Source organism: Triturus cristatus, chromosome 8, assembly GCF_964204655.1.
Source record: "Triturus cristatus chromosome 8, aTriCri1.1, whole genome shotgun sequence".
Taxonomy (NCBI): Eukaryota; Metazoa; Chordata; class Amphibia; order Caudata; family Salamandridae; genus Triturus; species Triturus cristatus.
This window is the reverse complement of record NC_140591.1, coordinates 950,148,098-950,292,276: the sequence shown is the minus strand read 5'-3', so window position 1 is coordinate 950,292,276 and position 144,179 is coordinate 950,148,098.

Sequence of the window (144,179 nt, the reverse complement as noted above, 5' to 3'; positions counted from 1 at the left end):
TAGTGATCTCATTCTATTTGATCCAAATCAGTGTGTTTAAACTGAACTTCACTGTCATGTATTTTAGGGCGCGCCCTCGGAAGAGGCCTTCTCACCTTCACAAAGTGGTATTCTCATCGCTTCACTAAACATAGCTCCTAATTTCAGGCAGAAGGTGTCAGTAAACAAAGCCTCAAAAAGACAGAACCAAAAACAATATTCAATGAGGTATGTGAGAATGTATTTTTTCAGGAATCTAACATCTCTGGGAAGGAGAAAAGTAAGGCATTTAATCACAAGAGAGTGGCAAGGGGCATCTAAATCTAACTAGCTCAGCAATGCACAATTAAAGCGTACAGTTTTCAACAAGATGCAACACTCCCCACATTTATCAAGGAGAGGAGGCCAATCAAGATTGAACATTTCACTATATCAATGGGTTGTCAACCCTCTTCCCAGCCATCATCCAATGGACGTTTTCCTCATGCGTGTCCTTCAAGAGATATCTTGTAGAAGGATGATACATCATGATCAGCATATCCCAGGCAATTAGGAAAGCGCCCACCGGTTGAACTTCTACATATTTACAAGGCCAAATGTGTTTCTATTGCTGCCTTTGGACCGGGCTTATGGGGTTACGCAGACTTAAAGGTTCTGCAGACCGCAGAAAACATTTTTCTCAAGTTTCTCCTGGCACTGCCCCAAAGTAGCTCAAACTATATATGCCACATGTAACTGGGTATTCCATACTTAGAAGACATTATTAAGACTCAACCTGTCCTTCTTTGGCACAGAATTTGGTTGTCAGACGAAACTGGTTTTAATCGCTATATACTGATAGAAGCTCTGAAGTCTGATGGTGTCAAACTTATTAGGGGGTTGGAGTACGTGAAAAGGTTCCTCACAAACATAGGCCATTTGGAATACTACACAAACCCCTCTTTGATGCGTAGTCAATCCAGGAAAGATCTCAAGGCTTGTTGTATGGGCTTTCTGGGCGAAACTATAGCAGTTACTGAGATGAGAAGACCCATGCTCCAAGCCCATTACTTAACCTTGCTGACTCCTACTACTCAGTTATATTTATCCCTAATAGATCAAGACTTTGACCGTCTTTTGCTGACTCGTCTCAGACTGAAATTCTTATTTAGATCCCTAAGTTTTCCAGTGATGAATGAATGGTCTAGAGACTTGTGTAAGTGTCCCTGCGATGATGTCTCACTACAATCCACCATCCATATTATGTTTTTCTGAGCTTTGGTTTGAAATGCTGTCGACCAGCTTTTTTAGCATTGCAATTTTTAGAAAACGAATTTGTTATCGCATCTGTCACTGTTTTTCTTAAAAATGTTTTTAGATGTCAGAAATCCATGATAATGTGACATGCAAATACGTATTGTGCTATTCAGGAATTTACTGTTTTAAATTTTTTACTGTGCTTTGATGGTTATTGTACATATTTTAACCGAATAAAGACTACTACTACTAAAATGTCCCAGGCACATGCAGATGTGGAAAATCTCTATTCATTGTCTATGGAATGCATACAGATAATGTAACATTCTAATTAGCGTGAACTACTGCAGCCCAGGCAAAAGTACATTTTCTTGTTAGTGTGAATCATTTAAACTGAGGCCTATATAGAATTCCTGTCTGCCATATCAGTACATGAGGCACAGGGTCAAGACTGATTTGCATATGGCCATGTCTAAACTGGGGTGGTGTAGTGGGCAAAAGAACGATGGATTTAACCCAGATCTCTTGACTGGGGGAGAATGTCTGCATTGTCAGCATTCCGTCCATCATTTGTTTGTTGTAACGCTTTTCGCCCTAAGTGGGATGGGTATTCCCAGACGTGGGATCCGTGCTCACTACACCACTGGAGTCAAGCTATCCTGGCTGATGACGGCTGATAGCCAGAAACCGGTCCTAGGATGCTTGATTCCGGTCCAGGGAAGACATGGCTTGGCAGTTCAGGCTGGACTGTTCCCATGAGGCACAGGGTCAAGACTGATTTGCATATGGCCATGTCTAAACTGGGGTGGTGTAGTGGGCAAAAGAACGATGGATTTAACCCAGATCTCTTGACTGGGGGAGAATGTCTGCATTGTCAGCATTCCGTCCATCATTTGTTTGTTGTAACGCTTTTCGCCCTAAGTGGGATGGGTATTCCCAGACGTGGGACCCGTGCTCACTACACCACTGGAGTCAAGCTATCCTGGCTGATGACGGCTGATAGCCAGAAACCGGTCCTAGGATGCTTGATTCCGGTCCAGGGAAGACATGGCTTGGCAGTTCAGGCTGGACTGTTCCCATGAGGCACAGGGTCAAGACTGATTTGCATATGGCCATGTCTAAACTGGGGTGGTGTAGTGGGCAAAAGAACGATGGATTTAACCCAGATCTCTTGACTGGGGGAGAATGTCTGCATTGTCAGCATTCCGTCCATCATTTGTTTGTTGTAACGCTTTTCGCCCTAAGTGGGATGGGTATTCCCAGACGTGGGACCCGTGCTCACTACACCACTGGAGTCAAGCTATCCTGGCTGATGACGGCTGATAGCCAGAAACCAGTCCTCGGATGCTTGATTCCGGTCCAGGGAAGACATGTTTTGGCAGTTCAGGCTGGACTGTTCCCATGAGGCACAGGGTCAAGACTGATTTGCATATGGCCATGTCTAAACTGGGGTGGTGTAGTGGGCAAAAGAACGATGGATTTAACCCAGATCTCTTGACTGGGGGAGAATGTCTGCATTGTCAGCATTCCGTCCATCATTTGTTTGTTGTAACGCTTTTCGCCCTAAGTGGGATGGGTATTCCCAGACGTGGGACCCGTGCTCACTACACCACTGGAGTCAAGCTATCCTGGCTGATGACGGCTGATAGCCAGAAACCGGTCCTAGGATGCTTGATTCCGGTCCAGGGAAGACATGGCTTGGCAGTTCAGGCTGGACTGTTCCCATGAGGCACAGGGTCAAGACTGATTTGCATATGGCCATGTCTAAACTGGGGTGGTGTAGTGGGCAAAAGAACGATGGATTTAACCCAGATCTCTTGACTGGGGGAGAATGTCTGCATTGTCAGCATTCCGTCCATCATTTGTTTGTTGTAACGCTTTTCGCCCTAAGTGGGATGGGTATTCCCAGACGTGGGACCCGTGCTCACTACACCACTGGAGTCAAGCTATCCTGGCTGATGACGGCTGATAGCCAGAAACCGGTCCTAGGATGCTTGATTCCGGTCCAGGGAAGACATGGCTTGGCAGTTCAGGCTGGACTGTTCCCATGAGGCACAGGGTCAAAACTGATTTGCATATGGCCATGTCTAAACTGGGGTGGTGTAGTGGGCAAAAGAACGATGGATTTAACCCAGATCTCTTGACTGGGGGAGAATGTCTGCATTGTCAGCATTCCGTCCATCATTTGTTTGTTGTAACGCTTTTCGCCCTAAGTGGGATGGGTATTCCCAGACGTGGGACCCGTGCTCACTACACCACTGGAGTCAAGCTATCCTGGCTGATGACGGCTGATAGCCAGAAACCGGTCCTAGGATGCTTGATTCCGGTCCAGGGAAGACATGGCTTGGCAGTTCAGGCTGGACTGTTCCCATGAGGCACAGGGTCAAGACTGATTTGCATATGGCCATGTCTAATCTGGGGTGGTGTAGTGGGCAAAAGAACGATGGATTTAACCCAGATCTCTTGACTGGGGGAGAATGTCTGCATTGTCAGCATTCCGTCCATCATTTGTTTGTTGTAACGCTTTTCGCCCTAAGTGGGATGGGTATTCCCAGACGTGGGACCCGTGCTCACTACACCACTGGAGTCAAGCTATCCTGGCTGATGACGGCTGATAGCCAGAAACCGGTCCTAGGATGCTTGATTCCGGTCCAGGGAAGACATGGCTTGGCAGTTCAGGCTGGACTGTTCCCATGAGGCACAGGGTCAAGACTGATTTGCATATGGCCATGTCTAAACTGGGGTGGTGTAGTGGGCAAAAGAACGATGGATTTAACCCAGATCTCTTGACTGGGGGAGAATGTCTGCATTGTCAGCATTCCGTCCATCATTTGTTTGTTGTAACACTTTCGCCCTAAGTGGGATGGGTATTCCCAGACGTGGGACCCGTGCTCACTACACCACTGGAGTCAAGCTATCCTGGCTGATGACGGCTGATAGCCAGAAACCGGTCCTAGGATGCTTGATTCCGGTCCAGGGAAGACATGGCTTGGCAGTTCAGGCTGGACTGTTCCCATGAGGCACAGGGTCAAGACTGATTTGCATATGGCCATGTCTAAACTGGGGTGGTGTAGTGGGCAAAAGAACGATGGATTTAACCCAGATCTCTTGACTGGGGGAGAATGTCTGCATTGTCAGCATTCCGTCCATCATTTGTTTGTTGTAACGCTTTTCGCCCTAAGTGGGATGGGTATTCCCAGACGTGGGACCCGTGCTCACTACACCACTGGAGTCAAGCTATCCTGGCTGATGACGGCTGATAGCCAGAAACCGGTCCTAGGATGCTTGATTCCGGTCCAGGGAAGACATGGCTTGGCAGTTCAGGCTGGACTGTTCCCATGAGGCACAGGGTCAAGACTGATTTGCATATGGCCATGTCTAAACTGGGGTGGTGTAGTGGGCAAAAGAACGATGGGTTTAACCCAGATTTCTTGACTGGGGGAGAATGTCTGCATTGTCAGCATTCCGTCCATCATTTGTTTGTTGTAACGCTTTTCGCCCTAAGTGGGATGGGTATTCCCAGACGTGGGACCCGTGCTCACTACACCACTGGAGTCAAGCTATCCTGGCTGATGACGGCTGATAGCCAGAAACCGGTCCTAGGATGCTTGATTCCGGTCCAGGGAAGACATGGCTTGGCAGTTCAGGCTGGACTGTTCCCATGAGGCACAGGGTCAAGACTGATTTGCATATGGCCATGTCTAAACTGGGGTGGTGTAGTGGGCAAAAGAACGATGGATTTAACCCAGATCTCTTGACAGGGGGAGAATGTCTGCATTGTCAGCATTCCGTCCATCATTTGTTTGTTGTAACGCCCAGCAACAAACATGGCACAAACCTTTCCTTCCTCTAGCAGGGATGGTGGCCTGCTGGAGTCAGCAGACCAGCATGTCTGTAAATGATTTTACTAAAGCAAACTTTTTCCTTTCAGGAAATGGGACTGTATTTCCAAAAAGAAGTTTACTAATTTTTTTTAATGTCAAAGAGGAGACAGTGATCCCATGGACCATTCTCTCCTGCTAAATAAACTTTGTTTTTCATTAATAAAGGGAACGTGATATCAAGGTGACCCCTTCCCTTTTACAAATGTGTTAGCACATCCTTTGAGGGGTTGGTAAATAAGGGAATATTTATGACTACATTTCGGTTGCAAAACAATAAAACACTAGGGGCCAGGTGTACGACCGTTTTTTGCGGTCGCAAATGGGAGAATGGCATGATTGCGACCTTAATAAAGGGTTCTGGCATGTACAAATCAGTGTGTTTAAACTGAACTTCACTGTCATGTATTTTAGGGAGCGCCCTCGGAAGAGGCCTTCTCACCTTCACAAAGTGGTATTCTCATCGCTTCACTAAACATAGCTCCTAATTTCAGGCAGAAGGTGTCAGTAAACAAAGCCTCAAAAAGACAGAACCAAAAACAATATTCAATGAGGTATGTGAGAATGTATTTTTTCAGGAATCTAACATCTCTGGGAAGGAGCAAAGTAAGGCATTTAATCACAAGAGAGTGGCAAGGGGCATCTAAATCTAACTAGCTCAGCAATGCACAATTAAAGCGTACAGTTTTCAACAAGACGCAACACTCCCCACATTTATCAAGGAGAGGAGGCCAATCAAGATTGAACATTTCACTATATCAATGGGTTGTCAACCCTCTTCCCAGCCATCATCCAATGGACGTTTTCCTCATGCGTGTCCTTCAAGAGATATCTTGTAGCAGGATGATACATCATGATCAGCATGTCCCAGGCAATTAGGAAAGCGCCCACCGGTTGAACTTCTACATATTTACACGGCCAAATGTGTGTCTATTGCTACCTATGGAGCGGGCGTATGGGGTTACGCAGACTTAAAGGTTCTGCAGACGGCGGAAAACATTTTTCTCAAGTTTCTCCTGGCACTGCCCCAAAGTAGCTCAAACTATATATGCCACATGTAACTGGGTATTCCATACTTAGAAGACATTATTAAGACTCAACCTGTCCTTCTTTGGCACAGAATTTGGTTGTCAGACGAAACTGGTTTTAATCGCTATATACTGATAGAAGCTCTGAAGTCTGATGGTGTCAAACTTATTAGGGGGTTGGAGTACGTGAAAAGGTTCCTCACAAACATAGGCCATTTGGAATACTACACAAACCCCTCTTTGATGCGTAGTAAATCCAGAAAAGATCTCAAGGCTTGTTGTATGGGCTTTCTGGGTGAAACTAGAGCAGTTACTGAGATGAGAAGACCCATGCTCCAAGCCCATTACTTAACTTTGCTGACTCCTACTACTCAGTTATATTTATCCCTAATATATCAAGACTTTGACCGTCTTTTGCTGACTCGTCTCAGACTGAAATTCTTATTTAGATCCCTAAGTTTTCCAGTGATGAATGAATGGTCTAGAGACTTGTGTAAGTGTCCCTGCGATGATGTCTCACTACAATCCACAATCCATATTATGTTTTTCTGTAAATATTATGATGTATTAAGAAAGAGATGGATTGTACCAGTTTTAAAGAGCTTTGGTTTGAAATGCTGTCGACCAGCTTTTTTAGCATTGCAATTTTTAGAAAACGAATTTTTTATCGCATCTGTCACTGTATTTCTTAAAAATGTTTTTAGATGTCAGAAATCCATGATAATGTAACATGCAAATATGTATTGTGCTATTCAGGAATTTACTGTTTTACATTTTTTACTGTGCTTTGATGGTTATTGTACATTTTAACCGAATAAAGACTACTACTACTAAAATGTCCCAGGCACATGCAGATGTGGAAAATCTCTATTCATTGTCTATGGAATGCATACAGATAAACAATTTTCACAAAAAACAAAAGATTTGTAACATTCTAATTAGCGTGAACTACTGCAGCCCAGGCAAAAGTACATTTTCATGTTAGTGTGAATCATTTAAACTGAGGCCTATATAGAATTCCTGTCTGCCATATCAGTACTGGGAACCCAATTTCAAGTTTAATTAATTGTGAAAATAAAAAACTACTACTATAGATAATAGAAAAATAAGAAATCACATTAGCTAAAGTAAAAGTTCATATATGAAAAAAGAACTTGAGCAGGTTGGTTTGGTCCTGCAACACTTCAAGGGAAATAATAAACCAGGAGAAAGCAAGATAAAAAAAACTCTGAACAGAATCACTCATGAGGTCTCACCAACAGGTGTGCAATTGGGTGCTGAACATCAATGTTGGCATATTCATTAAAGATTCAGGTCCCATAAAAAGGCTGAATGACATCCTTTGCAGAATATTCCATGGTCATAATGACATTACACATTTGCAGCATCAATGTCCCACATGCCCATGGCAGAACAACATACTACGTATGAAGACACATAATGTATGAGTGTGGTGGTGATTAGCCACAGGCTGAGGCAGCTGATCTACCAATAATGTTGGGGTATTCATGTTAGCATTACAATGTGATGATTTATCAACCCCTGAATGGGATGAATCTTTACTAACATGCCTTTGGTTGTTATACATGTCTTTACACCAGGTCCGGACTGGCCGTAGCAGTCTCCGGACGTTTCGCGTGTGGGCTGCCAGGGTGGGGGCCAGTTTTAGACCCCTGGGGAGGCCAGTTTTGTTACAGGCACCCTGTTCTGCAGCATAGCTGCAATATCAGCCCCCAGCAACAAACATGGCACAAACCTTTCCTTCCTCTAGCAGGGATGGTGGCCTGCTGGAGTCAGCAGACCAGCATGTCTGTAAATGATTTTACTAAAGCAAACTTTTTCCTTTAAGGAAATGGGACTGCATTTCCAAAAAGAAGTTTACTAATTTTTTTTAATGTCGAAGAGGAGACAGTGATCCCATGGACCATTCTCTCCTGCTAAATAAACTTTGTTTTTCATTAATAAAGGGAACGTGATATCAAGGTGACCCCTTCCCTTTTACAAATGTGTTAGCACATCCTTTGAGGGGTTGGTAAATAAGGGAATATTTATGACTACATTTCGGTTGCAAAACAATAAAACACTAGGGGCCAGGTGTACGACCGTTTTTTGCGGTCGCAAATGGGAGAATGGCATGTTTGCGACCTTAATAAAGGGTTCTGGCATGTACAAATGCTATGTTGTGAAACACTGACTCGCAAAATAACATTTGGAACTCGTGCTATTATGAAGGGGCGTCTCTTACTAATAGCGAGTCTCAGTGCAATGTACTATTGTTTTGCGACTGCATTTGCGGCCGCAAAACACTTCCAGTTTACCACCTACTTCAAGTTTGGTGGTAAACCACTCGCAAACCCCTTTGTGAGTGCTTGTGAAAATATTTTTTGAAGACAAGGTTAAAAAATTACCTGAAAAGTTTAATTTTTCTTTTTCAAATGCATCCCATTTTCCTTTAAGGAAAACGGTCTGCATGTAAAAATAAACACTGCTTTATTTAAAAAGGAGTCACAGACATGGTGGTCTGCTGACTCCAGCAGGCCACCATTACTGGGAGTGCTAGCCATTCCCAATGGAATCGCAAATTGTGCTTGCATCATGAATAATAATGATGCATGCAATTAGCGACCCCATTGGGAATCGCAAACAGTGTCTGAGACACTGTTGTACATTCACTTTTGCGAGTTGCAAATTGCAAGTCGCAATTCAATGCAATTTGTGAATCGCAAAATTGAATGGTCGTACATCTGGCCCTAGGTACTGATTCGGTATTTAGAAGAGACGCTGAAACATGCCCCTTCCAGATCCCTATTGGTATCTGTTTTGGATCCCATTTTAAAAGTACAAGAAACTATTTTGCTCCTAAAATGCTATTGGTAAATAAGAAAAAGCATTTTAACAGTCAGAAATGCCAAATCGGAAAATGTGCAATTGTTAAAATGCTTAGTACAGCTGGACAGTACTTTTACAAGGCCCACTGTGATGCCGAAATTAGGAAACACAAATGATTGAGGTATGTGTTCAGGTTTTTTAGTTTTACTGGTCATTTTTATGCAAATGATTTCAAAATAACAAAAGGAACAGAAACACAAACATTTCAAAACAAAAGCTGAGTCTCCACAGATAAGGGGAGATGGAAACTAAATTTCACTATCTATAACGTGAAGATTTCTTACAAAGAGATGATAAGAAAGGAAAATCACATTTGTTCAAATGAAACCTCCAGATGAGAAGGCTGCCTTCTCATTAGTCATACTTGACAATGTAACTGTTGTTCCTGCAACATACAGGGCTGTGGAACGAAGGTGTCATGAACACAAATGTATGACTCAGGGCAATTTAACACAGATTGACCTCACTGATGTCTTGTTTAGAAGAGAGGGTAGTATGGCTATTCTTCCTCAGAGCCCCCCACTGCCACTCAATGAGTGAGCCTGCCTGCTGGTTGAGGGAGTATTCTGTGTGCTCTCCAAGACATCAATAAAGGGATTGGTGGCTGTGGCAAAGGATGAAGGAGACTAGATGACTGTCCTCATGTTGCCTAGGAGTGATTTGACTGCATCCCGAGACTATCTTCTTCTCATGAGCCCTCTTTAGAAGGGTGCTGTAGACTCCTTAGTTACCTTAAGGGTGTAAATAATTTCCATGAGAATCTTTGTGCTCCGCTAAACCTTTGCATGAACCTCCAGGTGGCCTGCAATGTTAGCTGTGGTCCATAACATGAAGCCATAGAGGATGACTTGAATGACCTCTTTGAGGTACTTAATAGGACTTAGGCATCTCTGGACTCGACTGAATACCTCTGGGAGGGACTCCATGCCCTTCTTCAGCTCTTCTAGAATGTCCTTTTGAGTCTTGTGGATACAGCTCTCAAAGATTTTGCCCTGACCATTTTCATACGCAGGTTGCTGAGATTGTTTTAGGCACCTGGAAGAGCTAGGGTGTTGTGTGGGATGGAGACCTTCTCAAGGTTTTATCCCTTTTCAGGGGGCAGACATGGCCTAAATGCCAATGCAAGCATTACTCTGATCACCTTTTGTGTGTTTGATGTAATGCACTAAGTGGCCGGGTATACCCAGACGTGGATCCCTTACTCACTTTGCCACTGAAACCAAGCTGCGCCCAACTGAAGAGGTCCAAATCAAGCCGAAACCTGTCTTGGGTTATGTTAAAAATTAGGTGTCTGGGTGGCACAGGCATGAACCCAGTCCAAGCAGCAACCAGAATCCTAGTCAGGGTAAGTCAGATGCACACTAAAAGGTAACCTGTGCTCACCGACTGGCAGCTTGACACAGAGCAGTCAGGCTTATCTAAAGAGCAAAGTGTAAAGCATTTGAACAATGCACACACACATACAGTAACACAATGAAAACACCATAAAAAGACTCCACACAGTTTTAGAAAAATTGACAACAATTTTATAGATAAATCAAGACCAAAACAACAAAAATCCAGTATATGGAAGCTGAGTTATTCTAGTGCTGAGAAGCAATAAGCGTCATTCTGGGTTATCTGGTCGCACTGGTTCAGGGCAAAGTCAAAAGCACAGGCCGCACACAATGGAGTGCAGGTCAGTTACAGGACCCATTCAGGCCCTGTGAACAAAGTACCTTATCCTCATTAAAAAGTGAGATGTGGGGTGCCATTGAGCGATGCATCAAAGTTGATTCCGCAGTGGGTGATGCGTCGATTTTCTCCATGCAATGGTGGTGTTGTGTGGGTTCCATAGGAAAAGCGCTGAATTTGAAAGGCGTTGGCTCCAAAGCAATATGCTGGCTTTCTCCAACAGTCAAGGGATGTGTTGGTTTCTGTAGACTGCTGTAGCAGTAATGCACAGTTCCGTGCATCAGATTCTGCAGGTGCTGTGGCGGTTCCGATGTGATACACCATGTTCTCATCCTGCCCCAGGGACCATGTGTTGATTCCTGCACACGCAGTCAGCGGTTGTGTCGGTGCCTCTGAAGCAGGTATCTGGACCCACTTCCATTGAGTCAGGCACAAGAGCAGGGGTGGAGGCTTTGATTTCTCTGAGTCTCAACAAGAGGCAAGCCAACAAGCCCTTGGAGATCATTTTGGTCCAAGGCAGAGTCCAGATCTCCTCACCAGGGTAAGAGAGCAGCAGGCAGCAGGAGAGCACGAGAGCAAATCAAGTCTTCCAGGTCAGCTGTCCAGCAGAGTGTCCATCCTTGATGCAGCACAGCACTTCTTTTGGCAGAATCCAGTTTTAGGCTCATAAGTGTCTGATTTGATGGGGTCAGAGCCTTAGTACTTATACCCAGGTGTGCCTGTGAAGTGGGGGTGACTTCAAAGAAGAGTCTTTGAAATATACAGAAGGCCTTTCTTTCCAGACCTGGCTCCAGACTATCAGTAGGGTGTAATCAGCCCTTTGCGTGGGGACAGGGTCATACCTATTCAGATGTAAGTGTCTATCCCCTCTCCCCCATCCGCCCAGGAAGAGCCAGCAGAATGCAGATAAGTACTCAGACAAACCTAACCTTCCTGTGATTGTGGCTGTCTAGAGAGAATGCCCAAAGTCTACCTGTCATCCACCCCAGATGTGTATTGGAGATAGGATACAGACACACAGAGCTTTAAGAGCACAGAAATGTCCATCAACTGTTGTTTTTGCAGTAAAGGTAAATACTACCAAAGGTTGAATTCAAATTTAAGGGTGCCTTTGAACAAAGTAGAAACCTAAAACGAGAGGCACCCAGTGATTGCACTAAATGGAATTCTATTTAAAGGGCCAAAGTAGCTGGAACATTGAGTATCGGTGATAGAATGACGGTTGTAGTCAAGGTGAGTGAGGCGTGGCTGCACTGGCTGAATGACCAAGTTCCAGGGCTCAAGATTCTAGAAAATCATCCATAAGGGGCAGGATACCAAGACAGGTTACAAGCCCAGGCTTCCACCGTCCATCTGCAGAGCCAGAACAGGTGGAAGAACCTTCTCCAACATCAGACAAGTCCCTTGCCTGAACATCTTCAGGAAGTCGCTCTAGACCTGGCTCTTCGATTGACCAGAGCTTCTCACCCCCCCCCCCATCCTCCCCGAGTGCCTTGAAACCCTCACGGGTGAGTAGCGCACTTAAATTCCCCTGATTGATTGATTGAGGGTTGCTCTTGTAGCATGCAGTGGGGCTCGGAACCCACAGACGGTACTGGTGGGAGAACAGATATCTCTTCAGACACATCATGCTGCCCTATAAGAAAAGCTACACTTGGTGCATGTGCAGTATAAAATGGCCTGTAAATGAATGGACATTTCTGCTAAAGTGACCTGTACCGCTGATCTGGCTGTGAAGACAGCTTTACAAAACTGTAAGGTTGCAGCTGTCACTCGATCTCAAACGAAGATCGATGCAGATATTATGGTGGCAGTATAGGAAAGAATGAGTTGGGAAAGAAATTAGATTTCTATCTTTAATGCTAAGATTGTTATACAGGGAAGATGGATAGGTGTGCGCCTAATGGGAAAGTTAGTTTATAGCTTATCAAAGCAGCTCATGAAGGGTTAGTGTCTGCTCATGCGGGTAAGTACTGTGATATTAATGACACAGCAAAGATATTAGTGGCAATATTTAACACAAAAAGTTAAGACAACATACAGCAGTGTAACATTTCTCAACAAATGACACCTTCTAATGTTGTAAGACTAATCAATACTCCTGTCACAATATCTAATAAACCCTTCTGTGTTGACCACATTAATCCATTGCCAAGAGTGAATCAATAATCTTATATATATATATATTTTGGTTGTGGTTGGTTTGAGCATGTCATTTCTGTGGGTTTGGCTATAAAAGACTGCAACCTCTAGTCTAGTAGCAAGGGGAATGGTTCATATTTTTTAATCAGAGAGTGGCCCGGTCTTTCTTGCAAAGATGTTTGCTGATGCAGTATCTGCCCTGGGAGTGAGCCTTCTATATGTGCACCGCTTCTGTCTGGAATTAAACAACTATTTGCAATGAGTCAATGGCACATTTAAATAGGTTTGACTGCTAGGGTATTGGATACAGGATTGTTGTGGTACCATGACCTATATCAGGCTCAGCAAGCATTCAGTAATTTGAATATAGGTGTACTGATTGGTCTTACATCATACAAACAGATTTTAGAGGTATCAATTTATGTGTCCTAAATCCCTGGAAGATAGGGGTCACAGATTAATTTGCCTGATCTTCCACTGTTAAGCATCCATGATGTAGGGGCTTTTGAACCTCAAGAGAATCAACTAATTAAAGATAACTGTGCCGGCTGGCCCTCTGATTCACCAGCTACTGAATAGATGGCCCCGGGCCCTAGCTGTCTACCAGATGGCCCAAGCCAATTTGAAACAATCACCAGAGTGATTTGCTTCATTGGAACTGTAGACCAGAAGGCCCAAGGCCCTAGGACACCAACCTGCTTGCCTTCACCAGTGCTCCATCTAGTCATTGTGCGTGATCATCTGCAAAAAGAGTGTAGCTCCCCAACCTGCATTCATCACAGGGGAGTGAGGAACACATATGCTACGTGGAAGTTGTTTCTCTCAGACAAGTCAACCCCATTCCTTCCACGGGCAGAAAAATGCTGGCGCAGGTGCTAACCGAGAAAGAAGTTTGCTTCAAGGGGTGACTTTCAAAAGGTTACAGCAAAATGGTTGTTATACTAAATTAGAAACCCAAAACCAGAATCATTTGATCTATGAATAATCTACCACTGGGTACCCCACAAACACACTATGCACAATCTGCTCTACAAGGTTGTAGGCAGATGCCAAATTGTAGTAAGTTGAACAAACCTGTGGAATCAGGGTAGGGCCAGAAACAGACTTTATCACTCGGGGACCATAGCAAGATGCCATTTCCTGTATTGGAGACCAAAAGTCAGGGATAAGATTAAGAATACACAACCCATAGAAGTAGGGTAAATTCCCAGCTCTGCTCATGCAAAGGGCACATATAGATGTGCACGTGGTCAGCCATGTGATGCCACAGACAGCCATGTGCAACACACAGCAAGGATCCCTGGAGTTTACCGCTGGTATGGACCAGGCACCTGCCTTTCCAAATAAAGGAAGGCCAGGCACGCATTCCTCTGTGCCAGGAGAGGAGGCCAGTGTCTGACCTTGAAGGGACAAAGGAAGAGAAGCTCCTTGTGACAGACTCAGCTATGACCTGGAATGGTCCCAAAGCAATTGACATTTCAGCAACTACCAGACAGGGAACTTTTGAAAAGTTCACCCACTTGCATGTGCAGGACAGGTAGGAGGAAGGTAGCACCATTTGTCTGCTACCCACATGGCCTGACAGAATAGCACCCCATCAGTCATCTCCTCTTTGGGTCAAACTCAACAGTTCACAAAGATTTCCAGGTGCTTAGACTGGGAGCCGCGCCCCATATCACCAGTTATTAAGCATCTCCCAGGGAGCTCTGCCTCTGGTCCACTGGACAATCAGGCAGACACCCAGCCAGAGCCACATTAGTCTTTCAGCCCCTGCCCAGCCACATTAGACCAGATAGCTATGTACCTGACAAGAAAGGAGGGTCTCACCTCCTGCACATCAGCCACCTACCTTCCACCATGGCAGGCAGGAGCCAGGATTTGACCCCTGCATGGAAAGAGTCTCCTACCAAGGTGCTAGCCAGAGCTGTACCTGCATGATGTCTCACCCTCCCTGGAGGAGGAACAGGTGGAGATGAGCTGGTTTTCCATGGCTATCAAAGCAACTCAAATGACGAGCACAAATGTATGTGCATGGAAGCTCAAGCTGCCGGTGCTGCTCCCCCATCTCCCCTCAAAGCAACATCCACACGTACCCACAGGATTCTGTTCTCAGGGACTTCAAAGTTACACAGAATCTACGTCGAAAGTAGCTGGGGTTCCCTCATGGACATGACTCCTTCCCATGCATACTGCCCTGCAACCCAGGGTGGGTCACTGCTCATTTCATTGAAACCCAATCAGGCCCGGAGATCAATATGGTCAATATGGTAGGGTCTCTCTAGGCTCAGGCTGGGAAAGCACTACAATGTAGGTACACAGGATGGTGCTGTGTAAGTGTGGGTTCCATCTTGGGAGGGTGATTTATCACATTGGGCCCCTACCAAGTCAAGGACTACTGTCCGAGTCCCTACTGCATGATTCTGTTTGCAGACTGTTTTACCTAGCCCATTCCTTCTGAGCCTGCAGGAGACCCCCAGGATACACATACCTTGGTCCTCAGGTGTCATCTAGATCCTCACAGATGGGACCGCCCATTGCCCAGTTCTCACCAAAGTGCCCCGCAGCCACAGACCAAATCATCAACCATCACTTGAGACAAAGGCCACTCTCTGCATGCCACAGTATAGGTTGAATTTGCATCATCCCTCAGGCCTCTCCTCATTAATGATCCTTCCACTGGTGAGTAGGTGTAAAGCCAAGAATCCCTCTTGGATAAAGCCAATCCCATTACCTGATGTGATACTGCGGGACCTAGTTCTGGTTTCGAGTTGAACACACCACTGTGAGCTGGAGTATCTGCATGCAGGAACCTCAGCATCTCGCGTCAGTGTGTCGGCACGGAAGATGTGATCTCCTCTTCCTATTTCAGCAAGATGTGGTGTTTATATACCCTAAGGTATTCCCATGGGTTCTACCTTGCTGTGCCAGTGTTGGACTTAGGATGACGCCAGAAAGAAAATTTATACACAGTTATTATGCAGGAGATGATGGCCCTGCTGTGATTCCAAGAAACTAAGAATCCTCATGCATAATTTATGAGGCGAGTGTCCAGGGAAAAACCCTACGTACTTTGGTGTAGTATTGTAACTGGGTAAAAGTTCATTCCTCCAAATCTGTTATGTATGTAGTATAGGAAAGAATGTAGGTGAAGGGTTATGATGATACGTAGACCTATATCGGGCTACCTATATGAAATATAACAGCATGGTGGATGCTCTTTACTCGAAATAACAGTTGAGGCAGGTCAAGCAATCTGCCTTTAAAGGGACCAAGTATGTCTAATCGACTGAGCATGGTGCTGGTTAGGTCATCCCAGGATATTCACTTTATATCCCTGCCTGCTCTTTGGGATGGGAGGTTCACAGAAGATCCTGGGGCAGGTGAGGAATGCAGACAAAGACCCTAGCCCTTCAGGGTCTCTTGGGACACTATGTGGTGTGGCAGGGACACTTTCATAATCAGAAGAGAACATATGGATTAAAAGCAGGTTGCATGTGAACTTTTTCCCACTAATCAGGAGGAAAGCCACTAACCTTTCTTGCAATGGGAGCACACCGGGTGATATTACATGCCATTCACCCAGATATATATGACCTCCTGTAGCCCTGGCTAGACTCAACACTTCAAATGAGCTTTTATCTGTACTTCCAGGTCAGCTCGGCTATCTGGTTATACAATGCTTTCCTATGGTGGGGACAACCAGAGACTGAGATACGAGAATGGAAGTCTGGTGGAACCATTTTCTCCAGGGCAAGATGCTGTTTGCCATTGGGGAGGAAAGTGGGCATGAAATGACACTAAAAGGCATCAGCTTCAACTCCGGTTGGGCTCAGGTTGGGCCAGGAGGCCGGGCACAGGGGCCTCCCAGAGCTCAAACTGAAGTTCAGCCATAGCTTATTGCCCAAGAAAAAAAAAGGAGAGGTAGTGATGGGAACCCTACACTGGACACTTTGTGATACCATGGGACACCAAATGCAACTCGGGCCCAGAGACCAAGACCCTGGGCCTGCTGGAGCTCTGGTGCGGACCAGGTCATAGATTGTAACACTTTTGAATCAAGGTAGGTTTCCAGCCTTCCCTGGGCCTGTAGAACGCTGTCCTTGCCACTTTGTGAAACAACAGGCTACACAATAGAGTCCAGACTAAAGGGCCTGCACCCATAGACTTGCTGAAGCTCTCAGGTGGGCCTGGACAGAGCTTGTCACCCCTTCAGGATGATGGCTTCACTGATGGTTTAGGTATAGCCCTTTGCTTTTAGGTGATGGGATGAGCCATCTGCATGTTGAGCTGAGGGATTTCAATATCATGGAGCAATTGGGAGTTCTGATTTTCTTCCATTTTCTTTCCTGTCTGCAGATGCAGCATTTAAATGTCACCAAGGTGTTTAGATTTCAAGTTTGATGAAGGTTTTGAATTGCAACTTGCATTTTATTTTGAGCTTGGATTGTCACATAGTTTTCCACAAAAGTGTTGAAGTCTTTTAGGTTGGTGTTGTGGTCAGAAGTTGAGTTGGCAGAGCAGGCTGAGTTCATGAATTAGGTTATTGAAGGAGAATTCTTTGTTGGATTTATTTCATGTTTGAGTTGACCTTGGTTTATTTGTAAAACACTGAGTGGGGAGATAGCAAATGCAAGATGGTCAGTTCAGTCCAGAGGCATCAGTGGATTTCAATGGTTTGACTGTGATGTTGAGAAGAGAAGGTTGAAGATGCACCCTTTGGAGTGGGTTGATTGGGTGACATGCTGGACCACATTGAGTGTGTCGATAAGGCTGAGGAGGATGTCTCTTGAGTTTTTGGAGCTTGTGTTGTCTGGGAAGGTAAAGTTACCTAAGAGTTGTTGGATGGATGAGGCGGTGTGAAGTTGTGAGAATTATTGGTGAAGTCCTTGTTTTGCATGGGAGTCCTGTGTATAAGATGGAAAGTGATGTCTGAGTTGCATAAAATGAGAAGTGGCATGTCAGAAGCTCCATGGAGTTAAGAATTGCTTGCTTGACTACGGCACAGGATGAGGACAACTTATGAATGATTGGGAGGCCTCTTCCCTTCTTATGTGCACCATCCATGCAATGAATGCTGTAGCCTGTGGGAAAAAGCACAGCTAGGATGTGCAAGAATGTGTTGGTGAACCATGTTTCTGCGATGAAGAAGGTTTCAAGCTTGTGATAGGTGATAAGGTGTGTAATGCATGGTGGGTGGAGTACTGCATAGTGAGCATTAATGAGCATGAGTTGGAATGTGAGTTCTATTTGAGTTTATGTGGTAGAAAGTGGGATATGAATGAGGTTGTGTCTATGTGCTGTGAGGATGCTATGTGAGCGTTTTTTATCTAGGTTTTGGTGTAAATGTGAGTATTGGTGATACAGGGTACCCAGTGCTGCACATAATTACATCTTACCTTGTAGGTTTTAGTTAAACAAGGGCTCTGGCCAAGGCCCTTCCAGGCATTACCAGGCCAAAGCAAACAATGCCCTTGTCTTTGTCCATCCTTGCTGGGGATTTATAGGCAGTAGGACATCCTGATTTGTTTGAAGTAGGTAGAGGGCAGGAAGTGATGTCACCTACTGTACAGATTGATGCTGTGAAATGCCCGGATTTCAATTCATGTACAGATGGGGGATGGGGAACAATGTCCGCTTGCCTGGATTCCTATTTTACAGACATGTTTTACATTTGGGTTCAGTAGAGAAAGAGGTAGTGAGGTCAAAATACATTTCACATGGATGAACAGTTTTTCTTTTACTGAGATACAAATCTTTTAAAAAAGGAACATGGATCATTACTTTTGAGATGTCTTTTTCGAGTCATATTGTTTACTTACTATTTGTTTTGTAGTCATGTTGATAAGTCTCAGAAATTCAGAGTCAACTATGTAACAAGTAATGGAGTGTGTGAGATTTGCACTTGCATTATGATACTCATGTTGGCACCCCCCCATGTACCTGTGATACCTGTGATGCTAGTGTGTTCTGGGGTACAAAGTGTGTATGTTGGAAAATGGCCCTCTCTGAAGGGTCACCCCAAACTTTTTGCCTTCCTCCTCCTCTTTTTCCGACCTCATTTGTGTTGGCTTTAAGACTCTGAGCACTTTACCACTGTTAACCAGTACTAAAGTGCATTTGCTCTCTCTGCTAAACATGGAAACATCGGTTTATACCCAATTACCACATTTATTTTACTTAAATGTCTATAGTACAGTGCACTACAAGTGCTCAGGGCCTGTAAATGAAATACTACTAGTGGGCCTATGCAAAAGAAACAATTGATGGACGGAATGCTTGACAATGCAAACATTCCCCCCAATCACAAGGATCTGGGTTTAATCCATCATTCTTTTGCTCTCCACACCACCCCAGTTTGGACCCAGCCATATGCAAATCAGTCTTGACCCTGTTCCTTATGGGAACAGTCCAGCCCGAACTGCCAAGCCAGGTCCTCCCTGGACCAGAAACAAGCATTTTGGGACCGGTCTCAGTGCATCACCCTTCATCAGCCATGCTAGCTTCAATTCCATGGTGTAGTGAGCACGGGACCCAGGTCTGGGCATACCCTTCCCACTTAGGACGACATATGCAAAAGAAATACTTGATGAATGGAATGCTGGACTGTTCCCATTGGGCGCAGGTTCAAGACTGATTTGCATAAAGCTAGGTCAAAACTGGAATGACATGGTCAGCAAAAAAACAATGGATTTAGGACCAGATCTCTGTACTGGGGTGAATGTATGACATTGTTCTGCATTCTGTCCATCAATTGCTCTTTTTGCACTAGTGGGCTTATAGCACTGTTTGAGCCACACACTCAAATAGCCCCATAAACATGTCTCAGGCCTGCCACTACAGATTTAAAACCCCTTGCCAAGCTGTGAACTCTATTTTTTAATACATATAGGTCACCCCTGAAGTATGCCCTAGGAAGCCTATAGAGCAGGGTGCTTTGTAATAAAAATGTAGGACATTTACTTTTAGGTTTTACATGTCCTGGTAGCAAACAAGTCCCAAATTAGTTTTTCACTACTGTGAGGCCTACCCTACTTATAGGTTAACACTGGACATTCCTTATTACACCTATAAGCTGTAATTCCTGATTGTAAAGGAATAGATTTTTCAAGTTTCATATCACTTTACTGGTAAAGTTGAATTTATCACTACCCTTTTAAAAATCCCACTTTGAGAAATAAGGCATTTTTCTGCTCATAGTCCTGTGCGTCTGCAGTAAATCTCCATTACAAGTCAGGGGTTGGTGACAGCTGGACTTTGTGCATTTCCTCTAGACAACCACACACACAGGAAGCTTAGGTGTGACTGAGTGGCCATCCACATCTTGTTGGGGCATCCTGGGCAGCATGGGAGGGAGAAGTGACACTTACAACTGAATAGGTTGTGTCCTGTTCCTACCACAGAGGGCTGCTACCCCCCTGTAGTGAGTCTGCAGACAGAGTTGGGAGGGAGGGCCTCTTTGCACTTCAATGTCCCTCTTTAAAATCACCTACACTCCAAAGATGCAACTGGATATACATACTGGATCTCTAACCACACCAAATCAGACCTACTGGACCTGTGAAGATTCTCTGCCAGGAGGAAGGACTGCTGTGGTGCTACAAGCACTGCCAATCTGCTGGACTGCTGCTCTGGAAGAATGGCTTTTCTGCTTTTCTGCTGTGCTGTCCTGCTGCCTGCTACCCTCCCCCCTGCTGAGGAAGGAGTGGACCCCTCTCACTTGAACCCAGAGTGACTCCAAGGACATACTGGCTTTCCCCCTGTTGTAAGTCTCAGGGACATCAAAAACCTTTCCTCACCCTACACATGTACCTGGAATTGGATTGCTTCAAGTCTTGCCCTGCCAAATTGTGCCAATCCATCCCTAGGTCCTTGGAAGTGGGCATAAAATTCTGCAACTGCTGAAATCTATGCATTGTCGATGTTAAGCCAACCAGAACTGGCGTATCTCCCCTTATGTTGATGCCTCACCGCCGCTGTAAGTATAGCGGACCTCGCATCACCAAATGTGCAGCGCATCTACTCCAGGTCTAGACGCATCCCCAACTTTGGTGACTCAGCACTGATGCATCGCTTTGTGCTGTTTGCATCGCTTACAACCTAGTATTGACGATATTGTGCCACTCCAAACCGATTGATCGCCTTCATCAAAAAAATCAACAACAATACATTGTCTCTCCTACTCCTTGCATCATCTTTGACATCGGCACAACCAAAATACTGTTTCAGTGGGCCAAGTCCGGTCCCTGTTTCTGACCTGTGCTCCATCGCATTATTCCTGAACTTTTGAATTGACACCGTCACAAGCAACCAGATGTCACTGGTTTGCGCTTTATGCTTTTAAGTGTTTTATTTTCATTTATTCTTTAAAAATGCATAACTGGGGCGTGGCCAAGATGGCGGAGAAGTAGGACGCGTAGTTTGGAGCTCCTACCTGCTGCCCGCTGAAAATAGCACTACCGGACCTCTACGGGGCGCAAAATCAGCCTGAGGGATCACCGGAGGGTCTCTCTGTCGAGGGTCTTCCGGTGCGGTCCTCATAGCCCTGCTGCGGACGCTGAGGGCTGCGGCATCACCGCGTCCGCATGTGAGGTCTCGCAGCCCTCTCCTCGAGAACGGCAGTGGGCGGCTTCGACAAGGCAGTGGTCCGGAGCTCCGGACCATCGGGGCCAGCTTCCTACCACTCGGCCACCCCGCAGACAACCCGGATGACACGCGGGTTGCTTGCAACGCTGCCCAGCCGCTTGGGGGCTTTTATCCGCTCCGGATGGTGCCGAGCTCGTGACCGGGGTGTGGGCCCTGCCCGAGCAGCTGCTGGGACTGCGGAGGTGATCGCGGCTGGGGGGAGCTGCCTGCAGCTGCACCAGAGCACCCCCGGGACACGGTGGGTGCTTCCATTGTTTGGCAGAGGGGTATCGCCGGGCCAGCAAGCCCCAACAGATAGCAATGAGTGGTCTCCTAGGCCTCAGGATCCCCGGCCTCCATTTTAGAGCAGCCCACGGAGGGAGCGGGTGCCTCAGGTGACGTGAGTGAAGGGCCACGGAGAATCGAGCGGGCCGAAGGACTGTGAATGAGCTTGCCTGCGCCCTCTGTGGAGCGGCGGTGACCAGCGGAGCTCTCTCTGCAGCAGAAAGCATCGCCAGCTCGGCGGTCTGCAGACACACCAGGAGGTTGGCTCCTCCTTCGGCAGCGATCCGCACCCCGCACACGTCTGGTGAGTGAGGAGACGGCAGTGGGAGGCGGCACGGGGCCTGGGGAGAAGTCACTAACGACACAGCTCCGCTCCATTGTGCCAACTTGAGATACGGAGCGGCGCATCGGAGCACGAGGGAGTGAGCCTGGCATCGGCTCTGGGGACAGTCCCGGCTCTGCAGAACCCCATAGCCGGCACCTCCAGCAACCAGGCCCAGGGCCCCAGAGTGCTTCCCCGGTTGTTGACGGGGGGCCTGGCCTCCAGGGATCGCACCGGACATCATCAGCTGCCACACGTAACCACCTGAGCACGGCTCCTGGTCTTCACCAGGCTCGGACACGGGCACGGTCTACATACCCATTGGGTCACAATCGCACTAGGCCCAGAAGATCCCTGGCCCCGATTTCAAGAGCGCCTGTGGGAGGGCTTAGGGACACCTGGGCGCTTCTTCAATTTCCCTGACTGGGCTCCCTCTGGTGGTGAGGAGTTGAACCCTGGGCCTGCACAGTGACCCCTCACATGCAATACGGAACACATCACCCACCTTTCTAACCGAACTAGCCCACTGCTGCAAACCACGAGAACCCTTCCCCGGGTGGACTCGAGGTGGGAATGTCCTGTTGGTGATTGAGGGATGGGAGGCCTCCTGCCTTGAGTGGAGCCAGTCCCTGCATGCTGGAACATATCGCACACACAGCGCAAAGACCCTCCGAACTCTGAGAGAACCTTGGGGGGCCCTGTCGGCCCAGACTGCACTGGCCTTTGACTCTTCCTCTGGTTTAGGCCTGCTACCCGTTGGTCAGGACCTCGCCTCCTGTCGCAGCCGTCTGACCGCTCATTTCTGCGACAGCCCCGCAAGGCCATGGTGCTCAGAGGAAGCGGCATAGGGGGGTGGTGCTTTTTGCCCCCACTTGGTGACATATACTCTACAGCGGAAGCAGCCAGGCCGGGTGGGATCGAGGGGGATAGTCGTGGCCTGCATTGTGTACCTGTCGTGACATCCGCTTGACACCTTGTTGGACAAGCTGAGGCTCCTCTGGTTCTCTCTCCTCTCTGTACTGGGCTTTGGGACGATGAAAGGGCATGTCCACGTCTAGGACAAGAAAGGGGAGACCTCTGAAGGATATGTTTGGTTGCTTGCTGTCCCACCCCAACATGGCGGCTGCAGCCCCTGAGAATGAGGCCTCTAAACCCTCCGCTTCATCTGGAGATGAACCGATAACAAAAGCCTATCTGGAGTCGCCGTTCCTCACCCTCCGGGAAGATATACAGTCAGTCAAACCTGAATTTGCGACGGAGATCAAGAAGATACAAAGGGACGTGGACGCTGTGGGAGAACGGGTGGCCACTTTGGAGGAGAAGAGCGACACTGCTGCAACCGAGATGACAATGCTTCAACAGGAAGTAATTAGAGTGCAGGACCAACATGTGGCCATCCAATCACATCTAGAGGACTTGGAAAATAGGTCCCGCAGACACAATATCAGGATCCATGAGGTGAAAGCTGCAGAGGACACCAAAGATCTGTTTGCATTTACCAACAGCCTCTTCCGCCATATACTTGGTGACTCCCACGTTTCCGACAACATCCTAGACAGAGCGCACAAGGTCGGGCCGCCTCGAGCACCCTATGCCCCTCCAGCAGATATCCTGGTGTGCGTGCAGGACTTCAGGATCAAGGAAGCCATCCTCACTAGGGCGAGATCTCTACACCCCATCTCCTTCCGCGGCCACTCCCCAGTGCTGTACCAGGACTTAGCTTTGATCACTCTTCAACGTCGCCGACAATTCCGTCCTGTGACAGAACACCTTCGACAGGAGGGGATCCCGTAATCTTGGGGTCATCCATTGTGACTAATCTTCCGCTACAACAGCAAACTCCATCAACTTCGTTCATTAATAGATTCTTGCCGATTGTTGGGCCTCGCCCCACCGAACGAGGAAAACGATGAACACAGCACTGGGTCAGGGCCCGAGATATCCCCGTCGGGATGGGAACGGCAAGGCAGGTGAAGACGCTCCCAGAAACCACACAAATCTGAGATAGCCAGGAGCCAGCAGGCAGCTATCACTGCCGTATCGGAGGCCCTCGCAGGGGAGGGTTCCAGCACCAAATGAAACTAGTTTTTTTTTTTACCTTCTGCATACTCCCTAACTAGGCCTAGGCGGGCGGCGGGTGGAATGGTGCTCTTCCTATTGGTCACAAGACGGACCCCCCTATTTATTCTGCCCGGTCATCTCGAGATGACGGACAATGTTACATGACCTTGACTGTTCGAACTGTCCCCAGCTGGATGTTGTATTGAGGCTTTGTTTTCAGTGTTTTTTGGGGTTTGTTTTGGGCTGGGTCCCCTCGTCCTCCTATTCCCTTTGCGCTATGCGGACCGGCTATTAGATGGTATGGGCTGCCCTCTCATAGTCACCCATCCCTTAGCCCGTACGACTGCTCACGATGTGACACAGCTTACGCTCCCTGTTAACCTCGATGCCACACAAACCTATTAGAATTCTGACACTTAACGTACGCAGCTTAAACAATCCCATTAAACGCAGGGCAGTCCTCCACTACTTGGAACAATCCAAGCCAACATATGTCTCCTGCAGGAGACACATCTTATCCCCAAAGACCACCACAGGATGAAATCACGCGCCTATCCCACAAAGATGATCTCCTCCAATCCTACTAAATCTGCCGGGTTTGCCATTCTCGTTTCCCGTTCCTTCCAAGGTAAAGTGCTCCAGAAAGAGGCTGAGATCAAGGGCCGCCTGCTCACATATCAGTTTCTTGTGGCTGGAGTTTCCTTCATAGCGAGATCCTTATATGCCTCTAATGAAGGACAAGACAAATTTTTTCACAACGCACTTACTGAGGCGACGGCAAACTCGGAGAGGCGCCTACTGCTGGGTGGGGACTTGAATTTAGTATTTGATAACATTCACGACCACTCGAGCCAGGTTGGTGCTCTTTCCTCGACAGGGTCGGCCTGCCTCCAAGAACTAGGTATTGTCGATTTATGGCGCTATTTCCATCCCCACAGCCGAGCCTATACTTTCTACTCGAGAGCTCATAAAACATATGTCAGACTATACTATCTCCTTAGTTCCGCACCACTACAAGCACTTGCAACTGACTCCGAGATTCTGACGACGTCCCTCTCAGATCACTCCCCAGTCATTGCCTCCTTCCAGTTCCCTCCTACATGACAACCGTTGAGACACTGGCGACTTCGCGATGCATTGCTGCATTGGGCCTGCACAGTTGACCAAGTTAAGGCCACTATCACAAATTACCTTGCCCTCAACAGTACTCCAAACACCTCTTTAGCGACACAATGGACGGCTTAAAGCGTAGTCGCAAACCAGCTGAGCTTACTCAACGGGTAGCTGAACTTGAGCAGATGCACCAGCGCACTGGAGCGGCCAGAGCCTGGCATCAACTTTGCGTGGAATGGAAACAGCTTGCGGCACTCGACCAGGACCGGGCCGAGTATGCGGCTCTTCGACTCCGCCACTCCTATTACACCGGGGACGATAAATGTGGTCGCCTCTTAGCGCACAAACTGCGGGAAACCAGGCAGCGACAGGGAGTGCAGACCATTCGCACCACTGGGGGTGAGCTTACCACAGATGACACGGCAATCGTGGAAGCCTTCAGAGACTTCTACGCGATGCTGTACTCAGGCGACACTTTAGATGCACAACACAGTATTGATTACTTAGCGACAGCGCAAATACCAGCTCTCAACAAAGCACAGGCCAACTGCCTGGACAGGGACATAGGTACGGAGGAGGTTATCGCAGCGATCTCTCACCTCAAGCTTGGCAAATCACCTGGGCCAGATGGCTACACAGCGGACTTTTATAAAACCTTCTGCACCCAAGTAGCTCCCATATTGCGCGATCTATTTAATATCTTCACACAGGTCGGGGCCATCCCAGAGGAGATGCCGGAAGCATCACTCGTGGTCATCCCGAAACCAGGGAAGGACTGAACACAATGCAGCACGTATAGGCCGATTTTCCTCTTGAATGTAGACATTAAGCTTTACGCTAGTATCCTCGCTACTCATCTCGCACCATATATGACCCAATTGATAGAGCCAGACCAGGCCGGCTTTATTTCGCAATGGCAAATGAGCGATAACACTAAGAGAATCCTCCACCTGCTAGAGAAGGCGTCACGCACAATGGGGGAGTACATGTTGCTGGCCATCGACGCTGAAAAAGCCTTCGATAGGGTACATTGGCCCTATCTGGAGCAGGTTCTGCTTTGCTTCGGCCTTGGTGAAAAACTACGCACTTGGACCCTCAACTGTTATCGCTCACCCAAAGAGACTGTGCGGGTGAATGGCCAGACGTCCTCGCGTTTCTCTATAGGCAGAGGCACTAGACAGGGGTGCCCTCTTTCGCCCCTCCTATTCGCGCTCTATATGGAGCCGCTTGCTCTACGGGTCAGAAGCCACCCTCTCATCACGGGCATTAAATTTGGAGGGGATACCCACACCATCAGCCTGTACGCGGATGATATTCTGCTCTCCCTCTCTAGCCCGATCCCCACGATGCGCGCCCTTTTCATAGAGCTGCACTGCTTTGCACAGGCCTCCGGCTTTAAGGTTAGCATAGATAAGTCCATTGCTCTAGACATTTCTCTCTCCTCTACTACGTTAGCTCATCTGCAAGACAAACATACTCTCCAGTGGTCAACCTCTTCGATCCCCTATCTGGGAATTCAGCTAGGGCCCACCATACCAGCCACTATTGACATCAACTACTCCAAACTCCGAACGCACATTCGCATGGAACTAGGGCAATGGAAGCACCACACTCTATCTTGGTTAGGCAGAATAGCAGCCACTAAGATGACCGTTCTTCCTCAGATCCTGTACCTCTTCCTGACCCTTCCCCTCTGGCCCCCTCCGGGCTGGATCCAACAAACACAAGCTGACTTAGCGAACTTCATTTGGCAGGGCCGTAAGCCCCGGTTCACGCACGCGGTCGCGGTTCTCCCACCGGAGAAGGGGGGAGTCGGGATTCCGGACCTACAGCTCTACTTTTATGCCTCACAACTTCGATATCTGGTAGAATGGCAGTTCCTCGAGTCAGAGAAACACTAGTTGTTTCAAGACCAGGCGGTAGCTGCTAGGCCCCTACAGGGCATCCCCTTTCTTCGTAAGACAGATAGGCCACCCAATCTCTACGCGTCATATATTACGGGCACGATCATGGAGGTTTGGGATCGCACTAACACTGCCCACGGTCTGACCTCCTTTTCCTCCCCCCTGATGCCCCTCTTCAATAACCAAGAATTTCACCCTGATATCGACCCCAAGGCCTTCGCAGCATGGCGTCCCACCGAGTGCCGATCCCTCGGCCATCTCTTTGACCTAGAAGGGTTTATTCAGTTCCCACAACTCAAGACATACTATGGCATCTCTGAATTGGATCGCCTACCCTAACTCCAACTCAGGCATTGGGCGCTTCAACCGCACATCAAACCAGGCACTCAGCGCCTGCTAACCCCTTACAAAAAATGGCTCATCACCCACACCTCCGATAAAAAAATAATTTCCGACCTATACAAACAGTTGTAACTGACTTCTACCCTTACCTACAACGCTGGTCGAATGCGATGGGAGTGGGAACTGGGACGAACACTTAGCCATAAGGAGTGGGATGGCATCAACCACAGGGCGTGGCACTCTGCATACCACATGGGCCTTACAGAGACACTGACTAAGGTAGCCACCTATTGGTACTACACAACGGAACGCCTCCACTGCTTCGATGCTCAACAGAGTGCCTTGTGCTGGAGAGGATGTGGGGAAGTGGGCACCCTCACGCATCTTCTCTGGAGCTGTGACCGCATCCAACCATATTGGTCTCACATATTAGATGAGGTAGATAGCCACTTTGATACACAACTCCCGCAATTCCATGAATACATTCTCCTGGGACTACCCAATCCTATAACATATCCCCTAAAGTCTAGGAGGGGTCGGTTGATAGCTTTCGCACTGGGTGCAGCCACTCAGAATATTCTTGCGCACTGGCGATCCACCCAGCCACCAACACACTCCGGATGGCTACAGAGGCTTTGGCAGGTGCTGGGAATGGAAAAGCTCACCCTCGCTTTATCTGGCAATGGGTCCGAATTTCCAGAGCTGTGGCGACCCGTTCTGACCTTGCTCACAGCTGAATTCCGAGAATTGACATGTCCCCGATACCTCAGACTTCTTCGCCTTGTTGATACACAAATCCCACAAGCTGGCTTCTCGCGTAACCCCAAGCAGCCACGCTGATTTCTTGAGCACTCATTCTTCCCCTTTTCTTTTCTCTTCTTAGTGGACGAGGGGGGGGATGGGGGGTAGAGGGAGGTTGAGTTGGGTTCTAATGTTTGTTCTGTTTTTCCTACTCCCACTTATTGTTTTTTCCCGTAGACCCGCACCGCTCATCTTACTTTTGTAATGTTATCTCTTGCAAAACTGGTTGTCTTCATTGCACTGTCCCCAGGGAGTCGGGGGTCTTTTTGTCTCTTGTCTAAAACTTAATAAAAGATTTAAACCATAAAAATTCATAACTCATGTTATACCCTTTGGATTTTTTTTGTTTTGCTCTGTTTATGTTCATAAAAATATAAGTTACTTTTTTCAACTTGATGTGAAGTCTTTTGTGGTGTTTTCACTTTGTTACTGTTTGAAGTGTTGCATAAATACTTTACACACTGTATCTTAAGTTAACCCAGACTGCTCTGTGGCATCCTACCAGAGGGTGGGCACAGATTAATTTATGGTATTTAACTGACTTAGTCTGACCAGGATTGTGGCTCCTACTTGGAGAGTGTGTTGCTCTTCTAAACAGAAACCCAATTTTTAACCTTGGGCCATGTGTTAATTTCTTGTAGGATCATTACATTTCCTGGTTTTCAGCAATATACATTGGCTTTTCTTGTATTGTAGACTACTTGTCTGTTTTCACTTTACCATTACATAACCTGTTGTTTTCAACAACAGTGGTTCCCAGAAACCCAGATATTTACTTGTAGGTTTAGGATATAATCATACAAAACAGTACATAAAATGGGACACAATCCTATGTCCTACTTAGCCAGTAGAGTACATAAACAAGGGAGAAAATGAACAACAGGGGGCTCAGGCAAAGCTTTTCCGGTTTGTTACACAAGGAGTATATAAAGTGTTACAAGAACAAATCACTACAAAACACCTTTACTCTACTGGCTAAGTAGGACACAGGATTGTGTCCCATTTTATGTATTGTTTTGTATGATTATATCCTAAACCTACAAGTAAATATCAGACCTCTGTCCGGCTGGACAAGTCCACTAAATGTAGCTACGATTGAGTCTATATTCATTCCTTTGGTTTCCATATCACTTTCTGGGGACCACTGTTGTTGAAAACAATTGTCTCCCAAGGTCCCTGGTCGACTTCTCTTGGGTCCCTTGTTGTTACAGAATATGACATAGCCAGTGGCACCAAAGGTGACAGACTTTTAACATTGAAATCACAAATCAATATCCACATGTGTTTGCATCTTTTTGGCTTTCATAGATTGTTCCCATTTCACAGCGGGACAGCAAGTGGTACTTATATCTCATAAATGTGAGACAAACCTGAAAATATGATGTGCATTTAGTAGTAGTACTACTAATATACTTCATTTGGTTATAATAAACCCTCAAAGTTTACACAAACAAAATAAAATAGCACTGAAACATGAACTTTAAACATACAATATCAATCCATTTATACTTTGTCCTACATCAAAGAGAGAATATATAAAATAGTAATAATCATCTCATAATCTATAATAAAATCAAGTAGAAGTACTTCATCAATCCCCTAAAAGATAAAAAATTGTCGAAGCATCATCATATCAATTCATAAAACAACATTTCTGCAGGGGCAATATAGAAAAACAGTGCAATAGATCCAGAAAGTGACCCCCCATAGTGCGACCAGAAGTCTTGTGCAAGAAAGCACAAGGGTTTGCAATTACTGTATCCCAGTAGAAGTTCTCATTATAAATATTTATATAAAAAAGATCCTTAATGGCTTGAAAAATTAAAAGGATATTTGTCAATACTTGTATAATTGGCATAACATTAAGTGGTGGTCTTTAGAATTTTGAAGCTCTTAAACCAAATTGCCTGTATAAACTTGCTCACTGCAAATACTATTTTTGGAATAGCATCGCTTTTTAAAATTTTAAAGGCTACCAAGTGTCTGTCAGTTCCCATGTCACGGCAGATTGGCACAATTCGTTTGCGACGGGGATTATAATTAGGGCTCCCGGTTTTATGGTATTTATTTTCTTGGCAATTCCGTCTATATTTATCCATATTTATTTTTTACAAACTTTATCTGTATTTATCAATTCTTATTTCGGGTTTTGTAAGACAAATGAAGCTAAAATAGTACATTTCCACATTTATTTAAACAATAAATGTAAAGTCTTAACTGAATGTATGCCCGATTTCAATAATATGAAGTCCAACAGATGATAAATCAATGCACATATATGAAAATATGAACATTTTAGAATCAATCTTTTGCCTATATACTGGAGTTAATGCCTCGTTACAATAATTTATTTATTTTTTGACCTCTTACCTGTAAATCTACACAATTTACAGCCTGACAGACATGACTGACAGAATTTAGAATCACTCAAAAAAAGAGACTAAATTCCATTTTTATCCAAATTTACATATAAATACTTACAGGAAAAAAAATGTTTTTCTGACTATTTATCTGTAAAAGTCAGTAAAATCGGAAAACATGGAGCCTTAATTATAATACTCAGGGCAAAAAAAATATTATGTGTAACTCATCTTGAACGTTCAAGCCACATGCTGGGCAAGTAAAACAATTTTGTTTCATATAACATTTGCCGGTAAAAGATCTTAAAGGAAGTGTCCTGTGACGAAAACGTATATACAAGCTTCTAGCTAGAGGAGAATGATATTAGATCCAAGAATTGCTTGATGATGGGAAAGAACTTGAAATCTTATAACAAATTAGTCAGAGGGACATTTGTACTATATGTTGTTATATATCTCTCATTTATGTAAGCCCAATAACAAGCTTTCACAATCTTAAGGTAATTTTTGCAAATTACAGTTGGATCATCCCAATAGCCCTGTAACCCCAATTTCCCCAACCAAGCTGAAACAAGTTTAATCCAAGGAAGAGTCCTAGCTCTTGGAAATTTTAATAAGTCTATAAGTGAATCTTTATAAACTCCTAACTTGGGTATAGTCCAGAGACAGGTCCAATGAACTAAAACATTTAAAACAGCCAGGTCAGTGATTCTTTTCGAACCCACATCAAAATATAATGGGTAAGGGGTGAGCTAGATGGAACAGCAAGCAACCTCCCAATAAAATTGTTTTCCGATATTGTCAGCAGGTGAGTATCAGCACAGCCCCAGATCCCAGTGCCGTAGAGCGCCGCACCCTGAGCTTTAGCATGATAGATTTCCAGGGCAGGTGAGACTACATCCAATGTTGTTTGCTTATAAAATCTGATAATAGCATTAGATCTGTGCTCTATCACTAGGGCGCTCTTATTCAGTTGACTTATCTACCTATAATTGTCCATAAGTCTGAAACCTAGATAATCAAAATTGTGTACTCTTACTAAAATCTCACTACCTATGTCAACAATGGAATCTCCTTCTTACCTTTTCCAAATACCATATATTTAGTTTTATTCTCATTTAGCTCCATACCCGTAGAATTGCAAAAGCTTAAAAATTTGTCGATTAAAATTTGGAGCCCCATAGGTGTCTTTGAAATAATAAGGGAATGGTCGGCAGAGAGAAGAGTCTTTCTATTGTTAAAACTGGGGAATCATTTCTGTATTGCTCCATGGTCTCAACAACGTCATTAATATATAAGGAGAACAATGTAGGTGAGAGAACACAGACCTGGTGTACACCTCACTCAATGGGGATACGGTCGGTTAGCTCTCCATTGGAACCCCAACAAACTTGAGCATAGTTATTCTAATGTAATTTGTTAATTAGGCGGACCAGATTTCCCGGGGCCAACATTTTTTATCAAGACTTGACATGGGATAAGATCAAACGCAGCTCTTAAATCAATAAACGCCATGTATAAAGCGTTTGGTTTTGTAATAAAACATATTTCTAATATAAAATTGTAGCCCTAAAAATCTGATCAAATATGCTATCCTCTGCTCTAAAACCTGCCTGAAGAGGGCACAAAATGGTATTTATATCAGCCCAATCCTGGAGTTTCTCTAAGAATTGTTTTGGGATTTTTTAGCATTGTCAATCAGGCTGATTGGCCTATAATTTGAAGGATCACTTGGATCGCCCTTGTTATATATTGATATAATTTCTGCCCCAAGCCAAGAGTAGGTAAATTTGCACCCAGCTGCTACTGCATTTGATAATAAGTTTAAACAAGTTGTCCAGATTAGGGGCTCTATTTTATGTAAATCTCCCGGAATTTTGCCCGGGCTGGGAGCCTTAGCAGATTTTAGAGAGTCAATAGCTCTATTTGTATCATCAAGGCTAAAGGAAACAGGGAGCAAGACTTTTGTAGAGGTTATAATATCTGACTTTGTAAAGGTTTCTAGGTTGCTACTACTCCTTAGATCCCCACAATCTCCTGTGGCATAAAGTGTCAAAAAATGAGCCACCCCTTTGTCAGGCAAGATGTTATAATGATGTGACTTAACTTTATCCGACTTAATTTGAGCCACAAGACACCAGAATAACCTAATGCCATTTGTTTTACTAGCGGCTAGCAGATATTGCCAGAGATTTTCATCCCACTTCCTTTTTGCCTTGTTCAAAAGTGACTTTTAAATAAATGCATTTTGCTTTGCTAATTTTGGTCGATCACCATCCATGATGGTAAATCTTAGTGAGATCTTAGCTGATTTACATGCTTGATCAAACCACTTTGTCTCCTTAGCAGAGTTGGATTTTTACATGAAATACATCCTTATAAAAGTCCTTTTGCAACTCTTCAAACAGCGGATTATGTATATTTAAAATAGGAATTTCTGTTTCATTATATCCCACATATGTTACCATGGGGCATATGTATCAACATCACCATTTGCGATTCTCAAATAGCGATTTTTAAAGAATCGCTATTTGAGAATTGCAAAACGGGATGTATTTAAAAAATTGCAAACTTTTTGCGATTTCTTAAAATTCCTTAATTGCGATTAGCAAATTGCGAAATCGCAATTAAGGAATACCTGCCCATTCATTTCTATGGGCCAGGAGACCCATAGGAATGAATGGGAAGTAATTCTCAAATAGCGAATCGCAATTTGCTAATCGCAATTTGAGAATAATTTCAAAGGTGCAAGGGTGTCATGATGACACACTGATGCACCCCTGAAATGAGCATGTGTGTGCATATGGCGCACATACATGCCCTAAGGGCATGTATGAGCGCCACGTGGCACTTTGTAAAATTCAAAAAAGTGCATTTTGAATGGAAAGCGCAAATTACCACCAACTGGAAGTTGGTGGTAATTTGCGATTTCTTAAGGATAATTCGCACAACTTGGGTGCTTTTTACATATCATTTAGGAAATCGCAATTTGCGATTTCTTAAATGCTTACACAAAATTAAGAAATCGCTAAATTAGCAATTCCTTAATTTTGCAATGGGATTTGGCTCATACATCCCGATTGCCGATTTTTTAATCGCAAACGCTGTTATTTTGCGAATCGCAGCATTTGCGATTAAAAAATCGTTTGATACATATGCCCCCAAATGTTTAACAAGACTATAAATCTGTGAGTATAATTTTAGGTTAGATATAACATTTGGCTAGGAAACATAGCGGCGATCATTAGTTACAAGGGGAGTTGGTACTATAGTTGTGCAAATATTATATTCTTGCCTCAAGGATTCTCACTCCAAGGTTACTTCTAACAAGTTTGGGTCACTATCAGATCGTGTTGCCACTTTCATATCGGTCAGAAGTGACCACAATCTCACGTCAACAAGAACATAATCTATAACACTAGTACACTCACCTCTCTTAAAAATTGGTGCTCTCTTTGGGATCGGACACGGTGCGCCCATTGCATGCTCTAAGCCCCTTGCTAACTGTTAAAGAGGCTAGTTTGAGTGCAAGACTAGAAAGGTTTTTCCTAGGTTGCCCTAGTAGAGACGGGATACCCCAAATTTCATCTTCCTTGCTTGTAATCTCACTTAGATAAATTGAAGGTTCATAAGAAATGTTAAAATCCCCTGCTACTATAATTTTTATATGTATCTGTTCAGTGTCCATAACTTCTTCCAGAAGTAGTAATGTGGATGATTTACCAGATACCCTTGTGGGTTTTAACTTAAATTAAAAAGTGTCAAACAAAATCCTGATGCAAAAGTCACAGTAATCCCCATTAAATCAGGGCAATCTATCTCCATTAATGTAAATGCACCAATACATCCATTCCTAATTAAAACCATAAGACCCCCAATTGCTCTCCCAAATTGCTCACCTGGTTTTGCCTCTACACTAAGAGTAGTGAACCCATCAACAAACACTTTGTTTGTGGCCCAGGTTTCTTGAAATGTACAAATGTCATGGGTGTCGCCAAAATTGGCTGTGAGTGACTGTTTTGGTGTGTTTTCAATAGTACAACAATTTCTTGAGGGATTGTTTATTTTAACAATACCTGAACTATCCCCATCTTTAATCTCGATACATTTCCTATAGTGCAACTGTTTGTAAAAGGGTTACTCATATTAGTAGCACCAGACTAAACCCAGCCTTACTCACAGGAACAGTACCAGTTGTTGTCACTTTTAGATTTACAACAGATGCTTCACCGATTATACACTCTGTAAACCAACAAGGATTTGATTGAGAATTGTACATTAGTCAGTCAATTTCCCCAAGTTCAATGAAGCAGCATACAAGGGAGTTATAGTGTCGCAGGGAGAAAGGCTGGGCACTTTCCTAACAGAAGCTTTTGGTATCTCAATAGATGGAGGAGATGCCATCAGCCTTATTCCAAGCAATTTAACCCCCATGAGATGACATCTACGTAATTCAAAATGTATAAGATTTTCAGCCAAATACTTTGAAAATAAAACAACTTGAATATAATCAAGTGAAGATAGATTAGGTGAGTATCTTTTTGCATGCACAATGTCAGATCTAATCACGGAAAGACAATTCCGCTCTACCCTGAGCCAATCAGTTACTTTATTAATTATGGCTTCTGTGTCCTCAAAAGATTCTGATTTCAATTACGGGACCTGAACCATGTAGATTGATTGTAATGAAGAAATGGACAGAGACTCTTGTGACAATTTGGAATAGTCTTTTGCAAGGGGACTTCTTGGTTGGTGAGAAATAGATAGTCCAAATGTATCTGCTATAGACAAGCGCCCGCCACTGTAGTGGTTTCTCCTATCCAGCGAAGTAGCAAAAGGCAATGATTCTTTGCTTGGGCAATTCAGATGAGTTTGCGGTCACTGTGTGCCAATCTATGGGTGCCCACAAAAGAATAAGAATCATAAGAATTACTTGGTAGACTTTCAGATTCAATCACGTTTCTTAAATGGGATTTAATATGGTTCCCAGTAGCCACTTGTTGTGTGACCTGGGTTGATTACATACAAGTCAGAGGTTTTGAATTAGTACCTGACTGGTCTAACATCAGAGGCTCATGAACATATTAATTACACTTATGATCTTGGCAACAAAAACATGTTTTAGCTAACAAACTAGTAACCTGAATGGACAGAAAAATAATGAAGCTTTTAAGATGATCCAATTTGGAGTCCAGTGTGTCAAAGCTACTCGTCCCCCCACAAACATTGTGTATAGTTCCAGTTGACTGAATTTGATTACTTTCTGATGTAGAAACCTTATGTGCAGGAGTTCCTTCATTTTGATCAAGTTAGTGTAATTGATCGAAGTGGTTATGGCAAGGCACATTAGAGTAGGGTTGGGCGGAATTTGCGTAATCGCGTTACGCAGATCTCCGCGAAACGGTAAAAAATCTCCGCGAACTCGCAGAAATTCCGCGAACACGCGGAATTGCTTGTTCACGATACTTTTTTCCTGTTCGCGATCGCTGTTTGCATGCTCGGGGTGAAATATCTCGCGATCACGCATATTGAGAACGCGAACAAGCCAAAAATTTCGCGAAGTCGCGGAACGCCGATTTTTGGTCAATTTCGCGTTCTCCGCGGAACGCGAAATTACCCACATTCCGCAAATTCCACGAGCGGAACGGATTTTACCACCCAGGCCTACATTAGAGACTGCATTTATATTAGTATGTAATGAGCAAAGGCCATATCCGCCTTTTCAGAACAACTCCATTCGTCAAGACTAGACAGAGCTTGCTCTAAAGGTTCCAAGGAAAGAGCGAGTTCTCCACTTGTCACAAAAGATTTGTCAGGCACATCAAGTGGATTGAAGGCTTTACGTTTTTTAAACATTGCCAGAAATTGTGTTAATTTACCCTTCCCTTTTTTCTCATTAGTGGTCAGGAGTAGCTCCACTTCCTCTATAAAAGTGTCAATGTCAGCCTGTGTGTGCAAATCGGATAAGGGCACCTCTGGTGTCCCTTTCCCTGGTCTCCATGGTTTTTTGGCATAGGTTTTACTTTTTGCAGGGTCACCAGACTTACATTTGCTCATTTTGACAACAGCAGAGGAACCCAGGTAACTCCATAATAAAAGAAACAATAAAATATCCAATATCAAATCTAAACACCAAGCTTACTTTCTGTATGTGTAATCTTGACATAAATGAAAGAGAGTGGGCCCAGCCTGGCCTTGTACGGTCGATGATGGGTGAAGACACGCCCGGCCTTGGCCCGGTCTTGGCCCAGTCTAGGCCCGGTCTTTGCCTGGGCATACACCCGGTCATGTCCCGCACACGTCCCACGCTGTGGGAGCTCACTGGTCAGTTTGATCAAGCGCCTCGGGTGCAGACGTGATGTGGTGGTGACAGTGTGCGGCTGCTGCCGTGAAGCTCCCTGGGGCTTGTGATCTGCCCCCTGGCCGCAACAAGGTCTTCCCTTGATGTGCATTGATATGAATTATAAGTTAGAGGACAGTTTGTCTGTCACACTCCATTGCTGTTTTTCATCCACATGCCTCTCATAGTGGTGTGATTTTGAAAAGCAAAATGAGCATTGGCAAAAATAAACATTAGTCACTAGGATGCACATATTTAATTGAGAATTTGTGTAGTGCCCCTTCAGCAAAAAAAGGAATTTAGGCACTTTATAGTGAACCATTAAACCAGTGGGATAAATATAGAGTGTGCAGGGATGCAGTGGAGTGACTAGATAAGAGTGAAAACTAAGGGCCTGATTTAGAGTTTGGCAGACAGGTTACTCCATCACAAAAAGATGGATATCCTGTCCACCTTATTACTAGTGCATTATATCCTAAGGCGGACAGGATATCTGTAACTTTTTTGAGGGAGTCACTTGTCAGTTAAACTAGACATCAGGCTCTAAATAAGTGCTTAATTGAATATAGTTATAAAGACAGATATCAACATGTTAGGCAGACTTCATTTGATGACCAGTCCTAACTAATCAATTTGGTATCATATTGAAGGAATGGATGAAGGACTAGAAAGAACATTTTGATCTTTATCGTTATCTTCCATTCTTGTCTGTGACAATTTCATTGGGATACAAAGCCTGTGTACATGTAAGAATCTGCAGTTTTATACATTACTATGTCAACATGTGGGGTACATGATTGCATATATGACAGTCTGCTATCTGTCCAACATCTCTATTCATGCCTGGCCAGACATTGTCAAAGGAGCTGAAGTATATTTCTGCTATGTACTTCCTGTCACATGCAATACATTGAGCCAGTCCTGTTGATTTTTGACCATTGCTTGGCATGTTGTGAAAGTAGTGTATCAATGCTCATTGGTCCATACATAATTTCCTCACTCTTCCTATCATGTGGAATTCAAGTTCAAGTTTCAAGTTCAAATGTTTATTGTTTCAGTTAATTAAAACCATAACAATATAAATTCTAAAAACAGAAAATGACAGTAAAAATGTTTTGGTAAATTCCTTAAGATCTTAAAAACATTTTGTTAGAAATTATTGATATTCAAATGTATTTTAAAATGCCCGTTAAACAATTAGTTGATCACTTAATAGTGTTCAAATGTTTACAAAAATACGTGATTAACAGCTGGTAGATCAGAACCGTTAGTTGGCCTATAATCCGCTGTGCTGAAGAGAATACCTTTCAAATGTTCTTGATGTGCTTTCCAGTGTTTTCAATATAGAGTGTTCACTCTCAAAGACCAATCAGTCTTGTTAAGTATTACCGGGAAATAGCTCGAGATTCCGTTTTTAGGGCTTGCTCATGTACAGTAAGGAACTTTATTAGTTGAAGTGTCAGTTGGATTCAAACCAGCTATGATTGCAGATCTGCATGTCCTTATTCTTTTGATGTTCATAGCGTTTTTTAATAAAGTGACTCGTGCGTTTCACAATTTAGGACATGTGCAGAACAGATGAATAAAATCCTCTTTACTGCTTCCGCATAATCTACATTCTTTCGGCCCTTTGTGGACCCATGATGGCTGATCCGCGATGGATGGCATTTTGCCTAAACACAGGGCCATTAGTTGTAACTTTCGATAGGCCAAGAATGTGATATCTAAATATGGCGCTGGGGCGAGTGTCTTATAGTTGGTGATTACCATCCAGGCGTGTTTTCTCTTACTGAGGATGTTATTGTCTACTAGCAAAGAGTGAAATATTGCTGATTTATTTATAGCTTGATTGAAGGATGAGTAGGACAGGCTAGTTTTCCAAAGCTCATCTGTGCATGTTGCTGATAAAGCTTTTTTTAGGTATTGGTTGCAGGGAGACTTTTCATCTTTCTCTAGTTCCTCCCACAGAGCCTTATTCAGTTCCGATTCTGTATTGTTTTGCTTTAGTCTGTACCATTGCTTGATGGTTGCGTACATTCTCCCAAGCGTTTTGTTGGTTACCCCAAATTCTAATCTCACCTGTGATGGGGACGCAGACTGATGGATTTGAAAGACACTATTGTATGTTGAGACTTGTAATTTATTTAGCAGGTCGGTGTCTTTCCCGTGTAATGCCGTATTGCCGTATGACAACTTGGGTAACATTTTAGCTGATATTACTGCTAATAAGGGTTTGAATGATGGCCCCTTCAATTTTTTGCTAAGGATCTAAAGGAAAATAATAGAGCATTTGTCCTCTGAACAATATGTGCTTTTTTTCCTGATGATTGTGCCTGCTGTCGATGTAAAAACCCAGGTACTTGTAATTATAGACTGCCTCTAGCATTTTGCCCTCTAGTTGAAAATGCTGTTTAGCCGTCCGGTGTCTACTGATCAGCATTGTTTTAGTTTTTCCTGCGTTTATCTCTAACTTGTTATTGGCTATGTATTCCAGCATTCCTGCGAGCGACCTACATAGGCTGATCTTAGTTAAGCTAATCAGGACCACATTGTCTGCAGATGATAGGTGGGATAGTGACAGAGTACCCAGTTTGGGTGGATGGGAGTTGATCTTGTTGAGCTTTTGTGCCAGGTCTGCTATAAAGAGATTAAAAAAGATGTGGGGCCATAACGCACCCTTGTTTCAGCCTTTTGGTGGTTATGACCTTCCTTGATATTCTTGAGCTGTCTCCCAGCTTTACTCTCATCCATGCATTGGAGTAAAGAAGCAGTATCCCTCTGGGTGTGTTTTCTGGGATGTTCCAGGCGCGCAGAGTTTCCCATAGAATGTGGCGTCCACGCTGTTGAAAACCACCTTTAAATCAACAAAACAGAGGTACAGTTGTTGTTTCCTCCATATGTATTTGTCGGCAATCAACGAGAGTGATAGAATGTTTGTAATTGTCCCAGTCCCTGTTCTGAATCCTGTTTGATTGCATGGTATCAATTTTGACTTATCAGACCAGGAAATCAGTTTTTCCAATTTCAGTGAGGCGCAGTACTTTGCGTCTACGTCCAAAAGCGCAATTAACCTGTAATTGGACTGGAACGTCCTGTCGCCTCCTTCAAAGATCGGTGTAATTACTGATCCTTGCCAGCTTGGTTGAATTTGCCTTTCATTCTCCACTTCTTCAAATAGATTTTTTAGTCTCCCGCTCCAAAAGCCTGGAGCCGACTTGAAGATTATTGGGGGGATACCATTTGGTCCTGGGGCCCCATTTCCCCGACCCTTCAGGATTACTCCTTTTACATCTTTTAATTGGTCTCCTGAGTTTCCAGGTGTAGTCCCTAAACTACAGGCACCCATTACGGCCCCATTCCTTTGTGCTTCATCTGCACTTGGCCATTTGGTCTGTCGACAAATTAGGTTGCTGTTTGTATTTTGTGTAACGGTCCTGTCATTGCTCGTTTGTTCCTCTTGCTCCTTGATGTTTGCGTGCTCCTTCTCTATGCCTACTAGATGGTTTGAAGGTTCAGTATCTGTAAATCTTTTTGTTAATACCATGACCCAATCATTTTCTTGTACACTTGAGGGGATAGATTTGACAGGCCAATTCAAAATTCCCAAATGTGCTTGAATTAATTTTCTTTGCGGTGTATAGTAATTTAGCCCAGATGTTATCTTCACATCTTCTTTTGTGTTCTCACAGTTCCTTTTTGTATTCTTTACTGAGATTCCGTATTAAGTCCCAGTCTGAGCAGGTCGGCTCAATTCTTTTCAGTTTCCTTACACTTTCCCTTAATTCTCGCTTGAGTTTAACAGCTTCGATTGATATCGACGTAATGTTTTTAAATTTCAGGGCATGTTTTGATTTGCCAGACATGAGTGTTATTAATTTGTCAGTGAAGCTTACCCATTCTTGTATTTTATTCAATTCGCTAGTTTCACTTTCTATTTTGAATCTCTGTAATTTGGCTTGAAGTTTGTCGATGTTCCCTGTTGTCCATTTCAGCCATTTCAAATCGGTTGAGAACATGCTTTCTACAGTTGTCACACTAATTTGGTGCTTAGGAAGCTTTAGACTAAAGTGAATATGTTGGAACAAGTGATAGCTTTGGTGGTGAATTCAATAGCAAACCGGGTGAGAAAGGGCATTAGTGGTAGTGATATTGCTGTATAGTCAAGCCTTGATTGCGTTTTCCCTCCGAGGTAGGTATGCATTGGCGGGTAGTCTTCTGGTGTTCTACCGTTTAATATTCTCAAACTCAGGTATTCAAATCTTTTCACCAGTTGTTGCCCTACTAGGTCGGGACAAACCGATTTGAGCTGATATTGGAGTTGTACATCCCAGAACTTGTAAACTGCTGCTAGTTTCTTGTCCACTTCTGGTGTGTAGATTACATTTGAATTGAAATCTCCTGTTATAATGATTTCTCCAAAGGGATTGATGTTTCGTATATCATTGATTATAGATGTTAGCAAAGCAGTGTGTGCATTCTTCTCTTTCAGAGATGGATGTGCATAGATGTTGACTTATAGTATAGGTTCCTGGTAGAGACAGTTTTATTAGTTGCACATTTGGTCCGTAGAGAGCTAGTTGCTCTGATTTAATATTGATTGTAGTCGAAACATAAACTTCTAGCCCACCTTTTTGGCGTCCATGCCTCCTGTGTTTCTCTGCCAGTGTGCTAAAGTGTGTGAAACCAGCAAGAGGCATCTCCTCTAGTGCCCAGGTCTCCTGCAAGGCGATTATGTCACATGACGCCCAATCTTGTAAAGGCCTGCCATCTTCTAGCCATTTCTTTGCTACGGCTATGTTCCACGAGATGAGGTGGGGGGTTCCTTGGCTATTGTTCGTTGTCTGTTTGTGTGGTGGTCAATTGGCTTTCACTATATTCAGCGTGCCTGCGAGCCAACTCCAGGGGTCAGTGACAGGCTCTATGATTGCTTTTTTTTTGGCGTTGCCCACAGTGCATCTTTTTGTCAATGGGCTGTTTCCCCTTGCGTTCCGGAGGACTGAGTAAGCCTGTTCCTTTATAGCCAGGCTGAGCCCTGAGTTTCCCTTTTATATCATGTGGAATTGGTACATGAGACCAGGACTGAGAGTGGGGGACAATTTACAAAGATATCACTCAACTCCTCAGGCAGTGCAGACACCAAAGTTGCCGTGATGGTTGGGTGAGAAAGCATAACAGTGCCATCTCTACTAAGATATGCCTCCCCAGCTCTCTTGCTTAGCGCCACACACACACCTTTGCACCATAATGCAACAAAGCTTGTGGTTCTCGTTTTATACTGGAACACCATTCGCACTTTGGTAGTGTGCTGTACAGTGCAGCACATATGCAAAGTCAGAATAGTTGGGAGGAATAAAAACATTTCAACTTTTTATCACTAACCTCAAAGATGCATTGTTTTTGGTACACAGACCTGTTTACAAATGTCAATAAATAGAGCTTTGTGTTAAAAACCATGGGTGGTTGCATAGGAACGTCCATGTCCACCCATGGTATGCCCTCATGACACAAAACAATGCAAAGCAGCACTGAGCTAGTTTGGGTTACTTTAGGGCCACTTTCCAGTGCAAATAAAGATTTCCACTGGAAAACAAATTTCAAATAATCATTTTGCACGTGGTTGAATCAATTTGTGGTATAGATCCAATGCAAAATGTTAGTAGGTCTGGCTGTAGGAGTGATTGTTGACTCGTTGACACTCATTTACACCTGAGGCTTTGGTATTTGCAATATTTGCTGTGGGATCTTCAGTGACATATTGATAGTGATACAACATTCCAATCCGAGATGGAAGGGTTGGGCAAGCCCATAAGCCTTAATATGATGAAATCAGATGGTCAATTATATATTAGCACAGTTAGGAGACAAAATAATGTGAGGGAGTGTCCAGTAATGTATTTAGGCAATGGCAAAATAACCAGTCTACAAGTGCACTTAGCAACCCACTGCCACTCTGGCCAGGTGGGTGAAATGTATCTGCTGATATGATTTATTCCTAACATTCCCTAAATGTGTTGATCTAACACACTGGTAGTTTCAGTTTTTGATGGGCCTTTAGGTAGTACATACATGCATGGCTGACTGTCATTCCTCACCAGATGAGGAATGTATACTGTATGGCTAACAGGATCTCTGGAAGAAGAAATCTAATTATTGGAGGCGTGAGTGTAATGCAAACCAGACAGAAGGGTCTATGTCCTCTCTGCTAAGAGCAAGATTAGCGGTAGATTCCTATTCCTCAGGGACACATTGACATACTCATAGCCACTCCTCCCTCCTCCTAGATGTGTTGGTGCGACATGTGTCATTGATATAGATCAAAAGTACATCTCAAAGCATGTATTATGTTACAGTTGAAAAAGGGATCTCTTGGTAATTGCCGCCACGATGACCTTAGCTGGGCACTGTAACATACAACACAGTTTCACTTCCCCTATGCACCCACAATCCTTTGCAAAAACTGATGTAGAGCCCGGGGTCCAAGCTCCAGTACAACTTTAGCTCAGGAGCTGACATTTGCATTGATGTTCTCTGAGTCAGGAAGAAAAGAATAAGCAAGCACAGTGTACCAGCCAAGTAGCAGCAAGGAGAAGCCAAGGGTGTGTGAGCAGATGGGTTAGGGAGCAGATTGGGGAGGGCAGAGTGCGACTATTAACTGAAATCTGAAACCTTATTTTGCCATGAAATTTACCGATTTGTACAATCTTAACATAGGAAACATTGTATAATGTTCACAAGTGGGTCTCGGCAATGCGCTCCTGTCCCACTTGCAATTCTTCCACATGTCAGTGAAAATGTCACATGTTTCCCAGGTCCCAATAATAATTTGATAAACTTGGCTACTACACCCACAAGAGGTACCCCACATCGCAAAAAGACAGTCACCTAAGTCTATCCTACTATCCTTCAGAGAAAGTGAGTCTGCTACTTAAGGCCGATCATCCTACAATATACAGATGTAAGATAAAAAAAAATAGTGTGTGTGAACCTCCTGATGTTTTTCTACAGCTATATCTTGAGACATGAGTTATTTGCTGATATGTTATAGTTGGCCAGTTTGCAGACCCAGAGATGTGCTTGTGTCCTCCAGATCAGGTTTGCCTGTGCCATACATTCTACCAATGGTCTTCAGAACAATCTCTGCAGTCACCTGCTATTCCGTGGACATCAGGTGCTGCTGGGTGTCTGGGCATCCACCTTATGCCAAAGTAGTCCCCTAGTATTTTGCCTGCTGCTCCTTTGGCCTTTGCTTCAATTGATGCGACCTCTACTTACATTCCTCCACAGTCCTGCTTGTTGTCGTTACCTCATTAGCCTTATCAACAATGTGTTTCCAAAAAGCAGCCTTCTTTGCCTGTGGGATTCTAGCTGTGACAAAGAGATCTTCCTCATGTCTTATCACCTCCATGGTCACTATCTCCATGTTTTCCTAGGTGAACTGTAACTTCTTTCCTCTTCCTGGTATACTACTTAGTACTTTACTTCTGTGTACCCATCTCCAAAGGTGTACCCTCATGGGTTGTGCCCTCCCCCTTCTCTCTGCTTGCGTGCCATGTTGGCAAAGGTTTTTGATTGTTTTGCAAAATAGGTGACTTTTTAAATATTAGTGCAACTCATTGACAATCAGTGCACTGCATTGGGTGCATTGTCCCACTTACTTAGCCATCCTTCATCATCAGGCCTCTTTATATTGCAAATAGGGTACTGCACAGAGGAAAGTTACGTGCAACCTAGCAGTAAGGATCTTATCGCAAAGCAGGGACGCATTACCTTTATTTAATCTGCGTTGTGGACCTAATCAATTTGAGGAGCCAGTAGATTTCCCCTTGACCCCCTCTTGTGTTCACAGAGAGATTAAGATTTAGGGTGAAGAATGCAGAACCTATGCAGCTTGTTTGACCTCCTCTGTTTGTAAATGTATACCATGTATTTTAACACTTTTATGTTTCCTTTATCTGGTGCTATGGGTTACACCTAAAATAAACGTATTCCTGACCTCAGTCTTCCCTGATAAATTTGTTTGAATGCTCATTGGGAAAATTCTTTGTTGTTCTTCAGTAATTCATTTTACATGTTTTCCTATTTTCCTCTGTATTTACCCTCCACAGTGTCTGCTTTAGCAAACACATTGTCCACTTTTTCAGACCAATGCTTTACGTCAGTTATAACAGTTCTTCAAAAAGAAACAGTTTAACTCAGACCCACAATGTATTGGTTAATATCGGTTCAGGTAAGATGTATTGTTTCTCTTCTATGTTGTTATTTTGTCTGTGCACAGAGGCATTGTATTTTCCTCAAACATGATGGTGGGGTTAGTATTGGATCATTTAATCCACTGAAAATGCAGGGTGGTTTTTCTTTTCCGCAAAAGAATAGGTGGTCCAAGACTCAAATATGGGACATGCCCACATACAACTCTCTTGCCTAAGGTTGATGAGTGTGGTCTATGCATTCACCTCTGTCATTCTTAAGTGGCCGCTGTCATTTGTTGCAGCTTCAGGCTACCTGCTTCATTTATTCAGGACATCCTTTCCTTCTAGATAGTTTCAAAAGAAGGAAAGTCACATCCCCCAAAAGAGCCAGACCATGATAAACGTATGTGCATTATTACTATAAGAATTCAATGATTTTATGATTCTGTAAGACTATTAACACATTATTTTCCTTTTCAGGTAGTCAGTTGCTGACTCAGGCGTTCATAGTCATATTTTGCCTAACTGAAAAATGCTTCTTAATCCATAATTTTTATTATTTAATTTCAGTGTACTATATTGTTAGACCTCTCAGCCTTAGGGCGGTCTTCCCCCAAACATTTAGATTTTTCCCATCCTATTTTTCTGAATTTGTTTTTGTTGAACTTAGGACTCTGTACACTTCCCATTGCTAACCAGTGCTAAAGTGTTTGTGTTCACTCCCTTAAACATGGCAAAATTGGCTCACACGTTATTGGCATATTGAATTTACGTATAAGTCCCTATTAAAGTGGTATACCTTATACCCAGGGTTGGCAAATTAAATCTACTGGTGGGCCTGCAGCATTTATAGTCCCACTCACTTATTTAGCCCCTTACAGCATGACCAATGGTATATTCCTCTCAGACAGCCACACAATAGAGGGACTGGGTGTTGGCAGGGCGGGTCATAAAAAGCAGATATGGGGGCAGAGCTGTGCATTGTCCTAATTGCACTTCAAAGACATTGCCTCAGCTCACACACAAAGAATTTCACACTAGCCTATTGTGACTGCAGACAGATTTGGACTACAGCAGGGAGGTAGGAAATTCCAGACACTTCTGTGGGGGGAACTCCTGAAGTGTCTCCCTCTTCAAAGCTAAAATGCAAAAAGAACAATTTAAGGCTTAGAATGCTGAACAATATTAAACATTCACCCCAGTACACTGATCTGGGCATTCATCCATTGTTTTTTTGTTCTCCGTGCCATTCCAGTTTAGACCCAGTCATATGCAAATCAATCTTGACCATACTCCCCATGTGAACAGTCCAGCTGAACTGCGAGGCCAGGTCCTTCCTGTACCAGAAACAAGCATCCTGGGACAGGTTTTGGGGTATCACCCCTCATCAGCCAGGCTAGCTGGACTCCGGTGGCTTGGAGAGCACGGGTCCCACGTCTGAGCTTTCTGCATTGTTCAGAATTATGTCCATCATTTGTTCTTTTTGCTTTTGTTAAGTGGGAAGGGTATGCCCAGACGTGGGTCCTATGCTCATTGCACCACTAGATTCAAGCTATCTCGGCTGATGAACGACGATACCCTTAAGCCGGTCTCAGGAGGTTTGTTTTCAGTCCAGGGAGGACCTGGCTTTGCAGTTCGGGCTGGACTGCTCCCAGGAGGAACAGGGTCAAGCCTGATTTGCATATGGCTGGGTATGAACTGGGGTGGCGTGTTGAGCAAAAAAAAATCGATGGATTAAACTCAGATACTTGTGACGGGGTGAATGTTTGCTTTGTTCAGCATTCGGTCCATCATTTGTTCTTTTTACTTTTGTCCCTCTTCAAAGCTGGCATCAGGTATAAAAGAGGACCCTTAGACCCTCACTGCTTTTGTGCCAAGCTACCAGAGGGTTAAGCACAGGTCAACTAAGTGACTTTTTGTGGTTCACCCTGATAGGGATTGTGGCTGTTGTTAAGTAGCCCAATTTCTCACATATATTATATATAAATATTTGTGTACTTTACTGACCTCCCTTGCTCTCGTCAACACATTTGTTATATTGGAATGAATGTATAAAATTTCAAATAAGATTCACATTTCCCAAATCTAGAAGGGACAGTAACTTAGAAAGTGAATTTTCTCAAACCAATTCAATCCACAGCATAATATTTATGGTGAGAGATGTTCACGGTACCGTGAAGCCTACAGATTCCTGTGCACTTTTTTTTTAATTCAGCCCTAAACGTAGCTTTTGCCAAGGCTACTCTTTTTGTAAAAACAAACCCTTTATCTCTACCCGGAATACTTCGAGGAGAGGATAACAATTATTAGCATAAGGCTCCAGGGAGTCTGACCAATAATCACATCAGTGACATATTGTTCTGAGATTCTGATTCAGACAACTGGTAGCCAGTCCAATACTTTATAAATAGCAAAATAACTCGAGTGGACACCAACAAGGTTTACCTGTCTGCTGTATCTAATCATTTCATTGTAGATTATAACTTTCCAGTACATCAGCAAAGATGGTTTCACATGGCCAACTCAGGAGGCAGACGTATTTGTGTAAGGCTGTTTCAAATGGTTCTAGCACAAAGCTCCTTAATCTTTTGGCTTCTGTGGACCTCCACCAAGTCGCGGTTCAAAGCCAGAGGCCCGCCTGAGCAATTTCTCTGATCTAAATCACAAAACAATGCATACAAATACAGAAATAAGTATACGTCAAAAACATATACAAATTGCAAAATATTCATCAACAAAAATATATATAACAATCTTTTTTTGTTATAATGGGAACATTGAAGCTTTTCAAAATGTGGTTTTATTTCTAAAGACAAAGCAATATGCTAGACCATTGCATATCAGTTTGGCATTAGTATTCCGAATGCATACTCTCTTTTTGTCAGCGCATTGCAGTACTTGGATTGAGACCTACTTCGTTAATCCTAGATTTTGGTTGATGGGCTTGCATTGCTCCCATGAACAAATATTGGGACAGAAACTTTTTTTTACCCTTCAATTCCAAATTCCTTTAATTTTACATTATGCTATTATATGTATATATTGATTGCATAAATAGGGTGCTCATGCCAATCATGGTACTAGAGTGCTCATACCAATCACTGTACTGCTCTCATGCAGGGTAATACCAGCATGAGACCAGCATCTGGATTGACGTAGGGGAGCCTGTGGTATGACGGTAGTCAAGGAGCAGAGTCCAAAACCCTACCGACGCTGCAAGGTGGCAGGTAAGCATTCTTTACATTATTTTCCCCACGCTGTCCCCCCACACTGCCTCCCCCGCACTGCCCACCAGTTTCATGCCCAGCAGTCGTCACTGTGTTTAACCTCACATCTACCTGGGTAGGTGTTGTGGACCATGGATCCCCAGTTCAAAACTTCTGTTCTGCTACCTCTATTTTCTCGGAACTCCTAAGATTGTATGCTGAATGCGCTTACCAGTTCGAATACCCGTCTACTGGTGGCAATTTCGTACCAACACAGAAATGTACATGGCCGGCACTCTATACTGCTGAGGGCAACTAAGTTGCAACGCCATACCTTGTACAAATCTATGTTGAGCCCTGAGTTTCCAGAAATGGTTTCTATATTGTGTTGTAATAGTAGCTTTCTATCTATCTTGAAGTTCACATGTATATCACCACTTATTAATGTGTTTACTATGGCCTTCCCTCATCAGATCTAAGGTCTTATGGGGAGTTATGTAGGTGTCCTTTACCTATTTTGACCTTGCCTCTTAGAAGACAGTTTACATTGTTATAACAACCCTCCTTTCTATCTTTCTTGTGATGTAAACTTCCTCCATGTTAAGCACTCTTTATAATCACACATAAACAAGAGTTGTGTAAGTTCCAGATGTGTCTCTCGTGCTTGGGTCCAATGGACCTTACTATTCATAGGCTAGAGGTGACTAGGTTTGCCCTATACAAATACCACCTACATATATTAACCTATACAGGTGACTTACAAAATGGGAACACAGTGCGAAAAAAATACATAAAGATATGTATTCGCTTATTCTACTTCAGCTAATCATGTAGGTCCCTATAACAGCCAAGGCACACCTTTTGCTGAAGACTGGCTGCCTACTTATGAGATGAGGTGCACTTAATGGATAGGACAAGAATACAACTTTAACAAAATTCAAAAGTGCAGATAAGGTAAGGAAATAATGGATCTCCTACATGGTATCATAGCCGGTTTCTATGTTCCTCAAAATACCTGTGGTGTAACATAGCATCTATAGGTGTTCAATATCAGATGTTTACCTAATTGTCTAGGTAAATCTCAGAGAGCGATCCTGGGCTCTAAACTTCTATGTGTTTCAGCGAGTCATCATCATCATCGTTAACATCATGATCACCATCACACTTATTGTTAGACTTGACACCTTTGACGTGGTGTCCCCCAGAATGCTTAGCCTTCACACTTTGATTTTTATGAAATCGTTTTTGTTGGAATTAGGACTCTGTGCACTTTTCTCTTCTTAACCAGAGGGAAAGTGCTTGTGCTCTTTCCTTTAACCCTTTAACCGCGGTGTAAATTCCGCCGCGGTGCGGGTGATTTATTGCGCGGGGGGGCCGGGTCGGCCAATGGACGTGCACAGCACTACCCAGGTAGTGCTCACGACGGCCGTTGGCCGATGCGCGCACGCGAGGGGTTAAAGATGGCAACATTGGCATACACCCAATTGGCAGAGTTAATTCACTGTAAGTGCCTAGTAAATGGTGCTCCGTGTACCCAGGGCCTATAAATTTAATGCTACAAGTGGAAGGGAGTAACCATTGTTCCACAAACACACTGTACAACATGCTTCAGGCATACCACTGTAGCCTGTAATACAGTTTTAAATAAACGTTTTGCCAGGCCTAAACCTTCTTTTTTAATACTTATAAGTCACCCCTAAGGTAGGCCCTAACCAGCCTAAGGCAGCATTTATGGTATTTAACAAGTAGGACATCTGGGTTTAAGTTTTACATCTACTGGCAGGGGAAAACTCCTAAAGTCATTTTTTCATAGTTGTAACGCTATCTCTCTCTTAGACTAACACAGTTGTATGCTGGAGCCATGAATGCTTTTACCATGCATTTCTTTACAACGCAGAGTTTACAACCAACATTCCAGTACCACGCACGTCTTTAACACGCATGTCACAACAATGAACCAACATAAGGGTACATTATAAATACCTTTACCACACATGCTGCTAACACACATACCATTATCATGCATACAGTTGCAAAACATTTAAAAAATATTAAGAAACTATATACCATAATAACATAGATACTTTCATGGGAACAACATGTTGTTTTTCTTAACTTCCTATGACATAAGGTATAAAATGTGGTTCATTAATCATTTTTGTAACATTTTTCATTGAAAGACAGTATTGAAAAAACATATCAGAACACAATAAATTCCTAAATAAAAGTGTTTACACTTGACTCGTTTGAACTGTAGTCCTCCCTTTATTTTAACCCTGTGTCGCCTGTACCTAATTAAAATGTCTGTTGTCATATGTGAGGTAAATTAAAGAATTATTCCTTTCTAAGAAACAAAATAAATAAAGTTTCTGTAAGATTAATGCCCGCATAAAACACACAATCCACTGCATATTTTGTTTATAATTATTGTACACCTCTCAAAAATATAAAAGCAGCTAGCCACCATTTTATGTTCAGTGGTACACTGATATCGCTTGTGACCAGTGACCGCACACTTGAGAGAGAGGAGGAAACCCGAGAGACTTTGCTGTACAAACACTGCCATCTATCTGCAAAAGTAAGTACAACGTTTGCAACAAACAATTTTAATATTAACCGACTAACTCCCAAACACATATATTAATCTAATTTTCTAAACAAATCCACAGATTTTGTCCAGATTTTGCCCAGACATTCTATTGGAAAGAATTACTAGAGTGCTAACACTGTGAGTTTATCAAAGATTTACAAATAAAGTTGCCCATATACTTATTTTTTCTTTAAACAAAAACCATCAATGTAAATATAAGACTCGCTGTTACAGCAGGACAAGGGATGGACAGTGGCAGGCATCAAAAATGGTATTCTAACTCCGCAGGAGAGGTACCTCAGGGCAGGTGCAGGTCAGTGGCTAGTGACCAAAATTACTATTCTAACTCCACTCTGGGCTTACCTAAGGGCAGGTGCTGGACATTGGTTGGGGACAAAATTACTATTCTAATTCTGCCACTGGCTTACCTCAGGAAAGATGCTGGACAGTGGTTGGGGCAAAATTATTATTCTTACTCCGCTGGGGGCTTACCTCAGGAAAGGGGCTGGACACTGGTGGGGGTCAAAATTACTATTGTAACTCCACCAGGGGCTCGCCTCAGCATAGGTGCTGGACAGTGGCAGGGGGCCAAAAGTACTATTCTAATTCTGCTGGGTATTTACCACTGGGAAGGGACTGGACACTGATTGGGGGCAGAGTTACTATTCTAACTCTGCTGGGGGCTTACCTCAGGTCAGGTGCTGTTCACTGGTTGGGGAACGAAATTACTCTTGTAACTCTGCTGGGGGCTTACCTCAGGGCAGGTGCTGGACAGTGACTGAGGGCAAAATTACAATTTTAACTCCGCCGGAGGCTTACCACAGGGAAGGTGCTGGACAGTGTCTGGGGACAAATGCATTATTCTAACTCCACCTGGGGCTTACCTCAGGAGAGTTGCTGGATACTGACAGGGGCATATTTACTAATCTCACTCCGCCCGGGGCTTCCGCAGGGAAGGTGTAGGACAATGACTGTGGACAAAATTACTATTCTAACTCCACCGGTTAGTTACCTCAGAAGGTGCTGGACCCTAACCGGGAGCAAAATTACTATTCTAACTCTACCAGGGGGTTAACTCAAAATTACAATTTTAACTCCTCCGGGTGTGTAGCTCAGGGAAGGTGATGGTCAGTGGCTAGCGAACAAAACTGAGAATTAAAACACAAGTAATTCCTACTTTTTGAGGTCACTAAAAAAGGTAGAACTACAAGCAAAAAAACATCTGTGTGACATTCCAAGACATTTTGGAGAAAAACAACCCCATATTACACAGAAATTCCACAATTAAATCAGCTTTCATTGAGGGAAAGGACAAGAATGCATTAAGAAAGAGCAAATGAAACACAGAAATAATGAAAAATGCTTATAAAAAACTATTCTTAAAATCTTTCTACCCAAAGGCTACCTCCAGTAAACAGAAAAACTACTCTCAAAGTAAAAAGGCCTACTCTTTACAACCAAAAGCGACAACCATTAAAATATCAGGTACAAAATCTTGTCAATTCATTTTCCCTTGCCTTACTAACAACATTTTTTAGGATAAAAAGTAAATAGAACAATGAACTTCTCAATCCAACAGGACATGTCATCTCACTTCTTCCTCCACAGAGTGCTGTAAATAACAAAACATTTTTTCTTTCTCTTAACAGGCAAAAATTTAGAGGTGTAAAGTAGTTAATCAGACTAAAAATACATTGATACACCCTTGTTCTTTTTTTTCACCAGAACCATCAAAAATGGATTTAGCTGGGGAAGAAAGTTATATTCAGCCAAGGTGTGGTAATAGGCTACTAAAATATGGTGGCTACATTTACTGTATAGAAAGATTGACTGAGCCTAGGAGTTATTGGAGGTGTGTGGAATATTTCTTATACAATTGCAAAGGCAGAGTGTTTACTCTGGGTGACACTGTGGAAAGGACCACAGAGCATGACACCTCTGCTTCTGTAATGGAGATAAAAGTAAGAGAAAACCTGCAACAGATACAATTATTAGCAGGCACCGCCAATGAACCCTGTGGTCCAGTGTTGCGGGAGGCTGCACAAAACTTCTCCATGCATGTTGCAAGCAATATGCACACAATCCCCAATTTGAGAAGAATGATTAAGAGAACAAAACAGGTGAGTAATCCACAAATAAGAACACCATAAACCTACTCAGATATTAGCAACCCCTCTGCACTCACTCTTACTTTTAATAGTCAACCTTCCGTTCTGCAGGACAATGAATCCCACTCAAACGCCTACTAATTTTCTCCGCAATGCATCACTTGGTAAGCTTAGAAAATACAGAAGTTTGGATGATGGATGATATTTTTACTTCAACACCCATTCATTCACCCAAATACACACTAATCACGGCAATATTAACAATACTACCATCCACTTAGGGGCTGATTCCAATCTCAGTCGGAAGGGCATGAGCGAGCAAGTACGATGCGAGCTACATGAAAATCACCAACCGAGTCGTTTCCGAGTCCGAACCGCTCCGTATGGCCCGGTCATAAGCTAACTGTGGCGTGCAATGGATGCGATTTACAACCGAGCCAGTACGATGCACGCGTTGGACAGACTGTGCGAGCCGGAGTGTCTGGCCTATTGGCTAAAAATTCCAAAAACATCCTTACATGCCAAACAGTAAACTGCAATACAAGTGAAAAAAACTAACTGATGTGTACCTCTTGAGTATGTGGATGTCTTCTACACTTCAATTATGCAGCCAGATTTCTTTTACACATAAAAAAGAAAAATTGGCCCTCTTAATACATTTTTTTCAAAGATACTTGGATTGGCCATCAAAGCAGGTTGGGTCGCAAGAGCAAGCCAAGGTTCCTTATCGACTGGTGTAACTGCTACTCGACCTGCTAAGAAGGAGATGCAAAAACAAACAATGCCATAGAAGGATGGCATAACTCCTTCAACAAATCAATTGACAAAAGTTACCTATACCTGTATAATTTCTTGGCAATTTTGAAAAAGGAGCAATGTTTCCATGAAATGAGAATGGCTCATCATTTTCTTATAGGTCTGAATCCCCGAATATCCAAAAAAAAGCAAAGAATTATGTGACAAACTATTGGCATAAATCCATCAGTTTCCTCTGATGGGGGCTTCAGACAATAGACCTAGAAAATATTGCTAATATCCTACATTACTAACCAAAACTGTTTCCTTGTGAAATTATTTGCCTGTTTTGCAACCCATCTTTGAATTCTATTGGCATTTTTCTAAACATTTTTTTTCTTGCTAATTTAAAAGTAAATAACATTTCCAAATCCTACCTGTAGATGTCTTCTTTCTTTAAGTCATGGTGATTTTTCAAAAGTCATGTCACAATGACACTAAAGCAATCCACTGAATCAATCCAAAAATCCAAATGGTCAAACCACAATCCACCGCAGATCATAGGAAAAAAGTGAAAACGTTCAACAATTAAATATGTTTTTTAAAGAAGCAAGTTGCAAAAAATCTTCTTTTAAAACAAACATTTTTCCAAACAGTCCACCTTCCTGAACCTTCTCCTCGTAGGCCAACCGAACGTGTTCACCACCCTGCAAAGTTTGAAATTTACCTAAAAAACACCAAAGGTTTCAAAAACGTTTCCTTCAAATAAAAAATCCCCTCCAAACCAGTCGTCTTTTCTTAGGTCTTTGCTTTCCTCTTCTTTAAAAGTTTCCCAATGCTAAAAAATAATGCAACCCCAAAAAGGCAAAATATTTCCTGTCGCTCAAAATAGGCCTAAAAATAGTGCTATTATTTTTTTAAAAGCACCTTTTGTAAACCTACATTGAAAAAGTAGAAACTTTCCCGACCGGTGTATATGAAAGCAACCTGCATGGGGATGTAAAAGGGGTTCAAACAGTAAAAACATAATGCTTTCTATCTACTACATCTAATAAGCTCCCTCGTCTTTCCTTACAGTAAATGCAACCACCGTACTATTTAACAATTAGTAAATTAAAGTTCTTACCAGACCTCAGATAATCCTTGCTTCTGATCTTGACCACGGATTTCCACCGACTAAAGAAACAAAGTTGAAAACGCATATGTCAAGACTGAAATTAAAAACAGAATATGGATAATACGAAAGCGTGGGAAAATACATTAAAAAAATATGTTGTAAAGCATGTAAAAATTACGTTATGTTTTAAAAAAGAAAATATATTTAAGTGTTTCTCAGATTTTTAAAAATATGTTTAATAAATATTTTATTTGAATAAAATGCTGAGTTTATTTCAGTGGCTAATGTACACAAAGAGGCTGAGGTAGTGAACCATCGGACCTACCACTTTAGTGAGGTGAAGTTCATCATAAATCAGAATAGTGCGCTGATCTGAAAGACCAGCCCCCTTCATCTCCCATACAAGAAAATTTCTTACACAATTTACAACTTTTCAATTTTCCACTTCAACATGCAGTGGATTGCATTCAACACAGTTCAACTCTGCTGTTAAACATAATGCACAGACTCTGTTGCATTTACTCTGGATACATTTCTTTATTCATATTCTTCTTCTTTGTATAATGTTACATTTCTGTTTAATTCAAATGTATCCAACACGTTTCGTCACAAGGACTTCTTCAGGGCTTCAAATAGAAGTTATTCTGAATCAGAAGGAATAACAAAGTCTTAGAGTTCATTGTACACTGGTGTTTTGACATGAACCAAATTTATATAGGACCTCTGTTTTGAGGGTACCCAATAATGAGCGTGCCGCTCTGAACAGAGAATTCCAGAGCTAAATCTCTTCATCTATTATAGGCCCTAGGGAGCCCATCCCCTGGGGCTGAGATGTGGAATAAAGGGAAAGGGAGGCCTTTAAAGGCCCCAGTACCCCATCCCGAAGGGCCTCATTCTTTAATTAAGGGAAGTTGGGCATTCTCCCTCCTTAATATATATTTTTTGGCCACGTGGGATAGCATCCCATAAGCCGCTGAAGCCAATCCTCCGCTGTGTACACCAAAGGCTGTGTGCTGGCTTGAGTTTGGCAGCATGATAAATATATATATATATAGGAGGGGTATTATTGATGAGTAACGATGGTATAACAATTAGGCAAAAAATCATGCCTTCATCACTCTATAATTACAAGCCATTGGTCACTTCAAATATGAATTTATAATTTTTTATTCACTGTAAATATTGATCGTGGCACCATGGGTTTGCGGAATATGATTGCATATATTTGGTGCGGAATGAAAATTTCATTTGAATATCATAGATGATTATAACATGTTGATAAATGCTGAAAGTTTATGTTAAATTGGTGATGGGAACTACAAGTCCCACAATGCATACGAAAGTCACATGACAGGAAATGCTTGTGTTTTTTTCAAAAAACTGTTATTAATTGTACACGCAAACCAGGCCACAGTATCGTGAGCAAGGTCTTGTGGCAAGACCGAAACGCGTTGCTTTGTTTATGGATTTATTGCACACTTTAATGGGGCTAAAATAAAAACATCTCTCATACTTTGCGGAGTGCGACCCTATTTTCTCTTTGTTTAAAGAGATTTTTGGACATATATATATATATATATATATATATATATATATATATATATATATATATCTCCTACTGGCAGTCGCCAGTAGGTAGTTATAGTTAGGACCTATTATTTATCCATAGGAAATCCGCAACATTCTATTTGGAATAACTTTGGCGCCAGTTGACGAATCTTCGCAGAAGAGAGTAGTAGAGAGTGAGTAGTAGAGAGTAGTAGAGAGTGAGTAGTAGAGAGTAGTGGAGTAGTAGAGAGTGAGTAGTAGAGAGTAGTAGAGGGTGAGTAGTAGAGTGAGTGGTAGAGAGTAGTAGAGTGAGTAGTAGAGTGAGTAGTAGAGAGTGAGTAGGAGATAGCAAGTAGTAGAGAGTGTGTAGTAGAGAGTGAGTAGTAGAGAGTAGTAGAGAGTGAGTAGTAGAGAGAGTAGTAGAGAGTGAGAAGTAGAGTAGCAGAGAGTAGTAGAGTAGTAGAGAGTGAGTAGTAGAGCGAGTAGTAGAGAGTGAGTAGTGGAGAGTGAGCAGTAGAGAGTAGTAGCGAGCGAATAGTAGAGAGTGAGTAGTAGGTAGAGAGTAGTAGAGAGAGAGTAGTAGAGAGTGAGTAGTAGAGAGTATTAGAGTGAGTAGTAGAGAGTGAGTAGTAGAGAGTGAGTAGTAGAGAGAGAGTAGTAGAGAGAGAGTAGTAGAGTAGTAGAGAGTGAGTGGTAGAGAGAAGAAGAGAGTAGTAGAGTGAGGAGTAGAGAGTAGTAGAGAGTGAGTAGTAGAGAGAGTAGTAGAGAGTAGTAGAGTAGTAGAGAGTGAGTAGTAGAGAGCGAATAGTAGAGAGCGAGTAGTAGGGAGTGAGTAGTAGGGAGTGAGTAGTAGAGAGTGAGTAGAGAGCGAGTAGTTGGGAGTGAGTAGTAGAGAGTGAGTAGTAGAGAGTGAATAGTAGAGAGTGGATAGTAGAGAGAGTAGTAGAGAGTGAGTAGTAGAGAGTAGTAGAGTGAGTAGTAGAGAGTGAGTAGTAGAGAGAGAGTAGTAGAGAGGAGTAGAGAGAGAGGAGTAGAGTAGTATGGAGTGAGTGGTAGAGAGTAGAAGAGTGAGTAGTAGAAAGTAGTAGAGAGTGAGTAGTAGAGAGCAAGTAGTAGAGAGTGTGTAGTAGAGAGTGAGTAGTAGAGAGTAGTAGAGAGTGAGTAGTAGAGAGAGTAGTAGAGAGTGAGAAGTAGAGTAGTAGAGAGTAGTAGAGAGTGAGTAGTAGAGTGAGTAGTAGAGAGTATAAGCTAATTGGTCGCACACTGCTACACCTACCGAGCGTGTTCCCCCAATGAAAAGTGGTCCCTGAGGTCAGCGTCGGCGGGTACGCCTATGCCCGAGTCATGTGTGCGAGTATGCGTGGCGTGTGCCATCCCTGGACACGTGTTTCGAGGTATTTGCCTCTCGTCAGCAGGGAGTAGGAAAGTGTGTGGGGTTGCTGTGTAAGCTGCTAAAAATCAATAACAGGTAAATACCTCTCGTAGCGCGCAGGTGCGTACCCATGAGTCCGTCGACTCCACCGGCTCAAGGGAGCCTGAATATAAGGTTTAAGCTAATTGGTCGCACACTGCTACACCTACCAAGCGTGTTCCCCCAATGAAAAGTGGTCCCTGAGGTCAGCGTCGGCGGGTACGCCTATGCCCGAGTCATGAGTGCGAGTATGCGTGGCGTGTGCCATCCCTGGACACGTGTTTCGAGGTAGTTGCCTCTCATCAGCAGGGAGTAGGAAAGTGTGTGGGGTTGCTGTGTAAGCTGCTAAAACACAATAACAGGTAAATACCTCTCGTAGCGCGCAGGTGCGTAACCATGAGTCCGTCGACTCCACCGGCTCAAGGGAGCCTGAATATAAGGTTTAAGCTAATTGGTCGTACACTGCTACACCTACCAAGCGTGTTCCCCCAATGAAAAGTGGTCCCTGAGGTCAGCGTCGGCGGGTACGCCTATGCCCGAGTCATGAGTGCGAGTATGCGTGGCGTGTGCCATCCCTGGACACTTGTTTCGAGGTAGTTGCCTCTTGTCAGCAGGGAGTAGAAAAGTGTGTGGGGTTGCTGTGTAAGCTGCTAAAAATCAATAACAGGTAAATACCTCTCGTAGCGCGCAGGTGCGTAACCATGAGTCCGTCGACTCCACCGGCTCAAGGGAGCCTGAATATAAGGTTTAAGCTAATTGGTCGCACACTGCTACACCTACCAAGCGTGTTCCCCCAATGAAAAGTGGTCCCTGAGGTCAGCGTCGGCGGGTACGCCTATGCCCGAGTCATGAGTGCGAGTATGCGTGGCGTGTGCCATCCCTGGACACGTGTTTCGAGGTAGTTGCCTCTCCTCAGCAGGGAGTAGGCAAGTGTGTGGGGTTGCTGTGTAAGCTGCTAAAAATCAATAACAGGTAAATACCTCTCGTAGCGCGCAGGTGCGTAACCATGAGTCCGTCGACTCCACCGGCTCAAGGGAGCCTGAATATAAGGTTTAAGCTAATTGGTCACACACTGCTACACCTACCAAGCGTGTTCCCCCAATGAAAAGTGGTCCCTGAGGTCAGCGTCGGCGGGTGCGCCTATGCCCGAGTCATGAGTGCGAGTATGCGTGGCGTGTGCCATCCCTGGACACGTGTTTCGAGGTAGTTGCCTCTCGTCAGCAGGGAGTAGGAAAGTGTGTGGGGTTGCTGTGTAAGCTGCTAAAAATCAATAACAGGTAAATACCTCTTGTAGCGCGCAGGTGCGTAACCATGAGTCCGTCGACTCCACCGGCTCAAGGGAGCCTGAATATAAGGTTTAAGCTAATTGGTCGCACACTGCTACACCTACCAAGCGTGTTCCCCCAATGAAAAGTGGTCCCTGAGGTCAGCGTCGGCGGGTACGCCTATGCCCGAGTCATGAGTGCGAGTATGCGTGGCGTGTGCCATCCCTGGACACGTGTTTCGAGGTAGTTGCCTCTCGTCAGCAGGGAGTAGGAAAGTGTGTGGGGTTGCTGTGTAAGCTGCTAAAAATCAATAACAGGTAAATACCTCTTGTAGCGCGCAGGTGCGTAACCATGAGTCCGTCGACTCCACCGGCTCAAGGGAGCCTGAATATAAGGTTTAAGCTAATTGGTCGCACACTGCTACACCTACCAAGCGTGTTCCCCCAATGAAAAGTGGTCCCTGAGGTCAGCGTCGGCGGGTACGCCTATGCCCGAGTCATGAGTGCGAGTATGCGTGGCGTGTGCCATCCCTGGACACGTGTTTCGAGGTAGTTGCCTCTCGTCAGCAGGGAGTAGGAAAGTGTGTGGGGTTGCTGTGTAAGCTGCTAAAAATCAATAACAGGTAAATACCTCTCGTAGCGCGCAGGTGCGTACCATGAGTCCGTCGACTCCACCGGCTCAAGGGAGCCTGAATATAAGGTTTAAGCTAATTGGTCGCACACTGCTACACCTACCAAGCGTGTTCCCCCAATGAAAAGTGGTCCCTGAGGTCAGCGTCGGCGGGTACGCCTATGCCCGAGTCATGAGTGCGAGTATGCGTGGCGTGTGCCATCCCTGGACACGTGTTTCGAGGTAGTTGCCTCTCCTCAGCAGGGAGTAGGAAAGTGTGTGGGGTTGCTGTGTAAGCTGCTAAAAATCAATAACAGGTAAATACCTCTCGTAGCGCGCAGGTGCAGGGCAGTCTACAGCACCCCGCATACGTACCTGCTCCCTGCTGACGAGAGGCAATTACCTCGAAACACGTGTCCAGGGATGGCATTTTAAACTTTTTACTCATGGCATAGGTGTACCCGCCGCTGTCACTACATCCTCCAGAATCCTATGGGGCTATTTGCTAGTATGACGAGCGGTGTGCGACCCACTTCGCATTGAGTAGTAGAGAGTAGTTGAGAGCGAGTAGTAGAGAGTGAGTAGTAGAGAGTAGTAGAGACTGAGTAGTAGAGAGTAGTAGAGAGTGAGTATTAGTGAGTGAGTAGTAGAGAGCGAGTAGTAGACATTGAGTAGTGGATAGTGAGTAGAAGAGAGTAGTAGAGAGCGAGTAGTAGAGAGTGAGTAGTAGAGAGTGAGTAGTAGAGAGTGAATAGTAGAGTGTAGTAGAGAGTGAGTAGTAGAGAGTGAGTAGTAGAGAGTAGTAGAGAGCAGTAGAGAGTGAGTAGTGGAGAGCAGTAGAGAGTGAGTAGTAGAGAGTGAGTAGTAGAGAGTAGTAGAGAGTAGTAGAGTAGTAGATAGTGAGTAGTAGAGAGTGAGTAGTAGAGAGTGAGGAGTAGAGAGTGAGTAGTAGAGAGAGAGTAGTAGAGAGTGAGTAGTAGAGAGAGAGTAGTAGAGAGTAGTAGAGAGTGAGTAGTAGAGAACTAGAGAGTAGTCAGTCAGTGTCAATCACTGTCAGTCAATCAGTGTCAGTCAGTCTGTGTCAGTCAATCAGTGTCAGTGTCAGTCAGTCAGTGTCAGTCAGTCAGTCAGTGTCAGTCAGTCAGTGTCAGTCAGTCAATGTCAGTCAATCAGTGTCAGTCAGTGTCAGTGCCAGTCAGTGTCAGTCAATCAGTGTCAGTCAGTGTCAATCAGTCAGTGTCAGTCATTGTCAATCAGTCAGTGTCAGTCAGTCAGTGTCAGCTAGAGAAGCTCTGCTGACCTGGTTCTCTGGATCTAAAGCAGCTCTGCTGACCTGGTTCTCTCCCTCTAAAGCAGCTCTGCTGACCTGGTTTCTCTGGCTCTACAGCAGGTGTGCTGACCTGGTTCTCTGGCTCTAGAGCTGCTCTGCTGACCTAGTTCTTAGGCTACAGAGCAGCTCTGCTGATCTGTTTCCCTGGCTCTACAACAGCTCTGCTGACCTGGTTCTCTGGCTCTAAAGCAGCTCTGCTGACCCGATTCTATGGCTCTAAAGCCGTTCTGCTGACATGGTTTTCTGGCTCTAGAGCAGCTCTGCTGACCTGGTTCTCTCCCTCCAGAGCAGCTCTGCTGACCTGGTTCTTAGGCTCTAGAGCAGCTCTGCTGACCTGGTTCTCTGGCTCTAAAGCCACTCTGCTGACCTGGTTCTATCGCTCTAAAGCAGCTATGCTGACTTGGTTCTCTGGCTCTAGAGCAGCTCTGCTGACCTCGTTCTCTGGCTCTAAAGCACCTCTGCTTACCTGGTTCTCTGGCTCTAAAGCAGTTCTGTTGGCCTGGTTCTCTGGCTCTAAAGCAGCTCTGTTGGCCTGGTTCTCTGGCTCTAGAGCAGCTCTGCTGACCTGGTTCTCTGGCTTTAGAGCAGCTCTGCTGACCTGGTTCTCTGGCTCTAAAGCAGCTTTGCTGACCTGGTTCTCTCCCTCTAAAGCAGCTCTGCTGACCTGGTTCTCTCCCTCTAAAGCAGCTCTGCTGACCTGGTTCTCTGCCTCTAGAGAAGCTCTGCTGACCTGGTTCTATGGCTCTAAAGCAGCTCTGCTGACCTGGTTTTATGGCTCTAAAGCAGCTCTGCTGACCTGGTTCTCTAGCTCTAGAGCAGCTCTGCTGCCCTGGTTCTCTGGCTCTAAAGCAGCTCTGCTGACCTGGTTCTCTCTGTCTAAAGCAGATCTGCTGACCTGGTTTCTCTGGCTCTAGAGCAGCTCTGCTGACCTGGTTCTCTGGCTCTAAAGCAGCTCTGCTGACCTGGTTCTCTGGCTCTAAAGCAGCTCTGCTGACCTCGTTCTCTGGCTCTAAAGCAGCTCTGCTGACCTGGTTCTATGGCTCAAGAGCAGCTCTGCTGACCTGGTTCTCTGGCTCTAGAGCAGCTCTGCTGACCTGGTTCTCTGGCTCTAAAGCAGCTCTGCTGACCTGGTTCTCTCCCTCTAAAGAGCTCTACTGACCTGGTTCTCTCCCTCCAAAGCAGCTCTGCTGACCTGGTTTCTCTGGCTCTACAGCAGCTCTGCTGACCTGGTTCTCGGCCTCTAGAGCAGCTCTGCTGACCTGGGTCTCTGGCTCTAGAGCAGCTCTGCTGACCTGGGTCTCTGGTTCTAGAGCAGCTCTGCTGACCTGCTTCTTAGGCTCTAGAGCAGCTCTGCTGACCTGGTTTTCTGGCTCTACAACGGCTCTGCTGACCTGGTTTCTCTGGCTCTACAGCAGCTATTCTGACCTGGTTCTCTGCGTTCACGATGCACGCACCTGACTTCGCGGAAATATATTTAAAAATAATATAAAGTTATTATAAGTACAAATATATTATTTGTATGAATATCTTAGATAATCTTTTGCCCTAATATGTATATTATAGACACATACATATCATTTTGGAACATACATTTTTTTGCGGGAGTCTCGCACCTAGCAGCCGTCGCACACCGTACGCGGATCCTTCACAACTTTTCTAAAATGGCGGCTAAAGTCCGCGCACCCACCTGTGATGTGTACGCTTTGAGTGCGCGAGTCCGAAAAAAAAATTGATTTTTAAAAAAAAAGAAAATAATATATATATATAAAAATAAAAAATGAAAACAAAACAATTAATCAATATTTCAGTTTGAATGTTTTTAAAACATTTTTTTTGCAATATTCAGAAAAATATATGTTATTTAATGTATAAAATATTTATAAATAAACAGTTAAAAAACTGTAGAAAGTCAGTACAAAAAAATAGGTATAACTACTATCACATTTAAAAATTTGCATTTAAAAAACCTTTGAAATTCACTGAAAAAAACCATAGGTTTCAGAGACGGTATAGTTAGAAATTAGCATTTAAAAAAGCTTTGAAATTCACTGAAAAAACCATAGGTTTCAGAGATGTTATAGTTAGAAATTAGCATTTAAAAAACCTTAGTAATTCACGGAAAAAAATATAGGTTTCAGGGGTGTTATAGTTAGCTGGCCATTTCTGTTGCCGATGCCACTAACCTGTAGTCCGGCTAGGCTCAATCCACAGGAGCGATGATAAGTTCCCCACTCTCCTCAAGACAAGTTATGAATGTAAGAGCTAAATCAGCCACACCCATAAACTGCCATAAGAAGATGTGGGGATTAGAAACCAGGGTGTGTCACTTCTAAATCCCCCAGCCGGTTCCCTCAGGACGGACCAAAGAACAGGAAGAGTGGTAACCTACAGAAAGACAAAGAAATTATTATAAAACCTGTTTCCCCACTTCTGCTTAAATATACCATTCATTCAGGGTCTACTGAGTGCTTGCTCCATAGAAATAAAATATTCCTTACCGGCTGGACAACTCATGAAGCCACATAAGGAATCCACACGTTGTTTAGAGCACTGCAGGTAAATAACTTCTTTACTTGCAGCAGTAGCAGGTTTCACCAAAAGTAAAATGTTTAAGAAATGATAAGGAGGCTGGTAGGTAAATAAACGAAGCCAAAATGTAAAACAGCCTATGAAAGTTAGTGCTGTTTCGGGGATTTACCTGTGCAGCACAACGTAAATTTCAAGAAGTTTCTAAGGGCAAAACGCGCATTTCGCGCTTAAATGACCAAAAGCAGTTACGCGTGCAAGGCGCGTTTAAAACGTGGTAACTTTGTATCTTCTTTCAGGGTTTGGATAAGATCAAACGTGGCTGCGTCTTTCAGCTTTCAGAATACGGCCGCTGAACTTTACCGGGGAAAGTCAGGACCTCAGCAGAGATCACACGTGACCGCGTCTTTTGTTTTCTGAACGCAGCCGCTGAAATATTTATCGGGGATAATCAGCGCTCGGATTGGCATAAAACGCGACTGCATCTTTTGCGATTTTAGAACGCGGCCGCTGCAGCTTTCTCAGGGCAAAGACAGGTGGGGAAAAATGACGGGGAAGGAATTTGTTTGTGAGCCCGATAAACTCTCACAGGCAAAGGGCAGGAAACAATAAGGAGCTTGGAACGCAGTCGCGTGCAAAAAGGGAACGTGACTGCAAGTCGTTTATTCTATGTCGGATACCGATCTGAACTTACGGGGTCAAAACAAGAAATGCTCAGCAGGGAAGGAAAGCGCTAGGAAATCTCACGCTAAGGGCAATGAAAGGTTGTAGGTAGAGCGAGGATACGAGTCAGGATTCGAAAGCCAAGCAACGGCTTCTGCAGCTGGTGTGCAATTTAAAGGAGGGGAGTGTCAACAAACTGCACCTCTTGCTGAGAGGGTAGGGACCGTTTCTAAAGTGTGCCAATTTCTAAAGAGCAAGCACCTAAGCTTCCCCTAGGCTCCAATGAATCGTGCATGAAGCTTGAGGTCTAACAGTTCTCCCACTCAAAGGCCTATTTACAGGATGGGGTTTTGTGGGATATAGGGCCTGGAACCTATGGACTAAAACAGGGGCATGTACGTTTTCTGCCGGTTCCCATGAGCTATCTTCTGGGCCATAACCCACCCAATCTATTAAATACTGGAGCTTTCCCTTGCATCTACGCGAATCCATGATTCTTCTTACTTCATATTCTATTTCTCCATTCACCTGGATAAGGGGAGGCGGGTTTTCAGGGTCAGATGGAGATACATACACCTTAAGTAAGGAAGTATGAAAGACGGGATGGATCTGTGAGGGATAAAAAAGTAGATTTCCCATATATAAGGAGTATCGGACCTATATTATGTTAGCATGATGCATCTATACGTATACTTCCTGTTTGATATATATGCTTTTGCTTGGAGGAAACTCGTTTATTTCCTCCCTGTATATCCATTGCTAAAAGAGTAGGCCGAGAAACCATACAGACGCCATCTTCTGATCATATGCTCGAGCACAGGCCGTGATCACGCGTTGATCACGTGCAGTTGGCAGGCCCCAGTTCATCTGAGTTACTGGTAGAAGCTGAAGGTAGGCTGTTTTACTCGACTGTTTCAAGACTCAAGGTCGCATCTGGCTTTGGGGGCGATAAGCGCATTCCTGGAGGCGCCGTGTCTACACCCCCAGGCACCAAGACGAAAGGGAGTTACCCCTCCTGACCTCATCAGTAATAGATAGTCAAGCCTTTGTACTGGTCTGATGTGTGCCATATATGGTCCTTCCCTGGAGCTCGAGGGCCAACTGGTATTTTTCCTTTTACAGCGATTTTATGTGTTGAACCGAAAAGTATATAACCTCATGTTTGAACACGAGCCAACAGTCTTCTCGGCGCACCTGATGGGTGAGGTTCAGAGAGGCTCCTCTATAGAGTATTTTGTTTAATAAACAATTGAACCTTCTTCACTGCCAACTGACTGATTATTTGGTAATGGTACTGGGACTATTGGTAGGTATAGTCCTTTAGTTTATTTTTATGGTACATCAGTTGGCGACTCCGCCGGGACTCCTTGACTGGGTCGTCCTCCCCGTAAACGGGTGGTAAGGACAAGGGGTAATTCTGGTCGAGCGGGTGGACGGAAATAGGATCCTTTGAAATTTAGCCATCTTTGGTATGAACGTACTCCGCTCTCATGATCAGAGTACCCCCAGCTGTTAGTGACCCTTCACTGGAGTCCTACGGGCATAACCCAGGAGCTGACCGTGTTGGTCTTCAGGAGTTGGCAGTGGAGAGCACGCAGTTGTACCTGTGTGCACCAGGTGAGTGGAATTGTTTTGATGTCCTTGGCATGCACTGTTGAGCAGTGCTTTTGAAGCAGTTAACTGTGGAAGTATTTGGTGGTCAGTGTACCACAGAGAATCTTGGGGGTCTGACGGGGCAGCGTTGTGGTGGCTGCACGTATAGATGCCTCACGGACCTTTTGTGAATAATAGAGACGCCGATCGGACGCCCTGTGTGGCACGTGTGGTGCGTGCCCGGCCGGACTGCTCTCGGAAAAGCCTGTGGCTGTACCTGGGACGTCTTGGGAACACATCTGAAGCAGTGCTAATGAAGCGGGCTTAGTCAGAATAGTCCCAAGAGTGAACCAGGAAGGCTGCGGGATGGTCTGTAGGTCGGTCTGTGGTTATACCTGTCTGATGGTCTCTTGGTAGTCTTTGGACTGCTTGATTTTGGTATCTGTCGGTCTTGGAATCTGAATTTGATTAATTCTCCACGAACAGGAGTCGGCGGGCTCTGTTATTTGTTTGAAAAGACGTCATTTTGAATATCTTTGTATGTATATATATATTCAAACCAAAGTACACCAGAGCACACCAGGTTGTTGTATCTATTTACAGGGTGTCATTGGATTGAAACCCACAATGATTCATGAAAGAGGACGTACACTCAGACAACATCTCTGCCCTAGTTTTATTCCTCCACAAAAGAATGTCACTTGGTTACCCTCTGCGCCAAATGGTTACTTTAGATGTGGTTTGTGCAACATGTGTTGCTTTGGAATGCACAAAATCAATAAATTCAAATATAATACGGAGAGACTCTATACCATAAGAAGTTTCAATAACTGCAATACTAAATGGGTAGTTTACTGCATCAAGTGTGTCTGTAACAAAATATACATCGGTAGCACAATAAGACCCTTAAAGGAGAGGATTCAGGAGCATATTCGGGCTATCAAAAATAACAATACACAATATCCTCTAGCAGTTCACTTCAACACCATACACACATCAAATGAACTATTAAAACTTGGTTTTCATGGCATTGATGCAATCAATCTGAGTCTACGGGGAGGTGATAAAACTTCTCGACTTCGAAAACTAGAAAGTACCTGGATCATTAAATTGAGGGCGGTTGAATGCGGGCTCAACATTGATAAAGAGATGTGTGAACTTCTATAAAGCAATGGGAAGCCTATCATCATAAAGTATGTTTCACTCTTACTGTTTTTCACTATTTTCACATCTTCCAATCTTGTGATAGGTTCACGGTGTATGCATACTACACCAAGTGATAAAGTTGTAATCAACCACTAATTGAGGAGTGATTCTCTTCGACATAAGCAATCTATGTGGTTCTATATCAAGCGTATCTTATCCTTACCGATAGGGTATGCGATTTGTGTCTGCCAAATCTACTCTGTTTTATGGCTCTATCTCCTCCAATTATGGAGCTATTATCATTTACCAAAATCAAAAGATGTCCTCTGGGAGAAAAAAGAAGGAAAAGTCCCGTGCTATTTTAGCTATCACTTAGCATACATTCACCACTCCTATTCAATCACGCATATATCTATCCGTATTGGCACACAGATTCCTCACGTCACGAAGAAACTTTTTTTTCACTTCAATTTATTGTACAAATCTATACACATAGTGTTTTGTCAATCAGTATTGGTTAAAAATCCAAAAGGCCTTTGTTGCTGCATTTGGTTACAATTAAAACATGTAAAAATACAAAATTAAAAAACACAATAAAACACAGTCCTATCTATCACTATCTATCACCTTGCTTAACGGGGAGAAAACCAATAGACAAAATTATATGTCATTGATTACCACATTCACAATTGACAATTAGACCAACTTGAAAGGTGTTAAAATGTGAAACATCAGGGTCTACTGTCCATAAATGGATGGAAGCGATTGTGGGTTTTCGTTAGAGGGCGTCGACGCGTTTCGAAGGACAGATCAAATTATGCCTTCTTTTTCAAGACCAGAAATTATTTTTCAACTCCCGTATTTGAAAAATCTATAAACATAAACATATATATATATTTAAGTTAGCATTTGGAACAAAGTTATTTTTCATAAACAATATTACGGTGTTTTAGTGTACCATAGTTCTATTAGGCCGTCTTCTGTTGCTTAATGCTAAAACAACAAAGGGAACAGACATGCTAATTTCAACAGTATTGATATCTCTTTGTCTATTGTCTATAAAAAGTATATTTAGTACTTGTATGTCATATTAGGAACAAACCAAAAGGAAAACAACCTCCTTCTTAAACATAGGTGTATGCCAATACAGGACCTCATTTATTCAGGTGTGGTAAACACCCACAGCAATTACACGTTCACTTAGTCAAACTTCACATTCACACTGTCATGCACCCGGATTATCCCACTTATTTGATCAATTTCGAGTCGCACTGATTTTTTTATCTTGGGACACGGAGGGTAAGTTATCCTTCTCCTTACCTCTTTCCGTGTTTCTCTAGTGGGGAACCCACCATATATTTCTGGTAGTTGACCACTTAAATGCTTTGGGGAACGTATACCCAGGTAGCCGTGATGACTCCTGTGGAGACCAAAAATTATTGTTGTTAGTCTTAACCCCGCTGACTCAGGCTTTAGTTGCATAATTAGGCTTACTTAAATTGGAAACTACCTGATTCTTTTATTCCGACTTCATACTGGTTTTTTCCATATAATATCCTCGTTATCCCTTGTCTCCTTAAGTTTAGTAAGACTGAGGGGCGGATAGCCGTTGTTAGTGCTCCTCTATCCTCTAATATTCTTATGGGATCTCCGATATGTTCCGATTTCCCCGTCTTCTTGTATTTGGGGCCTTAAATCAATAGAAACAAAGCGTAATGGCGAATTGTATTTCGCTCGATTATATCATTATTCACGTCTCCTTTTCACTTTTCCTTATATCCAGCTACTGTATTCAAGATACCATGTCTTTCTTTCTTTTATTGTCACCGATAGTATCATTTCCTGTTTTTTCTGTTGCTACCACATATTATCTTTTAATTAAGGCTTCACTTTAGACCTAGAAATACAGTCTCGTTTGTGGTTCTTCTATGCATGTGGAGACGAAGAAACCAAAGGTCCCGAGATGTAAATAATTATTCATGCATTTTGCCCTCTGTCATCTATCCGCGAACCCCTCTATAGCCACCCTTTTATTTCAATTTTTCGAAGCCATTAAGCTCTTTCCTATTTTAACGCTCCCATTTCCAGGATAGTGGCACGGCAAGTTCTTACCTGTTTCTTCAATAGTAGTTACGATAACCGGCGGCGTTTCCCTGCGTCCGTCACGGTATCATCTGGTGTATTATTTGTCCTACAACAGTTTCTCTTTATTGTAACGTGTACGTTAGTCGTCATCACATTAGTCCTACCATCATTTGTATCTCCATTTCTGATTGGAAGTCCCGACTAGTCCTTATCTATACACGTTTGTTGTTCTATTTCTCGGTCTTCACTAAGTAAAAACTTTATTTAAAAAAAGGGTGTTTATATAAATACACTCCTCATGTGTATAATGTTATATTCGTATATAATCTCCTATTCTAGATAGAGTGAAAACTATATCTCCTTAAACGGTAATAGTGATTTCTATCTTTTTTTTGTCTTTTTTTGCCATGCTCCCTCACTGTTTTTATTTAAAAAAAAATTCAACCTATAATTATACTGAAATCTTTATCGTACTGTCTTCGTTACTCCCTAGTAACTATTATATTATTAATCAGTAATTCCATCGGTCACCCTATCTTTTATTTAGGGTTCTGTGTTTCCCGAAGGGGATGTCCAAAAAGGGGCGGGAGGGTTTTTTTTGGAAGGGGTAATCTCCCAGACATAAGTTTGACCCTGAATCCCACAACTCCTATGTTTCTATCTTTTGCTGTTTTTTTATTTTTTTATTTTTTTATATAATCAACTGTGACTTTTTGTTTTCCAGTTCATACATTTTAATAGATTAGATTGTTTTAACACAATATAAGGTTATTACATTGTTTATCGCCTTATATTTCCAGATTATTTGTAGCACCTATAGTGCTTTATGGGTTGTTTCTGTTTTTCTTTCTTGAAGTATGGCTTGTTTTCTAAAATGAGGCGTTTGGGCTTCACTTATAAGAATATATGTATAATGAATCACATCAGCATTCATGAACAAATATGATTATGGAATTAGAAAAGATCATGGAACATTGTTCCTTATACCATCCTGACTGAAGTTTTATCACAGCAAAACCAAAGGAAATGATGGACGGAGTGTTGAACATTGCAAGCACTCACCCCCAGTCAACTGATCTGGGTTTAATCCATCACCGTTCTTTAGCCCACTCTGCCACCCCAGTTCAGACATGGCCATATGCAAATCAGTCTGACCCTGTGCCTCATGGGAACAGTCCAGTCCGAAATGCCAAGCCATGTTTTCCCTGGACCGGAAACAAGCTTCCTAGGACCGGTTTCTGGCATTTCAGCCGTCTTCAGCCAGGCTTGCTTGAATCCAGTGGCAAAGTGAGCAAGGGACTCACGTCTGAGCATACCCTGCCAACTTATGGCGAACAAAGCAAAACCAAAGGAAATGATGGACGGAGTGTTGAACATTGCAAGCACTCACCCCCAGTCAACTGATCTGGGTTTAATCCATCACCGTTCTTTAGCCCACTCTGCCACCCCAGTTCAGACATGGCCATATGCAAATCAGTCTGACCCTGTGCCTCATGGGAACAGTCCAGTCCGAAATGCCAAGCCATGTTTTCCCTGGACCGGAAACAAGCTTCCTAGGACCGGTTTCTGGCATTTCAGCCGTCTTCAGCCAGGCTTGCTTGAATCCAGTGGCAAAGTGAGCAAGGGACTCACGTCTGAGCATACCCTGCCAACTTATGGCGAACAAAGCAAAACCAAAGGAAATGATGGACGGAGTGTTGAACATTGCAAGCACTCACCCCCAGTCAACTGATCTGGGTTTAATCCATCACCGTTCTTTAGCCCACTCTGCCACCCCAGTTCAGACATGGCCATATGCAAATCAGTCTGACCCTGTGCCTCATGGGAACAGTCCAGTCCGAAATGCCAAGCCATGTTTTCCCTGGACCGGAAACAAGCTTCCTAGGACCGGTTTCTGGCATTTCAGCCGTCTTCAGCCAGGCTTGCTTGAATCCAGTGGCAAAGTGAGCAAGGGACTCACGTCTGAGCATACCCTGCCAACTTATGGCGAACAAAGCAAAACCAAAGGAAATGATGGACGGAGTGTTGAACATTGCAAGCACTCACCCCCAGTCAACTGATCTGGGTTTAATCCATCACCGTTCTTTAGCCCACTCTGCCACCCCAGTTCAGACATGGCCATATGCAAATCAGTCTGACCCTGTGCCTCATGGGAACAGTCCAGTCCGAAATGCCAAGCCATGTTTTCCCTGGACCGGAAACAAGCTTCCTAGGACCGGTTTCTGGCATTTCAGCCGTCTTCAGCCAGGCTTGCTTGAATCCAGTGGCAAAGTGAGCAAGGGACTCACGTCTGAGCATACCCTGCCAACTTATGGCGAACAAAGCAAAACCAAAGGAAATGATGGACGGAGTGTTGAACATTGCAAGCACTCACCCCCAGTCAACTGATCTGGGTTTAATCCATCACCGTTCTTTAGCCCACTCTGCCACCCCAGTTCAGACATGGCCATATGCAAATCAGTCTGACCCTGTGCCTCATGGGAACAGTCCAGTCCGAAATGCCAAGCCATGTTTTCCCTGGACCGGAAACAAGCTTCCTAGGACCGGTTTCTGGCATTTCAGCCGTCTTCAGCCAGGCTTGCTTGAATCCAGTGGCAAAGTGAGCAAGGGACTCACGTCTGAGCATACCCTGCCAACTTATGGCGAACAAAGCAAAACCAAAGGAAATGATGGACGGAGTGTTGAACATTGCAAGCACTCACCCCCAGTCAACTGATCTGGGTTTAATCCATCACCGTTCTTTAGCCCACTCTGCCACCCCAGTTCAGACATGGCCATATGCAAATCAGTCTGACCCTGTGCCTCATGGGAACAGTCCAGTCCGAAATGCCAAGCCATGTTTTCCCTGGACCGGAAACAAGCTTCCTAGGACCGGTTTCTGGCATTTCAGCCGTCTTCAGCCAGGCTTGCTTGAATCCAGTGGCAAAGTGAGCAAGGGACTCACGTCTGAGCATACCCTGCCAACTTATGGCGAACAAAGCAAAACCAAAGGAAATGATGGACGGAGTGTTGAACATTGCAAGCACTCACCCCCAGTCAACTGATCTGGGTTTAATCCATCACCGTTCTTTAGCCCACTCTGCCACCCCAGTTCAGACATGGCCATATGCAAATCAGTCTGACCCTGTGCCTCATGGGAACAGTCCAGTCCGAAATGCCAAGCCATGTTTTCCCTGGACCGGAAACAAGCTTCCTAGGACCGGTTTCTGGCATTTCAGCCGTCTTCAGCCAGGCTTGCTTGAATCCAGTGGCAAAGTGAGCAAGGGACTCACGTCTGAGCATACCCTGCCAACTTATGGCGAACAAAGCAAAACCAAAGCAAATGATGGACGGAGTGTTGAACATTGCAAGCACTCACCCCCAGTCAACTGATCTGGGTTTAATCCATCACCGTTCTTTAGCCCACTCTGCCACCCCAGTTCAGACATGGCCATATGCAAATCAGTCTGACCCTGTGCCTCATGGGAACAGTCCAGTCCGAAATGCCAAGCCATGTTTTCCCTGGACCGGAAACAAGCTTCCTAGGACCGGTTTCTGGCATTTCAGCCGTCTTCAGCCAGGCTTGCTTGAATCCAGTGGCAAAGTGAGCAAGGGACTCACGTCTGAGCATACCCTGCCAACTTATGGCGAACAAAGCAAAACCAAAGGAAATGATGGACGGAGTGTTGAACATTGCAAGCACTCACCCCCAGTCAACTGATCTGGGTTTAATCCATCACCGTTCTTTAGCCCACTCTGCCACCCCAGTTCAGACATGGCCATATGCAAATCAGTCTGACCCTGTGCCTCATGGGAACAGTCCAGTCCGAAATGCCAAGCCATGTTTTCCCTGGACCGGAAACAAGCTTCCTAGGACCGGTTTCTGGCATTTCAGCCGTCTTCAGCCAGGCTTGCTTGAATCCAGTGGCAAAGTGAGCAAGGGACTCACGTCTGAGCATACCCTGCCAACTTATGGCGAACAAAGCAAAACCAAAGGAAATGATGGACGGAGTGTTGAACATTGCAAGCACTCACCCCCAGTCAACTGATCTGGGTTTAATCCATCACCGTTCTTTAGCCCACTCTGCCACCCCAGTTCAGACATGGCCATATGCAAATCAGTCTGACCCTGTGCCTCATGGGAACAGTCCAGTCCGAAATGCCAAGCCATGTTTTCCCTGGACCGGAAACAAGCTTCCTAGGACCGGTTTCTGGCATTTCAGCCGTCTTCAGCCAGGCTTGCTTGAATCCAGTGGCAAAGTGAGCAAGGGACTCACGTCTGAGCATACCCTGCCAACTTATGGCGAACAAAGCAAAACCAAAGGAAATGATGGACGGAGTGTTGAACATTGCAAGCACTCACCCCCAGTCAACTGATCTGGGTTTAATCCATCACCGTTCTTTAGCCCACTCTGCCACCCCAGTTCAGACATGGCCATATGCAAATCAGTCTGACCCTGTGCCTCATGGGAACAGTCCAGTCCGAAATGCCAAGCCATGTTTTCCCTGGACCGGAAACAAGCTTCCTAGGACCGGTTTCTGGCATTTCAGCCGTCTTCAGCCAGGCTTGCTTGAATCCAGTGGCAAAGTGAGCAAGGGACTCACGTCTGAGCATACCCTGCCAACTTATGGCGAACAAAGCAAAACCAAAGGAAATGATGGACGGAGTGTTGAACATTGCAAGCACTCATCCCCAGTCAACTGATCTGGGTTTAATCCATCACCGTTCTTTAGCCCACTCTGCCACCCCAGTTCAGACATGGCCATATGCAAATCAGTCTGACCCTGTGCCTCATGGGAACAGTCCAGTCCGAAATGCCAAGCCATGTTTTCCCTGGACCGGAAACAAGCTTCCTAGGACCGGTTTCTGGCATTTCAGCCGTCTTCAGCCAGGCTTGCTTGAATCCAGTGGCAAAGTGAGCAAGGGACTCACGTCTGAGCATACCCTGCCAACTTATGGCGAACAAAGCAAAACCAAAGGAAATGATGGACGGAGTGTTGAACATTGCAAGCACTCACCCCCAGTCAACTGATCTGGGTTTAATCCATCACCGTTCTTTAGCCCACTCTGCCACCCCAGTTCAGACATGGCCATATGCAAATCAGTCTGACCCTGTGCCTCATGGGAACAGTCCAGTCCGAAATGCCAAGCCATGTTTTCCCTGGACCGGAAACAAGCTTCCTAGGACCGGTTTCTGGCATTTCAGCCGTCTTCAGCCAGGCTTGCTTGAATCCAGTGGCAAAGTGAGCAAGGGACTCACGTCTGAGCATACCCTGCCAACTTATGGCGAACAAAGCAAAACCAAAGGAAATGATGGACGGAGTGTTGAACATTGCAAGCACTCACCCCCAGTCAACTGATCTGGGTTTAATCCATCACCGTTCTTTATCCCACTCTGCCACCCCAGTTCAGACATGGCCATATGCAAATCAGTCTGACCCTGTGCCTCATGGGAACAGTCCAGTCCGAAATGCCAAGCCATGTTTTCCCTGGACCGGAAACAAGCTTCCTAGGACCGGTTTCTGGCATTTCAGCCGTCTTCAGCCAGGCTTGCTTGAATCCAGTGGCAAAGTGAGCAAGGGACTCACGTCTGAGCATACCCTGCCAACTTATGGCGAACAAAGCAAAACCAAAGGAAATGATGATGTTTTATCACATTATGGGGATTGTCTGTGATCCATTGCACATGGACATAGTAACTCCTTTCAGTTTTGAATTTTATTCGATTTTTGAAACGGAACAAGAAGACATACGTCTACTCAATATGAGTGAAACATCTTCAACCCACGTGCATGTGGAACATTTAGGTATTAATACATATTGACATCCCATGCAGGGTTAAAACCCGCTTAAAATAAGTCGGTTTAATTCAAAATGAACTACTAAAGCATTTGTCTGAGGTATAGGGATACAGCAACATGAATGACACCTCTTTCTTATGTATAAACGGTAACAAATGATGTGAGGTATATTGATTTACATGATGAGGGAAGCTAGTCCTCCTTTTATTTCCATTATACAAATGGGAATCAATACATCTGATGGGCGAATATGATCATAAGCAAAGAATGAAAAAATGAAAAATATTTTTTTTTTGTTGGATCTTACATACGCCCCGTGTTAAATTAATTCAATGATTAGGTACATTGGGACTATGGTTTGAATACTAATACCATACGTAATGTTTAGTGTCTGAATCGCAGTCCTCTTTTCATTTCCATGACGGTGCAGACGTAAATACTCAAAGGACGCCAAGTTGCCGCTTCACGTATACGATGCATTAGCACAAGAACCAGGTAAACACCTTTGTGTTAATCATTTAACCACAGGGTTTATACCCAGTTAAATTATGCTATTTGACCAGATTCAAGGGCTTAGGGACGCAATGACTAATTTCGCGTTTCACGTTTCGCGTTTTTTTTATTTTTCTTCATATTGTGCTGCTCCGTGAACGCTTACCAAAAGGACTTATCAGGGTCCGACTCTTTGAAAAGACGAGGTGTTCCGTTATTGTGGGATACTTACTTGGAAAGGACGCGCCACGTTTGAACAGTTGACATCGTGCATTATTGGTTCTTTTTCGTCCACTTTTTTATCGGGGTAAGGAACACTCACCCTAAATATCACATTAGACCATTGACTTGCACATATGCCTAGATTGCATATTCATTACTTAAATTGGTTGTCAACTCCTCTTTCTTTAGGAACAACTAATTAAGAGGTCCGCTCACTATAAGTAGTGCAATACAGAATAGCACATATTTCGTCGAAATTAAGGTGAGGTGACTGTCAGTTGGTTGGTTCTTGCTATAAAATACCAAGCCTATTCGATCCAAGTCGGTTATTCTCCTTGTGGTTCTAATCACTTTTCTTTTGGAGGTGGCTTCTCTCACTTTTTCGTCAATTCAATATTCTTTATCACTATCATTGGAGACTCAATAATTAATGATACGGGTCTGAGAGTGACTATGTTCCCCTCACTTGTCTCTCATGTTCTATTCTTGCTAATGTACACATAAGCTCAATCTAAAAATACGGGTTAATTCATCCTCTGAGAATGACTTTCTATATAACGTAGTATTAAACAGATTGTTATCAGTATGAGACTTGTTTGGTTGCACTTGCTTCACAATTTGAATCTGTTTTTGTCAAACTGAAATATATTTGAATGGTATGGCATTACAAAATAATGCTTGTTTATATATAATCGAATGGTTATTAGCATGAGATTTGTTTGGTAGCACTTGCTTCACAATTTGAATTTGTCTTTGAGGTGTTATCCAAAGGGCATTCATAAGATTGATGTATAACTGTGGCCTATAGATGGTCACAATTTTAAAAAAAAGGAATTATATATGTTTTTCTGCAGCCTTGAAAAAGCCCGGGGGGGCGAAATATGCTTCGGCGGCTGTTGTTCTGCATGTTTTTGATAATAAAACTCTTCAAAAGGACCTGATTGAAGACTGTGTTCCATTATTTAAAAGGACATTTGAGTAAATGGTCAAGTGGAATTGTGTTCAGGTTTAAAAGTATACCTGTGGATTATAGATACAACAACCTGGTGTGCTCTGGTGTACTTTGGTTTGAATCTTGCTCTAGGATTTCCAGTTCTAGTGCTATTATACCCTGATGGGTGGGTATTGTTAACGCCATTGGAGCACCCTTAAAGGGGGGATAAAAAAAAGTGAACAAATTATGTAAAATTGACTGTTTGGAATGGATGTGCAGATCCTTAAGCAAATACCCACAAAGCTTTGGATTGATGTATATATATATTATTGACTTGTGTATGTTTGAATGAGCGTGAGGTTGTATGTTTTGCGAATGTTTGAACATGGCCATGTTTGGAAGTTTATTTTTATGATTGAATAAGGAACGTGTGACGACAATAACAATGCTGTGTTTTAGCAAATTAAGTTGTTTTGGATGTTGTTGCCGCCCTAATGATACGCATTTGGCTGAAAGTCAACCTGCCCCACCTGAGGGCAGCCCAAGTTATGATATGTATGTAAAGCATGGTATTACACCTCTCTTGTTTAATACAATATGGCATAAATATACTAAAGATAATGTGGAATTACAGTGTCCCTTAACCGGGTCTTTTGATGAAAAAAAGATACATTTTCTGTAGGATCGATTATTTTCCAAACGTAGTCGACAGTCAATGTTTGACTCCCTAAGCCTGTGGCAGAAGGAAGCAAAGCGTAGATGTATGCGGGAGGAGAAAGTATGTAGGATGAAAGGAAATCAGACGATTACGCAGAAAGCTATAGCTTATGATAATGCACGAACTGAACAAGGGATTGATTGTGCAGACAGACAATTTAGATTGCAAGTGGATAAGACCTATGTGGCTAGGACTGAAGCGGAAGATGAGATAGAGGATTTATTGGATACTCGTCCACCTCCACCTTATGCTCCGCAGCGTATATATCCCGTTGTTCCCCCGACTCTAGTACAGGCCCCTTCAGCTTCCGCTCCTGTTGATTCCTCTTCCCTTGCCTCTCCGGGAACGTCCTCTGTTTTGTTTCCCTCAGTGTCTGAGATGGCTACTTTATGGCCTGATACACTGCCGTCTTCCGTTACGTCCACAGCTGTTTTGTCTCCCCCACCCCTGTGTGGGCCTCCCTTTCTGCGAGCACGACCCCTTCTCCAGCTGTTTCGACTCCATTTCGTGTTCCGGGGGATTTCGACGCACGGAAGCTGTTTACCCATTCGGCTGTAGGACCGAATGAGAAACAGATGATTGAGAATCAGTCATCCCAGTGGATGCGACAGCCTATTTACACTATAACTGATATATGGAACACGCTTCGAGACTATGAGCCTGTTATGCAGCAACATGCCTTGAAACACATGGCTGCATGTATTATTACTCTCTGGGAACAGTGTTTTCCAGGAGGGATGGCCCCCCAAGTGATGTATGACATCCGGGACAGGGCTCATAAGTCTGAACTTAGCCCAGATGAAGTGTATAGAAATGTGGAGGTCTTATTAAATTATCGCGAATGGATGCATCAAAAGTGTCCCTCGTGGGACACTCAGCATCCTATGCGAGAAGTTCACCCTATCTTTCATCCTGAAATACCGGAACTAAAGGATGGCCATGGCGTGGTGACTAGACCTCGTGTAGAGGCCAGAGTGCAGGAGCAATGGGTTTACACCCCCTGGAAGAGGAGTGAAGTCCTCTCGCTAAAATCACAATTACCCGACCCCCGTAAGAATCCCACGGCTTATTATAAGGAACTCACAGAGGCGGCCTCTTCGGCCATCATGACCTTAGCTGACATAGAGCTATTTTTTGCATTGTTAGTTCCCGTTGACGTATGGCGTCAGGTGCATGATCAGGACCATGCTCAAGAATTTGGCAAGACATGGGAGCAGATAAAAGATTGGGACAAGGATCGTAAGCCTGGAGATAAGCCGAAACCTGAATTAGTGGCATTACCTGGCCGTATTATCACTTACATGCATTCCTTAATTCCGCCTCGTAAGGTGGATTGGGACAAATTGACCGCATGTAAATAGAAGAAAGATGAAAGTGTTTCTGATTTTTTCACTAGATTAGAGGGCGTATTCATTGATTTTAGTGGACAGGATTTATCGTTGGAAGGCGGTATATGATTATTTGTTAATCGTTTTGTGACCAATTTGTTACCAGAAGTCTCTGCACGGCTACAAGCCGCTGAAAGTACCTGGACCACTTCCACACCCTATGGCCCAATATTACGAACATAGAGAAAATGAGAGTAAGGATAAGATGGAAAAGAGAACGAAGGATCTTAAAACACGGGTGTTGTTCAAGGACGAGGCAGAGAGAGAGGCGGTAGAGGGTTCGTCCCGAGGGGGGCGGGAACTGGACAAGGCAGAGGGCTGGCTGTCGTTTTGGGAGTAAATCTGTGGGCTTATTGTAAGGAGGAAGGGCATTGGCGATTTCAGTGTCCGTTGTTGCAGGCCCAGAACGGAACTATGCGAAGTAGAGGAAGAGGTCGCAGTGAAATGCGACGAGAAGAGGTGACGCAAGTTGGACAAGAAAAGAATTACTTCGATAATCCAAGAGGTAGGCAGTATTATAATGAGGAGTGTGCAATGGACGTGACCGAAGGGTATGCTTATACATAGGATAGCCATGGACAGAGTGAGGGCCAGGTGTCAGTACCCGTTGATCAGCAAGGACCTTATGTAGAGGCGCATTTGATGGGGACATCTGAAAAGTTTCTAGTTGATACGGGTGCAATGAATAGTTCTATTTCTCATTACCTGGTCCCAGGGGCTGCTCTGTCTGGGCACAACAATGTTTCGGTAGGATTCTCAGGAATTCCGGTGGTGAGCCCTATCTCCAAACCTATTCCTTTTACAATTGGTCCTGTTACGATAGACTCCCTGTTTCTTTTGACTTCCCATTGTGGTGAAAATTTGTTGGGCTTGGATTTGTTGAAGAAATTACATGCTAAGATTCATTGTTCACCTGATGGTGTTTACCTGACTATTAATTCCCTTAAGAAGCATACTTTGCAGTGTTTCACTAAAAATGAACCCCTCCCTCCTGAGTTTGCTGTTATTTCCTCAACATTTTGGGCCACTGGTGACACAGATGTAGGATTATTAAAGATTCCGCCCATTTCTATTACTTTGAAGCAAAATGCTCAGCTTCCTCGTATACCTCAGTACAAAATATCTCCGGCAGGCGAGAAGGCTTTTCCCTCCATCATACAAGATTTGGTAAAAAGGGGTGTGGTAGAAGAGACAACTGCTAATGTGTGTAACAGCCCCATTTTGCCTATCTTAAAGAAAGCCCCTGCTGGAAGAGATCCCGATTATGTTGATACTTATCGTTTTGTGATTGATTTGCGTGAAATTAATAAAATAGTGGTGCTCCAATACCCTGTGGTTTCAGACATCACTACTATTCTCACTAGGATTCCTCCTACTGCTAAATATTTCTCTGTGATTGATTTGAAGAATGCTTTCTTTAGCATTCCGATTCATCCTGATAGCCGCCATATTTTTGGCTTCTCATTGTCTGGTCGCAGCTTCCGGTTCTGCCGCCCTCCCCAGGGGTACACAGAGAGTCCTAGTATTTATAGTCAAGCTTTGAAAACATTGTTGGATGATTTGGTCTTACCCCCTGGTAATGTGCTTTTGCAATACGTAGATGATTTGTTAGCGGCTTCTGATACCGAGGAAGGTTGTAAGAAGGCCACCGTACAATTATTGTCTCATTTGGCTGTTAATGGCGATAAAGTATCCCTTTCTAAATTTCAATATTGTCGGCAGGAGGTGACCTATCTCGGTCATCTACTGTCAAAGGAGGGGAGGAGACTAACCCCTGAGCGTGTGACTACCATTTTTAATATGTCTGTACCTCATACTCAGTGTGATGTTCGTGCATTTCTCGGCATAACTTCTTACTGTCGCCAATGGATCCCTAATTTTTCCCTTCTTACTAAACCTCTTCTGTATTTAACCACTAAAGATGTGCATGAACCTTTACCCTGGACTGATGCTTGTCAAGATGCTTTTGACTCTTTGAAATCTGCGCTTTGTTCTGCACCTGTTCTTGGTACTCCTGACTATCGAAAACCTTTTGTGCTTTACATACACGAGGTGGAGGGTTGCTCGCTTTCTGTGTTAACACAAGGATTTGGTGGTAAGCAGAGACTCGGCGGTGCCTATTTCTCGGCGGTGTTAGATAACTTCGCCCGAGCACTCCCTAGCTGTTTAAGAGCTACTGCTGCAGTTGCGGTGGCTATTCAACAGTCGGAAGGGCTTGTTCTGAACACTGACCTCACAGTGATGGTACTGCACGCTGTGGATACATTATTGAACAAAACAAAGACCCAGCACCTTACGAGTGCGCGTCTTACCGGATACAAATTCACTTTGTTTGCTCCACATCTTACGATTAAACGATGTGCCACTCTGAATCCTGCTACATTACTACCCCTCCCTTCGAATGGAAAGAACAATGATGTTCATGGTTGTATATTTCGGACTGAGGAAGAAACGAAGGGACGGGTAGACCTGACTGACACTCCTCTATCTGACCCTCAAGGGGAGTTGTACGTCGATGGCTCTTGTTTGAAGTTACCAGATGGCACGACAACCGCTGCATATGCGATAACTACTCTTCATACTATAGTTGAGGCTTCTCGAGTACCCTATCAGTCAGCACAGGCGGATGAATTAGTGGCATTGTTTCGGGCCTGTGAGTTAAGTTAAGGACTGAGAGTAAATATTTACACCGACAGTCAGTACGCCTTTGGCATGGCTCATAGTTTTGGCCGACTTTGGGCAGAAAGAGGTTTGCTTACTTCTCGTGGTCAGCGAATACAGCATGGCCCCTTGATTTTGCGATTACTGACAGCATTGACATTACCAGAAATAGTGGCTGTAGTCAAATGTAGTGCACACAAGGCAGTGGTTGATGCAGTGGGGGAGGGTAATGCCTTTGCCGATCAAGTAGCTAAGGAAACTGTGAAATCCAAATTGACCTCAATGTTTGTGACTAGCTCTGCTAGGTGGGTGGCTGAAACAGAGATGTTTGATAATACCATGGAGAGTGTCCTAGAAATCCAGAAAGAAGCTACCCCAATTGAACTAGCTCACTAGAAAGAGCGAATTGGGAGATTAGATGCAGATGGTTGTTGGATTGATCTGACAGAAAAGCAGTGGTGGCTATTGCCTAATGCATTAGTGAATGCGGTGGTGACAATGGCACATGGTTCAGCTCATATTGGGGTGAAAGGTATTTGTGCATTATTAGATCCTGTATCGTACAATCCCAATATTTCTAGGACCGCTGCTCATTTGGTACAATATTGCATGGTTTGCTTACGACATAATCCAGGGGGCAGGTAGCCTGTTCTGAGTGGAAACTTTGCACCACCATCTTTGCCTTGTGGTTCCTCTCTCCTCGTGGTTCCTGCTTCACGTCGTCTCTGTGGGGTGGTGCACGTTGTTGTGAGGAAACGGAACAGCCTCTGTTTCCTTACAACAACGTGGATCGTCTACATGTTTTTTAGAAAGCATGGTCATTTACCATACATACCTTTACAACAAAATTTGTTGTAAAAGCATGCGTGATAAATGACCATCCGTTTTAAAAAAATGTGTAGTAATGACTGTGCGATGTACAACGCATGCGTGGTAATGCATGCGTTGTAATGGCATCACGAAGTAAAAAAGTCTTTGTAACGGCTGTTTACTGTTTGAAGCTGGCCCCTGTTCTTCAGTGAGAGGTTTATTTGATTTATTAGGAGGAAGGAATGTGTTTTTTTTTACCAAAAAGTGCATTCCCAGCTGTTGAATTGTGAAAGTGTCCGCGTGGCCTGGTTTCACTTCCAGTGAGAAAGTGGAAGAGTCTGTTTGGATCTAAAGGAGTTCTGTTGTTGGACGGGGCCGGCACGACACGTCATCAGAAAACATAGCTAATGGAAAGCGTCCTCCCTGAAGTGTGGAGCAGTGCCATGAGAGGTCAACGAGTGTGTGTCCCACCGCAGTATGACCATAACGCATGACGCAAGTGCTGCCTCCAGGGTACGGGAGGCACAAGTGGCATCGCAGGTCCTCTTGAAGACCGTTGTAGCACTAATTCTACATTTTGGTACTAGGGCATTTTAACTTTGTTGTTCCTGGCAGATACAAAGAGAAGATCCTGTGTTATTCAGTGCCCTCGTTACCTTTTTTGTGGGATGTGGTGATTGTCACTTCGCTGCCCCGCCGGTGCACACGACTGGGTACCCTACCTCGTGTGCCATCTGCAGGGCCTCTGCCCTCGGATCACTGATTTCGGTTTCTGGAGTGGCAACATAAACAGTTGCTCCCAAAGGACTAGCCTGAACACTTAGGTGAATATCCCCTGCACCAGCATTCCATGGAAATTCTTTCCTAGCTCTCCCACATCGATGAGGACGTCATAATAGCACAGCTCCGCTCGCAACACCGTATGACGTAATCGGAGCCATGAGAGGACCTTGTCGGCGTACTGACATCAGTTCCACCCATTTTTTCTGTGCCACCGAGGCAAACAGGCGGACCGAGACATTTTCACATGTATACATAGTATAATAAATATATATATATTCACTGAAAAAACCATAGGTTTCAGGCACGTTATAGTTAGAAATTAGCATTTAGAAACCTTAGAAATTCACTGAAAAAAACATAGGTATCAGGGGCGTTATAGTTAGTTGGACATTTCACTCGTACAAAACCATAGAAATTCCCCTGTTATAGTTAGTTCAACTAACTATAACTCGCGTGCCCGCAATGCACTGCTGATGACGTCACATATTACATCACTCATGACATGGTTAGTGACATCACTCATGACATCACTGATGACATCTCAAATGACATCACTGATGACATCATCCAGTGAATGTGTGTTTTTCTGAAAATTAAATATGTTTTATATATGCATATCTCAAGGTCGATGGAAGAATAAATGGGTATATAAGTGTATAAATGGACGATTTTTTTTTTAATTGATTGTATAACTCACTAAGTGTATCTTAGTGAATACATGGGTTAGTGAGTAATGTTTATATATGTAAATATCTATATCAGTCTCTCACTTTGTGTATAAGTGTCTGCATGGGTTGGTGAGTTGCTACATGAGTGTCTATATGGGTTTTTAGTTGATGTTTTTCGTATCAGGAGGAGTGTCTGAGTGTCTGTATGGTTCATGGGGGGTATTACTTAGTGCATAGATGCATGAATGAATGACTCACTGTTTGTATGTGTTGAAGACAGCATGTGTGCGGGGCTGAATAGGTGGATGAGTGTGTGTATGGGTGTGTTAGTGAGTTAATGACTGTCTCAATAGTGTCTTTATGAGTAACTACATATGTTTTAAACTAGTATATGTGAATATTGGTGTGTATAAGTGAGTATATGTAAGAGCGAGAGATTGGAAGAGTTACTGTACAAATAAGTAAGTGTTTCTATAAGTGATTGTTTAAGAGCGTAAGTAAGTGTAAGTTTCTGTAGAAGCAAGTGTGGTAGTGTGTGTATAACTGTATATGCAAGTAAATGGATGTTTGATACTTTGTTTGCATGTGTGACTATGTGTGTGAGTAACTCTATGGATGAGTGGCGGTGTGCAACAGGATGTATAGGTGTATGAGTACATATCATGAGTGAGTACATGTATGAGTGACTGTATAGGGACTGTTGGTGAATGAGTGGATGTGTGTGTAGATCTTGGAATTACTGAATAGGTGTGTTGTAACTGGTATTGGTATGTCCATTGTTTTGAAAATCTTAGTTTGTATTTTTGAGTGTGTGTATCAAAGGTTATATTAGGGTGAGAGGATGTCTGCCACTCTATCACAAGGATGATGTTATCAGTGATGTCATTTGAGATGTCAACAGTGATGTCATGAGTGATGTCACTGACCATGTCATGAGTGATGTAATATGTGACGTCATCAGCAGTACATTGAGGGCGCTCGAGTTATAGTTAGCTGAACTAACTATAACGGGGGAATTTCTATGGTTTTGTATGAGTGAAATGTCCAACTTACTATAACGCCCTGAAACCTATGTTTTTTTCAGTGCATATATATATATACACACACATTTGTAAATTAAGATATATTTATATATATATCTCCGCTCGTACTCACGATGATGTTGATGAACGGGAGCCCGGACCACCAATTTGTGCAGTGAGTAGTTTATAGGCAGCTCTCACAAACCACAGCCAAGACGCATTTGAACCCCATGGTGCTTTGATCAAACATATATATATATATATATATATATATATATATATATATATATATATATATATATATATATATATATATATATATATATATATATATATATATATATATATATATATATATACATACATATATAATATAAAATGAGGATTTGTAATTATATCCTATTTGTCATGAAAAGAAACCTTAGAAATTCACTGAAAAAAAAGCAAAGGCTAAAGAGACGTTACAGTTAGGCGGAATGTCACCTAAAACATGTTGTTTTAAACAAACAAAACCACTGAAAGTTAGCAGTTATAGTTATCTTAAAAAACTCTGACTCATGCCCTAAGGTTACTGTAACTTGTGCCCTCACCGTACTCTGCTAAGTACCCCACATATTACATCTTTTGCGACATCATTAACAATATCACTGCAACATTTGCAACGAAATTATTGATGAGAAATATGTGCATGGTGTGGGTGGGAACTAGATCAAAAGTAGCAGTTTTTGGAGAAGTTTCGTGGAGATCGGTCAAATGGCATCAAACTGAATAGCAACACAAAAAGGCAATGCCTATGGAACACAATCCTAATTGTGACTAACCAGTGGCAACCATCACTGGGTAATACACACACACACTCCACCCTTCAACAGTCACCACTGGGTACATATAGTCAGGATTGTGTTTCCATAGGTAATGCCTTTTGTTGTGTTGCTTACAACTTTTGTACTGTTTGACAAAGCTTTACGTAGCTTTCCAAAAGCTTGCTATAATTTTGTGTAGTTTCTGCATTTGAAGTTGCAGGGTGATCAGTCAAGCGGGGGCTGGGAAAAAGAGGCGTGGCCCAAAACATGTTTTCCCCATTCATTTTTTATAGGAATTGTAAATACAGCTACAGTCCAAATGGCTGCACTCTTGTGTGCAGGGAAACTCAAATTGCTCCCACCCAGAGGGAGCCAGCAAGCAAACCTGCTCCCATCTGGTGGGAACAAAGTCGGTTCCCACAGCACCTAGGATGGGTGAATGTGGGGAGCTGGTGAGGGCACTGGGGGTCCCCATACTTCCCCCTAACATAGTGATTTGTGGGTGCCCTGTGGGGGCACCAGGGCACCCAGCAGAGGCCCTGGAGGATGCTATTCTCAAGAGCCAAGGAGGGGGCGGGGCCCAAAAATACTCAGGAGGAGGCCATGCAACACCCTCCCGATATTTAAAAACAAAGACGCTGGGGCATGAGGGGCCCAAAGAGGTTCAGGGAGGGGGCCGTGCATCCCCCTCACATTAGTGAAGTAAAGTAAAGGCCCTGGGTGATGGGGTTCCTGGCCCAAGGTGGTTTGGGGAGGGGGTGTACACCCCCTACCCTTATTAAAAAGTAAAAGCTTCATGGGATTGGGTTCGTGGGGCCCACAGTGGTTTAGGGCACCTGCAATCTCCCTCCCCAATATATCTTTTAAATGAGTGTTCCAGCTGGGTACCAGGATGCCAATGTGACCAATAAACGAGGGGCAGGTACAGGGCAGCATGGAGTGCCCCATAATGCCCCGCAGGGATTCTTTGATTATCCGTTTTTAAAACTTGGTGCTGCCCCTAGAGTAGAGAGGGGCACCACCAAGCATTTTCTAAATGTTGTTGGGGGGTGCAGAAAGTGAAGCAACTCACCATCAGAACAATGAACCTAGTCGAGATTAGCATAATTTTTTAAAGCGCTCCTAGCTTGAGCTCTATGCTCTAGAGCTGAAGTGTAAGGTCATCTTGTGATCGTTTTTATGATTGCATTTTGTGGTTTGAAAAAGGTTTACAGAAAGACTCAAAGACATGTTGCTTTGTTGCTGAGTTCAAGTTGTTAAAAAGTGAGGGATGAAGCAGATCACGATTGTTTGAATGTGACAGAATTGTGCACAAAACCAAGGCATGACAAAGGATACACCACTAGAAGAATCAGATAGTGTGATGTTTGTGGATGCATCCTGTCTGTGAGATGAAAAGGGTATATTGAGCGCTGCTTATGCGGTATCTACAGTGTCTATGGTTCTTGAAGCATCTTGTCTGAAGTGGGTAAATTCTGTTCAAATTTCTGAGCTAATTGCTTTGACAAGAGCATGTAAAATTGTTAAACATGTGAGAGCAACCAATTTCACTGATAATCAATATGGTTTTGGGGTGGTGAATGATTTTGGTCAATAGTGGATGCAACGAGGATCCTTGACTTCTTCAGGATCCCCAATCCGGAACAGTAAACATGTGGTGGATTTATTGGATGCATTACAATTGCCCATAAAGATTGCTGTGGTTAAATGTTCAGCCCTTAAGTCAGAAAATGTCTATGTGACAAACGGACACAGATACACAGACCAAGTGGCTCGTTTCTGTGCACAAAATTCAATTGCAAGCAACAGAGGGTTGGAGAAAAAAGATACAAATTGCCGCTTGATTTTTTCTTTGTTTTCTTCTTTGGAAACATGGGATGAAATTAGGAAGTTACAAGTGGAAGCAAACGAGGAAGAGAAAGAAATTTGGATGAAATGAGGTTGGGAAAAGAGAGCAGAAGATGAAGTTTGGGTATATGTTTATAGGAGACCAGTAATGGCAGATTGTTTACTATCTCAGATGGCAAGGATGTACCATGGAATTGCACATATTGGAAGAGATTCTATGATTAGACTCTTCAAGCAGTCATGGTATAATCTAAAATTCAGGGTCATTGCAGAGAGTGTATGACAGAGGTGTATAGTGTGCCAGCAGCAAAATCCAGGTAGAAAGACAGTTGTTAGTTGGGGTTGAATTGGAAAAGCAGCAGGACCATTATTCCAGGCTACAGCTAGATTTTATAGAACTTTACTCATGTAATGGACTGAAATATGTGTTGGTTGTTGTTTGTTTGTTTTCTCATTGGGTAGAAGCTTATCCAACATGAAGAAATTACAGCCTGACTGTTGTTAAACTGCTTCTGAGGGAGATAATTCCAAGGTTTGGATTTACAGTCTCTTTAGAAACAGATCGGGAACACACTTTAACAATGAAATAATTTGGATGGTTTGCGCAGCATTACAAATTAAGCAAGAGTTGCATTGTGCCTATCGACCAGAAGCATCTGGTGTGGTCGAGCAAATTAATGGCACTATAAAGTCCTGACTGTCAAAAGTGTGTGCGTGTACAACACTGAAATGGCCTGACGCTTTACCCCTGGTATTAATGAGTCTTATAAGTATTCCTAATAAACAGACTGGATTGAGTCCTCACGAAATTCTGATGGGAAGAGCAATCGGACAAGCAATTGTACCAGCGAGCAAACTGATGAATATCGCGAATGATCTACTGCTTGATTATTGGAAAGGATTGGCTGATCTGGTGCGTTCTGTGTCTCACCAGGTTGGAAAAATTGCAAGTGGGTTCTGGTAAAGAAGTATGTGAGGAAGTCGTGTTTAGAACCCAGATGGCACGGACCATACCAGAATAATTTGGTGACAACAACAGCAGTAAATTGTGGTGCTTGCCTAATTGGATACACTCCAGTCATACAAGAAGAGTCCCAAGTCCACTTGAAAGACCAGATGAAGAGCAGCAACTGGTAAAGAAAAGAACAAGAAGCTGAATGAGTGAAGCTACAGAATTTAGTGAGACAGATTCTGAAAAAGCTGGAGAAGAACCAAACACGAATAAAGTGGGCACCAGCTACTGGGTCTCAAGAGACTGCTGTTGAGAAAGAAAGGAGAAAGTGACTGAGGAGAATCAAGAACAAGTACAAAAAAGAAAATCACTGAATAACAGAACTTGCAAACTTGACAACCAAGGTGAAGAAGCGATTCAAGTTAAGAAAGCAGTAAAAGATGATGTTTGGCCAAAAGGAGCGAAAAGACTGAAATACACTCTAGAAAAGAAAAGACCAGAACAAATAAATGAAATATCGAGTCAAACTGAACAAAGTAAGCCAGAAGAACTGGTACGAAAGACACAGCTCCAGAATGGACATATGTGGTGTAGAAAGAAATTGAATACACAAATGAAAGCGAGGAAGAGGCTGGTACTGATCAAAGTGATAAAAGCAAATTAAGACCATCTTAAAAGGAACTGTAAAAATTAAGATGCGAAAAAAATCAATGAAGACTATTTTGAGAATTTCAGAAGATCTGAAGCTGAAGAAGATTAAAAAAAGGGGGTGAAGAAGAGAGGCCTAAAGTGTAAGGATACACTGCTCTAGATAGTTGAGGCCTAAAGTGTACGGATACACTTCTCTAGATGTTTTTTTGATACGTTTTTCAAACGTTTTTCAGTTTTTAAGTATTTCAAGTTTTAGATTCTTACGGTTTTTTCTTAGATTTTACATTTTTTATATAATATCAAAAATAGCAAAGGTAACAGAGACTGGATATCAAAACCATAGTTTTAAACGTAGATGTATTAATGCTTGCTTATGTAGTGTCTTATTACTAACGTTGGTGTGGTGAACACTGATTATTGTTGTGCCTGTCTTAATGGTGAATAATCACAAAAATAATACTAATGATGTGGGAAGTGAGAGAATGGATTCTATTACTAAAGAAAATTTAAACACTAACATAGAAAATATAGAAGATGATAGTATTTATCATCTTGATAAAACAATTACTGATTTTTCGTTAAATGCATTTACTAAATTACTATTTGAGTACATTAATACAATGAATGCTAGAGACTGCTATGTGTGCATTCAATTAACATCGTCTGTCTCAGAGGGGGTGACTTATCACCTACCTTTAACATATGATGTGCCTTGTAGTGTGTTAACGAGTTTATTTTATGAAAGGGAAGGATTAGAGTATTATTACTCTCATTTTGATTTAATGTTTCCTGAAAGTCCTGTTAGTAGAGATTTAAAAAGTTTGTTTACGGACCTGTTTATGCTGCATTCATCGGTGATTTCTTTATTAGTAACAAACAAATAGATGCACATAGAAATAACTTAACATGTAAATTACGACATGAAGAGATATAGTTTATGAACTTAGTGGAAGATAGAAGATGAGATTTCAAAAAGAAAGCTGCTGAGCAAAAGTCTCATGTACCTCCATGGACTTTCAGAGACTTACGCTGCCATGACCCTAGATTTTCAACATAGAGGAAAGCTTTGTATCTTTAGAGAGAAGACTGAACTTAATAGCTACTTCATTGGTTCTCGTGAGTGTGAGCATACTTTCTTGATAAAAGGAAGTTGGGGATTGAAAGGAGGAAGTGATCCTGTTTTCCCGGGTATCTATTATGTGTGTGGTAAAAATGTCTATGATAGGTTACCTGCAGGTTGGTGTGGGTGTTGTTATTTAGGCATAGTTTTCTCTAAGGTGTACCACGTAGATAAGAATAATAGAGTTAATGAAATAAAACAAGGTCTAACACATGATAAGAGAGGAGCGAGTTATTCAGAAATAATTGGGGATATTTTTGGAGCACTGATACCTTCAGTTGGAGTCATTCTGAATTCACATAAAATTAGAAAACTGTCCACTGTGGTTGATCGTTTATCAACAGATACTGCTGGTGGGTTCTTGATGATTGACACTGAAATGGTTGCATTTAGATCTATGGTTTTAAAAAATCGACTTGCCCTTGATATATTATTGGCAAAAGAGGTTGGAGTCTGTAGCATGTTAAAAATACAACATTGCGGTACTTATATCCCCGATAAGAGTACAAATCTTGAGGGGTATATAAAAAATATTACAGAACTTCATGAAGATTTGAATGAATTAAAGGTTGATGGTGCATGGGAGAAACTTGGTAAGAGTTTTTCCTCAGTGGAAAATTGGTTTTCTACTTTAGGGAATTGTTTATTAGAGAAAATATTATTACCCATTACTGCAGTAGTTGTAGTGATGTTAATGATTGTTTTGGTTTATTAATGTTGCAAATGCAAATGTAGAAAGAAAAAAGTGTCAGATCTTAAACATAGAGCCATAAAAGGAAAGAGAGAAGAAATGAATTGGAGGATATGAAAGGAAATTACTATGAGATTGTGAAGGATTTAGATGGAAAATTATAACATGAGAAAGAAGGACAGCATTTGAACCATAGTACAACTTTACCGCCACCTTTGCATACTCAACCATGTAACGAGTTACCTGTAGGAAAGATGGGTAGGAAATCCGACTTTCTTGATTAACCCCCTGAAGCGACAACATATGTGATATTTTTGGCCAAAGTCCCAACCCAAACAGCAGCAGAAAACGAATCATGGGACTCATTTCAAAATAAGTTCCTGAATTAGATGGGCAATAAAACAGGCCTAGCAGGGGCTCTCTTTGCACACATTAAAATGGTTAGAAGGGTAAAATGGGTTGGTAGGGGAAGCAAAGTGTTGCTGGGAAACTGTGTGGTTCTGTCTTTTAAATCACCACGCTTAGTTGAAACTATGCTGCCTAGGACCAGCTCCCCAACTGTGCCACTACACAAAATAACAGTAGTATCACTCGGCTAGTTCTGTCAACCACTGATCACAGCTAGTGGTTCAATATTGCTAGCTAGATCCTCATCTATATATGCCCCTGAATCCCAATATGCCATCCCTACCTATAACCGTTTTGACAGACTACCTACGTTAGATGGGGTAGATTGACTTGGTGCTGAATGTCACCAGGTCCCTGTACTCTATGGAGACAAAGCTTCCAGATTTTGACAGACCCTCATGAGATATTTCGTCCAGCTCAGATGACTATCTTTCTTTGTCCTCCCCTACCTCTTGCCTACCTTTAAATTATTTGGTTGCTTACCCTCTTCAGGCCTAGGTCTTGTGGGAACTCCTGAATAAACAAACTTTGGGTATTATAATGGAATGTGGCGGGCCTACGTATAAAGGCTAACACTCCATTGTAACCAATTCCTGGATTCTCTATCTCCAGGAGACTTGGTCTATTGAGCCCATACACATTAACGGTTATAGAATCTGTTATATACCAGCAGTACAGATTAGATCCAGTAGAGTCAAGGGTGGCTTATGTACGTACATTTCTAACTGCTTACGTTTCTACAAAGTATATATGGTGGCAACCACATTGTATTATCAAATCATTGTTATTGAAATGTAATCTCTGTTACTTTGTGATGGCTAACTTCTATAGCAATGCATTGATGTCTGAAGTATTTATTGCCCTTGGGCAGCTAGACCAAGATCTTGAGGTTATCTGTAAGAAAGGCACATATGCATTAATGATACTATGGGGTGGGGACTTCAATATGCATCTGTGTCCATTGTCATTAAAAAAGATTAGCAGTCTGACAGATTCTAATGATTGTGTATCAATTCCACTTTTTTACACCATGGCTATGGCAACAAACTAAATGAACAGTTGTTTAAACATGATCTAGCCCTTTGTAATGAACACTGCACCCCTTATGTCCTGTTCAAATGCACCGTTAAGGGCAGAGGGAAGTATGTAGTAATCGATTACATAGTATTTTATAATCAATATTCCACAATGGTTTCTAATTTTACCACACATAGTATTTCCTTAAGCGATCAGTAGCCAAAAAGTGTAACCCCAAATTTTATCCACATGATTATTCAAACAAAAACTCAGATTCCATGTGTTGTTGATAACGTCGAGATTGTCACCCGAAATATATTTATATTGAGATGGTTGCAGATCAAGTCAAACATTTTTAGGGAATGATAATCAGTGCATAAAAAGAGGCCTTTTAGATATGATTGGATGATACAGTAAACCCTGATGATATTCTTAAGGCCTTCCTGACAATAACCAAGGGTATCAAGGAGGGTTTATTTGTTACAAGAAGTGTGATTTGACTCTCTTTGTTCTAAGACACACTTAAGGAAGCCCTACATAAATCACCAAGGTGTACGCAGTAAGCACAGGTATGTGGACTGGAATATAGATTAGCTGTGAAAGGGAGGAAGAAATACTTGAAAGACGAAGCTTGGAAGTCCCTTCATGAAGCAAGCCTTAGCAAGGACAGCACAGCATTTTGGCATGTGATTAAACCTGCCTTTTCTAAGAGAAGAGAATGGCCCATGACTGGAGATTGCCATTACTGAAACAGAGTGGGTAACCCATTTTTCTAAAATGTACTCAAAGCCCGCCAAGAAGATAAGTCACTGCAGAGGACTCTCCTAATTGTATTGAAAGTCTCTCATTCTCTGTAGAGGAAGTTGATAGGTCTTATATAGCGAGTAAAGGAGGGAAGCACCGGGTCCTGACCGTATCCCGGTGGACATTTTCAAGGCAAATTTTCCCCTCTTGGGCCCTATATTGACTCTGGTCCTGTAGGAACACTTGATCATAGTCACTCATCGTTCCTATTTTCAAAGAAGGGTGACATCTCCAATCCTGCTTGTTATCACTCAATCTCATTACTTGATTCATTAGTGAAAGTCGTTGGCCCGGTCATTCTGTATAAATTAGATGAATGGGCAGAAAGTAATGAAATTCTTTCTGAGCTACAATACGTATTTTGCAGCGGTTTAGGGACAATAGAACAGGGGCTAAATCTTGATCTTTTCATTTTAGTAGTATACATTAATGAAGCGGGGACATACCTTTTTACTTTTGTAGACCTATTGAGTGCATTTGACTGTGTCATGCTTGGTAAGTTATGTACCATCATGACAGACCTCAAAGTTGATCCACCTATAATGCAGTTCCTTAGAAACTGTACTTGGGGAGTGGGGCCTGGGTACTGCACGACATTAAGGGAGAATGCACTTAGCCTTGTCCTCACGCCATTTGTGTTCACACTATATATCAATAGCCTAGGAAATATGTTAGAGGAACATTGTAGAGATCTCCCACAAATTGGTCATTGCCCGATACCATCCCTTCTCTATCCAAACCATGGCCTGCGCTCCCCTGGGGTTGCAATCTGTGCTTACTAACTTTGTCAATTATAAGAAGAAATAAGGTTTGTTAGTTAATTTAAGTAAAATGTTTATAATGAAATGTGGGAGGACGTCTTTGAAGTACTGCAATATAGTTCGTTCGAGGCACAGAATAATTTTACATCTTCCTTTTCCTATTTGGGCATTGTATGTGATAAGGATTGATCATGTAAGCATTCCATTAATACCAGGAAACTTCATTTTATGGAAACCAGTACAGCGCTGAGTAATTTTGCAATGAAACTTGTCAATAAGCACCCTGAAGAGATGTTAATTATTTTTAAAGCCAAATGTTTGTCTACAGATCTATACGGAGGGGGAGTCTGGGGACACAGCAAAAGTCAAACTTTACAAATGGTGGAAAATGCTTTTTTTAAGGAACCTGATTTCTGTACTCAAGAGCTTCCGCTCATTTCTTTATCACTCCGAACTCAGGGGTCCCTTTTTAACTGACAAAGCCAGAATTCGGCCAATTCTATTTTGGCATAAGATTTGAGCATACCAGGCTTAACTGTGAGGTCAATAGAGATTGTGATAAATCCCCCTTTGCTCCCCAAATTCCCTGGTTGAAATACATTAAAAAATGTTGTCAAGACCTGTGTCAAATTGAATATTTAGACAGTCTGGAATTAATGAAGCTCATTAGTAGAAATAAATTAAAGAAGGAGTGTTTTTCACCACTTGAGAACCTAAGGTTGTCCATAGAATCGATAAAGCCTAGTGTTCCTAAAAATCAAATAATGGCGGTCACTTATGACATACAGCCATATCTTAGATTCATGCACAATGCCAGAAATAGGTTTGTTTTAATTTGTTTTAGATTGGATATATTTTATTGCCTGACAGGCTTCCCAACTATAAGCGATTGATCCACAGTACAAGCTAAATGTCCATGTGACAACTTGTTGGACAAAAGTACCAGGCATATTGTCTTTTTTTGTAAATTTTACAATGCCTTGAGCAACTGCCTAATATTACCTATGCTGAGAGAACAAACTTTTGTACAATGTGGTTCTGCATATTTGTTCCTGCAAACCTAACCAACTCTTATTACTTGCAGCACTATGGCAAGCTTTTTATGGGCAGTGATTAACTGTAGGAAGTCGTTGAATGTTCCCATTGTTACTTTTGTTGATTAGATACATTTGTATTCTTTGCTATACTTTCACCTGATGACTGTAATGCAATCTTAGTATAATTGTTTTTAATCTTTTTTTATGATGATATTATGTGTCATGCTTGTAAGCTTTCATGATATTCAACAAAAAAGTGAATAAAGAATATTTTGATTTGATTTGATATGTATTCTCTTCTGTTATGCTCAAAGATCATGCATGAGTGTGGTTAATCACATGTTTGTTAAGGTCTGAATAAATACCAGTTGAATTGGTAATTTTGGAACAAAACGCACAAAATCCTCTTGAGATTTTTGGAACAGGTCAGAAAAGAAAAGGCTTTCTGTTTGGCATCCTTTTGTAATTTCAGCATGTATTGGGGTCCCTAAATTGTCAATGGAGAAACTCTCAGTGGTAGAGGTCAGAGTTTTTGAGTAGAACACAAATAATTGATTATGCTATGCTATGATTTTGGTGTTTCCCACCTCTGTTTTCAACCTATTTTGACTAACAGGCTTCAGTTTTCCTCTAGACAGATGAAGAGTATGCATTCTCAGGAATTATATTAACTAACTTTGTGGTGTAATTTAAATCAATTTAAAATCTAGACTGACCTCCATATCAAGGTGAACCAAAGTTCAAATAAAAAATACAGAGACACATGTGGGGATAATAAAGAAAATCCCAGCCAAACTATATCATAAAAACCTACTCCCCAGCCTAGTTCAAGAAAAAGTCATAAAAATAACTTATGCACAGATTATGCTGAAACCAATATGTATGTATTGTATTACATTCACACTCTTTGGTCAGAGAGCGATTCCCCGAGGACCCGATAACTATACAAACATTTGAACTTTCAAATAGCAGTGCATCCAGCTAAATACCCCCAAGATCTTTCAAGTTTATTCTGACTCTGAAGCCAGGACAGCACGCACTTACCTTTCTTAAACATGGATGAGATTTTCAACCTCACAGACATTCGTGCAGAAACTTTTGCATTCAGCAATGAGGAAGTAGACAGAATATACGCACTCATACACGAGGATTCTACCGAACTGGCAACTGGCCGCACCAAGGAACAAAACGTGAGACAGTTGTTGTATCTGTCCAAAAAAGAAGTAAATCAACGCCTGACGCAAGTACTTTGGTTAAGTACCACCGTGCACAAAGGATTCCGAGAGGATTGAGGATCCCATTAAAGCCTTCTCTCTGTCAGAATGTGCAGAAGTTTAAAGATCGCTGGTACGCGATATTAAACAAATGTTCGCTTGACTTAATTCTTCTAATTATTGAAGAATTATCTAACATTTTAGAAGAACTAGCCAAAGACATTTCTAAAGTCAAAACCGAACTGGAAAATAATTTATCTCCAGAAAAACTTGGAAAAATCTTGGAAGACATTAACATGCAATTGTCGAAACACCTAGCAGAAGTAAATGAGCGCAAAATTCGCAAACAACGACGTGATACCATTGACTACAAGATGGGAGAAGTGTACTCATGGGCGGAAATTTACGCCAAAAGGAGACAAAATAAACCATATTCGGCTAACACGGACACCTCATCTTCGGAAGGAGATACGATGAACCAACAGAGAAGATTCGCGAGACATCAACCTCCAAAACCAGCAACTAATACACCTACTGTACAACACACACAAGCAACAGCCACTCCACAAACAATTAGTGACGAAACCCCTACAACCTCTACTGAGCCTTTTTTAGCGGTAGGCCCAGAGGCACAAGACGACCCAGGAGGGGCAAAAAAAAAGGTAAAAGAATCTCCACAAACACGCACAGTAACAGGAAAGAAGGACAAGCCGAAGAAAATTACACCATAGACAACTTAGTCATAAATATCTCGGACCATCACCTCAACGATATTCAAATCAAAACGTTACAAAAAGGAACTTCATTTATACTGACATCACAGACCAATAAATTGGAGCTTAATATAGCGCTTTTCAAGCTCATGCGAAAATTACGCTTACGACAATTCTTCGACAATGTCATTCAAAAATCTAAGTCTAGTGAACCTGATCAATTACTTGGCTTAAGGCCCAAGAGCACCTTCATGCCGCCGTCTTCACATAAGACGCTGGATACTTTTGAGACTTTAGTCATTAATGACCTGAAAAAATTGAATTGTCAACCGAAAACCAAGAAGAAAAATTATACCATCAAGGAGATGCACACACTAATAAACATTGCTAACAATAAAGCTATAACCTGCACAAAAGCTGACAAAGGCGGAGCCATTGTTATCTTAAATACATCATACTATCAGGAACAAGCGTCTCTTCACCTCGCAGACACCAATACATATTTAAAATTAGAAACAAATCCTACCAACGATTTCAAGCTGACATTGGATGCTATACTAGACGAAGCAACCAAGAATGGAACCATCAATTAAAAAAAAATGAGAAAATATCTCATTTAGACTTATCCTAAAAGCCCTAAATTTTTCTTGGTCCCAAAAATATACAAGAGCTTACAGAGACCTCCATGTAGACCAATAGTCTCCACCTGTGGGAGCATCCACGAGCCGGTGGGCAAGCTTCTTGACAAATACTTACAACCCATAGTCACAGCTACAAGTACCTACATCAAAGACACCACGGATTTTCTTAACAAGCTTAACAACTTATCTATAGAGAATCTTGAAGACATCTATTTATGTACCATAGACGTTACGTCCCTCTACACCTCCATTCCACATTCCATGGGCATTGAAGCAATAGAAAATGGATTACTCGGTACAGATTTGCCAGAGGACTTCAAAGTTTTCTTGATGAAACTTCTACAGTTCACATTGTTCAACAGTTACTTTCTATGGAAAGAGGATTGGTACCAGCAGCTTACTGGTACATAAATGGGCACTTCAGCAGCACCAGCGTATGCTAATATGTTTATGAGTAGGTTTGAAGAGGAATGGATTTTGTCGAAAGAAGTTTGGAAATCCCACAGTAAAATGTTCGTCAGATTTATCGAAGATATTTTCTTGATCTGGCAAGGACCAAAAAGAACACTCCTAGATGAGCTTCAAAAACTCAACATCATCGACACACGGATACAATTCACTCATGACATACAAGACTCATCCATATCCTTTTTGGATTTGAGAGTAATCAAAACAGCTACAGGATTTGAGACTGAACTCTTCAGAAAGACAACAGATAGGAACAATACTTTGTACTACTCTAGTTTCCATCCTCAGCCTCTTAAGGACCATTTACCATATAGCCAGTTCATAAGAGTGAAACGTATAGTATCCAACCCCACAAAGCTTGATGACCATTTGAAAGAGATGACATCTAGATTTACTGCACAAAGGTACCCTCCCCAAATACTTGAGCAGGCCAAACAACGCTGTAACAATGTCAACAGACAACAACTACTTCATAAGAGTCCACCTACCAACAAAGATTCCATAACAGTAGTATCCAAATATTCGACCTCTAGCTTCAAATTCAGACAGATCATTAAAAGACATTGGGAAATACTGCGAATTGAACAGGATATTAATAATATTTTCAATTCCGACCCCATATTCGCTTACACCAGGAGCAAAAATCTTGGAGAACTCATCAAATACAAAGAAACTACAATCACTGTTCACAAAGGGACAGTACCCTGTTGGAATTGTAGCCATTGTAGCAATGTAATCAAGGGGACAACCATCAGTCACCCTATGAAAGGAAACAATATCATGGTCAGAGCTACAGCAACATGCGACAGTGCAAACCTTATTTACATGATCAAATGCCCGTGCGGGAAGGTTTACATTGGACAAACTGAACGCAAGATTAAGATACGACTCAACGAGCACAAGTCCAACATTCGCACCAAGCAGTTGAAATCGACAGTGGCACAGCATTTCCTGGAAGCAGGCCACAGCATCAGTCAATTACGCTATTGCATATTAGAGACAGTTCCCAGACTAGAGGGTCGAGATAATCATAATGAACTTCTCAAAAGAGAGAATTACTGGATATCCCTTCTGTGTAGCATGAAGCCCAATGGTCTCAACGACCGTATGGAATTTAATTGTTACCTTTAAAGTTACAACAGCGCTAATATTTGATCATTAACTTCCTTGGTCCTGCCTATAGCCTTTACCATGTGGTTTAATGTAATTTTTCACCATGATATTTAATGTTTCATTCATCATATAATGTGTCATTTATCTTTTCTTCAATTAGATATTTTCCTTGTTATTATTTACTGTTACCATCTCCTTGCTGGAACAGATGTCACCCACTACACACGTTCTGTCTACACCATTATAGTTAATTCAGCTCTCCGTTTTTATTTTGATTACTAGTGCGCTTTTATTTTTATTTTTATTTTTATCACCATTCAACCCTATGACCTTCCATCACCTTCTTCACCGTCCATGGAATAGCTAACTTCATTAGCACTAACAACCGACACTTTTATCACAACGTTGCCCCTAGTTCATTTAATACACTTCTGGGTTACATGCTCGGGTTTTACTTCCGGAGCACACTACGCGAGAATCATCACGCTTAACTCGGTAAGAACATCACTGTCCGATTCTAAAAGCATGTTTTTTAGCCGCAACGCATATTGGATTGCATGGAGCACTATAGCACACATTTAAAATTCATTTGTCTTACTCTAACTAATATTGAAAACACACGCGTTTACTAGCACGTTTTATTATAATACACCCCGAGCCAGCTTCATTGATTCCCCTTCTGTATTCACTCAACAGTGCACTTAGCTAACCTCACGGACCTTCCTGATATTACGGACAACTGCATAATAGAAAGTCGGCTCACTGCAAAACACGTCGGATTAATGCTGTCACCACGCATAGTACTTTATGATAATGCACACAAATACCGATCGTTTTTAAACATTTTGTATTCCGTAACATCACAGTTATTGTATATAACCACGTACCTGTCCAGAATCATTTATTGAGTGCTACGCTTTTTGTTTACATTATAGAAACGTTTCCCCTGATGAAGGCATGTTATGTTAATGCCGAAATGCATTGGGACTCCGCATTGAAATAATGCTAAAAGAAAACTTCAAAGAAACTTGTGTTTGAATAAAACACCATGAAACATCAACCTATATAGAACTTTTGATTACTTTATTGAAACCCAATTGAGGGGCATAGGAGCCCGGGGGACTCCACTCAGTTGAGTGGCGCAACCGACTTATTGAAACCAATATGTATCAATTATTCAGTCCTTACTGTAATCTGACAGATTTCTTGAAACATCTGAACTTTTTAAGAGTCTGACCATAGATTTCTCCATACACTCATATCCACATCTTCAAACTCTATGTTGCTCACCTATTGATACATATGTCTCTCTCTCTTTAACAGTCACCTACTCAAAGTTTCTCATAACCATTAGGCCCCCATCTTATATGTTTTACTTAAAACATCCAGTAATACCTTTATCACATCACTCCTTATAATGATGTGCATCCCACACACAGATCAGTACAGTTCATGAGGGTGGTGGAGAACATAACATTTACCACAGCTTACACTGCTGATCGGGCACTCCACAGAATGACTTCATTGTGGAGCAGGACCAGTATTTGACAACAGTGGTAAGACACACCCGTCAAACAGCAGCACCGCTCACGGCACCTGTATTTGCTTTTCTTCTTGGATGTTGAGATGACCGCATGGGGTATCTCACGCTTGTCGCCAAATTATGTGGTGTTCACCACATAACAAATGATGAAGACAACACATGTAAAGTCGCAAGTGCTGTTCATTCACCTTATTCACCCCACAGTTTACTGGCAACTGACACTTAAAGAATATTACTCTCATAACATTCTCAGAATACAGTAAGTCTCTATATTATGACATATCACAGGCACCATCAGTTTTGATGGCTGTTCAGCAAAGTTTACCAAAGTATTTGTCTTTTTAAAACATATTCAAAAACAAATAAATAATAACCCTCCACACCCAATGAGCTTTTTCTTCAAATGTGAGGTAATTATTTGTTTTTTACTGTCCCTCACCACCAGGTATTACCTGGAAGTGATGAACAGAAGAAAAGAAGATCACATTGTCAGTTTCAAATAAGGCAGGCAATGTAGTGTCCTACCTCTAATGGCCCCACTGAGCAGAAAGTTTTCCATTGATGGGGCCAACTGTAGCTCTACTGACAGAAAACTGGCAGTTCTACCTACCCTAACTAGGGCGGGCAGACAGTCGGTTTGGCTGACAAGTTACTCTTTTATGTTTGCTATGGAGTATTCTGACTGCCAAATTCTAAATGTGTCCCTTTATACTTATTATTCATTAGTATGTCAATTTATTTCAACAAATAATTTCAATGTCGGATATTTCAGCATTCCTAGTTGTTCTGTGATTTTTTTTTATTTCGGATTCCTGAATTCCAGGAGTAATAAAATAGTAAATCACACTCAGTCATGCACCAGTCTTTGTGAATTGTATGCACTAGTATCTCTTTGATCATGATCAAATCCCAACTGGACAAAGCCAAAAATTGCCCGGAAAGGCTGTTTGAGTTGATTAAGTTACAATCCAATACAAGTCTATCCAATCTCCTCTGATCTCCTGTCCTCAACCAAACTGCGATGCCATTGCCGACTTCTTCCTTGAAGAGGTGAGTAAGATCTAATCAGATCTAAAGTCTGCCCTGATCGATCTCTCACCCTCTCCTGACTCCTCCTTACCCTCGCCACCTCCTACACCGCCCTGCCCCTCCCGCAAAAACAACACCTCTTGGAGTCAATTCACACCCCTCAATGACATTGCCACCTCAAACTAAACACACTTAAAACGGTATTCCTCCTCATTTCACCCACTAGGCAAACCCCGATTGTTGCAAAATATAAAAAAAACCTCGCAGCTTTCAACTGCACACCACACATCATTGACTCCACGGAATCACTAGGAATTGTGCTAGATGGGAACCTAAACATGCAGGATCACATCAGAGCATCTACCAAAGGAGTGAACTACCAACTGAGCATCCTAAGAAAACTCAAACCTTACCTTCCCCAAGACGACTTCAAAGCTCCTGTGCAAGCACTAGTCATCTCAAGACTAGAATATGGCAGTGCTACTCTATGCGGGCTTCCGAAACTCAGTTTATCCCCCCTTAGAGAATCTTTGAATGCTGCTACTATACTCATCACTGGCTCTAAGAAAACCAACCACATATCTCCGGACCTGAAATTGCTCAACTGGCTTCTGTTTGAATCAAGGATCCAGTTAAAAATTGCATGTATGACTCATAGAGCTCTACACTTCAACACTCCCCTTCACCTGGCAAATAAGCTCGAACTATCGGGAGCCTCCCCGTCCTCTAGGAGCACCAGCACACTGCTACTCAAGCCGAAGAAATTTAAAAAAATGAAAATCTACAATAGTACATTCTCTGGAATTACCCCGAGAATATGGAACTCCCTACCTGTGGAAACAAGACTAATTCCTTCAACATGTGCCTTCTAAAGGGAAGTGAAAGCCTTACTGTTGAACACTGCGCTGAACTAGAAGTTTCTCTCCTTTGTCTCCTATCTTGTTTAGTTGAAACTTTAAAAATAAATAAAAGAAAAATAAATCATTCAACTGCATGTGCTCAAGGAACATTTAAACTTTGTTGTATTTTATGTATGCACTACTATGGTGTCTAGCTTTACTTGATGTAAAGTGTGCTGTCACTCTCTGTGACTAAATAGTGCTCTAAATAATAAGCGTGGTGTGAAAAATACAAATGAATTAAATGAAAGAAGCACAAAGAGATGCACTAATGGGATCAGAGATGGATTATCAAAGTGAAAAAAGGGCATAATAAGGGGAACAAGATATTCAAAGAGTGTCACAGAGAGGAACATTGTTTGTGACTAAGGGAAATCAACAGGATAGAGATTCTTTAAGCGCATCCACAAGTCATATCTTAGTGTAATAGAATATTGAGGATGACAAAGATGTAGATAGAAGGGGAATAACATTTACATCAACAGCGGCCTACAGGAATGTCAGGAGAATCTTGAAGCACACGTAGGGGTTAGAGAAAGACACATTGTGGGAAGAAGAGTATCAACAGGTTTTGCATCAAGTGGGAAAAGAATCCCAGTAGTCCAGCTATGAGGACTGCTCCATTGTGAAGTAGGGGTGAACAAAGAGATCTTAGGGTATATCACATAAAGTAAGACCTTAAAGCAGTGATATTTTACCACTTTAGACAGAGGTAAATGTGTGTTTGTCAGAGAAACTTCAAAGGCATGTGCTTCTTTGGGCTGGAAATATGCTGCACGTGTTGGCATAGCTAAATGAAACAAAAGTACCTTACACAAAACCACATGAGGCAATATAACAGCACAATTAAAACATAAAAAAGGCAGAAAACAACAGACCAGTAAAAACAGAATTCAACACAGCCACAGCATAAAATATTAAAATAATGCAACACAAAAGCAAAGCAGCACAAAAAATGACGGAATGCACCACCACAATAATAAAATGCCACACAACAAATATGCACATACTCTTGTCATATATTAACATTTCTAGAAGCCTGCTTTCTTAAATCGCGATACAACGTGTTTCCATCAAGCGCTACCTTGATATACCATCAAGAACATGAAATGGCACCATTCAGAAATGTTTTATGATCCGAACCCTTGACCAAATTGTTGGTGAATTCACCATGTGTTTCAGAAAATGTATGCGAGATGATGGTGGTGTGCCTTATGATACATCGACCATTTGAGAATATGAATTGTTCTGCAACTAGAATGCTTTGAGGCCCACATCCTGTGCCACATTTGCACACATGCGCTAAAGTGACCTATGCAGGTGTAGTTGCACTTAGCCTGATGCACCTACTCAAATATTTTAATGGCTGCATTTTGCGCAGATTCTGTGAATTTGAATTCCCAAATGAAATGTGTACTCGAGTTTACACATTATTTCAGCGAAAGAGGTCCTCTTGTACATTACTTAAACAGCAGCGGCTAGCAGGGACTGAGGGTGCAGGGATGGGGGAAATGCGGTAGCAGGGGGATACATAACAATATTTGTTTTTTAAAATGCACCTCTTCGAAGTCCGTCTTTCTTTGCTTCTCCGTAGTCTGGGCACCAGGAAGCACCCAGGCTCCTCATAGCCAATCACAACACTGCAATGCGTCATTGTAATTGGTTCTGACAATGTGGATCGGTGCTCAGATGGGGACTGGGAGCCTGAGCATGTTTTCTCCACAAGGCTGTGCAATGCAGCCTGGTGGGGAACATGCTTAGTGCGCATGACTGTTTTATTAGGCCTCTTGGGGAGAGATTGTAGCCTTACAGCTAGAACTTCTGACTTTGAAGCTGGGGAACTCCCCGCGGCTACCAAATAATGAATGTGTCCTTGTGTAAGGTAACTGGTCCTCATGTAAAGCGCTCCAATACCTTCGGATCGAGTTCACGCTATATAAATCTGCAAAAAAAAAATAACAAATTTGCACTTAGTGTGCACAAATCACTCCTCCCCCTGTGCCTCCAACCCCACCCTACCCCGCCCTAACCCAGCCCCTATCCTGTGAAAAATGAAATGATGATAACAACGTTATTATCACTTTATTTTTCCTGCTTGAAGAGCAGTGGGGCTACGCTCCTCTGCCTTAGTGGAGGAGACGTCCGTGAGATACATCTTTACTAATCTACATTTCTATTTACTCCTCACGTTCAGTGGAAATTATTAGCATAAGTAAACTTTTTCAAAATTCAATCTGAAGCTCCACTAGCATTAAATCTTTTAGTTGTACAGAAACACTTTACTTATTTGACTCACTGTTTCTTGGGTTTCTGAATTGCCCACGGCAAATAAATAGAAAATTTGCGAGAGGGAAAAAAAACTTTTTGCCTGGAAACTTTTGAGAAGTAAAATAATTTATTACAAAACAGAGTTGAATTTAAAACAGGCAAAGAACTGAATTCACGGTAGAGCAAAATGAATTAATAACATTCCAGCGAGAGATTAATAGTAGGTCAGGATTTGAATATATTACACGCATGTGTCAAAATCTATTAAATGCATGGAAACGTTTTATTCCTAAACTTGGTTCATAATGTGTAATATCTAGAGAGCAGATTAAGAATATGTCCATATCGGATTGTGTGTGAAGAGATCTGTTCTTTAATCTGCCAAGATTTGATTGTAGTTTGACATTTTACAAGTTGCCTTCACCACACTCTTATCAGTCCTCAAGCCAGCACAACTTCCAATGAGTATTTACATAGACATCAGGCTAGTGGTGAACGCAGAATACGGTGGGGGAAGAAAACATACTTAAGAGCTTACATAAAGTCTAAAATACGTTTGTTATGCAAAAACAAGCATCATAGCGCTATTGCAGAACAGAGAAACAGAGCTTCACCCCGAAGTAATTTATATTATTATGCTACTTCCGCTCAAATTTCCCCAACCTTTATATATTTTCTAGGACTACAGAATGGAAGGAGGATAAAAGAAGAGAAACTGAAACTGAGTATTGGTTAGAAGGTGCATGGCTTTTTCATGAGAAGAGAGCAAAACCTTGGGAAAAATACAAGAAAGGAGCTTTCAAGCACCAAATTAGCTATTGGGAATTCTCGCCTTGCTGTAAAAAAGGATGGTAACAAGGCTGTGCACTTTCTAGTGAGAAGGCACAAGCAGCTGGTTTAACAGGGATATAAAATGGCTGCAAGTTAAAGAATGTGGCATTAGTTATAACCGCATTTTCAACATACATGGCATGCATTCTCAAGGGGATAAGCAGAGGGTGGAGGAAAGCGTTTTGAAAATCATGGCTCAGATGTACATGCAGAACCAGAAGGAGGAAACCATGCCCCTATTACCATGCTGCTGCAATTTTCAACACCTCTGTAACTGTGTAGAATCTAATATGTAAACTGATATTAATAAACAGATTCACAAAGACATGTAAGAGTCCATGAAAGAGTCTCCTGTAGTGCTCATGTACGTACTTTTACCTTTGTCAATTGACCACAATACATCCAAAAAGGAAAGATATGGAAATATGCAGAGAATATTCATATCCAGTTATAAATAGAAAGGACTGTGCCGTCTTTACACTTTTAATAGCAAGGAGATTGATGTGTTGGGGCTGATTCATAAACACATGTGATAGTACATAAAAGAGCATAAAAGAGTAGTCCTGTAGTATTACTTCCAACACCTGTTAATACTTATGTGAGTCTGTTCCACTGGAGTTCAATAGCTTTCAAAGTCTTAATCAGGGCCTTGATTACATACATTTTCATCAGAGCAAAGAGGTTTTACACCTATATTTGAACTAACTGATCAGTGAAAAAACACACCTGTGCACCGGGTGCAGAATATAAAACATTCTCAGCTATGTCTGAGAAAACAACTTTTCTAGTTTTTGCCCAAACCTGTCTGTACAAATGTTGGAACACAATTACTCTTCACCAGCATAAATGTTTGAAGTCCAGGCTCCAGAAAAATGTGCAACATTTTGACCACAAAGCATAGACCGATGCTGTTGTCAGTAAATAAGAGAAAAGCTAAACATTGGTAAGTTCATTGATGTTTTTTGCTAATAGTGGCTTGAATAATTTGTGGAAAAGAATTATTAAAGTGGATTGGACCGCTTGGCCCTGCACTGAAGGAGATTTAATAAATGCGTTATGTAAAATATCAACATAGATATATGGGTTAGAGCGGAGATGGAGAAAATGAAGCTGAGGAAAAAGCAGGGTTAATCTGTAAAGAAGTAGGTTTAAGGGAAATAGGGCATGTGATGTAATACAGTAACAAATGTCCTGTTGACTCAGAAGGAGAATTAACTTTATACTGTATATTAAATATTTTTGATTCAAACTATTTCTATGTTAAATGGAGCTTTAAAATGGATAGTACCACAGATGAAACAGAAGCGAGGATGATCCCTAAAAAGTCTGCCTGTCTATGATCAAAGCTACATTCAATTTTTAGCTTCTGCTATAAATTTACAAAGCTGAATCCAGATATTCTGACATTTGTCAGAAACCATCATCTTGTGTTAATAAAACCCTTTAAAGGACATTACGAATTTCATGTTGTGTCTATCCTACCACAATAAATTACATCAATCTACAAATGAGTTGGCCCTAATCGTTTTATGTTGTCCTATAGGGATTTTATAATGGGTATTACATCAATTCAGCAATTCCCATTGATTAAAATCTGCCCTTTTAAAAAAAATCTTTGATTATGTAATTTTAAAATCAATGAATGATATTCTATTTTTATAAGGAGAATTAATTGAAATTGACCTTTGGATATTTCAAAAATGTTGTTACCTAACTCTACTATATGAATGTTAAAATGTCCCCTAATGCAATTTAATACCACTCTTCCAATCTTCCAGTCTAAAAAACATTTCAACCGGGGGAATTCATTTTAGCTGCATATATGATTACGATTATCATATTTCTAATCCGGCGTTCCCATGTCATCAAACTTCTTAATCCTCCAAAAGGAATGTGTTATTAATTTACATACTAGTTAATTCATGTGGATGAATCTATGTTAAGAAGTATGAAGTAAATCCCATTATTGGAAGAGATCATCTTCCCCAGAGAATTCATCTCTTACTCCCTTGATAACCACTTTAAAAACTCCTTTCTTAATGCATTCATCCTTTTCTAAGATATAGCAATGTTTCAAAACAAGCTTTGATGTGTTTTCTTCACAATCAATACCATTTTAAAAAACAAATAGCAATTACAGACAACTGTAGACTACACCAGCAAACTGGATTTGAGCATGGAATCTATCAAGGAGAAGTTACAGACCCCGTACATCTAACTCTTGCGCGGAATTGACTATTGACTGCAGGATGTTAGCAATTCTTGGTTTGATGGGTCTTGTGCAATTATTGAAACTCAGTACTGCTGTGTGGCATAAGGCTTTAGATTATTGATCAACTACTTGCCTTTAAAACACATTTGTAATGTTTGTTTTGATCACTTGGGACTGAAAAAGCAAAAACATTAAACATGCATGACAGAAAATGGACTATACACTTTGGTGACTCCTTCACCTTTTACCTTTTACCTTTTAGCCATGAGTGATGTGGAGTCACAGATCAACATAATCTTCTTTTTTTCTAAAAAGCAATGGTTAGTTTTCACCAGGTGTTCCTACTCATTGAGGATTTTTCTTCTCTAAAAGTATGTGATTGAAACTGTAGGTTATTATCCAAGGTTTGCATGCTAGCCTGCATGTGATACAAAACATTATGTCACATTGTATACCATGGGCACAGCACAATATTGCACAACAACACATGAGCACTTGAACAGCTAATATTATCACCAAAACCATACTTAAATATGCCCCCAATTTGTTGCCCATCTTCCCACTAATGGCATTAAGTAGTCCAAATTAAAAGGGTGCCTCTCATCGGAATGGCTGAGGATGTCCCTACTAAATTCATCAGCAACGTCTTTGCTCATACATATCCATGTCTTCCTATGGCATTGGATTGATAAATATTCTATACTCCTACAAATCAACCGGTGGTATTCAGGCAGTGCAATTCAACCCCAGAACAAGGCTAATTGCTTTCTCTGTGTCAAGTAAACATTGTAATATTTGCAAAAGTTATCTTTTTTTTACTCATATCACTTCACTAATACTTTCAATAGATTTTCCTGAGGCTTGTTGCAGAAGAGCATTGTAAATCTTGCCATTCTCATTGATTTACTTCATTCCTTTAGAATATTGCATTCTGCATCATGACATGCTCTGAGACTGACTGATGGTTTGATCTCAACAAAGCTAAGTAAGAGTAGGGTATCACTAAGACGTATTGGTACTCCTTTTAACTTTGTCAGTAGCTATCATAATTATGTCAATGGTTAACCTTCTCACAAGCCTCCAATTGGAAATGAAATAGCCAGTCCATAAATGTATGCAGCTGATACCACCTTAGTGGCTTAAATTCCAAGTGAACTCCAAGTGCTGCTTAATCATTGCCCACCTACTGTTGACATAAACACATTATTGCTAACACAGGGCAGTCTGAGCAAGTATTACATTGATGGAGCCTACGGGTGCACCGTCAATGGAATACCTACGGTCCACCTGTCTCCAAATGAGGTGGGCAGACCGAGAGTTTAGCAGACAGTGTACTCCATCGCATTTCAATAACATGCAGATAACCTAAGAATTAGAAGAATGTATGCTTCAATATTAAAAATTATTAACCCATTAGTAATAGAAGGAGTGAGTGCAACAAGTACTCTCAGTGACAGGAAAATTATTTATCATAATCTAGACAATGATTCAAAGTGGTTTTGATAATCCTAGCTACAGTTTTGCCCGTACAGCTCTTGGCATGTAGTATAATAAAAATTGTCTTCAAAACTTTAAGCCTTCCACTGAAGACCCCTATGGTGGGGTACATCAAGTGGCTGCAATACATAATGTCAAATAAATCTGTCTAATGAATCACACATAATGAGCTAGACTATTGCTCACTTTATTCATAATTATATTGTGCCACTCCTGGGTAGCACATTATAGCAAAATTTTTAATCCAAAGGAGGTAAAATTATCTGATATGGTGGATGTTGGTAATTTTAATAAGGAGACAGCCAAAGAGCCTAGTGCCTCACTGACCCTTGATGAGGTAAGGAGTGCTCTATGCAAGGGTTCCGCTTTAAAGGCCCCAGGGCCAGATGCAGTGCCCTTAGACTTCTTTAAATATAATTTGGATGTATGGGTGCCACTCCTACTAAACGTATTTAGAGCAATAGTGGTTGGATTCATTCCAGCCTCTTGGAAAGATGCTGTAGTAGTTCTGATTTTTAAAAAGGGCAATAAATCGGACCCGTGCTGCTACAGGCCGATTTCACTACTAGATACGACCTGTAAATTAATGGGCAGGGTGATATTGGCACGTCTTGAAACCTGGGCGGATACAGCTGGTCTCATTGTAGACTCCCAATATGGGTTTAGAAGGGGCAAGGGAACCACCGAACAGTGCCTAAACTTGGCGCTAATTATGGGCAAGTACATGGGTGCCAAGCATAGTTCCATCCACTTGGCATTCATGGACTTGTCTAGCGCCTTTGATACGGTATGTAGGGCCAAATTGTGGCAGATGATGGAGACTATGGGGTTCGAAGAGGCATTGGTGTCTCTGCTCCGTAGACTACACGCTGCGACTACAGTTAGTATTCGTTATGGCCCGGGTGGGGAAAAAACTAAACCCATTCCATCGACCGAGGGTGTGCGCCAGGGATGCATCTTGGCTCCCTTTTTATTCCTGGTCTATACTAACGGGCTGGAAAGTTTTTTGCTGGAGTCTGGTGCTGATTTTCCACAGGCCAATGGTAAAAGGTTACCAATGCTGTCATATGCAGATGACACGGTTTTAATGACACTTACTGCTAATGGCATGCAGCTCTGCTTGGATGCCTTTGAGAAGTTTATGGGGAGTTTAGACCTTAAAGTCAACTTTACTAAATCCTTCGCCATGACCTGCGGTCTGAAAAGTGTTAAAACACGTAGATACAGGGTGAGGGACACAATTATATTGAAGGTTGACAATTTCAATTATTTGGGCAATATATTTAATAAGAAATTGAATTGGGACACTCTGATAATAGCTCGGGCCCAAAAACTTTCACAATCTGCTGAAGCTCTTTTTCGATTTGCCAGTAAATTAGGACAAAAACCAGTACCTACCCTAATATCCTTATATAAAGCCAAGTGTGTCTCGGTTGCAACCTACGGTGCTGGAGTGTGGGGTTCTCATAATACTGGAAAGTTACAAGTTATGGAGAATACTTTTATTAAGCGTCTCCTAGCCATTCCATTGGGAACCTCGAATAATTTTTGTCATGGGGAGGTAGGCATTGAGTATCTCAGCGACATCATACATGTGTCTCCCCTATTGTTATGGGGTAAAGTTTGGCAGTCTGAAGATTTAAAATTATCACAGGAAATTTTGCAGGACTGTCCCAAACTTGACCATTGTATGAAGATTCCTTGGCTTTGTATGTTAGGGATACTTTTTATAAGATTGGGCTAAATAAAATATTTGATAGCCCAGACCAGATTGGTAAGGACTTTAAGCCCCTGATAAAAAATGCCTACCGTCATAACCTTGGCACCTTACATTCTAGCAAGCATCAACTGTACTTGAGGGGTAAGCTGTCTTGTCCATTTTATATATCTTACATTACTCACTCGCAATGGCGTTTCTATCTGACAAGGTTTCGTATTAGCACTTTTCATTTCCTACTTGCATTTCCAAAGCAAGGGGGGTGGTTCAAGAGTTTGCCTTTCTGCCCTTGTAATAACAGAGTTTCGCAAAGCACCATTCATTGTATGTTATTCTGTGCATTGTATAATGCCCCAAGAAATAGATTTCTTAAACCAGTCCTGTTATCTTTTGGTTCCAGTTTTTACAGAGAGGCCTATGAACATTTATATCCTTGTCCACCCCAAGTATTTGTAATGCTGTATTGAGTTTTATTAGATTGGCCCTTGCCATTAGAAACCGTTACTGAAGTTAGCGAGTGATAATATTTTATAATGGATTTACCTGTCAAATGTTATTTTTAACGTACTGTTTAAAAATTTGTATTGTATTTTGGATCTTTGGGTATCTCTTTTAATATGTGTGTACTGTTTTTATTATATGTGTATACTTTTATGATTCCTTTTTGGATTCGTAATAAAGTTATTTGATGATGATGATGATATTGTGCCACTGTTCCATGACACTGACATAATCTGTTTCCCAGAAACATGGATAGTCCATCATTTGGATCTAAAGAACCGTGTGTCCTGTACAATACTAGTTATTTCTTGAAGGAAAGATCCTGTATGAGTTAATATTAATTTAGCTAAAAATACCAACTGAAGAGTCTATTGTAACTGACCTTTTACTGTATAATCTTTATGTTACTTCTGGCTGTTCCCGCAAAATGATGTTAGATAATGCCTTGTCATTATTACAAGCTTAAAATAAAATGGCATGCTTGCAAGGAGGAACAGAAGCAACAGAAACAAATATTAGAAATCCCAAAAGTTAGGAAAATCAAGCCCTTAAATAGGCTTATTCAGGCCTGGCTCCAAGTCTTTGTCATAATCAGTCTGAGGACCTAAAACTGAACAACACCAGTTAGAAGAAATCTTAAGATGCATCCTATTGATAGCTTATTTATAATCTCCCTCACCCTTGTTCCATCATTATCAACTTTTGAACTCCCAACGTAAGCTTTTACTTTGTTTAAACAATTCACTATATTTTTTAACTTCTTTTGTGTATTTTTTCTAGTTATTGTTGGAGAACTCTGTTGCTTTTGTGGCTAGGTTCAACTCATCTAAATACATAAATAAATAAACCTCAAACCTCAGATGTTTTGAAACAGACGTTTGGCTAGTTGACAGTTTGTATGTTTGCAGTAACATGAAGCATTAACTCAGCGGTAATATGGACCTTGATATTTGCCATCTTTATTTTGTTTTTTTAAGATGGAAGCGATGCCTTCTGGAGACAATCAATATAATGGTGCATCTATAAGTTGTTGAGGGGTGAGATGTTACCTCTGTAATTGTTCAAAATCAAGATATTGCACATGTTTTTTATGTGTCCTGCTTTATTGTATATCAGAAAACATTTTTGAAGTGTAGGAATTTGATTTTATATTGTTACAATGATAACTGATGAACTCCAAATGTTGTACTTTTCAGTTTCCATAAATATATTTTTTACTATTAGTTAGTAGTCTGTACTTTTTGAGATATGTTTCAAAATGTTAATCTGTAACTTTGATACTATGCTTTGTTCTGTGGACCACACAATAAAAATATGTATGATTGAATCAAGAGGCATATAATAAATTACAAAATATAATAATGACATATTTAAATCAGTACCAATCAATCAATCAATCAATCAATCATGGCATTTGTAAAGCGCACTACATACCCGTGAGGGTCTCAAGGCGTTGGGGGGGGGGGGAAGCTGCTAATGTTCAAAGAGCCAGGTCTTTAGAAGTCTTCTGTAGGTCAGAAGTTCTTCGGTCTGCTGTAGGCGGATGGGGAGGGTGTTCCAAGGCTTGGTGGCGAGGTGGGAGAATGATCTGCCGCCGGCGGTCACTCTTTGGATGCGGGGGACGGTGGCGAGGGCGCAGTCTGCGGAGCGGAGCTGGTGGGTGGGGGTGTAGAGGCTGAGCCAGCTGTTGAGGTACTCTGGTCCGGTGTTGTGGAGTGTCTTATGTGTGTGGGTGAGGAGTTTGAAGGTTATCCTCTTGTTGACAGGGAGCCAGTGCAGGTCTCTCAGGTGGGGTGTGATGAGGCTGCGGCGAGGGATGTCGAGGATCAGACGTGCGGAGGCGTACTGGATGCGTTGGAGCCGTTTCAGACCAATGCTGCTCTTTAAATAAAATTGCCAGAGCATTATAACACTTCAAAAGCAGAACACCATAGGAGCAAGTAGTATTCAGCATTTTTTTCCTATACTTATAGAATTGTCTTGAGCAGTCAATAAACATTTTCTTTGGAGGCAGCCCACATACATTTGTATTCATGCTCTCTCAATTAGTTATACAAAGTCAACAAGTATTGGGGGAGAGGACAATTACGCAGTGCCTCACATGGTTATGTTTAAATTTGATGACCAAATATTATATCTGGCATCGTTGGCGTGGTTTCCCTTGAATTTTTGCCTACAGACCTCCCTTTTTTGCTGACTTTGTTTTTGCTGGCCTTAGGATCCTGCACATTTTACCACTTCTGACCAGTGCTAAACTGCTTTTGCTCTTTTCCCTAAAACGTGGTAACACTGATTTGTCCACAATTGGCCTATTTAATTTACTGATAAGTCCCTAGTAAAGTGCGCTAAATGTGCCCAGGGCCTGTAAATTAAATGCTACTAGTGGACCTGCAGCACTGATTGTGCAACCCACTTATGTAGCCCTTTAACCATGTCTCAGTCCTGTCATTGCAGAGTTTGTGGGTTCATTTTTAAAGTGTCATGTCGACCTAGCAAGTTAAACCTCTTGCCAGGCCCAAACCTCCCTTTTTTAATACATATATGTCACTCTTAAGATAGGCCCTGGACAGTCGATGGGCAGGGTGCAATGTATTTCTTTTTAAAAAGGGACATGCAGTTTTGAGTTTTACATGTTCTAGTAGTACAAAATTCTTAAATTCATTTTTTACTACTGCAAGGCAATATCGCCAAAAGAATGCTATTGGGATAACCTTATCACATTTCATAAGTGTAATTTCAAAATGGGAAGATACAATTCTACAGAGCAACTCTACAGAAAACTCAAAATTGGCTAGCATCCCATCACCTCAAACTAAATACTTAAAAACTGAATTCCTCCTAATCACCCCACCTAGCCAGTTATCTGTCATTGAAAAATGGTTGAAACATCTAACAGCCCTCAACTGTATTCCACAAGTCATTGACTCTGCAAGATCACTAGGATTAACTCTCAACAAGAACCTCAACATGCAGAAACACATCCGTGTCACCACCAAAGGAGCCAATCACCAAATTAACATTCTTAGAAAATTAAAACCCTTCCTCCCCCTAATAACTTAAAGCATTCAGTGCAAGCCCTAGTGATTCCCAGGTTGGACTATGGAAGGGCAACCGTCACTGGACTGCCAACATCCAAAATGGCTCCTTTGGGAGCCTCGCTCAACTCTGCTGCATGGCTCATCCCTGACTCAAAAATAAACCTTATACTCCAGATCTGACATCCTTCAACTGGCTCCCTTACAAATCAAGAATCCAGCTAAAAATTGCCTGCATGACACACAAATCCCACCACTTCAAAACCCCTAGATATCTTGCTCAGAAGCTCAAACTTTCTGGTGGTTTCAGATCATTCAGAAGCTCCAATACCTTACCTCTAAAACCTTATAGATTTCACATGTAGAAAACGTACACCCGATTTTTCTTTGGGGTTGCCCAGAGAATTTGGAACACCTTGCCCCCTGAAGTCAGAATGAGTCCCTCAACTGTATCCTTCAAGAAAGAATTCAAAGTACTCCTTATGAATATATTTCATCCCTGGATCCTACGATACCCATCCCAATTCCTCCATTTTTCTCATGACTAAAGCTTACCAACTACTTTGTGTTTTCGACTTCTCATTCACGACATTACCCTCCCTTTTCTCAACACTCTCTGATCCTGCAGGTTTCTTGAATATGATATCTTTGTTTTTATTGTTTTTTCTCCTCTGCTCTCTGAACATTGTAAAGCATACCTTCCTTTTCTGAGTACTACCTTATCCTGTATTTTTCTTGAATATATTATTGTTACTATTGCTCTGCTCTCTTTAAATTTGTGACGCTCTCTGATACCCATAAGGGTCGTGTTTGGGCTATTAAAAACTATCAAAATAAAAAGACATTTAAAAAAAATTGATTCAAGTTTGAAGTCTCTGGAATCACAATTTAAAATCACAACTTTCAGAAAGTTATCATTTTTTTATTTTAGCCATTTGGTGCCTTTCTGCCTGTCTCTGATCACATGTTTGGGGTAGTTGACAATTGGGCTTTTTGTATTCCTCCTAGACAGCCACACACAATGGGAGTTTAGTGGTGACCTGATGGGCCATCCTGGCAAGATGGGAGGGGGAGCTGGACACAGCCTCACTTACACCTGAATAAGTCCTGTCCACACACAAAGGGCTGCATAAGCCCCTGAAGTGAGTCTGGAGTCAGGGCAGGAAGGACAGGGATTCTACACACCTCAAAGGCATTTATTTTAAGTGCACCCCACTTCAAAGACACAACTGGGTATAAGTACTGGACCTAAGCCACCACCACTTCAGTACACTTCTGGACCTGTGTATACTCTGCCAAGAAGGAGGACTGCTGTGCTGCTGAGAGGACTTCCACTCTGCTGGCCTGCCACTCTGAAGGAGTTGCTGCCTTGCTGTGCTAACCACTGCCTGCTGTTCTCTTGCCTGGAGAGGAAGAACTGGACCTGGAACCCATCTTGAACCCAGGACCCCGGAGGGACTCAAAGGGTTAGTGTGCTGGCCTTCTAATCCAAACCTGGTCATGTAGTTCTAACTAATCTGTAGGATCCACACATTATTTGGACAACATAAACTAAGGGTTTGGTGTCAAGACTGATTCCAGACACTCCCACAGGATAAGTCATCCAATAGACCAGCTAGCTCACAGTGCCACCATAAGCACCCTAACTTTACCAGGGAGCGAATGGTTTCTGACAACACTAATCTCTCAGTGATCAGGGAAACAGTTCAGAACCTTTCGCTCAGTTATTCGTGCTCACTGGTTCTCAGAGACATATATAGAGAATGCACACTGGGATGTTTTCAATAATATTTATTGAACCAACGTTATTTTTGCATAAAATAGGTGTGCCGCAATGATTAGGAGAAAGAAGCAGATAAATGTGATGACAAGCAAAAAAGAGCATAAATAGAAGATAGAGTTCTACCATGGTGCTAAAACAATGTACATATGCAGGCATATAAACAAGGCAGTAATATAGAATACTCCTAAGATGCAAGACATACTCTAAGTGTCCCTAGAGTGTATGTAGGTGTAGAGCCAAGAATCCACCCAAGGGACTTTCCAACCTCATTACCTGATGGGAAAGAGTGAAGGGACCCATCTTGGTCATGAGCTGGACACCCCTCACGAGATGTCAGGCCTCTGCGTGGTGATCCCTTAGCATGCACAGACCCACGGTGTCAGCGGAAGTGCCTCTTCTGCCAATCTATCAGAATGATCATCTTTTATATTAGAAAGCAACCTTGAGATGTACGCATAGATTAGTGATGTTGTGGACATCTAGTTATTTGTGTTGTCCCATGCATGATGATAGTGCTGACATTTGTACTCATTAAGAAACAAGACCTTTTACATGATGTTCAGGGCGTCGTGATAATGTTGCGTGAAGCGAAATGTAAATCAAGTTTAGTTTCAGAGAAACTAATACAACATTGTTGTGTGTGCAAATGTATGCCAGAGGTCACAGCTTAGAAAATGTAAATTTGTGAGGACCATGTAAGAAATAAGCTGCCTCGCTACATGGAGCTAACTCCAGAATAGAACACCCACTCTTCATCCTAAGGGTCGATACCTTAAAGACTATCTAAAAGGCCAGCAGACAGTTAAAAAAAGCAGTAAAAGACTAAACTTTAAAAATGTCTAAAATATATAAAAGCAATAAAATATGTAAAAAAATGTATAGGTCAGACATATCATTTGAGATCCCAAGCACTCGGAAAGACATTTTGCCTAGAAAAAGAAAAGCTGTTTTGGTATGTTTTGTTGAAAAATGAGACCAAATAGTTCCCAAATGGAATAAAGGCCAATTGTTTATTTGTTACGAGTGCCAGATGCAACATCGATGTTGCCCACATCCCCAGAGGCACTCCTCATAGCATGTTTATGGAGCAAAGGTGATTCCATTCATATCCCACAGCGGCTGCTGAGGGAGGCGTTGCATTCCACAAATTATCCATAGAGCCATTGTTCACATCACCTGGAGCCTAAGCATCCCAAGGTGGCTCTAAGAATGCATTCATCATCAATGGAATACACTGAGGACAGCCATATGCATGGGCATTTGAGGGGTCCATCAGTACATCAATGTCCAGTGGTGCAATCACGTCTGATACGAGACATAAATCCAGGAGGCACTCTTGGCTGCAAAGCAGACAGTGAAACACAGGTTGAATACAGTTAAGCCAAACCGGCCTGAAAGACAAGAACCAGTGCTCATTCAGTTCTTGAAGTCGAGGTGTGTCAAAGCAAGATATCATGCACTCACGGCAATGTAGCACAAGCAGTGCTGTCTCCCTTATGAATTGAACTGGCACATCCATTGTGGAGTAGAAAAAATTAAATCCAGATCTTTGCCGCAAGCAGCGGGACAAGCAGGAGCCCTCGAAAGACGCTTCCCAACAAGGAGTGCATGAAAAATGGTATAACTCCAGAAATCGTCTGAAAGGGGCTAACCAAACCGGAGTGGATACATTTTAAAAAGTGCACTATTCCCTTTGTATCAGACATTTTAAAGATACAATGAACCATCTCCCCAAAATGCAGTGAGAAGTTAGTATGAAGTAGTTTCTGTATCTGAGATGAGGACCTTGTAATCTGGGGATCAAACGTCTCTTTAGCTGAATTTAAGGCCATAGAGCTGCCTCCTTAACTGTGCGGACAGGTGGAAACAGTACTTGTGCACAACAAGTGACTATGGAATTAACCGGCACCAGATAAGCGATGCCTGATTCCATTCTGTGACAACCTTGATCATTCAGCATCAAATAACGCCCATTTGAGAGTTAGCTTGAACACTGGATGAATCACGGCAGCTGGGGAACCCTTCAGATAACAAGGTAAGTTCACCATTGAAGTATTACATGCCTCGTGGAGAGAAATGTCCTTGCAAACCAAGGAACCACTTAAGGCATCTTCACAGTCGGAGCCACTAAGAAAAATGTCTGTGTCCCTGTTCCTGCATTTAAACATGAGGGGTAATTTCCAATACTCATGCACATATACTTCCCCTAGCGCTTCATATCTGCCTACCTGGTGGTATTAGAGACTATATTGGAATTGAAAGGTTGTGACCGTTACGGTAATGTATCCGTGGATTATCCAGTCAGTAGATGGTGTCTCAGCCACGGTAAAAGGTAATTAGTCTAATTTATCAATGTGCATCATGGTATATTGCACATCTCTTTGAGCAATTGTCATCCATCTTTCTGTTAAATTGTATGCCGAAAACAGAATTATACTATTGATGTAATGCCATGGCATGTCACCAGAATGTAACATTTGCAACGTCCAGCTCAATATTACTATTGACTGTAATTGTGACTGTCCATGTTGTAATATAGACATTTCTTGCGGTATTGTGTCAATTGCAGAAGACACTATGTTTCCCAGTGAATACATTCTGGATGCTAAAGTGGTCATGCCATTGTCAACTGCAGCCAATGCTTTTTCTAAATTAACCTCATCAATCTCGCGCAATCTCTCAGCAGCTTCCTGTTGAGAAATGTTCCATAACTCATTTGTATATTCCATACAAAAAGCGCTTTTGACATAGGTTTTGGGGACCTAATAAAAAATCCCTGGGATCCATGTCATTAGAAAGAAGGGCCAAGTGTTTTTTCCCCAGGGAGAGTGTTGAGGTATTTAGGCTTTCTAGGCATAACTTCTCAAAACTATATAACCTCACCACCCCAAGTGTTCTGTTTGAACATACCGTTGATCAGGCCTATTTATTCAAAGCCCTTTGCTTTTACCAACGAATTTAGACTGACACCAGTTTGTGTCCACAGGCCAGATCAACCACCCCTTCCAATTGAACTCTGATGAATTGAAAGAAACATTACATATCATGGTGTCTAATGTATCCTCACTAATGTGTGTTCAAATCTTTCGTTTTAGCTATACCCAGACATGAAGTTTGTTGCTCTGTCCTATTCTTAAAAAATATTTGATGTGGTATGAGGCATGCTCTAAATAAGGCCTCCTTTCCCTGAACCTGCCAATGTTTTATCCACCCAGGTTGATTTTGTATCTATAGTGTCTTTCCAAAAGTCAAAACTTTGTACAGACAGTTGGAAAATAAAAGAAGCAGAGTATATCAGCATGGTATTTGTTTGTATATTTTTCTTTGCAGGTGTCGGTGCAAGACTGTAATAATATGAGGCTACGTCAGATGTATTATATCAAAACAGAGAACCTGGTAAATATATACTTAGTAACTCTCCTGTGTCAGAAAAATCTATGTTTTTTTTGTAAAACCCTCACCCACCAGGGTTACCCCTTGGTGGCATGCTTCAACATCGGGTCCCCAGGGTTAAGTCCACAATAGGTGACACAGCAAGGGTTCATCTTGATGCGAGTGTTACAACAGGTCACCCTCTCCCCAGAGGAATAATGATGAACTATTAAGGCATCGTATAAAATATAAAGAACCTCAATTGGGTGGTATACGTATGTATTGTTCACAAAGCAGCATGGCATGCAAGTAGCGTGTTTTGATGTGATTAAACAGACAGGAGTGGTACCAAGGAACTATGGGGCTGATTAGGATGGCGGTCCGACGACCCTATCCTAAATGGGACCACCTGACAGGCTGTCAGAGGTCCCGCCAGAGGTATTAAGATGCGACCACCACCACGGCATTCGCAATGCCTATGTTTTGCATTGCAGCGGGTGCTGCTGACTGCAGCACACACCACAATGCAAAAAGAGGACACTTTACACATCCCTGCAATACATGGCAGGCGCCATGCAGTGCCACCTGGTGCAGGGATATGTAGGGGGGAACCATAGGGGCCCCACAAAACACATAGCATAGAGCCTAGGGTAAGGGGGGGCCCACTGCAGGCCCCAAAGTCCCTTTCCACCTCCCTTTTCATATAAACACCTTATGTGTCATATGGAGACCAGCCAGTGCACCCACGTAGTTCATAGGTCAAAGCATTCCTCGATCCGCAGCGGATCGGAATGGACCCAATGATGAAGCACCTAGAGGCATTATTTCATTTGGTAGAGGGTATTCTTGATTGTACTGCAGAAATGCTTGTGTTTGTAATGTAGGATCAAATCTGTAATTTACATCTGTTGCAGTGAGAGAGTTAGCCCCCTGAATCCATCTTGGATGTAATGATTTGGCATTTTGTATGATTTCTTTTGTAACGGCCTCCAAGGTCGGTACCGGGGTCACAACAATTATGCATTTCCCCTGCGCCAGCGCTCTCACTACAGCAGTTTGTACTGCCGTCAGTATTTTTTCTGTTGGTGCAAAACACATTTTAGCATTTGTGTACAAATGTGATTTGTATGCAATAGACACTGTATCATCTTAATTGAAAGTGATGTAAGTATACCTGGTTGGTCCAGAGACTACGCGGATCACCAGGTTAGTTGAGTTGACACATGTGTGTAAATGTTTGGAAGCTATCATGTCAGCTTGTAATGAATGTAGGATATCGGTATGTTCCTGTGTCCAATGATGTACTGAAAAATCAGGCTGATTAAATCGTTGTTGGACTTGGCTCTTTTTGCAGGGTCATCCCTGAACCTTTTGCCTTCCTCCTAGGCCTTCTCTGACCTCTTTTTGTGGGTTTTATGACTCTGGGCACTTTACTACTGCTGATCAGTGCTAAGGTACATATGCTCTCCTTGTAAATTATTGTAATGGATTAGTGACTCCATGATTGGCTGTTTGATTTACGTGTCAGACCCTAGTACAGTGCACCATGGGCGCACAGGGCCTGTAAATCAAATGCTGCTGGTGGGCTTGCAGCACTGATTGTGCCAACCACAGAAGCAGCTTGTAAAATATGGCTCAGGTCTGCAATTGCAAAGCCTATGTGCATTCTGAGACTGCCATGTCGGCTTGGCAAAGTGCACCCACTTGCCAGTCCCTAAACCTTCCCTTTTCTACATGTCAGTCACCCCTCAGGAGGACCCAAGGGCAGGGTGCATTATGTGTGAAAGGTAGGACATGTCCTGATGTGTGTGGTATGTCCTGATAGTGAATTACAGCCAATTTGGTTTTTCACTATTGCACGGCTATCTGTTCCCATAGGCGCCAGAATGGGCAGTGTGAATATAACATCTTATAATCCTAACTGACCCTAGGAACAAGATAGGAAAACAAAGTTTAGTATGCCTAAACTCAGAATGTTAAAATACATCTCTTAGTGTGGGTGATTTTTACATTTTTTGTTTTAAAATACCACTTTTAGAAAGTAGGTATTTTCTTGCCTACCCATCCAGTATGCCTCTGCTAGGTTTGTGTATTCCATGTATGGTTTGTGAGTGTCAGGGGGCTGGAGAGGGCTTTGGCTCAAGCAGTCTGATGGGTCAGGGCTGGGTTGAATAGGTCCTGCATTGAATAGAGAGTAGGGGGATGAGATTTCCTTTCAGCTACCTGGGCCAGGTCTTCTTTTAACAATGCTGTCTCCACCTCCCGCCAGGAAACTGCACCAGAGAGAACAGAACTGGTTTTGGCTGGGCACAGGCACTCTCTGCCTTCAGAGAACAAAGGATTTTGTAGTATAAATATTGGGGCCCAGACCCCAGACTTTTAGATCACTTCTGGGAATCAAGACAAACCTTTGCCAAGGAGAGACACCAAGGAAGCTAAAGGAGTAGACTGCCCCTGTGCTGTTTGCTGTTTGGGACTGGCCTGCAGTGGTTAATCATTGCCAAGGAAAGGAGAAAAGGAACTTTGTGTGTACTTTTACTATCTTGAGGAAGATCTCCAAGGGCTTGAAGCTGACTTGCCTCCTGTTCTGAAGTCTCAGGGACACAAAGACTTCACCACCAGCTCCCCCTAAATTCCCTTTCTGTGAATTATACCTGCAGAGAGGTGCCTGCTGTTGTTTTGGGCCCTCTGGAGACTGCGTGTCGCTGGAAGCACGACGCAATGAGGAAGAAGCGTGGCGCTGCCGCAGCAATTGCCGTCGCATCACAGAGGAAGTGTGTTGATGCCGCAGCTGTTTGCCGTCACTTCACCGAAGAAGCGTGTTGCATCACCGGAGAAGGGTGTCGCCGCCGCAGCTGTTTGCCATCGCATCCCCGAAGAAGCATGTCATATCACCGGAGAAGCGTGACGCAGGGCCTGTCACGGCTCAAGAGTTCACTGAGTTCGCCACACGGCCGTCGGGCATGCACGCATCACATCCACGTTGTCGCATCGCATCAAAGGTGTAATTTTGTCGCATCGCACCAGATCGTCGCATTGCATCGAGGCGCCATCTTGTCGCATCGTAACGAGAACGCAGTAAGAAACCGACGCATCACCTCCTCTCCGGTAAGGAACCAACGCATCACCTCCCCTGTGCTGCAGTAAGGAACGGACTCATCACCTCCCCCGAAGCAAAGAACCAATGTATCACCTTCCCTGTGACCCTTTTGTTTGTTTTGCGTGATGCATCCAAGTGTTGCATTTATCATCTACATTGAACTAAGCTATTTCTACCATCTAAATGTCATATTTTTATTACTGTATTGTGGATTTTTGTCATTTGGTCTTGTGTTAAGTCTAGATAAAAATTGCTTATTTTTCTAAACTGGTGTGGTGTCCATTTGTAATTTTTTCACTGTATTGCTGTATGTGTTCACAAAAGCTTTACACACTGCCTCTAAGATAAGCTTGCCTGTTCGTGCCAAGCTACCAAGGGGGTGATGAGGGGTTATTTTAGGAGTGTGTCCCCCTTACACTGACTGGAAGCAAGGGCCCCTACTTAGTCAAAGATACCTACCTCTGCCAACTAGAGACTCCAATTTCTAACAATCGTAGAAAGGTGTTACTTTCTCAGGATAATCCAAAATATATGTACTGCCAAAATTAAAGAATCCGAAAATGGATTATAGTCTTTTGAGAGTCATAGGAGGTTGGATCAGTGCACATTTTTCTAAAACGTTCACTGCCAGGCTCTTGCCTTTACTTGACAGCTTGTATCCTAGAAACAAAACACTGAGATAGGCAATTTTTGATTTTTTTACCTTCAATTTATAACCCACATGAGCAAACCCAGGTATAATGTTTTTCACTCTGGCCAAGCGTTCCATTAATTCATTGTCCATCAGATAGATATCATCTACATAGGACAATGCCTCCTCATCAATGTTTTGAATTAACTCAATACCCTGGCTGAAATCAATCCAAAGCTGTTCTAATACCCCTGGGGTAATCGAAAGAAAATTGGCACTGAGAGCCTAGTGCTGAGAATGCTGTCAAATATTTGTATCTGTATTTGTATTTATTTTTTTATAGCGCATATATACCGACAGGTCTCTTAGCGCTTGACAGAGGAGAGGCAGCATTCGGGCTGAGGAGGTCAATCATGGTAGTAGGAAGTATTTAAAATGTATCCCTAAAAAGCAGAGTTTTTAGCTGCTTCCGGAAGGGAAGCAAACCAGATTCCTTCCGTAAAGTGTCCGGCAACTGTTTCCAAAGTTGTGGCAGAAGGACTGAGATAGCTCGTCCACCCTTGGAGACAAGATTACCCCGGGAGCAGGCCAGCTGAATGGCTTCTGCAGAGCGAAGCGCTCGCCCTGGCACATATTTGATTAGGCGTTCCCTTATGTAGCCAGGGGTGTAACCATAGAGGGCTTTGTGAGCAATACACAATCCTTTAAATTTTGATCGCTGTCTGACAGGCAACCAGTGCAGCTTACGTAACAGAGGTGAGGCATGAGTCCTCCTGGGCAACCTGAAGATCAGCCTAGCAGCGTTGTTCTGTACTACCTGTAGTCTGTTCATAAGTTTCTGGGGAAGTCCTAAGTAGAGCGCGTTCCCATAATCGAGACGCGAGATGATAGTAGCCGATACAATGGACTTCATAGATGAAACTGAGAGCAGGGGAGCCAGTTTCCTCAGTTGTCTCAGAAAGTCAATGCATGTGCCCACCACCGAAAGGACTTGATGACTCATAGAGAGTTCCGAATCGATCTTAATTCCCAGGCTTTTCACAACTGGTGATGGGCCTGGCGGGGCCCCAAGTTCTTTGGGCCAGAACAGGCCATCCAGAGGTTGTTTTTTACTGGAATGACAAGAACCTCTGTTTTGTCTGGGTTAATTTTCAAGGAGTTTGCAGTCATCCAATTAATGGTAAACCTTAAGGTGTTTTGGACTGTCTCTCGAGCGCGGGCCGAGTTATCGATCCTCAGGATAAGCTGGGTATCGTCTGCATAGTTGAAGACTCGGCATTCCATGTTGGTCAATACAGTCACCAAGGGCTGCAAGTATATGTTAAAGAGGAGCGGGGACAATGCGGAGGCCTGAGGGACCCCTCAAAGGATGTCACCCCTATCCGATATATGATCGCCAAGTTGGACCCTCTGCGAACGTCCTGATAGAAAAGATTTTAACCAGTTGTAGACAGGCCCCCGAAAACCCAAGTCCATCAGTCGAGTCAGTAGTGTTGTATGACTGACCGTGTCGAACGCCGCAGAGAGATCAAGAAGTATCAGGGCGCTCGGCTCTTTTTTATCAGCCATTATTCTAAGATCGTCAAGTACAGATAACATAACTAGCTCCGTACTATGGTGGGCTCTGAAGCCGGCTTGGCGTGGATGGAGCAGCTCAAGTTCTTTTAGAAAACCAGAGATCGTTTTCAAGACATGTTGCTCCATGACCTTCGCCAGGAAGGGGAGCTGAGAAATAGGTCTATAATTTTTCAACTCAGCCTTGTCTGCTCCTGGCTTTCATGCAATATATTTTGGCAGAAAAATCGATTTGAGATATCTTGCGTTGTTTTGTATTTTTTCCACACGATGTTAGTTATTATTGCAGCACTGTGTTCATTCTATACGGCAAATGTACGTGTGGATGCATTGAAATGTCTATAATCTAAGACTAGACGATATGAATGATCAGGTTTCATTACGAGAAACAAGGGTTTGTTCATGGGAGAGGTGCAATTTTCTATTACACCTTGATATTCAAGTGGATCTAAGATCTACCTGACTTCTTTCTTTGCTTAATTTTTAATTGGATACTGACTCTGTGGTTGGGGAATTGATTTTAATTGGATTTTGTGATGAGGTGACTCATCATCCCATCAAACATGATTGCGGTAGAGTGCGGGATCAAATGCCAATGCACACTCCTGCGCATATGATTTTTTAACTGATTCTGGTACGAGTTCAGAAAAAACAGGTAAAATAACTTCTTTTCCCATGAGGCAATCCATTACGAACTTAGGAGGCCAATCCTTTTCGGCCAAAAGAATGTTAATAACCATTGGTCAGGTTCTCCCAAAAGACACCCTTTACTTTCCTGGGTATGTCCCCCTCCATTTGGAGCGTTATTCCATATAAATGATGTAGGCCACTTACCCTTTTATCAGGTGTTTCCACTGTGATATGTTCACTCAGCGCTACTACCCCCAGAAAGTCCATCAGGTTCTGGTCAGTGAAGGTGACTTCTGCCACGCTGTCCAGCATTGTCACTGCCCATTTCCAGTTCAGAAGCAGAGTCCTCAGTAGCCTGAACATGTCTAATTTTAATTTCAGCTACCTTCTGCTTTTTAAATTGAGGTTTCGTAGTCTTTTGTTTACCTTCTTGTTTAATGATGTAGTCCAAAGTGCGATGTGTCTCCCTTTTCGGCTTGACTCGGTCTTCCAATCTATACTCTGACCGTCCGTCTCTCATCGCTTTTTGGAAGTTTCCTGAAAGGAATGAGATGAACGTGTATCAGTATCCTGTCAGGTTTCCTAATATTGTAACTGTTTTGCAGATTATATTTTCTTTCTGTGTGTTCCTGTTGAGGAGACCCACCCCATGACTGTGTTTTGTTGTGTTTATTTTTTTGTTTACTACCCCATTTCTTTTTTGAGGAATCAGGGGCTTGCTTGGAGTTATCCTTCTCAGAATTACTCTTAACTATTGGTTCAACAGGTTTGGCTCCCACATTATCTATACCTAAAGAGGCAAATGTTTTTGTTCAATAATCATAGGTAATTCACCCTACTTCTGTGTGGGAGTAAATTCCCTCGGGCATTGTAGTATAGCCACCGCTGCTGCCTCCCCTTTTATGTTGCTCAACATATTTGTCGATACTTGGTTGCCCACCAGCTTCATTCCCCGATCCAAGGCAGGCTTTGCCCTGGACTCATTCTGAATTTGTTTCAGTACTTCTGGTATGACTGCTATTAAAGGGGTACCATGTGTTCTGGTGTATATGGCAGTGAAGACTGTGCCCCAAATGGAGCAATATTATATCGGGGGAGCCTTCACCACTGGCCAGCAAATGGTCAATATTCTGTGTTTTTCCTGTGGGCCCATATGGGAAAAACTGTTTCAAGCTATGCTGTTTTCTGTACTATACAGAACTGGATTTGCTCTCAACTGGTGGGAACCTTTCCCATGATTGCATTCAGTGTTTGGGAGCTAATACCTGTGGTAGCCACGTGTGGTAGTGTAGACTGAGCAGCCACCATAGGTCGTATGGTCAGTATTGTCATTACATACTGTGATAGATTTCTGTACTATCTAGGTGATGTGTATATGAAGCTACTACCGGCCATGTCGCTCCTTCTCTGCTGAGCGGACCGAGTTTCACATGTTCTCTGGTGTGGGGTAGCGTGCCTTTAAACCAATTAATGTGCTCTTGGTAAGTTAACGGGACTTCTAAGTCCACATATGAAAATATTCTTCAGGTGGTTCATCTTAAATATGTTCATGAAATAACTTTGTGTGTGGATCTGCAGGTGAGAATTGTACCCATGAATACAATACCTCTGCTAAGAATTTTTGGTGTGGCTCGACCGTCGCCGGGAGGCCATGTTATATTAATTTAATGGTAACTGCTTGTCTGCAATTTTCTTAAATATTTAGTCCCACTAACTGATCCCGACCCCAATGTTTTCATCATGTTCGGTCATTGTTACAGTAGTGGTATTTAACAGATGTTTTTATAGAGATATGATATACACAATGTGGGAACTTCTAGTCCTTCAAGCTTGATTTAACCAACAGCCAATACATAGGGCGTACCTACTCCGCTGGGGCTAATTTGTTTCCCTTCCCACTATGGACGTCTCTGGTTAGAATGTGAGTAGGGGTGTCTGAGAAAGCATGACTGAACTAACCAGATTTGTCTATTAAATAACTGCCTAACCAACATTGGGGGTGCCATGTCATGTAGTTCGTACTAATCCGTATGACCTGGGCATTATTTGGACAACATAATTAAGGGCTTGGTGTCAAGAGTGATTCCAGACACCCCGCAGGATATGTTGTCTTATAAAACAGCTAGCTCACAGTGCCACCATAAGCCCCCCTAATTTTACCAGGGAGGGAATGGTTTCTGGCAAACACTGAACATGACAACCCGAATCTCTCAGGGACCGTGGCAAAAGTACAGAACCTTTTGCTCAGTTATTCGTGCTCACTGGTTCCCAGAGAATTGTACAGAGAATACACACTGGGATGTTTTCAAGAACCAACGTTATTCTTGCATAAAATATGCGTGCTGCATTGATTAGGAGAAAGAAGTAGATAAACGTGATTACAAGCACCAAGAGCGTAAATAGAAGGTAGAGTTCTGTCATGGTTCTAAAACAATGTATATAAGCAGGCACATGAACAAGACAGTACTACTAAGTGTACCTAGAATATATGTAGGTGTAGAACCAAGAATCCCTCAAAGGGATAATCCAACCCCATTCCCTGATGGGAAAGAGTGAAGGACCCCATCTTGGTCATGAGCTGGACACCCCTCACGAGATGTCAGGCCTCTGCATAGTAATCCCTTAACATGCACGGACCCTCGGTGTCAGCAGAAGTGCCTTCTCTGCCAACCTACCAGGATTTTCATCTTTTATAATAGAAAGCAACTTTGCAATGTACGCATAGATTAGTGATGTTGTGAATATCAAGATAGTCCTTTTGCCCCGTGGATAATGATATTGCTGACATTTGTACGTAGTACGCAGTAAGAAATAAGACCTTGTACATGATATTCAAGGCGTTGTGATAATGTTGGCAAAACAAAATGTAAAACAAGTTTAGTTTCAGAGAAACAAATCCAACATTATTTATGCGTTCAAATGTATGCAGAGTTCACAGCTTGGAAAATGTGTATCCGTGTGGACCATGTAAGAAAAAAACAGCCTCGCTACATGAACTCAAGACTTTACCGGCCTCAGAGACATAACAGGCTCCCCACAGCTCCTGGACCGGTCTTCCATGAGTTTTGACCACCAAGAGGTGCCTCCTAGGTCCCTGGGACCTTAATATGAGCTCTTTGTGAATCCAAACTGGGCCTACCCCTCCCCCCCGGAACATTACCACTCACACAGGGAATCAGTGCAAGCCACTACAACGTCACCTCTTTGCCAAGCAAGTATCATCCGCCAGCATGGATCACTGCGAGGCTTCAGACCACCCATCCATGATGCTCAGCCTGTGCACCATGTCAACTATAGCCAGGGATGCTTGCCTTGCTCCCAGTTGCTATTTTATACAAAATGTCTAGACCATGTGAGCATAGAACAACTAATACTGCTTTGTTGCAAGTTGAAGTCTCCCCCTGCTAAGTGCAGCTAAGCCTCCAGAGTGTCTGTGTTGTAACATCTTCCCCAGCCTCTGTACTAGTAAATGACTACACCACACACCGAACTTAGTATTACACAGCTTTATTCTGCTGCAAACTCTACATTCTAAACCGGCGTTCATTGCGTCCTGCTCTAACACGTCACAGTTCTACAGAGTCCATCAGGACCCAAAAGTGTTCTGTCATTTCTAACACACAAGATATTTTCCCCTCTGTTGAATACAAATTTAATTTTTTTAAAATATATATATATATATATATAGATCGATGTATACAAATACATTTGTTGTGCAAGCACGCATTCTCCTTTTTCAAAGATGAAGTGTTTTGCATGTTGTCTTTTGTCAGCCCATGCTTTCATCTTTTATTTGTTAACCAAGTCCTTCTCATGAGTTGCTTTCTCATCTTTCTTTCTCTGATTGGTCCATTGAGGTAACTTGATTTTCATTGCTCTCCCAATCAATGCCATAGGACTTTCACCTGTGGTCGAGTGAGGTGCTGAACGATAAGCTCTGAAGGTAGAACTCAATACAGTTTTCAAATTGTGCTTTTCAAGAGTAGCATGCTGCACTGCTTTCTTTAACGTACTTATAAAACGATCAACAAGTCCATTGGCCTGCGGCCCCACAGGTGTGCTCTTCTGATGCTTTAAGAACTCTTTGAATTCTTGACTATTGAAAGGGTGGCCATTGTCAGACTACACTATAGCTGGAACATCCAATGTCTCTCAATGACTCGTTCTTGAGTGGTAGATGAAAGATCTTCAACTAATGGAAATCATGACTATTCATCTAAAATCACCGTCAGGCGATGACCATTGTTAAGTGAATAGAAAAAGTCAAAAGCTACTCTCTCCCATGCATTCCTTGGGAGTTCTGACATGTTTAAGGTGTGGTGAGTAGTTTATGTAGAAATGCAATTGGATAAATGACGGGCCTTTAATTCCCTTTCAACCCTGTCATCAAGATAGGGGAACCAGATTTGGTCTCCGATAGCTTGTATTGTTGCAACAATTCCACGATGTCCTTCATAGACCACTTCAATTATTTTCTGTTGCAGAGTCTCCAGAACCATTAATCTCTACCCTCTTAATCTAATTCCTTCCTGAGTTATGGACAGTTCATTCTTTACATTTTTGTATTTTTGATCTTCACTGTCACTGGTGAGCTGTCAAGTATGTCAGTTCCATGACTAATGTGTAATTACATCGTTCATTTTTAACATGTCACTATCATGGCTTGAGGCACTGATTATTTGGGCTAACAAAATGGTAGCTAGTGTGTTTGATTTTACAATGAAGTTAGTATAAGCCTCAGCCATCTTGAATGGAGTACTGTGACCTTATATAGGCACTCTGGAAAAGTAGTCAGCAGGGTTCTGCTCCTTCCCTGGACAGTGCACAGTGGTTTAATTGTACTCTTGTAACCGTAGTTCCCATCGTTCAATGCGAGGAGACATTTTGGCCCATGAATTGTCAAATATATGGCCTGATTTAGACTGACGGGCTACTCCATCACAAATGTGATGGATATCCCTATGTCGTATTGCAATTTTATTATATTCAGTGGCACCTGTAATCCAGTGGACGGGATATTCATCACATTTGTGATGGAGTCACCCGTCCGCAAAACTCTAAATCAGGCCCTAAGTCAGGAAAGCGTGATGACAAGTTTCCAGCATAAAAGGCTTTCCATACAGGAATATAGCAAAATGTTTACAAGCCAATACCACAGCTAAGCTTTCTTTTTCAGGTTGAGTAAGCACGTTCAGTTCAGGACAAACTTCTACTTGCATATGCCACAAAACGACTTTGAACATTCGGGTATCTACTGTGCCGTGCAAGGAAAGCATCTAACATGACTGGTGGGCTAGCTTCAGCAACAACATAAATGTCAAGGTACTTATAGAGCGCACTGTCACCAGACGGCCACCTTGCGGTGTCTCCTTTTTGCGGTTTCCTGGCACTGATACTCATACCGCTGTGGAACCCCTCCTGGCTTTCCCTGTGAAGTGTCCACTCCTGGGCACCCCCAGGGTGAAGCCAGGCATCCTTAGCACTGTTGGGGCCGGTGTGGAGGCTAAGCAAGCTATTGCCCAGAGTTGCAGCGTGGAGCCCGTGATTAGAAGAGGCACCGAGGCGAGAATAGACAGGACCGAGGAAATTGAGCTCGAGCCCCGCCGAGGCGGGAATTGAACCCTGGTCCCTGGCCAGAACTCTGCTTCAGGGTCTGCCGCTCTAACCATTGAGCCACACTCCTCCACTGCCTCTGTATGAAGCTTGGAATTAAAGTATGCCATTTAAATAGCATTCTCAATGGCCGTTTAATTTTCTTCCAATTAAGTGAAACATTCTTTTCCGTCAAGTCTCTCAATGGAGCACTTACAGTGGCAAAGTCTTTATATATCAGGAACAGTAATTGGCCATGTAAAAATAGGAACGCAACATAGAAACATCCTGTGGGGATCAGCATTTGACAGCGCTTGTACTATGACAGGATCAGGTGTCATACCCCTTCAGAAAAGATAGGGCCAAAGAACTTTAGCTTTGTCTTATGGAACTCATAGTTGCCTGCATTCAAAGTCAAACCTACAACAAATAAACAACATACTTGTGTAAGAGCTTTCTTGTGTTCCTTTTGTGTAGCTCCGAAAACCAGTATATAATCACTATAACTGAACAATTTCATGCCAGGCTGTATGATACATTGAATGACATCTTGAAACAGTTCTGCAGAAAATGATACCAAAACCTAATCTTTTGTACTGAAACAGGCCAGCATGTGTACAAAAGGTTGTAATATACCTGCACACTTCTTTGAGTTCCAACTGATGATAACCTTTATTTAAATAAAGGCAAGAAAAAACTTTTTAACCATTTAATTGCGTATCATTTCAGCACTGTGTGGACTTGGTTGTCATTCTCATTTAATTGTCTTATTTCCCTAACGTGTGTCAACACAGATGCGTACAGCTCCTTTACTGTCCTTTTTAGGCACTACTACTATAGTAGGACCAGTGGAACGCTCAATAATATCATGCTTAAGTAACAATTCAAGTTATTTTTCAACATCTTCTTGCAAATGAAACACAATTTGTCTATGTCTTTGAGCAACATGACAGACGTCCTCATTAATATGCAACTTTACTTTAATAGTCTTAAACTTTCCCAGACCATGAAATAAAAAAGGGAGCTGACTTTTCATTTCATGATGAGCATTCATGTTGTAATTCATGGAAATCAGTCCTATATCAGGGGCTGTGCCAAAACGGAGTACTCACGCACTCGACGATGTGCGTTGAAGGACATGGATGGGTCCTTGCACCTACATTTTCTTATATTTCATTACTACCACAAATGAACCTTGACTTTTTAAAGGTGTTAATGTTAATGCAGCCTGTGTATACACTTTGGTTTCCCATGTCATAAGTTGCAGCAATAGAGATAATTCATTGTATTTCTCCTCAGGCATAATGTTTATCGATGCACCACTGTCAATAATGAAAGGAATCGAACAACCATTTACTTTCAGTCTAATCTTTATCAATGTGTAAGGGTCCAATACACCAGAGTGGTAAGGGCAAGTCTTCCCGCTTATTCCTATAGTATATGTACAACTGTGTGAATGTATGCAGAGTTGACCATTATTTGCACTATACTGCTGTATGATTTACCAACTGTGGATTCAGCTGATTTTTGTTCAAATCTAGCCACTTCTTTCCTCCCTGGGGGAAGGATCGTAAGGTGGTCCAAACACTGTACTCATTCTCACTTTCCTATCATCTCATTTTAGGCTGAAAGGATGCAGGTCACCTGGCACCTACCAGCTCCTTATCTCCTCTCACTTGTGAACACTCTTATAGTGAACTAGTAGCAAATGAATTGTTTTTTTAATGCTGGACTGTTTTGCATGCATACTCTGCTTAAATTACCAAACATGCAGCTGGCTGACTTAATGCCTGAGGTGCTCCTGAATGTATGTCCCCCCCCGACCGTGTCACCTGGGGTATTACCAGTAGAGTTAGTTTTATTGACTCCCTTTTCGTTCCATGGTGCTCAGTATAACTCAACTGTTTGTAATGCTATAGGGTCAGCTGTTTCTACGCCCATACAATGGGCAACCCAATGAGCAAAAGTGACTTTCAGAGCAGTCACCCCGCTCCGCTTAAAAACTCAACCACCTACGAAGTGGCCATCTGCCATGGCCTTAATGCACGCCTCTTTTAAGAAAAGTGGCATGCACTAACAGCTAAGAGAAAGCACTTGCAGTTTCCATTGCATGGCATATATGACATTGCTAGGTTGTCATATTTAATAAAGCTGAAAGAGTGGGACTCCTTTTGGATGTGGGATTTGAGCTTGTGAGATTTCAGAGCAACTAGTGATGTGAAAGAAAACGGGCATAAGCAGTTGTTGGAGTTGAAAAACAGATTTTGGAAACAAGCGGATGATCATCTAATCAAAATCTAGCCACTTCTTTCCTCCCTGGGGGAAGGATCGTAAGGTGGTCCAAACACTGTACTCATTCTCACTTTCCTATCATCTCATTTTAGGCTGAAAGGATGCAGGTCACCTGGCACCTACCAGCTCCTTATCTCCTCTCACTTGTGAACACTCTTATAGTGAACTAGTAGCAAATGAATTGTTTTTTTAATGCTGGACTGTTTTGCATGCATACTCTGCTTAAATTACCTAACATGCAGCTGGCTGACTTAATGCCTGAGGTGCTCCTGAATGTATGTCCCCCCCGACCGTGTCACCTGGGGTATTACCAGTAGAGTTAGTTTTATTGACTCCCTTTTCATTCCATGGTGCTCAGTATAACTCAACTGTTTGTAATGCTATAGGGTCAGCTGTTTCTACGCCCATACAATGGGCAACCCAATGAGCAAAAGTGACTTTCAGAGCAGTCACCCCGCTCCGCTTAAAAACTCTCCCACCTACGAAGTGGCCATCTGCCATGGCCTTAATGCACGCCTCTTTTAAGAAAAGTGGCATGCACTAACAGCTAAGAGAAAGCACTTGCAGTTTCCATTGCATGGCATATATGACATTGCTAGGTTGTCATATTTAATAAAGCTGAAAGAGTGGGACTCCTTTTGGATGTGGGATTTGAGCTTGTGAGATTTCAGAGCAACTAGTGATGTGAAAGAAAACGGGCATAAGCAGTTGTTGGAGTTGAAAAACAGATTTTGGAAACAAGCGGATGATCAGAAGGTTAGAGAAAACTGGAGAGAAAAGCAATTGGATGGTATTGGGGTTTTCCCCTTTAGTCCTGTGGCACATGTGAAGCCAGACGTTGAAAGGGAGGAAGCAGACCCAGTGCTAGAAGGTATAATAATGGATAGGATGAGGAACCCATCGACGACTAACCTTCCAAACCAAGATCACATGCACAGTCAGTAAACCTGTGCTGCTAACTACAGAGGAAGAGACAGAGAGCTGTGCCCTGGCACAACAACTCGTAAATGAGGAACTAACAAAAATAGACCTTGATAACATTTCAAACCTCCTTTCCCTTGCAATAATAGGAGAGGGAGTGGCATACTCTGCCAGCAAACTGACTGAAAAGAATGACGACTCCTGAAAACACGAGGAGAGAAAGGCATAACATTGCCACGATTAATTAACCATTTGTGGCGACTAGAGTTCATTGTTGGGTCTTTGGAGTGTACACTGGATGGTGTCAAGGTACGCACATTCATTTGGGACATTTCTACTATACAAAACATGCAGTACACGATACAGCAACTATAGTGAATGCATATAACAAACAGACAACTACCCGCAATTTGAAGGAGTAGCATAACTCAGACCAGCTCCAATCTTAGTATCCCATCGCAGTCCCCACCAGCACAGAGTCAAATATTTTTCAAAAGTGATAGTTTAAAATTTCCAGCATCATTAAATGACCTAGTTGAGGGCCGACTGCAAGTAAGCCAATTTGCAGCAACACATAATATACAGTACCAGGATACTAGCCCGTGTCCCACCACAGGTCCATGAATGGGATATATCTAAATTTAGCTTCCACAATTCAGATCTACCATCTTGGGAGGATGGCAGGATAACAGACACATTACAGTACTCCATTGAGAAGTTGCACTAATGGAAAGAACTACTGAGCTCCCTGAAAACAATAGAGGTGGTACAAACTTTACCAGCTACATACCCAGTGGTCCCAAAACCTGTACTGATAATGCCCCTATGAGAAGTACCCGCAGTACTTTCACAGTTCTGGGACAAGCCAAATTCCCCAACATACATACACGTCCCATGGTCTAGGGCAGATCTCATGTCATTCACAAAAGACTACCCCAAGCTGTGGAAGGAACCACACAAATGGTACACAGAATTAAATAGGTTGACAGCCATCGGAGGGCTGGTTTGAAGGGACCTGGATATTTTGTTTAACTTTGTAGTAGCAAAATGCTTGTGGAAGGAGTGTAAGAAAGTAACAAATTGGCCAGCGTTGGAGCTGGAAAGAGGTGGGATGCCAGGAGATGAAGTGGAAGAAAATTTGAATGAGATAGTCAAGTATTTGAAAGAAAGAGTGCCAGAGGATAATGTAGATTGGTCTAAAATAATACACACTAGGCAGGAAAAGGACGAAAGTGCAAATTCCTCTTTTGACCGCCTTTGGCAGGTCTACTAACACAATAGTGGTATGTGAAACCCCTTTGGAGAGGCCCTGCCAGCCTTTGTCACCACTTTTGTCCATGGATTGTGAGAACCAATTCAGACACACTTACAAAAACTCTTTTGTTTGCTGACAACAAGAACCGATTGAAAAAGTGCTAGCAGACTCAATTGACTATCAGGTACACTTGCAGGCTAGGGAGATAGAGAAAGTTAAAAGGGAGAAGGTGCTCCTGATGGTGGCACAGGAACAATATTACAGTGGGCAGCGGACTGGGGGTGGGGGACGGAGCAGGACAAAGGGACGAGGTTGAGCAAGGAATGATATGGCAGTTTCCTATCCCCCATTAGGGACAACTTGCTTCCACTGTGAAGAGGCTCCCGATGGTGGCACAGGAACTATATTACAGTGGCCAGCAGACTGGGGTTGAAGGAAGGGGCAGGACAAGGGGTCAAGGTAGAGCAAGGAATTATATGGCAGTTTCCTAGCTCCTACCAGGGACAACATGCTTCCACTGTGATGATTTGGGGCAGTGAAAAGCTGATTTTCCCATGTTAAACAGATCACAGGGCCAAGAATCAGCACATCAGAGGCCCCAGAGGCAGCACTTATATCAGCGGAATGCTCTGCCCCCTTACACTGATAACACATTTGACACAGACCTCAATAGGTGGCAAGTCCCTACAACATCCCAACTACGCTATGGCCTGGCGCACGACCCTCCATGGCCACCACCCCCGAGGAAGAACAGGGGACGATAGACTCGAGAGGACAATATGGCAGATAACTACCCGCCATATCCCCTGCCACTTCCAGAAACATTTTAGGGATGCCTGAGAGTGGAGGACTTCTTAATAACTCTGACGATAACCATGAACCAACCGGTCCATATGTAGAAAGGACAATTTTTTACAAGACCATTAACTTCTTATAGCCCAGTGACAACAAAGATCAGTGCTGAAGGCATCAGATCCCAGATGCACCACTTTCAGAAACACACATAAAGGCAGTAGGCATGACAGGACAATCTAGGGAGAGGAGTTCGCCTAATGGCTAGGGCGGTCGACCTCGGATCTGGGGCACCGGGTTCGAGTCTCAGCAATGACGCTGAACATCCTGTGATTCTGGGCAAATCACTTAATCTCCCCGTGCCTAACTACAAATGAATGTGTCCTCATGTAATGTAACTAGTGCTATGTAAAGTGCTCTGATACCCAATTCGGGTCAAGTTTGCGCTATATAAAAAACTCTGTAAAATAAAAATAAATGAATAAATAAATCTGTGGACGAGTACTCGATGAGACCCTTAAAACTGGTGGTGGGTCCCATCATGGTCCATCACCAATTAATACTTATCAGATACTGCCCCGTAAATTTATTGAGCAGGTACTTGTTTTGCAAATCACAGAGCACGATCCACTACTCACCATTGGGGGGTTTCTTGTAAAGTAAGGTGAATGGGCTGATGTTACAAGCATTTATGACGTGTACAGAGCCAGTGATTCTGCCAGAACTGAGGGACTGTGTGCCACACCCTGTCTGAGCAAGCAGCAACCATAAAGTGGGTTTGGTGCTAGGTTATCCACCAGTACAGATACAATTGATACCGGGGACACCACTACCACACGTTTCCCAGTACATAATTTCTAAAGCGCGAGAAGTAGGTATAGCCCCAGTAATAAAGGACCTTCTGCATCAGGGCATTATAGGAGAAATATGCTCTAGCCCCTGCAACACCCCAATACTGCCTGTAAAGAAATCTTCCAAGGTCGCAAATGGGGCCTCCATGTACAGATTTTGCAGGACCTCTGCAAATCGAACAAAATAATGATCCTGTCATTTTCTGAGTTTCCCAACCCAGCCACCGTCTTATCCAACTTCCCAGCCGTGGCCACCCACTTCACAGTGTTGGACTTTAGCTCCGTCTTCTTCACCATTCCCCTTCACCCTTTTTGCATTCTCATTTAGATTGAAAAATTATACATGGCATAGGTTAGCACAGGTGTACACAGAGTCACCATTCATCTTTTCTAACGCCTTGAAGAAGGATTTAGATTCCCTGGAACTGCCGGGGACCTCCACCTTGATACAACACATTGACGACCTACTGATGGCCTTACTCTCACAGTCAGCCTGCATGGAGGACACTATGACCCTTCTGTGTCACCTAACACTGAAGGGCTACAAAGTGTTTCCAAAGAAGCTGCAGTTCTGCATAACCACAGTACAATACCTGGGCCAAAAACAGTCTGAAGGGACACAACATTTACTACCCGACAGAATCTCCACAATTACACATTTTCCCCAACCACATATACAGAAAGAGGTGCAAGCTATCCTACGGCTGGCAGGCTATGGCAGGCACTGGATACCAAACTTTTTCTTGATTGCCCGCCCACTGCAAGCTCTAACACACAAGGGTGTTTCAGACACAGTGCTGTGATTCCATGAATGCGACAAGGCATTCTATAACCTAAAGCATGAGTTTTGTGTAGCACCGGCACTGGGCCTCCCACATAACAGCAAGGATTTGTACCTGTTCTGCCATGAGAAAGGGGATTGTTCATTGGGGGTACTGGCACAAAAGCTTGAATTCTTCTACTGCCCAGTGACCTACTACTCTGCCACTCTAGACCCCGTCGCTACAGCTCTCCCACCATGCTTGTGGGCAGTGGCTGCGCAGCCCTGGCGGTAGAACAATCAAAAACTGTAGTGCCCGCACACGCCTTGGCCTTACATGTTCCACATGCCCTGGACACACTGCTGACAACCACAAAGACACAGCACCTGACACATGCACACCTCACTAGGTAAGAATTCATGTTATTGGCACCACAAATTGTCATTAAAAGGTGAACCACCCTGAACCCCACCTCTCTACTGACCACTGAGTGTGACAATGATGACCCAACAATTGATGATGCTTTCCATGATTGTGTGCTTGCTATTGATAGACACACTAAGGTAAAACCAGACCTACAGGACATATCATTCCCAGATGCAGAGGGCGACTTGTTTGTTGATAGCTCATGTCACAGAGAAAACAGGAACATGGCCAAGGCCCGAAGGTGACTCGGACAAGCTGGGCACTACAATGAGGAATATATCGAATATGGTAAAAAGTGCATATTCTCATTCATTAAGCTACTTAAAGCAATGAATTTTATTACATCATTATAATAACTGATATAGGTCTATGGCAATACTAAGAAACACTCCTATCTCCTGATATGTAAATACAATGGTGGGAACAATTATTTTTTTAATTAGATCATTTTTCAATCTACAGTTGATTGCCAATTGTAACAAGTGCTAAATGCATTTCGGGAGGAACGTCCCTTCGTCAGGGGAAAAATCTAAAAGGGAAAAAAGAGAAAAAAACAATTGTACAGGTATGGTAAAGACACAGCTCAAATGGAATAAATGAATAAACTATTATTGTGAGAGACTGTTATGTCGGTGAGCAAACCAAACGCCAATGATAGTGAGCTAGTATTGCCTTTAAATTAATAATGAGGCAGATAGATATTTCATTAAAAGATACTCATAGAACAAAGAAGTATGCCCAAAGCGTAATCACATGGTGACGAGAATATAGGTCCATTGCTCCATGAGAATAACATCCCAAAGGCCTAGATACCACTGAAGTGTGTAGAAAAAGCTAAAGAGAACACAGACCTTAGCTTACAAGTCTCACAAACTGAGAAGTACCGAAGGCGTAAAGAAATCATTCAAATCTGAGGAAAATAAACATGAATAATATCTCCCTTGTTATGTTACAGGGTAAAAAAACACATAGCGTCAAAGTAAAAAATGCTGAGACTAGAACATACCTGTAGAAATTAAACTTGCAGCAGAACACCAGCGGCTGCTCATTCAGTCTATGCTCATGACAATGATAGTTCCACCATAATCTGCTCCTAGTAGCGAGCCCGCTGCAAAACAATAAACCAAGACGCCATCATTTATCATTCTCATGTGCACTTAGAAATACTCACGGAATCAGTCAAATGTACCTGGAAACTGACAGACTAGACTTCTCAAGACTGCAAATCGTATTGAATCAGAAAACCTTTAACCAGTGCTATGCGCTTATGTTTAAAACCACCTGTGAACGCGGAAACCACGTAAGCAACAGAAATCGGGGTAGGACAACATGTAAATAGTCAGTGCTGACCCACGGGGAGTGGGATGCGCCAAATTGATCGAGTTAGAATAGCTTCAGTGAAACATTCACACGTATGATAGAGACATACCCTATTCAAATTACAGGTCACAAATGGAACTAGAATAGAAGAAACATACAATGGAGACCCGATATGCCACAAGCAAATGTGTGAAAATCGAACAGTGAAAAAATAAACAGAGAAAAGAAGAAAAGAATGACCCATCGAGATAGTCCCCAGGAGAGAGTGAGTAAAAATAAAGCTGTACATAATTGTATCAATTTATGGAAAAATGTACACTCTTGAAAAAATAATCATAAGTGAAACAAGGAATAGACACATCTAATAGTTCCTATTCCTATCAAATATGGATGCCCCTTTAGTACATGTTTAATTCAGGTATCTAGGTGTTAAACGGATGTCTGCAGCAAACGTAAGTGGAATGTGGACATGATGAAAGTGTATTCACAGAAAGAAACCCATGTCCATTTTATTATTAGGACCTCTGAGGTTCATGGTGACTAAGTTCCTTATTCAATATACTTCTCTTTGTAGTAATAGTTTAGAATTGTTACGGCCAGGGATAATATTGAGCACCTCTATGATTTGGAACCATGGTTGGGCTATGGTGTGTCTGGCAATAATAAAATGCATAGCGCATACTTCATCTAAAGATTATGTTTCAAGGGAAAATGCATTCATTGATGGGGAGGAAAAGAGGCTAGCACTAACAGGTTGCCAGGTTGCAATGCTTCAGGTCACATTCACCTCACAGTAGACAATATAAAGGATCATTACATATATTTTGACCCTAAGTACATTCAAAAGAAGGCTGGGGAAGGGGAGTAGGAGGAGTGGAAAAAGGGAGGATGTTTGAATACAGATGAGGGATTGTAGACTGGTCCTAATGGTAGAATATGTTTGCCTCAGTTAATGCTTTCTTCCATTACCTGCCTCTTTCATGGTCCTTCACATGGGGGATGTGTTGGAATGACCCACTTGTTTTACCAAAGTTGGTACAGCACCAGGTTCCGCCAAACTGCAGAACTCCTATGCAGAAAATATACTGTTTGTGCACAATACAATACTTGGAAGGATACGCCAACTGTGCCTGGCCACTTTCCACCTCCACAAGGACATTTTGAATGCCTACAACTAGATGATTTCATTGAGATGCCCCCTATCTACAAATATAAGAATTTGTTGGTCATCAAGTTCATGTTTAAATGGACTGAGGCATACCCAGCAAAGAACTGTGGTGCATAAACTGGTGCCAGATGCCTTTTGAATAAACTTAGTCAATGTTTTGTGGTAACTCTGCTCCTGAGTTCGGACAAGCGTTCATCTCTCATGTGATTGGGAGAATATAAAGAGGGCTAGGGGCCACACAGAAACTACATTGCGCATATCATCCACCAGCAGCAAGGGTTGTTGAGAGAAGAAATAGTGTGTTGGAAAACAAAATAGGGAAGATCTGTGTATGCACTGAACTGTCCTGGATTGATGCACTGCCATTAGCCTTGTTGTCCATGAAAAGCACTCCTGACAGAGTCACAACACTGAGCCCACATGAGATTCTTTTTGGCAGTCCAATGCACATCCCCAGCCACATGTCTGTTGGTCCTCTGTCAGTGTTAGATGATTTGCTCTTGCAGTACTGTGAAAGACTAACTTAGACATTGTGTTATCTTCATCACCAGCTGTTGCAGGCTCTCCCTGAAGCAGATACATCACCAGCTCATGGGCTCCAGCCAGGCGACCTGGTCCACACACGTTGGCACTGCCTGTAGCCTTGGTGGAAAGGGCCATGCCAGGTCCTCCTGACACCTTTCACAGCCGTCATGTGCAAGGGGCTGAATTCCTGTACCCAAGGCTCTCACATCAGAAAGCATCAGAACCATGGCAAGAGCCCCAGGCCCTGCCCTCTCTGTCCACCACAGCACTGGCAGGACATTGTTACAATCTTCATTCTACCAAAAGTACCTAAGTGGCTGAAGTGCTGCTAACCTTCCATGCCACACAAAGGGTACCACCGAGTAATTTGGATCTTTGTGAATTCCTTCCTCTTGAATTCTTTGCTCCTTTTCTATACCACACACTTACCAACACTTGGATCAATGCCATACATTTCGCCAAAGAAAGACAAGAAGTGGCCCTGGGTGCAGGTTGCCGCGTGCACCCCCATTCCCAGTATAATGGTCACAACACTGGATACACTATTTGCTTAACACATCTATATACCCTTCATCGATGGCCCACAGACAGTCATAAACAATACTGAAATGCTGTATGAAGTGCTATCATGTTCATCAATAGAAGATGGCGGACAAGAGCTGGAGAGTATGGGAATAACAAGACAAGAATTTGGGAAGAATATAAAGAAAACAAAAACATACAGATGTTGACCAATGTATGTAAAGATAATGAATGTGTCAGGGTGCTATGTATGCACACATCTTCCAACATCTACCAACACATGCGGAGGAAAAAGAACAAGATACAATGTAATTCCGGTGGGAAAGTATGTAGGCTGTACCATGGTGAGGGATATGCTACTGACCCAACATAATATGTCAATAAAGGCAGGACATACACCTAAGGAGACAACAATACCTTCTGGGTGGGTCGCTTTGCCAAGTTTCGCCCACCCCTAAGGTCACCATGCATGAAGATGCAGCAAATAAGAGTGATCAGTTAATGTTGGATGATTTTGAAACACGATAAAGACAGGGGATAGTTAGGGGACTGACCAAGTGGCTTGGCAGTCCCCGAGTACAAGAGGGTACCAAGCCTAAGAGTAGAGGGCACAGTGGCTCCATGCATAAGGAAGACCAGAGACAACACTCTGGGTACTGAAGAGCCAGCACTTGCACACTGTACACTTCAGGAACTAGTCAGGGGCGAGCAACGTTAGCAGGAATGTAGGAAACACCAATATTCACAGTGTGCATTTAATGGCATCCTGAGGGGCAAGTGGCACAAACTCCAAAGCTGAATATTTATGTAGGTGATAGCAACTGCACACATTATGGCAACTTAGGAAGGATAAAAAGTGGTCCCCGACAACTGTCACCAGAGTTAGTGGGATACAAGGAGTTGCTCTTTGTATATGGTAGACATCTTGACGACCCTAAAGAAGCACCCTCAGGATAATCTGCCTCTCATTGCCATCCAGGTGCCAGTTGGGAAGCTGTTTGCCATTCTAGACAACTCAATCAAGAATGTCATTTGGAATTATCCATCAAATAAACCTTAGATTCAATAGGTTTGAAAATCAGCTTGCTCACAAGGGCAATGCAAATGATTGTGAGACAGGAGAATGCCATCCGTGCCCAGTTGGCCAAGCCTCAAGGGGGCACTTCAGTAGCTTTCCAGGATAGCTGATGTGCTGAAAGTGATGTACACACCCACACGTAGGTCTCAGGCAAGGAGTGCCACAACAGTGTCCTTCATTAGCTTCATCATCAACCATGTACTGCTCAGTTCCAGGGAATGAGCAAGTAGGTTCAAGATGCAATGTGTGATGAAAACGACCTACATAAACCTATGAAGGAATAAACGTTGATCACATACCAGGAATTGTTCATTCGATTTATCATTATTTAATTTTTCTTGGTTGTAGACATGGTGATGCATGCCAGAATGTACCAAAGACACAGCTGCTCATGATTTAATATGTTACTGTTTCCCTTAGCCTTACAAATAAAGTAGATGAGTAAAATGCACTCTCCTCCTGATCCATCAAACTAATTTTAGGGGCTTTTATGGGTGCTGCACTCATGAGGGTGCCCATTGATACCTTGATGTTCATCAAGAGCTATTGGTCCTTGAACATCTATGTTGTGTAATGTGCAACAAATTAAAATCAAAGCCAAATCAATTTTGAGCCAGTATAGAAGTTTACTCCCAGAAAGGTCTAACCATAGAAACCTGTATTTGAATGTGACAAAACAAAGTTCATTGACTCCATGTATTCTGCTACTTGCTGTGCTCTGGGTGCCTTCTGCTGGGGTCTTTGGACTTCCAAAGGGTGTCATCAACCAAGATTTCAGTCAGGAAATCTTGGTTGATGACAGTAGGGGAATGAGTACAGAATGCATGTCACATTTGGCCTATCATATTCTCATGAGTTTGATGGGCATGTATGTCATATATACCTCATACTGCTCCTGGTCTTTGCACACCACTTTTCAAGTACTTATTGTGAGTATGGCACCTGACTAGGTCATGTTTACTGCCAGGATAATTGACTACTAAATTGTGGAAAAAGAAATTGACATGTCAGATTGCCTGTACTTTTACAGAGTGTGTCTGTAGTCTCTAAATATGGCTGTCATGTCAACAGGTACTACCAGTGTGAGGTGCTTCAAGGACAACAAGAAGGCGCGGGAAACTTGCAACGGTGTAGAAGTCTTTCTTAACTTTTTCTTTTAGGAAATTAATTGGGTTAACGGTTGAGGAGATTAAACGGGGAACAACCTTAACAACGCAACTTTTACAACGCACT